The 144,179-nt window shown below is 35.3% G+C and overlaps 1 protein-coding gene and 1 long non-coding RNA gene across 9 annotated transcripts; one reads left to right on the top strand and one right to left on the bottom strand.

Moving 5' to 3' along the window:
* Positions 1-13,640: 13,640 nt before the first annotated feature.
* On the bottom strand, positions 13,641-85,544 carry TMEM161B (transmembrane protein 161B). 6 transcript variants are annotated; one of them, XM_042989613.1, is made up of 13 exons: positions 85,374-85,541; positions 63,127-63,230; positions 51,599-51,682; positions 49,417-49,514; positions 45,336-45,492; positions 26,262-26,413; positions 25,685-25,745; positions 25,057-25,197; positions 22,231-22,344; positions 20,004-20,178; positions 18,832-18,928; positions 17,524-17,636; positions 13,641-13,889 (listed from the first exon to the last, which is right to left on the bottom strand). In XM_042989613.1, exons 1-13 carry the CDS (start codon positions 85,374-85,376, stop codon positions 13,782-13,784), a joined length of 1,407 nt encoding a protein of 468 aa, XP_042845547.1. In that variant the 5' UTR covers positions 85,377-85,541; the 3' UTR covers positions 13,641-13,781. The 6 variants fall into 6 exon arrangements, with proteins under 6 accessions (XP_042845547.1, XP_015392002.1, XP_042845542.1 ...); XM_015536516.2 differs by lacking the exon at positions 13,641-13,889 and having other exon boundaries at positions 16,547-17,636; positions 20,004-20,097; positions 85,374-85,544; XM_042989608.1 differs by lacking the exon at positions 13,641-13,889 and having other exon boundaries at positions 16,547-17,636; positions 85,319-85,541.
* Positions 85,545-85,592: 48 nt separating this feature from the next.
* Positions 85,593-119,536, top strand: LOC102965287. Of its 3 annotated transcripts, XR_006218832.1 has the most exons (5): positions 85,593-85,683; positions 85,921-87,157; positions 100,101-100,212; positions 118,317-118,494; positions 119,366-119,536. It is a non-coding gene; the product is annotated as an uncharacterized LOC102965287 (long non-coding RNA). The 3 variants fall into 3 exon arrangements; XR_444718.3 differs by lacking the exons at positions 118,317-118,494; positions 119,366-119,536 and adding an exon at positions 101,214-101,391; XR_006218831.1 differs by lacking the exons at positions 118,317-118,494; positions 119,366-119,536 and adding an exon at positions 101,214-101,391 and having other exon boundaries at positions 100,104-100,212.
* The last annotated feature ends 24,643 nt before the right edge of the window (positions 119,537-144,179 follow it).

The following is a 144,179-nucleotide window of genomic DNA, read 5'->3' on the forward strand; positions in this document are numbered from 1 at the left end:
TTAGCGTGAACCTAAGAATGTACCAGAAAACAACTATTAAACAAACTGCTAAGAGCTCCAGGGGTTCTCAACTAGGGGAAGGTGGCCTTCCTACAAGGCAGCTGGAAATGTGTAAAAGTGCTTTGTTTTTGCTTTTTAGTTATCCCATTTTTAAGTGGGGGGCCTCAGGTGGCAATAGTGAATGTAGAGTGAGGGATACAAAATACCTTGGTGTATGTGACAATCCTAAAATAAAGCATTTCTTTCCTGCCAAAAAGACCAAGTGAGAAATACTGAGCTAAACAAATACAAAAAACTTACGATAAAGGTAAAAAAGCATTGACTCTTTATATTCCTCTTCCAATGAAGCAGAGCCCTCCCTATCATATACCCAGAGAAATGCAGATTAGCCTTGGAAAGGAGATAAAACACATCAAGAGGCTGGATGAACTTGAAACACAGGTGAGTAACATGTCAAGTGCGTTTTTATTCAGACATTTAAAAGGTACTCTTTGATCCCCTCCCCTTCCTGAACAATGCTGAACTTAAAGGCTTTAGGTGGCCATCCATGGTGGGGAAGGTGGCACTGCTATGGTTATCAACGAACGTAGATGGAATGTGAAAATAAACATCACTGTCAATGAGTGTCTGCATGTTCACACAAGTGTGTGTGCATGTGTATGTGCACTTACACTCCTCTATCCCATGGCTCTGTCCTCTGAGAAAGTCTGGGAACAAGGACGATCCAACAGCCATATACACCTGAATGCTAAATTCATGGTTTCTAAATACCATTCTTCACTACAAGAAACTCAAGTTTCTTAGAGAAATAATTGATTCCAGAAGAGGGAAAGTGCAAGATAAGTCTGGAATGCCTGGCTGTGCCAGAAAGTAAGGAAGATCTCAGAGAACAATGGAGACATGTCCAAAGGTCATAAAAGCAAGCTTGAAGGAACTTGCACTGGCAGTGGGACAATGTGAGCATCAAAATAAATGATGATAGTAACAGGGGCACCTGGGTGGCTCAGTCAGTTGAGTGTCAGACTCTTGACTTTGGCTCAGGTCATGATCTCACAGTTTGGTTGGTGGGTTCGAGCCCCACATCGGGCTTTGCACTGACAGTACAGAACCTGCTTGAGATTCTCTCTCTCTGCCCGTCCCCAACGCGTGCACACACGCTCTCTCTCTCTCAAAATAAACTTTAAAAAATGATAGTAACAGATAATGACTCATTAATAAACAGTAGTCCATATGATTTAAATGAATTCTAAGTTTGGTGAGGACCAAGATACATTTTTTTCAAAGTACCTCTCCACAGAATACTTATTACAAAGGGATAAGAAGACATCTTTATAGTGGCAGACACCCCCTTCACCAAAGGGCTAAAGTGAACATCATCAACTGTGTGCCAGCCAATAGGCTACAATGAGAAAAGCAAGACATCACTTCTGTGATAATTCTAAAGTTGAATAACCTGAATTTACTCATAAAGGAACATCAGAGAAATCCAAACTAAGGGTCATCCTATAAAATAACTGGCCTAAAATCTTCAAAATGGTTAAGGCCATGAAAACCAAGATAAGATTGAAAAGCTACTTCAGACTGAAGGGCCTAACAACTAAATTCAGGGAGTCAAATTCTAGATTACATAAAGGATATTATTGAGAAAATTGGCCAAACCTGACTATGGTTTAAAATTTAGATGGAAGTCGTATCAATATCAAATTTCTGGTTTTGCTGGTTGTACTGTGATTATACAGAAGAATGTCTTTGGCAAGAAAACACTATAGGATTAGGGATAGAAAAGGCATTTTGTGAGCAACTTACTATCAAATAGTTGAGCAAATTTAAAAAGTCCTCTGTATTGTCCTTGAAACTTTGGTGTAAATTTAAGACAGTTTCAAAATAACTAAAGTAATAATAATCATCTTTTTTAAGGGCTTGTTATAAATCAGGCTGTTTGCTAAGTCCTAGAGACAAAGTAGTAGGAAAAACTCAACTCCTGCCACCTGGTGCTTATAGTCTGGCAGAGAAAACAGAGTTGAACAAGTTAAGTATTAAGGGCAAGAGAGGAAGCTGTTCAACTGCAGAAACTGAAGAAAGCCCCCGCCCTCCAGCCCTGCCAAAGTGATCTTTACGCTAAGTATATAATGATGCATACAGTTGTGTTGGGTGATGGGTGAATGAGGGTGTGTGAGTCTGTGTGCTGTGGGACACAGCGATTTTGGACTTTGGCAATAGGATATCACTGGTATGATTTAGCTGTGTAAAAACTACACATGCAAAGGAACTGATTATTTATGATATCCACTATCAATATGATAGGACTGTAAAGTGCAGATACCAAGTTAAAGCTCCTCGACAAATGATTACAATGAATTGGGATGTCATTATTGCTAAAATTTGTAAAGAGATTGCATTTTGAAAGAAAAATATGTTATAACATCTTGATTTTAAGTAGCTCGTTCCTCAAAAAAAAGTTAACATATTTTCATTTATTAGTCAATTTTTGAGACATAGTGTCAAAAAGAAATGGTTTCCCACTACTACTTTACACTTGGGGAAACTGAGGCAAATGACTTGCACAAAAATTGCATAATTTTTCAGGTGGTAGGGCCAGGACTACATTATTAATTTTGAAACTCTCACTCCAATGCTTTTGAAAATTACTGCATTGAAAATATATCAACCATGTTCTCATGGCAGGAAAAAAAGGAAAATGTTTTACATTCTTTTCATTATAGAAACAGAAATATACTTACAAAGACTAGTACTGAGTACAAATATAGAATTACTTTATCTAATCAGTGTCAACTTGATCATTTTCCTCACTATAACCTATTTCTCTTCTGTCCCAGCTGTTTTACTTTTTGGTGACTATTCTACTTCGGGAGAATTTCAAACCTTTTTCTTTGCAATTCATTCTCAAACATAAATGAGATCCTACTTCAATGACACTTAATCTTTTTAGTCACAAATCTCTTTGAGAATTTGATGAAAGTTATGAACCACTTTCTCCTCAAAGTGTTCACACAGAGAACACTTTTGAGTTTGAATGAAATTTTGAGTTTGTGGAGCTGAAATTTTAAGATTTACTTTCCTTTTTCAAAGCCATTTGTGTACCCCAGATTATGAACCCCTGACCTATGTGTCAGTTACTGATTTATTTTTATTTTTATGACAACCCTGAATACCCTGGAGGGTTGCTGTTATCTTCAAAATACAGCAGAAGGAACTAGGCCATATCAAGTAGTATAAAGTAGGATTTGAATCCAGGTCTTTCCCTACATCTTCCACTTACATATTCTTACCTACAAAATAGTGCTTAAAACTCACCCAACTAAATCTAGAGTCCTACATTCAGCCTTTATCTGCCCAATCAGCTTCCTCCACATGCCAAATCTTTTGACCATTTTCCCACTCACCTGAGAAAAATCAAGTCTACCAAAGCTGCCAAACCTCTCAGGAGGTTTAAAGAATTATTATTTTAATAGTTATCATCTTGCTAAGTGGTCTCTGGAGGCAGCTTCCTAAAAACAGTCCAGCTTTTAGGGTCACTGGAAACTTTTTAAAAGTTCCCCAGTGAGGAATGGGTCCTTTGTCCAAAGCTTCTGTTTGTAACTCTACCAGGATAAATAGGGATGTGGCTGGTCTTGGCTTTCTAAATTCTCAGCCTCCTTCCTCTGGCCTGTTTACCTCTTTGTTGATAATGTATCCTCATCTCTAGAATCAATCGTGTGCCTTCATTTTCTCGCAGTTAAAAGAAGTAGGAACTATATGGGAGTCAGAGTTTTGGACTAACTGATTACACATAACCAAAACTCAACCAGGTGAAATACTACCTCAAATAGGCACGTCCTTTTTAAAGATTTGTATATCTAAATGGGAAATAAAAATTTACCTTCTCGTACTTACATGCATCAGCAGGCAGATGGACAAATTATTGTTGTCACTTGTTTGTTTGATTGATTGGTTATTGGAGCAGAAGGGAGAATGAGCTGAAGTCCCATTAGATGAGTTAAACATGGGCAGATTCAGGTTTTATGGGTTTTGAAGCATAAACAATTTGGGGAACTCTCTTGAAGAAAAATATATAATTATGTATATAGAATTAGGTTAAAAAGTGAATAGCTACTTACAATGAAAAAAAATCACATCACAATTATTCTAACATTGAAAATAACAACTATATCACAAAATACAGTGAAACAACGTATTCGTTCAGTTTTTTTTTTTTTTTTTTTTTTTTAAGTTTATTTATTTTGAGAGAGAAAGACAGAATCCTGTTCAGGTTCCGTGCTGTCAGCATAGAGCCCGCCATGAGGCTCGAACTCACAAACCATGAGATCATGACCCAAGACAAAACCAAGAGTCAGATGCTTAACCAAGTAAGCCATGCAGGCACCCCCAATATATTTTTATTAAATGACATACTTCTGGCCTGGCATCTCATGACAGGATGCTGGATGAGTCAGTTAGCACAGTGGAAATTAGAACTATTCTAGAAGTCAGTCTTTTACTTGGATAGCCAACAATAACCACACATGGAAATGACAGAAAACCACATAAATATACCCCACTAAATTTGAATAACATATATCGTCAATTCAACTTCCCCTTAGCTCGATGTACTTTACACTTCAACACCATCCAACATCAGGAGCAGCACAACCAGGGATTCGTGTGAATTTGAGTCAGTCACCTTCAACTGTAAATTTTGCAGAGAAGGTCAAAATTGAAGAGATCCAGGAAAACAGCTGATAGAACTTTCTTCATTTTGCCTAGTAGCATATAATGATCTTCATTTGAGATGATAACACGGTCTTTGCCTTGGCACTGAATGTGGAAGGATTCCACATTCCAGCCATTAGACCACCTCTCCCCTCTCTGCAGTACAAAACTCATTCCTTCCTCCACTGTCCCTAATCTTTTTAAATTTTTTTTTTTTTTTTTAATTTTAGAGAAAGAGAGAGACACTGCACTCAAGGAGAGAGGGGCAGGGGGAGAGTGAGGGAATCTCAAGCAGGCTCCACACTGTGTGGAGCCCAATGCAGGGCTCGATCCCAAGACCCCAGAATCGACCTGGGCTGAAATCAAGGGTCAGACACTGAACTGAGCTACCCAGGTGTCCCATCACTGTCTCTAATCTAAATTCCACCTCTCTTTGTCTCAGTCTCTGGACAAATGTCTGCTTTATACATTTAGTGTTTTCTACTTTGTGTCCCATTAGTAACTACAAGGAGTTGTAGACTCTGACACAGACCATCTCTTTTTTTCCTTGACAGACTATCTTTTTTCTTCATCTTACAAATACGGAATCCTACTAAGAGCAAGTTTATAATTCAATTCCCAGACTTCTTAAACAGTGGTTTAAATAAGGTTTCAGACAGCTGCCACCATATCAGTGATTGGTGAATATATCTTTTATTTCAATATTATTCCAACTATTAAGTTTGAAATTTCTGCCTTGATTACTCTTAACATTAAGAGTATTGATAACTCTTAACATCTTGATTTTCTTAACATTCAGCCAATTCAACTACATAAACTCCAACTTTCAATGCAGCTTTTGTCCTTCATAAAGTTTCCCCTAAAAATCAAATTTACACTAATCTTTAACAAAGTACTTACCATACTGTATGGCAATCATGTCTCTCAACTAGATTAGGAGCCACTTCAAGGCAAAGACTGTCTTGTTCACATTTATATGCATAGCACACATTATAGTGGCTGAGAGGAACCATTAAACGTTTGCTGGGCAAACTAACACACATTTGAATGGAGGATATACTCACTACAGCATACACTTAGGGTACAGAGGTATGGCTATCAATGAGAACACCTGAAATTTCACTGTGCTTTTTAACTGCAAATGTCTACCCAGGGGCACCTAGGTTGCTCAGTGGGTTCAGCGGTCCAACTTCAGCTCAAGTCATAATCTCACGTCATGGTTTGAGAGTTCGAGCCCCACATTGGGCTTTGGGCTCTCTGCTGTCAGTGCAGTCTGCACAGGATCCTCGGTCTCCCTTTCGCTCTACCACTCCCCCATTTGCACTCTCTCCCTCTCAAAAACAAACTTTAAAATACATAGATGTATTTAAGTTAAAAAGGGGGGGCACCTGGGTGGGTTGGTTGGTTAAGCATCCAACTCTTGATTTCAGCTCAGGTTGTGATCTCATGGTTCGTGAGATGGAGCCCCACATCAGGTTCTGTGCTGACAGTGCGTAACCTGCTTAGGATTCTCTCTCTCTCCCTCTCTCTCTGTTCCTTCCCCAACCCCCAACCCTGCCTTGTGCTCTCTCAAAATTAATGCAAATAAAAATCAAGGAAATAAAATAAAATAAAAAATAAATGCATTACCATACAAGGTAATAGCAGTTGTAGAAGGTGAAGGTTTAAATTATTTTCAAGTAGCTTCAAAAAATCAGTGGAGCTTACAAATCTTGTAACCTAGGAAGAAAAAAAACTTACCTCACTCCACCCTAAAACACAAAACCCATGATTAACCTTTTTGGGTTCCATTATAGGCAGATTTCTACCACTTTCTGAATCCATTGACCTGGGCTGCCCTATTTTCCAGGGCCTTCATTTTCTACCTAATGAGTTGATAATCTGACTTTGGAAGATCCTGGCATTTCCTTTCTCCACTGCATGGATGTGAGATGAGATTGTGGGAACTCTTTCATTGGTTCTTCTGCTTTTATTTCCTCTGCTCAAGGGTGCCAGAAAGTATCAGATATGTATCTAGACTCTTCAAATATGTAAAGGTAGATGTAAGAGAAATACTATAAAGCAACAGTATTTGGCTCTACACAGCAGGGAGAGAAATTTTCTGAAAGATTTCAGGAAATGAACTGAAAAGGGCGGTGGCTCAGATTTTTTTAATTTCAGGGTCTAATAATGAACTCTTACTGAGATTGTATAGGAGTAGACCAAATTTGCTATTAGCATCAATTCAAAGCAAAAGATACTGTAACATCACAAACTCTAGAAACAAACTTAGGATAAAGAACAAATCTTTAAATTATATCAACTTAGCTTCATGAAGAATATATTATATTGTCCTATTCTCCTTATCTTGCTGCACTAAGAATAAGCACTCCATTGCATTTAGAAACCTATGACCTCTATTCTTCCTCAGTATTCCTGGAGTCTAATATTTATGTAACTTTAATGAAACTGTAGATAAACTTCACATATATTTTAAAATAAACTTTTATTGTAGAACAACTTCGGATTTACAGAAAAACTGCAAAGGCAGTACAGAGAGCTCTATACACTTCATACCTGGTTGCTCCTATTATTAACATCTTAATATTATTATGGTACATTTATCACAACTAATGAACCAATATCAATATACTGTTATTATCTAAAGTCCATACTTGGCTCAGATTTCCTTAGTTTTTGCCTAATGCCCTTTTTCTCTTTCAGGATCCTATCTAGGATACATTATATTTAGTCATTATGTCTCCTTAATCTCCCCTCTTGGCTCTAAGAGTTTCTCAGAATTTCCTTCTTTTTGACATTCTTGAAAAGTTCTGAGAAGTACTGGTCAGGTATTTTATAATATGTCCTTCAATTGGGACCTCTTTCTGGTGCTTTTCTCATGATTATACTGGTGTTATGGGTTTGGGGGAGGGAAACCATAGCAGTAAATCATCATTCTCATTATATCACATTATTAAGGGTACATACTACTAACATAATTTACTGATGTTAACAACTTGATCACTTTGTTAAGGTGAGGTTTATTAAGTTTCTCCACTGTAAAATTAGCTTCCCCCCCGCCCCTTTCCATACCGTACCCTTTGTAAGGAAGTCACTAGGCAGGTATTAGTATGCACTACTATGCTGAGTATTCCACTGAACACATGTACCGATAGATTTGTTTATTCTACTATTGATGAACATGTTATCTGTTTCAGTCTGGGGCTCTTATGAATAAAGTTGCTATGCATATATCTTTTTGTGGATTTATTTTTACTTATCTTAGGTAAACATTTAAGGGTAGAATTGTGGGGTTGTTGGACAGCTGTATTCTTAGTTTTATTAAAAGAAAAAAAAAAAAAAAACTACCAGAAACACACCTGGCTGGCTCAGTTGGTAGAGCATGTGACTCTTGATCGTGATGTGGTGAGTTCAAACCCCATGTTGGGCAAAGAGCCTAACTAAAAACAAAAATACTAGAGCTTTTAATAAAGTGATTGTATCATTTCCAATGTAGTTATAGCACAGAGTATGAGAGTTCCAGTTGCTTCATATCCTTGTCATCATTTAGCAGTGTCAGTTTTTAAATTTTAGCCATTCTAGCGAGTATATATCACTATCTCATTGTGATTTAAATATGTATTTCTCTGATGACAAACAATGTTAAGTGACAAATCTTTGAAAATATACATGAATGGAAGGCTGTCTCTGAACAGACTCTTCATGGAGAATAAAAAATCTCCAGTAAAAAATTAAAACTCGGAAGCTGGGCCTTCTACTTCTGGCCATGGTGAAGTTAATAGGGATCAGATGTACTCTTTCATCTTAGAGAACTAAAAAACGGAACAAAATACATGAAACAACAGTTTTTCAGATATTGAAAGGGCAGCAGAGGACCGTGATCCCTGAAAAAAGAAAATTAGGAGGTGAACTCTGCTCTAGCTTACTGACTAAAGCATTGAAGCCACAGCACAGGGAAGAAGAACTTAACCTGAGCCCAGTGGTCTCCCAGAGATGACAGTTTTGTGAGGAAAAGGCAACTAAAAATCAGGGAAGAGGAGCGCCTGGGTGGCTCAGTTGGTTAAGCGTCCAACTTCGTTCAGGTCATGATCTTGAGGCCCATGAGTTCGAACCCCGGTTGGGCTCTGTGTTGATGACAGCCCAGAACCTGAAGCCTGTTTTGGATTCTGTGTCTCCCTCTCTCTGTCCCCTCCCCTGCTCACGTTCTCTCTCTCTCAGAAACAAATAAACATTAAAAAAAAAAAAAAATCAGGGAAGAGTATCAGAAATGAGAGCTGCAGAGGGAAAGCTCTGAGATTGGAAAAGTCCCTTCATGTCTTCAGCTGAGTGTTGATCAGTGGATTCATCTAAGGAAATCACCCAATGCTAAGGAAAGAACCCCCAGAAAGGAACAGGCAGAACAATCCTTGGGACTCAAATGGGCTGGGATAGTTCCTGCTCCCACAAGGCAAAGTGGGCACTGGTGGAGTACTCACAAGGGTATTTCCTCACTAGTGGGTAAAAATTAGCACCAACTTAAAGATTACCCTTGTCTTAACGACAGGCCTCGAAAGAATGAAAATTGTCTCCTAGTAATGTAGCTGCATTCCAGAACAAGGCTCAGAAAAATTTAAAGAAATACAAAAATATCCAGTACCTAACAAGGCAAAATTCAGTGTTTGCCATCCAGAGATTTCCAGGCAGGCAAACAAATGAAAAAATATTGACTCACAAAGAGAAGAAAAATCAATCAACAGACACAAGTTCCAAAGTGACACAATTGATAAAATTACTAGACCAAGACATTGAATCAACTATTATAAACTTATATATAAACTTATATATACCCTGTATGTTCAAGAAAGTGAAGTATAAACGTGTTAAGGAGAGACATGTATGAAATATAAAAGACCCAAATTTAACTTCTAGAGATTAAAAAAAGGTCTGAGACGAAAAACACACTGGATGAGTTAAACATCAGACTAGACACTGCCAAAAAAAAAAAAAAAAAAAAAAATTAGTGAACTTCAACATATAGCCATAAAAACTATCCAAAATAAACAGAGAGGAAAAATCATCTAAAGAAAACAGTGTCAATGAGTTGTGGAACAAATTTACTTTTTAAAAAGTAACAGACAAAAAGGTTTGTTTTTTTTTTAATTGCTTTACAACCAGCAACAAATATAGCTTAATAATTACAAACATGGTACTTCTAAGAGGTACTCAAATGAAGTGACAAGACCAGAAAGTGCTCGCTCACTTAAAATGTGAAATTAAAATCCACTCCTTCTGCCAAGAACTTTTAATACCCTCAAGCAGAATCAGAACTTAAAGAGGCAAAGAAAACTATTATCAAATTTATTGCTTATGTCTTATCATGTAATTGAAAAACCTTTTATGCTTGATAGTGCTAGTACTTAACATTTTATGTAACCATCCTAACTTTTAAGAATCAAACACTCTTTTCTTTCAACACATTTGTCTGCAAGAGACAACTTGCAGTCAAAAAAACTGTAAAATGCAACAATGCATTGCAATTGTATTTGAACTTATTTCCTTAATATGGAAAAAATGTTCAGTCTTTTAACTTGACCTGAGATAAAAACCTGGTGATCTAAGAACCTCAACAAATTCAGTAAAAGAAATATAACAAAATTATAATAAGGATCATCATATTAAAACTGCTAGCGTTTGGGGCACCTGGGTGACTCAGCCAGTTAAGTATCCAACTCTTGATTTAGGCTCAGGTCATGATCTCAGTTTGAGACTGAGCTGAGCCCCATGTCAATCCCTATGCTGACAGCACAAAGCTTGCTTGGGATTCTCTCTTTCTCTCAAAATAAATAAACTTAAAAAACAACAACAACAACTCCTAGAGGCTGAGTACTTTTTCATGTGTTTTTTGGTCAACTGTGAAGGGTCTACTTAAATTTCTGGCCCACTCCTTCATCTTTTTTTTTTTTTTTCTTTGTTGGTAGTTGTTTATATGTCTTGAACATCAGTACTTTGCCTCATGTTTGCAAATATTTTACCTCATGTTGTGACATGTCTATTTTCTTAACAAGTTTTTTGATGAGAAGTTTTAAATCTTTATGAAATTTCTTTTATCATAAACAAATTTCGGGCAACTGGGTGGCTCAGTCAGTTAAGCATCCAACTTTGGCTCAGGTCACAATCTCATGGTTCATGAGCTCAAGCCCAGTGTTAGGCTCTGTATCTCCCTCTCTCTGCCCCTCCCTGGCTGGAGCACTGTCTCTCTTTCTCTCCTTCTATCAGAAATAAACATTAAAAAATTTTTTAAACAAATTTTGATTATTGCTTGCATACTAACAAACCTTTGTCCACCCTTAAAATTACCAAGCTATTCTGACTTCCTCTAAAAACTTCATGGTTTAATTTTTCTTTTTAATTTTTTTAAAGTTTACTTATTTATTTTGAGAGAAACAGAGACAGTGTGAGTGGGGAAGAGGTAGAGAGAGGGGGAGACAGAGAATCCCAAGCAGGCTCCGGACTGTGAATGTGGAGCCTGACATGGGGCTTGAACCTAGGAAACTGGGAGATCACGACCCAAGCCGAAACCAATAGTCGAACACTTAACAGACGCTTAACCGACTGAGCCACCCAGGCACCCTGTATGGTGTTAGTTTTTACAATGAGGTATATGGTCCCTCTTGAATTAAATTTTGTGTGTAGTGTGAAGTACTACATACTACAAATGAAGGATTGAGGTTCATTTTCTGAACCGTGACTATTTTAGTGACAACAGTTGAAATGACTCCGCTTTCTCGATTGTTGCAATGCTACTCCTTTAAAAAAAAAAATTTTATGTTTTTATTTTATTTTTGAGAGAGAGAGAGAGAGTGCGAGTAGGGGAGGGGCAGAGAGAGAGGGAGACAGAATCTGAAGCAGGCTCCAGGCTCTGAGCTTTTAGCACAGAGCCCAACGTGGGGCTCGAACTCACGAACTACGAGATCATGACCTGAGTGGAAGTCAGATGCTTAACCGACTGAGCCACCCAGGTGCCCACGATTTTTTTTTTAATGTTTATTCATTTTTGAGACAGAGAGACAGAGCAGAGTCTGACGCAGGGCTCAACCCCACAAACCATGAGATCATGACCTGAGCCGAAGTCGGATGCTTAACCGACTGAGCCACCCAGGCCCCAGCAATGCTACTCCTTTAAAATGTCACTACTTACATAACAAAAACTTTTTAAGGTTAAAATCTGTTAAATAAAATTTGTTTATTCCTATAGTTCTGTTTTTTTCTCTGATGCTGATATTCAGTTTCAACAGACTATTCAGTTGACAGAATCTCAACTTTAGACATCAGGCACTTATCCAAAACTGGTACATGGACTATCTACTATAATGATAGAGATTTAAATACATGGAAAAAGTTGCATTTCATGCTCTAAGGAAATGATGGAAATAGAACAAGTATATACACACATAAACACAATCACAGTAATTCCTACAAGTTAACCACTGCTACTTATTTAAAGTAATTCTACTAACATAGTTTCATTTGTTTAGTCTTCTGGAATTTTCTATTCATAAATATAAATTGTTTTCAAGAATTACAGAAAGAAAAATGCATTCCAAATAAACAAAACAGATGTTAAAGCTAACTTCTATAGAGCACGATTTTAAAAAATACATCTCCTTCATCTTTAGTACTTTAGCAGTAGGTACACTTGATTTACTCAAATTGTGTTATCTATTTAAAATTTTGATAAGATGTTATTAATTCAAATTTTTCCTCAGTCACGTTACCCGTTGTGTAAATTACCTTTGTGTAACAGATTATCTGACAGATTAAAGAACTGGTGGGTAAAATCTATTGCCAAATGGACACATCATATTGCTCTAGGGTCCTGCAACTCATTTGAAATCCTTTAAGTCTTTAAAAGTTCTACTGAAATAAAATGTAAACATGTTTGAATTAAGTTAAAAAGCACCTGACAGAAAAACTATAACAAGTGGACTCAGGAGATTACATTTGTTACATGCTTTACTGTTCATTAGCAAACAAGCAGCATTTAAATTCCATGCCTATAATCCTTCCTGTACAATATACCAACCTGAAAAGGGGACTACACAACATTGTCCATCTCTTCTAAAATTTCATTAGGGAGCTCACAAATAGCAAAGTCTGAGCAATCAGGGTGTTTTGTCAACCAATGAACTACAGGAATAATAAGAAAAAAACACTATGGTGGTTCTTATCTCCTGCAGGTCATTACTCAGAAATTACCTTTTCAGTGAGGGTTTCTTTCAATCCCTACCCTCCAACCTCATATTCTCCCTTCCCGGATTCCTTCCCACTCATTAGAACATATCACTATCTAAGGGAGTCTGGGTGGTTCATTTGGTTAAGTGTCCCACTTTTGTTTATGGCTCATGTCATGATCTCACAGTCATGAGTTTGAGCCCCACACCAGGCTCTGGGCTGACAGCGTGGAGACTGCTTGGAATTCTCTCTCTCTCTCTCTCTCTCTCTCTCTCTCTCTCTCTCTCTCTGCCCCTCCCCAGCTCACAAGCATGTGCATTCTCTCTCTCTCAAAATAAACATCACACACACACACAAAAGAACTTATCACTATCTAATATGTCCTACATTTGACTCATATTCATTTTGCTATATTCCTACATCAAACTCTATGTTCCTTGGGGGGGAGGGATTTTGATGTTTTGTTCACTGCTGTATGTAGAGCAGTTTAGGGAATATAAAATGTACTCAATAAATATTTTCTGAATGAATAATTAAATGAGCACAAAGCAAAATGTTCCTGGAGAAAACACTCTCCGTGAAGTAGTTTTTAACAAACAGTAAGTCAAAGTCCTCTAACACGATCTGTAACCATTCCTAAAGCCAAAAATTGCTCTTTATCTTTCTCACGCTAACACGAAGAGAAACTGCTATCAGATTTAGAAAAACACAGCCATACATTTAATGTAAATTCTTTATTTTATGGTAAAATTGAGGTCAACAGTGACGATAATTCAATTCTATTTAATTAGTATAGGCTGAATGCGTAAGAAGTGCAAAAAATAGCTAATTGAAGGCAGAAACAGGATGTTTCCTGGTGGTTAAATTAATATTCTTTTCACAAAATTATGCTGCTTCTCCTTATTTAAGACAATGAACAGTCTTTGGCCAAGTGGGAGAAAGGAGAGGAGTAACCACATAAAGGGATTCTGAGGGGGAAAAAAAGGAAAGAACAATGAAATAGAAAAAGACACGCCGTCTGAATCATTAAAGATAGGCCCATCCAACATTAACAGTTCGTAGCTAAAAAGAAAGAAGTTCAACTGTAACAAAGACAAGCATAAGGACAGGCTCAATCTGGTTTTTCTTTTTCGTAGGAAGAAATAAAATAAGTAAAATGTTTACCACTTTAAAGAAGTGAGAGGTTGACATTAGCTTTGTGATCATCCTTAGTGTCCAGGTCAGAGTTTTCATGGCATATAACCAGCTGAGTTAGAAACCCAGAGTACAGACATAATGAGAGGAGTAGGAGTTAAAAGATGATACTGTAGAAATATCTGAGATACTGGGTTCATGGTCTAGGATCATAAATGTGTTTAAATCTGATTCTTTAAGTCACCTAAAGCTCTGTGAAGATGCAGGATGATCCACATTCAAAAATTACTTAGTTTTATTTTGCTGAATAGAGCCATATACCATGATAGACCATTTTCAATTATGAGATGGCTCAGAAAGTGTGTTTGAATTCAGAGAATGTTGAGACCCTATGCTTTTCAGTACTGAGAATTTAATCTTTCATTTGAAAGAATAAAATCTATCCAGTGAAGTTCCAATTATAGATTTCATAATGAATTCTACTTATTGCTTCCTGGACCTATCAATTCCATTAATGGATGAATATCTCTTCTGAATCATAACTCAAGAAGAAATGTCACTATTTTACCAATGATATTTATATCAGAAACAATAAGACAATGAGCCCATTCTGCTTGGATGCGTTGGTCATTTATGCATAGCAATTGGAATTCTGGGGAAAATGCCAAAGATAATCAAACTGCATACGGATATTAAGATAAAATTATATGCTTTTCATTTCAGACATTTCAATGGGGGTAGGAGAGAGAATAGAGCTCTGATTTTTATAGTGCAATGGGCAGGGAATAGGGGAGCAGGAGTCAACAAATTATCAAATACAATTCCACAAATTATATGAAGCAAGATTATAAGGATTCCTAGTTACTTTAACAGAAATGTAAAGTAACTGACCTATGAAGCACTTATATTGACCAGAGTCCAACATAAAAAATAAAAGAATTCTACTGGCCTAATTAACAATATTAAAATATTATTTGGAATCATACATATATATAAATAATTATGTTGTACACCTAAAACAAATAAAATGCTATATGTCAATTATATCTCAATTAAAAATATTGCTTGTTTTACATAAAATACAAACCCTTTACACTTAGGAACAGAATTTGTGTACAAAGACAAGATGCTTAAATAAACCAGTTAGTAGTTGTAACAATCATTGTCTTTAAATTTGTTTGGAAAGAATTAAAAAAAAAAAAAAACCCATTACTTAAATTAATGTGCAGTTTGCACACATTCACAGTATACTCAGGGAGAATTCAAGTTTAAAAAGAGTGAATCAATAGTATTTCAGAAATGCATGTTATTTCATCCAATAATAAATTCTATGCCTTTTCCCCTCCATATTACTCTACCACAGTACAATCTTTGAAACTCAAAACAGTAACTTTAATTCTAATTTTTAAAACGTAGCTCTTTAATAAAAACGGTTATAAATATCAGGTGAGGTTCTTTTCAAGTCCAACATATCAGAACTTTCACATACAAAATAAATGTCATAATCTTGTCATAAATGCTGTCACCCTGTTAGAAGATCCTTATTTTCATGGATTCTGTTACCTTAAGATGTATTTGGAATGTTTCTTTTGGAAATACGCATGAACTATCATTAGGCTATATTAACAATTCATTTCAACCAAAGAATCTTATCCAATTTAAGCACTTATTACTCAGTCATATTTAAAGTATCAGCTAATTACAAAATATTTAGTCTGTAACAAAAGATAGGAATTTGCTGTATTGCCATTATTTGAATGAATGTGAACCACAAGCCTTGGAAGGAATTCCAAAAGAGCTTCAAAAGTGCTTTCAACAGTGATAATAGCACTGAAACAATAACACTAATATGTAATCTCAAGACCTTAACATGGAAGAACATTTACCTATAAATTCTGTTAAAAAACAAAACAAAACAAAAACAACACACACACAAACCTTATTTATCTCTTACATTCATTCCCTTTATAACTGAAACCCTTAATTTTAGGTTTTACATGTAAAAAGCATCAAAAAAAATTTATTTTCTTTTCATTTCATATGAATTTATCATTCAAATTACCTGAATTTCATCGTATCAAATAAAATATTAACATTTCTAATTCTAAACACTATGAACTTAAAACAAATCCTACTTAACAATGTTTAAATGATTCCTGTAGATTTGGTTAGTGGGAAAGGTTCTGAGTTTTGAAAATGATAAAAAAAAGATTTTTATTTGGGAGAAATCACCTAAGTACTTATATAATTTTAAGCAGTCTCACACATAGGCAACACAAATAAATTGCTTAATCTGATGAACTTTCAAAATGTATTTTAATCTCATTCCAAAAAGAAAGAAAATTTCTAGATACAAAGACATCTCATTCAGTCACATTTAATATACATTCAGCAACTTAAAATATTTAAGGATTCAATATTTTCATCTTTTATAATTTCAATATATTATATATTTAATATATAATATATATATACAATACATACAGGTAGTCAGCAGGATTAAAGTAATTTTTTAAAAGTCAGATCAATATTGATAAATATTTTTAGACTATTAAAAGGACTATATTTAGGATCAAAAAATAAAATAAAATATGGGAGTTCCAAGCCTAACAGCAAATGTTCATATAGCCAATCATTTTAAAAGATCCCTCAAGTTGGATAAAATACATTTTAAAACAATACTCTTGCTACTCTCAAGCAGCAATACTTGTAGATATTAACCATGTACATCTCCATTAAATTTAAAATTACTATGCAGCTTTCTTTACTGTAATATACAGTAGCTATTTCTTCCTTTCTGTTGGATTTTGCCATTGTTGTTATTTGAAGAGTGACTAATATATTACCAACAGAGGTGACTTTAGCTCCTTTCCCTACTCCAAAGCATGGCTCAGTTTGAAGATTGTTCTATAGGCAGCCACTATGAATATTAACAGTACCGTTATACCATTAAGAGCAATCGATCTAGAACTAGAGTCATATGAGAAGTTTCAAAGACTGCTGGAGGTTTCTGTAAACCAAGGTAATCATAAGTATTACCTCTGTAGATAGCCCTCTCACCATCAGTTAATACAAGGAGTTAAAATTCCAATGCCACAGTATAGTAGTTAATAATCTACTCTGTAATTTTAAATATTATACCATTGATTCACCCTGAGAATACAGAGGAAGCATTTAAAACAAGATATGCTGATATGTCTTTTTCCTTTGTATTTGCTTTCTTCTAGTTTCCGATAGCCCTTCAAGGGCACAGATATTTCAATTCAAAGTGTGGCTTGGATATCCTTTTCTGTTAACGGAGATTCATGCCACAGTCAGATACTGGTGATAGAAAAGCCCAAAAAGGCTTGTAGAAAAGAGACAAGCAGCAATCCACCAGGTCAGAAAAGACAGAAGTCCCCGAAAAAGCAGAGGAGTGAAAATGTTTTTTAAGCTGCTCAGTGCCACTGTTATTTGTGTAACAGTTACCTTCATCTTCCCATCAGTAGATGGCAATTCAGAGTAAACAGAATTGGAGGGTAGACTATTATCCACTGGCAAGGTAGAGATAGATTCTGGATAAATCCCCCAGGAATGATTACCTAGAAAATTCAAGACACAAGTAAAACTTGGACAATGACTAATTTCAAAGCTTCTAATTAAAAAAATAAAATAATTTTTTCAACTTATACTTGAAATTGAGAACAAGTTTAGTGGTACAACAAATTATTTCACGTTGAAAATAAAGTAAAATAACCTTTCTACATACCTGGTAAAAATTCATTTAACTTGACTAGGCTACAGTCTGGCCTTATCAGTAAAAGTACACATAAAAAGTCTAATTTACTTTTAATTAACTGCAGTAAAATCTGGTAAAATAATAAAAACATTTTTTTCCTTGTATAATACATTAATCAACTACCTCTACTGCAGTGACAGGGACAGACTCAGTAACTTCTTAGAAATCTTTTCTACCTCTACAATATCAGAATAAATTTCTTTCTCAGAAACTATCTATGATTTCAATGTGAGACACTATTAATAGCTAGCTTCCAGAAACTTTTTCATCATATATTTTACTATGTTGGATAGGATATGAGTCACATAATTTATAATTGAGCTACTTCTTTAGGTTCCATAGATTCCTAAAGGCCATTTACATCTGTCATCAGCTCTACAGTATCTACTAAGCACACCCAACTAATACTGCTAGTTCCTTTGGGCTTCTTAAACCCCCACACTGGCTGATTGCCTGATCTAAGCAAAGGGAAATGGTCAATACAATAATGGATAGCTCTCAAATAACACCACACAGGAACTTGATAGTTTAGTGAACAGACTTATGCGAGAACTTTGTTCTTCCACTGAGAAATCTTTATCCTGTCAATATCTACAGTAGACCTCACTACAGGATCTTGCAATTCATATAAATATACAAGGACCTTACAATAATTTAAACGTTAGGCACTAACAAAAATCTTATATCATCCTCTTACAACACAAAATAACTAAGACCAAGAGTGCTCATTCGAGTTTCTCAGTAAATTTTGGAATTAACCTTCAGCAAACAATTCTTACAAACAAATAGAGCATAATATTATAAAACTATATGGACTTCAGTTTTAAAATCCAAGATGATCAATCAACTTCTACAGCTCAAAGTTTTCCATGTTTCTTCTTAAAGCTTTTACAGAAAACAATTTTAAGAGGCCTATTTCTTTGTAGGTAACAAGAAGCATTATTAATTATAGGCAGAAAGGAAACCGACACCCTTTCTCGTCACCAGGGCATGCCTACCTAGTGTTTTCAAAAGCAGAGTCGTGTGAAGCAGCATTACCAGAGGGGCCACGTACTGCAGTGCAATGACACAAAGGTAATAGAAGACTCGAGCCACCTGCAAACAACAACATCCTTAAGTGTCTAATACGGTGAATGTGTTATGGGTGAATTTAACTTTCATGTAATTATCAAAATGAATTGCTTAAGAGATAAGTAATTCCATCTTGGGAAGGAAGCTAAATGCTAATAAGTCTACACTTCATTATAAATGCCCCCAAATGGACTTCAGAAAGGCTTAGTTTGAAAATGAGTTTTTTAAAATGTGAAAATATTAAAATAAATTCCTTAAAAATAGCTCTTCTTAAGCGATTAATATAAATTGGAGAAAATAATCACTTAAATTCAAATGGCATATTCAGTTACATTTCAAATATAAAATAAGATGCGAAAATCTCTAGACAGACACCAAAAACATCAAATAAAAATAACATGCCGAGTCATTAACCCCTCATAAATAAAAACATTAAATCCCCATTCTATATGAACATATTCAACTAAAATTTGAGGTAAAACTATAAAGAGTGTGAAAATTTGTACAGTAAAACAAAAGAAAAGTGTTTGAATCTTGATAAATGTCCCTGACTATGAAAGAAGAGTGAAAAATAGGGGACCCAACATCAAAATTCTAAAAAAGACAAGATCAGGTTATATAGATCCAGTTAACTATAATGGTGCATGGATTCCTAGCACTTTCCTTCTCTGGAATTCACATTAAGTTAAATGTTTACATTTCATGTTCAAATACTTGGAAGAATGTTAAATGGAATTAATTTAGTCACTAAAACTAGTGTTTCCTACCTCGTAAGTCTTAAAGGCTAGACATAATATATTGTAGTATTTTCCAAATCAATTGGGGGTCCCATTTAGCAATAGTAGACATACTATAGCTTTGCAACCCAAACTATATGATACTTAAAGTACTAAGGCAGGGAGAGGACTTGAGATTCTTTCTTCACTTCGCCCCACAATCAGATTGAGGTCTCTTAATATGTATCAACTTATGATTATACCATTTATTTTCGTTAAGAGTATGATGGGATGAAATTACTATTAAAGGAAATCAAAGGCTTTGTTTTCTTACAGTATACAGTGTTTGTTATTTTTCATTGTGACTAGAGTATGAAACTTACCATTTTCTGTAGCTCGACTGTACTTATTCGCCCTGCTTCTTTCTTCATCTGATCCACACATTTCTGGGCTAAGTTTAAGTAAGCTTGCAGGTGACTGCGCATCATGGCCAACCGCAAAGCACACAGCAGGATTATTAGCCAGAGTCGCAAAGTATCAAATGTAGCTTCTGTCATTCTACAGGTCAAAAAGTTGATATGGTGCTCTCAAAAACCAAAATATGTTAGCATCTAGTTAAATATGTCAATTTTCACCATATAAAACACAGGATATCTATACGTAGCTACAGTTGGAGATATAAAACAAAAGTATCCCACTATACTACAGCCTTACTATAGAATACTTTGACTTGCACAATAGAACTAGACAGATAAATGGATCATGAAAGTAAAGTAGTAACATATATCTACAAGAAAAAAGCAGAAAGTACATGGGATCCTCTTCTCTATCTACCCTTGTCTGTGAAAAAAAAAAATGGTTGTGAAATGAAGAGAAGTGGAGTGCTCTTAAACTGGAGAGTTTAAGAAAAAAAGGAAACTATAGGGGACTGCATGTGGAACTACCAAGTCAACAACCCATACCTAGAGTTTTGTCTGATTATACAGATATTTCAATATGACCTCTCTGCTGAGCTCCTGACTGGGATCATTGGAAAACCAGTAATTCTGATACATTATGAAGAAATCAGATGGCTCAGAATCCTATCAAGTCATTTAACCTATGTGCTCAAGCTGGCTCAGCTGTGAGCAATTCCTCAAGACTAAGATGAGGGTTCCAGGTGAGAAGATGTACCCTTATGATGCTTTATCAGAGAATTTTAGAAAGAAGAGGTAACTTCTGATGTCCTTTTGTGGTTTAATGTTTTTAAAAGACCATGGTTTCTGCTTTGATAAAAGGTAACACTGTGAGTAATTGGAAAGTAACACCTAGACCATGCTCAGCATCTCTTTTAATCTCTAGCACATATCAGGTGCTTAATATAGGACAGTGCACTATGTGAAATTACTTTTTAAAAACTTTGTGAATCTTTCAAGTTAAAACTGCCATTAAGACTTACTTGTATGGGGGAAAAACATTACAACTTCAAAAGATACTTCCCTAGTTCATTAAGATTAACTCTTAAAAAAAAAAAAAAACCATCATGGTCATCACTGATTGAGTACTCCAAGACAAATATGTACCAGGATCTAAAAGAAATACATTAATATAAAATGTATACTGTGTAGTCAATGACTAGTCAAGGTTTTCCACTTTAATTCTGGTGAGGCAGAGCAGTAAAGGAAACATTTATTAAGCACTTACTTCCAGCTGGTTGCATTACATGTATTCTTTCATTTAATTCCAATGACAACTTTGTGAGGTAGATACTATTATCTTCATTTTCCAGATGGGGAAACAGAGGCTCAGTGAAGTTAAATAATCTCCCTCAAGTGACAGTTTCAGTGAAGATCACAACTGGGGTTTGAACCAGCTTTGTCTGATTCTTTCTATTACTCTAACATGGTTCCACAAGGCTAATGAGTTAATATATCAAGTGCAGTTATTAGCACCTTTTAATAAATTGTTTCTATGTTTCCTTACTGTCTAGTTCTGTTAAAAGGGGAAATATAACCTAATATTAGTTAATAATGTTAAGGCATTATTTTAAAAATTTGATAGGTATAATGATAATATTATGTTGGAAAATGCCCTTATTTCTTAGAGGTGCATACTAAAGCTCTTAGGGATAAAAATATTAGACTTCTAATTCACTTGAAAAACTACTACATCAAAAAACAAACCAAAAAAAGGGGAAGGAAATATGGAAAATATCAACAACTCTTATAATGGCTGAACATGAGTTTCCATTTGTACTACTCATTATTTCCTCTATAATTTTCACAATTAAGGGGGGAAAAAAAAAGAACTGCAGAAAGTATCTTAAAAACAGGCCCCAAACCAGAAAAATGTCAGGTAACAACTAGACATGATGTGAGGAAGCAGAAAAACTTACAAGTGTGCAAGACAATATTGGTGTGGATTAATAATTGTTCACATTCATAAAAAGGTTAAATGATGATTTGCCAGTAGCTTCAGTTTTAGAACACATCTTTTAGCATTTCTATTTATGTTTTAAAAGTACAGTGTCTTAATATTATCATTAAAAAATTTAAATACAGGAAATACCATTTTGAAAAAGTTACGATTCAATAAGGAAACAAAAAATAGCCACCAGATACCCATACTTACAAAGGGACACTTTCTTTACCCAGTGGTGGGTTCATAATGTAGTCTTTGGTGATTGGTTTAACCCAGAGCAGAACCATAAATAAAGGAGCCAAGAAGTTGATATGAAGTAATGTTCTGAAAGTATGTAAGAAAAAAACATAAAAATCCAGGAATAAAATACACTAATAAACTACAGGAACTTGGAACTTAAAAAATGAGGTAGAAACTTATTTTCAGTATTCTGTAATAAGGTATTACTGACATCATTATTTTTTTTTATCCTTATCACAGGACACTGATCTGAGCCCCTGCAAAACTACCTCATTATCTGAATTTTTCAGATGAGAACATTTAGATTCAGGAAAGCTAAGTGACTTGCTCATGGGAGTATCACAGGTTAAAGGCAGACCTAGCACTAAAATCAAAATCTGTTCAGTTCTGTTCTAGTGTTCTTTAACAATCTCCCACGATATCCCTGCTTTAATACACAGGTACTTAAATGATTCCCTAACTTTCCACAGTCAACGAATCCAATGGATTTTCAGTATACAGGCATCATCTTTTGATACTTTTTCAGTGCAGCTAAAACAAAGTGCCTCCTTACTATGTATAAGAAAGAAACAGTGTTAGCAAGGTCCAAATACTAGCAGGCATAGGGCACATGGAACCTACTGCAACAACTTACACATAAGCAAACTTTCAAAATGCAATGATCATGCATAATGTTTGAATAAGACTATTAAAATCATGATTCAAATATTTTTATTTCCTCATATTATGAACATGCCTGAAATTAATTTCCCTATCCTGTATGTACCAAGGAAATTTACATTACTCCAGAAAACCAAAATACCTGATACACTAAAAGGTTTTAGGTCTGAATTATAATTCATTGTTAATTAATGTTCTAAGTCTGTATCCCACAAAGGCAGATGACTACTAAACACAGTTCTTATTTTAGAAAAAGACCAATTCTTCTGTTTTATTACCATACATTGCTTCATGATTAACCACAGTGAAGGGCTTAACTGGACAGTTTTAAATACATACATGCAACATTTTAAAATCATCACTACAATGCAAATGACAGTGACCTGTGTGAGGAAACAGGCCTGGGTCAGAAACCCATGAAAACCTGACCGAAAGAGGTGGAACTCTGGTTCTAAGCTCTGGCATTAAAACACATACTAGTGCCTGGTGGTGGGGGTGAGGAGAATGCCGCGCTTTGTGCCAGTCCTGCTATTCTCACAACAGAACAAGCTTGCCCACACTCCTGTATCATGGCAGAGTGCTAAAACACAATCGGGGGCTGCAATGAACTGAAAATAAAGCTCCCAACCCCAAAGGGAAAATTTTTTTAAAAAGAAGCTACATTTTACTGAAAAGGAAAAGAAGATAGGCTCCCTCCCAACCCTAAACTACCACCAAATGCTTTAAATGTTTTTATAAAGTGATTCTTTCATCCCCCAGCCTGGGTAAACCACCGGGTGCGGGGGAAGAAAGCAGCAGTATTAGGTATGCAGTGTTGCTAGGGAACACTCTAGTATCAAGGAGCAGCCCACAGCGGTTTCAGTAGCTGGTGAAGGGCTCCCCTCCACCCACCCTTTCAGCTTATTTAAATCCTAACACTGGGGTTAGTGGACTGAAGTGTGTGTGTAGAGAGGAGGGGGAGAACCAGGTTTTGTTTTAAAAGAAGCCATTAGAGAGATGGATGGATGTTGGGAGAAAAGCAGGATGTAGCCAAGAGCATGCTGAGTAAAAAGGAAGGGAAAAAAGAGGGAGGAAGAAGTGGTTACTGGGAAGTGAGAATAAGTAAACACACACATAGAGCATATGCCGAAAAATAGAGGTAAGGAGAAAACCAAAAGGACTGCAAAATTAAAGTAAAGGAAAATGACATAGGTAAGAGAGATAATGTGAAAAGACTAGAGAAACAATTTCATTAAATACAGGGTTTTAAAGAACAGAAATGTTGGGAAAAATGATCACTCAGAGAAACTCAAAGATTATATACACAAATATCAAAATGGAATATTCTCAACTTGGGCTTCTACTGCAAAACATGAAGACAAGACGGAAATTTGGTCTGGATATGAATTCAGAGAGATATAAACCTGTCGTTCTGCCAAGGTGTCTAACAGTCAACAAAAAACATCTGTAACAACCACAAAGAATATGGTAAATGGGTTTTGAACTATATGTGGAGATTCAAATATTATTTCTCCATCCTAAATTTCATCCAGGATTTCTCTAATCCTAAAATAGGATTTGGCAGTTAAAAGCAATCTATGATATTTAACACTGTACAGTATCAGCAATCTTCAAATAAAATAATGTATTATTTTAACAAGGGTCTCATAAACAGATCAATAATTTAAAAAGAAAAAACAAAACTTATTTCTTATGTACAAAGTTTTAACTTTCAAAACAATAAAAACATTTTAAGTAAAAAATTATTTGCATAAAATTATTTACATAAAATTTAAATAAAATATTTTAATTAAAATGTTCTGATTAAAGAAAATTTCCACAGATCCTTAGTTCAATTATAGGGAGTATTTCATAAACACTGACTTCTGACTTAAAAAGAACTAACAGAAGTACTGACATTTCCATTTTAACAAGTGAAAAGGAAACTGAATAAATGATACATGTTTTTAAACATAGGACTTAAAATTTAGAAGTGAATAAAAGAAACCTGCTTCTAGAAGAGGAAGTAGTATGACATCAAACGGTTATTTATTAATTTTTAATACAATAATTTATTATTTCATTACAATAATATACCTTCATTAAGATGGAAAACATATATTTATCTGCATGTGCTTATGTACATTTTCCGCTTACTGTGTAATTTTTTCTGTTGCCAAATTCAGGGCATCCAGATGCATTTGAGCCAGTCGTAATCCAGGAAATGTCAAAAAAGCCCCAATGAGTGAACAGAAAATAGCCAGGAAAAATTTGAAGGTAAGTTTTGAAACAGGACCCCTATAAATAAAAAAATAAAAATAAAAAAAGTAAGAAGTTCTCTAAGTTAACTTTCTAGGAATTGCCTTTCTTCTAATCCATTACTTTACAAACCACAATAATAACTAATAAAAACTAAGTAAACTTTTACAAAAAGAGTTCTCTTACTCAATTATAATGAGCCATATTTGGGTGAACTATAAACTAAATCAGGCCTCTCTAGCCACATTGGTAACAACCCAACCTATAAATTCAACATAGAATTTGATATACAACTCAGTATAAAGTTATTTAAGGAACTAAACCAAATAAGAATACAAATAAGAATTCTATGAAACATACTAACTTTATACACATGTAAAAATTACGAGCAAGGATATTTCTAAAAGGGACAATCTACTTAAAAAGAAATCCTCACAGATTAAAAACAAAAAGCCACAAAATGCTGTTGTACAAAAAAGTGGAAAAATTAAAATTTAAGTGATACTTAGTATTTATAAAAACTTACTGAGATTCTAAACCTTGCTTTTCAAGAAACTGCATCGCACTATCTGAAAAATTTGTAAACCCTGCAGGGAGAGAAAAAAAAAATTCTTAATACAGAATCTTTCTTTGGAAATAAAATGTTAGAAAACAGAACATCTTAAATGTTGAAGTGACTAGCTTAGCTCTTTCATGTGCTAATTAGTATGCCATAATGCAATAAAATTTGGTTATTAGCAGGAACAGTCTTTGAAAACATCCCTTTGATATTTGTACATTCCATAAGTGTGCATAAAATTTGCATTAAAATTTGCATCTTTATCTATGTGAGTAAACTTTAGCACTGTAGAAACTTAACTGTAAGGAAAAAATGGGGAAGGGGCGCATTTTTGAAAAAAGGTAACAAAAAATTCAGCTAAAACAACTACAAAAAAGGAAGATCTTATTTAAGAATAATAAAAGTTAATATTTAGGACATTACAGAATAAACACCTCAACCCTAATTTTAAAAATGTATCAGATATAAAAATTAAATAATGAAGTAAAAAATATTAACATTTGATAAAGCAAAATTGATTTTTAAAGTAATTTGAAATGATTACCTGTTTCGAGTCCAAATTCCAGATAGTTTTCTGTTACAATCAAGACTGCCATTGCTTTCACAAAGAAAAAAAATCCAAAAGTAACACAGACTGATCTTTCACCACCATCTTCGACTTTAAAATAGTGTGTAGTTAATGAAAATAGAACTTTGCTGCAGAAGGAAAAGTTCAGGAAAAACCACAAGTAACTTTGTGGGGAGTTAAATACAACCATCTTTACAGGATTTGAACTCCAGTAAAATCTGACTACAACATTTATTTTAATTCTGCAACATCATTATCTACAAGGTACCCTTTGGAAGGAAGTGACAAAGTAATGAAAATCTGATTAGTCTTCCAGGAAATAGGACATAAAAACAAGCAAATTTTAGCAAAGCTTATAACATTTTTAAATTAATGAAAAGTGCATACACACATTAAACTGTGTAACTAGGGAAAAAATCTATTTCTATTTTATCTGACTCAAATTTTACTGGGACAGTATTACAACAGTTTTATGAAATAGGTTCCCAGTGACATGAAACACCAAGGTAGAGGTTATTTTAGGGAGCTATCTTTTATTGGGCATGTTTTTCAAGTAATTTAGAATTAAACACACAAACACACATCACAGAAATCTGCAAACCATCCAATAATTCAAAATTTGAGAATTACTAATAGCCACTGGTAAACTGTGTTATCTGGGATCATCATTTCACAGTACCATTAAACAAAAACTCCAGAGAAATTAAGTTCTAGTTGAGCATTCAAAAACAGCCAAAGGTTCAACATGCTCACCTATCAAAACAAAATTAAAATGGTTTAATCTTATACAAAAATATTAAAGAGATTATTTTATCTGAGCCCTTCCCACAACTGACCAAACCAGTGGATGATCCAAAGCTAGAACCCAGGTTTCCATTATATCAAATTGTTCTCCTTGAAAGCATAAACCTGCCAAACAAAATAATAAAGTGCTTGGCAAAAAAAAAAAAAAAAAAAAAAAAAAATCTAGAAAAGCAACTTTTACATCAACTATGTGTCAAGCATGACAAATAGTAACAGCTGTAACCTAGTATTTATAAGTGCTAGGCCTTACCAATTAACTCATTTCACTCTCACCTTAACCAACTATTACCATTACTTTATATATTTAAAATTTTACTGGCACAAAAGGGTTAAGTAACTTGCCCAAGATCACACAGCTAAATTAGAGGAAGCAGGGATTTAAATCTAGATGATCTGAATCCAGGGAGTATTCACTTATTATACTCCCTCTTCTAAACTGTAAACAGCACCTAAGTTATATGGTAGTTGAGTAGTACCACTTGAAACCTTCTAAAAATAGAGGTGCCATGATAGATGTGAATAGTTCAAAACATTCTCATAATCAGAAGAATCCTTCTTCATGAAAAGTTAAGAAAGGGTAAGAATTCTCTTCCATGTTTCTTAAAAAAGTATTCCTTTCTGCCCTATTTAAAAATGGTTAATATACTTATTACTCATTCTCTATTTCTTTTGGATATTCCCTAGGATACTGGGTATAAATGGAGCATCACAGCTACACTAGTTAAGGTCACTTATCATAAAGTAAGACAATTTAAAGTAATAAAGATAGATGACTCTTTGGCATTTTTCAAAAGGAACTTGAAATAAACCTCCACTAGAATGCAAAGTTAATTATATCAAAGATTCTTATCCCTTGTTCATTTCTGTAGTTAGAATGCCAAGAAAAATGTCTGGCATATAGTAGGTACTCAAACAATTAGTGAATGAATTTTGCCATAGAAATAATGTTTTTACAAGGTAGTTTAGGTAAGCTGAAATAGTAATGAGTCTATGTTTTCAGGGTAAAATAGATTTTTTGAAGAATGATATCAAAAACAACACTGTTTCCCCGGAATAATATACTCAAAGTAGAAAACAACGCAGAAAAAGTTTTAGTCTGGGGCACTTGGGTGACTCAGTCAGTTCAGCATCTGACTTCAACTCAGGTCAAGATCTTGCAGTTCATGAATTCGAGCCCCATGTTGGGTTCTGTGCTGATAGCTCATAGCCTGGAGCCTGCTTCTCCCTCTGCCCCTCCCCCGCTCTCTCTTCCTCTCTCTAAAATAAACATTAAACAATTAAAAAGAAGTTTTAATCTAACGATCTGTTTTTTTCATTGGTAATAACAACAATATAAATTACTTACCACCCATGGTTACGAATTTAACGGATTGCCTGGGTTTTATAAAGGCTATGACTTTGTTTTCCTAAGGCTTATTTAGCTTATAGTTCCCCCTTTAAAATGTCAAAAAAAAAAAAAAAAAAAAAAAGTACAGGGCTCAGCCAGTCCCCCAGAACAGTGTGTGGGTATTTTGTTAACACCCTCTACTAAGCTCATTTTTTCAGTATCATCCCCTTCCTGCCTTTCACTGCTCTCATCTTGGTTATTTGCACCATAGCTCATCTCTCTTTCACACAAACCTGTCTTTTTCTTAAATGCCATGATGCCAGATAAATACTTCCTGTGATCTATTTTCCTAATTACGTATTAGTATTAGTGTTATTTTCTTTGAAAAAAATATAGTTTTGTATGCTACTTTATAGATCAAATGAATGTTCATGGGCTAATATTACAGGTGGAGATGCCACTTATAGCATTATTTCTCTAGAAAAATATTTTATTTCTAAACATTTTTTTAATAAATTTTTAAAAATGCTTATTTTGAAAGAGAGAGAGAGGGAGGGGGTGGGGAGGACAGAGAATTCAAAGTGGGCTCTGCACTGACAGCAGAGAGCCAGATGCAGGGCTCAAACCCAAGAACCGTGAGATCATGATCTCAGCTGAAGTCAGATGCTCAATAGACTGAGCCACCCAGGCGCCTAAACATTTAAGAATACAATCTACATGTTAAGTTGGGTACTGACTACCTACAAAGTGCTGTACTAGAAATTAATTTCAACTTTTTAACTATTTCTTCATAGACTATATTATTTACAATGCTACATTCTATAAATAAAGCACCTGATTTGCTTCTAAAGACCAGACAAAACCAGGTAATGGAAAGCTCGATGATAATCTCTAAACTTTTTTATTAAAAACACCTCTGCATGTTTTCATGTTTGCTATAATGAATACCTGCTTTAGGATACATATAACCAGAATACAATTATAGAACTTTAGCATACACCTTCTGAAGACATTTATCAGGCATTCTAAATGTCTTCTGATATCCACTGTAACTCAGGTTAAACATATACTTGGTTAGGTATTTGAACAAATTACTTCTTTAGTGTAAAAAAATAAGACTAATAAACAAGCAAACGCCATTAGTTTATAATTATTACCCACAGCAAATATTCAGCACCCTAACAGAAAATTATCTTGCTCAATTTAAGTTTGTAGTACTCTGGTTATAGAAATATAGAGAAATCTGAAACTCTACTGAAGAAAAAAGCTAACCCATGCAAGAATAGGTATCAGTTTTCTATGATATTGAGCATAAGGGAGAAAGGGGAAGCTAAATTATTTTTATAAACCTTCAAGTCTTATAAATCGGCAAAACCAATAATCTCTGCAAATTAGAGTAAGAATTTCAAGAGTGATATTTACTTTGCACTTGTTATTCTGCAATGCAGTATTTTCTGATATTCTATGTGCTATTCCTTCATAATTCTTTCTAAAATCAGCTAACATTACTGTACAAATTTTCCCTAAACATATTTGTCAATCCTCTTTCTATATTGGCTACTAAAAGCTACTAAATCATTTATAAACAATAAGAGTATACTGCATCCTTGCAGAAGTTGGCACGACTTTGTAATAATAGTCAGCTTAAGTAGGACTGTCAAATTGATAGGATGTCAATTTCAATTAAAATGACTAACGAGGGTTTAACAAAGCACATTTAGGTTCCACATCATTTTAAGATGTAATGTGAATTATTTTTAACTTTTCTACAACTTAATCACTACATATATCTTACCACTATTTTTTTCTCCATTTCTATAATGCTCTCACATCAAAGACAAACACTGGTAGTCCATAGTTGCTTAAAATAAAAGTCTTTCCAAGGGGAAAAAAAATAGTAAGATTATATACCCAAGACAGGACCCTGACAGTAATCAAGAGTCTCCAGTGAGCAGAAATAAAGGCAAGGTCTGCAACGCCATCAGTGCAAACTTCTTCCATTAACCTGGTGAAAACACATTGTTTGCAATGAAAGATGCTTCTGAGAGGAGCCAGCTGTGTGTGCATGCAGAAAAAAAGTTACAAAGCATTAATTTAAACTACCTTGTGGGATAGTTTTCTAATTAACCAAAGTAAACACACTGTAATTTAAATTTACATTATGATTTATTTTTTAGTGGTTCAATTACTAAAAAATACAAAGTTAAGACTTCTCTGCTTAAAACTCCCTAACTTCTCAGAGAAGAAAACAAAGTATTATACATGTAACATTCTATTATACCATTATTTTTTTAAATTATGCAATTTTAAGGGCATAACCTCATTATATCTATGATTAAGTGATATTCATCACTTCAGTAAGAGCTGAAGCCAGGTTAACTGTGAAATTTACGAAAGCAAATAACAACAACAACAAAAATCTGATTTTTCAAATAAATAGGACTACTGAAGCTTTTCGCCATGTAAATGGTAGTGTGTCTTATAATGAAGTAGAGAATCTATCTCTGAGCACCAAGAAAGCAAGTTAGGAACAACTTTACAAGTCTTTTAAACTTCCCCTTAACTTTCAGCTTTTAAGGAGTGAAACACAAAACACTGCTTAAGAGTGATGGTGAAATTCTAGAACACAGATGCTCAAATTTTTCCCTCTAGGATATTCTGAATCTGTGTTCCTTACTCATTTAACTCTTCTCCATTACTTAAAAATAAAACAAACAAAGCTGGTGGTTCATTTTACTAGTATCAAACACTACAGGTCTATCTCTTCCTTGGCATAATAATAAGAGCTTACACGTTGGGGGAGAAAAAGGAAAGAGGAGTAAGATTAAAAAAGAAAATACACCCCCACCCCCTGCAATCACAACTGAACTGCTTTTGAGAACTAGCTATGATCTCTCCCATTGCCTGAGGGACCTAAGCCCAGGCTGGAAAAACACTGCTTCATTTTTACTGAAAATGGATACAAGAATCTGGAGATAATTTCCAACTCCTTTTACAATGAAGAAGAAAACAACATTTTAGCCAATTGGTATCAAATGACCAAAATGAAATTTCTCATAGATTTACACCCACCGCAAAACTCTGTTACCAAAGAATAATTAAATTACAAAATATGTCAACACTAAAGGAAAGAAAAAAAAAATCAGAGGCAATCTAATCCAGGCATGAGGCATAATCTTTTTTATATCACTACTACTTTAATCCATTTAACCACAAGCACCTAAAATGTTATAATTTCTGCATCCTCAATTCAAATTGAATACTAGGATGAATCTTAAAACCATGTATCCATTGAGTCCCAGATTAGAAATGTTCCCATAACCCAGTGTAAAATATCCAGAGTATTCTGAAATGTATTATGATCTGGCTATACCCGTATGTTCAAGCTTCCACTTAAATCAGAATGCTGTATTTACCATCTCCTAAATTTCACAGCTATATTGTCGTAAATCATAACCCACTACCTGAACTACCTTATTCCCCTCCCTCTACCTAGTCAAAGACTCAACTCAAGCTCCATATGCTTTATGAAGCTTACCATTAATTCTCCAGCCGAGACCATTCTCATCATTTTCTGAACTCAAAGCGCTCACTACTGTAATTCATTTGCTATGTATATCATGTGCTATCTTGAACTACAGTGTAACACAAATGGAAAGAAAGCATTCTCTAGATCTAGACTGCCTGAATGAATCTTGGTTCTACTGCTATTATGTGATCATCCATGTATAATTTCTCTGTGCCTCCAATGTCTCTTCACTTGTAAAACGCAACTAATACCTTTACCACCTCAGAGGGCTATTTTGAATATTACAGATTTATTTGTAGTTCTTGGCAATAACTTGTTTTCTATATAATGAAATAAAATACTAAACTTCCAATACCAAAAAAGTAGTATGGGAATGTATACTAGGACAAATAGATTATATAATAATAAAAAATTAAGTTATTTTTACTTCAGATACAATTCCAATTACGTTTAAATCTTTTAAGCTTTTCCATGAAAAGCTAATCTAGAAGGTACAATTCTCTATAAAACACAACAGTGTTGTGTCAGGCTGAAAACATAGGTATGAGTTGACCTCTGTATAAGTAGAAAATGGATGCCCAACTCTCCACCCCTTGTGCAGCCAAGTAACAAACTTCACTCTGATTCCAGCAGAAAATGAAGATTTAGCCTCTGAAGAAAGTGAATCTGAAGTACAAAATTTATGGGCACCTGGGTGGTTTAGTCAGTTAAGTGTCCGACTCTTGATTTTGGCTCTCAGGTCATGATCCCAGGGTTCCCGGGATTGAGTCCCACTCTGGGCTCTGTACTATCAGAGATTCTCTCTGGTAGGTATTCGGATTCTCTCTCTCCCACTCTCTCTGCCCCTCTCCTGGTCACACTGGTGTTCTCTCCCACTCTCTCAAAATACATTAAAAAATTAAATTAAGTTAAAAAATTAAAATTGAAGTACAGAATTTAGATTAAGGCAACTGTATTGAAATTAGAATAAATGAAAACCTACTCAAAGGTTTTCTCACCTTCAAAAAATGTGCAACAGGCTCATATACTCAGGCAAGGAGATCAGACTCTCCTAGAGAAATCAAAAGGTCCAAAAGACCAATAGAAAATGACCTTATGATCTACCTGTAACAAAACTAGCTTCAGAATTACCAAGCTATAATCTCCAGTGAAGCTAATCAAGCCCTACTTACATATAGTTTCCAATTTGCTTAAAGTGCCTGACTCTCGAAAATAAAAGGAAAGCCAGGAATCTCCAGACATTAGAGCAGGGATCAGAAAACTTTTTCTGTTAAGGAACAGACAGTAAATATTTTAGGCTTTGTGGGCCATCAACAGTCTCTGTACCATATTCCTCTGTATGCTTAATTTTTTTTTAAACAACCTTTAAAAATGTTGAAACCCACACTCAAGAGCTATACAAAAACCGGACGCAAGTCAGTTTATCAATCCTTGCATTAGAGCGTAGCATCTTACATAAAAGAGAAAAAATGAGCAAAGGGGAAAATAACTTGTTGGAGAAAAGAAAGATGATACCACCTGAATAAAAAAAAAATTATATATATACAAATAGATACACACGTTTTTATACAAAGATATCTATACATGAGATATACCTGTATTTCATAAGGCTAAACAAAGATCAATACATCTTGGGAACAAGAGCAGGATGCTATGAAGGCATGGTTAGGTATCAAAAATAAGCTCAGAAAAAATTCAAATAGGACAGGCAAAATCCATTTTAAAAAATAGGTTTAAAAGATAAAGTTGAAGAAAAGTTCCGTCAAGCAGTAAAGGGTAACAAAATAAGAGAATCAATCTAGGGGGTACAATATCTGACTAACAAAAGAGACAGAAAGAGAACAGGGGGTGGGGGGATTACAAAAGGGAAGAAGTTATCAAAGGCATCATAAAATAAATTTCCAAACTCGAAGCTTCCAAATTAAAATAGCCCACCAAAAGCCCAGCACAAAGAATGAAATAAAGATTTCCAACATGGTACTACAAGATCACAAATCTTCAAAAACAAGACAAATGAAAACTGTAAAACTTCCTGAAAAGAAAAATAAAGAAAAACAAATCATATGAAAAAGATTACACATCATGACACTGTACTCCTTAACAGCAAAGTCCGACATTGGGTGTGATGTCTTCGGAATTATGAAGGAAAATACTGATGACCTGGAATTCTATATCCAGGTTAATGAGAGTACAGATAAGACAGCAGTCTAAAACTAGTTACTCTGCATGCACACTTTGGCAGAAAGCTCCAGCAAAATATATGAACAAACCAAAAAAGAGAAAAATGGTGAATTCTGGAAATGGGAAATGAAACTTGGGAAAAAGGCAAAGAGAATTCCTAGATAACAACAAAAGGATGATTATCTAGCAGGCCTGAAGGGCAACCCTTCCAGATAAAAGCTAGAGAATGGAGGGTCTCCAGGAAGAGCATCTCCACAGGGACCAGTGGGGAAGGGGAGTGAGGGGGACATGGGGACAGGACACAACTAAAGAAGTTATAAGCAACCTTGAGGAAAGGTAATGGAATTAATAATAAATACAAGGAAAAAATAAATAAATATTTAAAAATGAAAAAATTATAGAAGCTATAGTACCTTATAATGCTCACATATGAATAATATTTATATAGGTTTAATTATCACTGAATATTGACAATTTTCAGTAAAATTATAAAATAATTAAACTAAGAACATAAAAGAGAGGAAGAAGCACAGAGGATGGCATAATTTAAGAAAAAAAATCCTCACCTATCAGAACTGAATTAATAGTGTAAGCATTATATTTAGAAATACAAAGATTTTTAAAAACCAAAATAATCAGCTAAAAACATGAGAAGTGGCAAGGAGGGTCAAGAAGGGGATTCTTGGTTTTTAACGCATTAAGAACTTTTGTCTACATAACCTATGTGTACATATTATTTGATAAAAGTTAACATTTTAAAAAATTCAATCTAGATTTTAATAAAGTCTACAACATACCCCTCAACTCCAGAAAACAGTACATTGTGTCCTGGAGTTTAACAGAACCAAAACTACTTATGAATTCACAGTGTAAAGCACATGTATATGTTTTACTACCTTTTAAATCACGTGCACTGAAATTTTTTCCACATCCTATTAAAATATACCGAAATGTTAATGGTAATTAATACTAACCAACTGTTAGAAATGTTTCAATGCTGTGGAACAGTATCATCATAAATCCTTATGATTTCAAAACAATCTAATCATCCATCCACTGACAAAGACCTGATGTATAAACAACCCAGAACAGAACAAATATTTAACCTGTTTTATAAAGAACTAAACAGGCATTTTTCCAAGAGCTCTATTCTTTCTCCAAAATAAAAAAATCTGTGTATTTTCCAGCAATAACCCCAGTGCCTAACGGTTTATTCCTGGCCAGTTTATTGCTGAACCAACTGACATCTACCCTGGGATTATATTTTGTAGAATCTTCACCATGTTTCAACTCAAAACTCAACTGCTTGTTTTACCAAATTTTTAGAGCAATGTGTATTTTATTCAGTTAATATATAATAAGACCGAAGAGTAGTATATGATAATAGACTAAAAAACTTCCTGAGAAGGAGAGAGACTTTTGTTAGCATTTGATGGAAGAGAATATAAATCTGGCTTTTTTTTTTTTTTTTAAACAGAAATAATTACACCATGGTACCCCATTTAGATTTCCTCACTGACAACTTTGGTAACTTTGAGATCACTTACAGAAACGTTCTGTACTAGCTGAGATAGTAACAAAGTTTCTTATTGAGCTACTTATCAAATTTCTCTAATACCTATGTAACAAATTATTTTGAAATATGGAAAAATCCTTTTATGCTCCAATCTCATGAATATGCTTATTAAACATAAATTACTCATATAAAAAAACAAATAATAAACCACACCTGAAATACTTTCAAGTATCTGAATGACTTTCAAAATAAAATTTCTTATATGTAAAATAACTTAAATTTAAATAATTTAAAAATGAAATTTCTCTAAAACAGACTTTAAGTCTGTTCTTTCTTCCACAATTTCCAAATAAGTAAGATATACTTACTTTTGTCCTTTCATAAATAAATACAACCTGATAATGTAAATAACATTAGACCAAAAAAATTAAGCTTCTGTATTTATAGACATGCATAACAAAAAACACTATGTAAAAGACAAGACAGTTCCTGATTTACGATTTAATGAAAATAATGGTCAAATGCTTTCTCTATAAGTTCTTCCTGCTACCTTTATTATTTTCATAGATAACTGTTAATTAGACTTTCATAGTGAATATTATATTAGTAAATATTCAAAATTGTATATGCAAAACTACTGATGCAAATGGTCATTTTCAAAATTTTTCTTTTAATAATTTTTTTTCTTTTCCCTTTTAACCTTCAGTTCTTAGCTGAATGGATCACATACTTTAAGGGCTAATTTATTTTAGATCATAAAATTTCAACCTTTGAGCTAAAGAAAAACAGTAGGGGTGGGATAAATTTTTTTCTGCCACATGGCTGACATTTTTAAAGTTCTAATTCAATATCAACATTTTTTGCAACCGGAATTAGGCCATTATAGATGCAAATATAAAAGTTACAACAGGAAAGAAAAATCAAGGACAAGTGGAAAGATTCAATCAGTAGGAAACATTTTAAATATATTTATCTTTGAGCCAGAGAAAAGAGCTTTTAAATAATGAGAAAGCTTAATTTTTAGATCTAAGATGGCAAATTTCTCTCAGATCTCGGATAACAACTTAAAGAACATATACTTATGGAGACACTGTTTCAGTTTAGTTTGTACTTACATTGTTTTAAAGACCCAATTCTCCTATTAAGAAAATGTCTTCTACATCCTAACATCTTGAAATTATTCAAAGATATTTATCAATGTTTTTTTTTGAGAAGGAAATAGAAAGAGATCATATTCTGAGAGTATTTTGTTGCCAATAAACAAATATAATGGATACTATCCTAATAACAGAGGATTCTCAAAAAATTTTTCCCAAAATTTATGGTTATCTTTTTAAAATCATGTTTCCACTCAAGTAAGTCATTTTCATCTAAAGTGAAAGCTCTGTACTCTGTGAAAGATATGGTCTTGTTTTGGTGACCACTAACAATAAAGTTTTTTTCTATTCAAAGGGCTAAACCTCTTAACACCTATTTTTATATAAAAAGCAACCAAAATACTCAAAACACATTATATTTTGCATTCTCACTGCAAAGAAACCTAAAAACTATACCAAGATTCTGCTACAGTGTGTACAATGAAAACTAACAAGTACATTAATCCTTAATGACCTATCCAGTAAAATCCTTTTAAAAAGAATTGATTCTGTCTTCCAACTTAAAAAACAAAACAACCAACTTGGATAATTTAAAGAAGTTTTTCCTATTTTCTAGGAGAAGAAGTTTCAATTACTTTATTTTAAAGAGAAAAGAAACAGAACCTAAATTTCTCTCAGATTTAAGCAAAAACTTTTGCATGTTTAAAATCTGTCCCACAAAAGCTTACAGACACAGCCTCAACCTAGCCAAATTGTGGAAGGAAATAATGGTCATGGATTTCTGAAAGCATAAAACACAGGTTTTATTTCAAAACAAAAGCAAGCAAAAAAATATAGCAGAACAATGAAGACTATCCTTAAATTTTTAGGTGTAGGAGAAAAATTCTCACTTCCTAGCTAAAAGGGGAAAAAAAAACTCAATTATAAATTAATAAATCAGAAATACTGATTTTATCTCTCAAAGTAAGTTCTCTATGTAGCTCTAGGTTTCCAACCTGAAAGGCAAAAAATTTGGCAACATTGGTATCACAGAAGACCTTTAAGAGTTTATAAAACCATCTTTGACACACCATGCTATGTACAAATTTTCAAACAAGTACTTTGGCTTAGATTCAAAAGCTTTTACTCTGTCCCTTTCTCACTAGGAGACGTGATAGCTTATGCAGTTCACTTTAGGGTTTAGTGCTTCATTTCTCTTGTTACTATAAAACAGAACATTTTGTAAAGTAAGAATACAGCAATTTAGAATCCTTAAGGAATTTAGAAAAGGTGACAAGTTGTGATAATTTGCTATAGCTGTCTATTTCCTATAGCAAACAAGTGCAGCATTCAATTTACAAACATTTAATTTACAAATCTACACAAAAAAAACTGAAATATTTAACACAGAAAACCTTAGAATTTATTTCAATTTAAACCATCCCCAACTTTTGTCGTTGTGTAAAATTTGCATGGCTGGCAACCAAGGCAAATTAAAAATTTAAAACACAGCCTTAAAAACATACATAATAGGGTTTTGTACCTTAAACCATCCACATTGTAAAATACAAGCAGTGTGGAAATGTGACTAATGATCCAGTCCTTTAACCAAATATAATAGGACTACTGAGAAGCTTTATCATTCTTTGTAGAATAGCTTTCTTCTCACTCAAATTCACGTAATTGACTCAATATTACTCCGTGATACAGCTTATTCATAAGGAAAGATTCTTTGAAAAAAAAAAATCCATAGATAGTAGAGTTTTAATTTTTAAAAGTTTTACTTCCACCCAAGGACTATTGGATTTTTTGAAAGCATCATTTTTACCTTTCTGTCTTCCTTTACTCATAAATAAAAATGATATACTTCATATTATAAAATCAGTAGACATTTCTCCAGTGACTCTAAGCCTTCATGGACCATCATGCAGGAAAGACAATTAACACAACTGTTCCATCCTCACTGTAAGGCTTTCTTTACCTTTTACCTTCCCCACACCATGTAACTCAGCATAAATGGAACTGGAACACACACACTTGACCAAATAAGGTGGTTACAATGACAAATGGGCAAGGGAGAAAAGCTGAGAGTTAGTTTGGGTTTAGGAGTGAGACTGGAAGGTGTGACAGCTGAGATGCATGTACAACTCTGCTGAAACATAGCAAGTAGAGCTGATGATAAAAGACAGCCTAGTTTTAGGTAGCAGTTCAAGATTTTAGTGTCACAAGTTTAAAAAACTCATTCCTATGCTTTCAGAACTTCCAAGATTCTGAAGAAGTTCTAATTGTTGCCCTACAAGTATGTAAAGCAAAACTCATGGGGAGACAAAAACAAAATGACCGCAGAAATAAAACAGTTTTCTTCCTTGCTTTTAAATGAACCAATTATTTAAGTTATTATACGTGTCTAAATTTGGGACCACTTTAACAAAGGACATTTTATCAGTAACAACTGCAGAGAATTTCTGAATTAACTGATGTGTGTATGACTCTGGAATTAAGTGGAGCTATTGTCCTATGTAATCAATGGAGACATGTGTTTGACTAATAAGTAGGCACATACAATAAGAAAATAAAGAGAAGCCAAACAGAGGTCACAGCAGTTATACTCTGTGCATACGATGTGAAAGGCATACCAGATATGTTATAACTAAGATAAAAGATAGGCTATAAACAGACTCCTCCCTAGTGCTAATCTGGATATGACATTCAAATTCTGGTTTCCTGCATACTACTGAAGGCAGTTGATCATTTTCTCACACGATGCAAGTTTGAAGGAAAATCACATACCTCAACATATACACAATTCTACTTTCCTTCTTCCCTGTCCCTTTTGTGAAGGGTCAAAGTTGGCAGAAAATAGCTTGGATTCTAAAGCCCTTCAGCACTTCCTGTCTTCTCTAGGATGGTGGAGACAGCCAGCTACTAGATTCCCGCAGAGATGCTATTGTTTGGTGCATTTCACGAGTGCACTACTCAAAACTAAGCAGAGCCAGTTCAGTGCTGAAGACTGTGTGGGACCTTTGCTCTCACATTATTAGGCATTACTGAGTGAAATGAAAGATGAAATTTATTCACATAAACAATAGTCTGAGTAGCTCTTAAGAGGTACATTTTTCTAATTTCTCTGGTAAATAGGTACTAAGGGTTGTATCACATTAAATCAAACTGGTTATCAATGCACTATTTATGCATTTCAACATAAATATCACAAACGTTATCTGACATCATGCTATCAACCATGAAGAAAATGAAGACGAGCATACTCCAAAAGAAGCGATATTTCAGAGAACATGAGAACTCAAGTATGAAAAAAGTAACATGGGAGCTAGTGCTAATTTCCAAGTTAAGATATTTTTGGTGTTTATATAACCTGATGTCTAGAGATGGGTCTTTATTCTGACTGCATAGTACTTTCACATATTTAATACTATAGAATTAAATAGTAATATTCTAAATGCTTCAACTTAATCTCCTGTTGAAATGAGTATAGCACTAGACATCTGGGGATGTTTCTCAACTGACACACATGATCAGTATTTCTATCCAACAGAATATATACCTGGTAAAGATGTCAACTCTTAAGATTTTGTTCTGGCTCTTCTGGTCTACGTTATACCTAACTCAATCCAGAAGAGTCAACAAAGAACATACTGGTGTTGAATGCCAAGTCATATCATATATTTAAAATAGTATCCACTTATAGTATTAAAAGATAGTTCAGCAGTCTCTAGCTGAATATAGAAGATGTAGAACATGCACTTATTCTTACTTCCAAAATTTGACTAAATAAACCATATAGGAAAGAAACTAAAAGCCATAAGAAACAAAAAATAGGAAGAGATGACAGTTTCTAGAAAAGAATTATCAACAAAAGTTGGAAGACCATCTAAGTAGATGGGACAAGCAAAAACCGATTTAGGTTTCAGCTTTCTCTGTTACACTGGGTCTACAGAGGGAAAAAAATCCAGCGAAAAGAAAGCCAGCTCATTCATAAAAAGCTTCTGGAAAAGTCAGGAATTAGAGGTAAGTGGGCACCTTTGAAGGCAGGGTTACAGAATTAATGCAAACAGGATAGGCTGTATGTCTGTGTTAGCAATAATTAGACTTCTTACAACTTCTCTTGCCTAAGCATACAGATTAGGTGATGGTCGTCCCTTAACTCTGGCAGAACCTTAGAAGAAATACTATGAGAAAATGTTAAAACCAGAAAAGACTGGGCTTGGGAATATTTATGCAAAACTTAGGGTGGCAATGAAGACCTGAAAACAAGGGGCACAAGGCAGACACAGACATGCATTTAAATTAATGCCTATACACTGAATGCTGAGTCTCTGAGTTTTCTTCCCCAATCGGTATCTGTAACACTGGCTGTTACACTTATACCCCAAAGATGAGAAAATGGACAACTCCTGTTGGAGAAAATGACAGACCCAAACAATCTGCAGACAATAATATTAAGAGGTCTCCCCCAGGATAATATAAAGTCCCCACTTAATCATGCACAAAAAAGGCCACCAATCAACAAGTTGCAACCACTTGCACAAAACTTCTAATTTTTAAATTCTTCCTTATTAAATATAAACAGAAAATCAAAGGACATGAAACATTTAAGAACAATCTCGAACATGACAATGATTAAAGCAAAAGGGGAGGGATACTCAGAAAATAAACAATACAAGGTGCAAATTAAAAATTAAAAGATAGTAATATCCTTAGAAATATAAAGATATTATGTATCCATGACACAAGAATGCTATGAGAACATTCCAAGTTTTTAAAATTAAAAAACAACAACAACAACAACAACAAGGGAGTGCCCAGGTGGCTCAGTCAGTTAAGCGGCTGACTCTTGGTTTCAGCTCAGGTCATCATCTCAGGGTTCATGGGATGGAGCCGTGAGTTGGGCTACGCACTGACAGCATGGAGCCTGCTTGGGATTCTTGTCTCCCTCTCTCCCCATCTCTCCCAAAAATAGATAAATGTTTTTAAAAAGTTGATATAAAAAATTCAACAAAAGGGTTAAAAGAGAAAATTAAGAGAAAAATTAAGAAAATAGTATAGAATAAGTGGAAAAAGGGAGATATATTAAAGAACCATTCAAAGGAAGAATATGCCATTACCAAGAGTCCCTGAAAAAGAAGACAAAAAACAGAATCTTATTAAACAGTCAATATAAAACTTGTGGATAAAAATAACAGATTGAGCATTTCCACTGACTTTTGGTCTCTCCCTAACCTCCACCAAAATGACAGTATAAAGGAAACTTGTTTTGGGGTACATAAATACAATGAATGAGAAGAATAAAAGCAGTAAAACTCCAGAAGCCAGAAAGCAGGCAGGTAAATGGTAACTGACTAAACAGCATGAGGAAACTCAAATGGAAAGCTAAGATAAAACCTGATGTTACTGCAGAGCTCCCAGGTAGGATAAGAAGTGGTCAGATGCCATGTAATTCTCTACAATGGGCTAAAGTGCAAATGTGCTTATTAGGGGTGGCAGGAGATATTAAAAAGAAGGACTAGTAAAAAGAAGCACTACTAAAAAGCAGCACTTTAAAACTGCCCCCACCTCAAAGAGGTCTGGAGATTTATGCTTTGGAGAGGGTAAAAAAGATGATCCCTGGCCCATCTAGATGTTTCAACAACTTGCCTCACCATCTGCTTAAAACTTTCACTCAGCTTTTTAGTGGCTTAGACTTCACACAGGCAAAAACAATCACCAGAGCTAAGAAAAGCCCTTAACATAAAAGACTACAACCAAACCAAGCAAACAAAAGCAACCTACAACAAAAATCATACTTGGCAGAGAGACAACTCTGAACAAAATCAACATCTCAAATAGACACAAGAAGATAACCTAATCTAAAGCAAGCAGATTTCCTTAAGGTGGGACGGGAAAACAAAAGAAGAAGAGCTCTTGAAAGTAATTAAAAATTACAGCAGTGGGGCGCCTGGGTGGCTCAGTCAGTTAAGCAGCCAACTTTGGCCCAGGTCATGATCTCACGGTTTTTGAGTTCGAGCCCTGCATCAGGCTCTGTGCTGACAGCTTGGAGCCTGGAGCCTGCTTCAGATTCTGTGTCTGCCCCTCCCATGCTCATGCTGTGTCTCTCTTTCAAAAATGAATAAACATTAAAAAAAAATTTAAAAATTGCAGCAGAAATTAGAAACAGAGACTCAAAGGGTTGGGAATATTGAGAAAAACCTCCCACAAAATTAAAAACTATCAAAATATGAACACATATGAGAGAAAGAAGAGAATCTTAGCCAGTCTAAGAGATCCAGTATCTGAACAATAAACATTCCAGAAACAATGAAAATGGAGAAAAGAAAATCACAAATAAAATAATTCAAAAAAATATTCTAGAAGTTAAGAACATGCATTTCCAGAGAGTAAAGTCTCAGCAAAATGGATGAAAACAGATTCACAAAAGGGTACATCACCATAAAATTTCAACACCTTACGTAGCCAAAGAAAAGATGGTAAAAATTCCAGAGAAAAAAAGAGAATATACAAAAAATCAGAAACTGGAATGGCAACTAGAATTCATTAAAAGAATGAAAAGGAAGACAATAAAACAATGCCTTCAAAATTACCAAAAGAATAACTTTAAACCCGGAATTCTGTTCTCAATCAACAGATCAAGTAATTTTCAGCCAGAATAAAAATATTTTCAGGAATGCAAGATCACAAAAAATGCACTTCTCATGCAACCTTTCTTAATACTAGAGCATATGCTCCACCCAAATGAGAAAGTAAACCAAGGAAGAGACATGGAATATAGGAAAAAGAGCTCCAAGTCAAGAGAAATAAAGACAATCCCTAAGATAGTGAAAACTGGTGATCCCAATAGGATAGCTGTGCATCAAGTGGAAAGATTAACCAATTGAAACTGGGTCCAAGGACTCCACAAGAACCTTCTCAAAGATGAAACTAACATACTACCTGATATATCTGATATATTGAGAGATTTATACAACCAGAAGAGTTTTAGGTTGAATTAAGATCATGTATTAAAAAAAAAAAAAAAAAAAAAAACAATGCAAATGAAAAATTAAGGCAAATATTTATCTGTGAATAGTATTTATATAATTACAACATAAACATTAAATATTCCTCTAAAAAATGACATTACTATCTCTAGAAGATGAGGTGAATGGGAAATTTCAGTAATAGATGACAAATGTGCCAAGTCCTCATTTCCAGAATGAAATGGTAATAGTAACAGTTATAGCCTAAAACTAAAAACAAGCAGTAGCTTTGTATGCACATGGAAATATGGTAGGAAACCTCAAACAGAAAGGAGCTGGAAGAAATTATCTCTGGAGAGGTAGAAATGGAGGAGAAAATATTTAATTTTAATAAAAGGGGAAAAAATTGCCCAATAATAAAGGATGACTTCCCAGATATAAAAGCTAAACCAAGAACTTAACCCAATCAGCGATGAAAACTTCATAATACCAAAAGAGAAAAAGCATCTGGAGGGTGTATGCAATGGGAAAGGGAGGCATATTCCAAGAGCAAGAAGACATCCAGTTTCTCAACAATTAGAATTTGTACAGAGTCAAACCATCAACTAAGTATGAGGAAAAAATAATTTCAGGCATGCAAGATTATACCAATAAAAAAATATAGCACCCCTTTCAAGGACATTATAGGAGGCAAAAGGACATTATAATCAAGGACATTATACTGGCAAAACAGTAAGCCAAGGAAGGGCAGATGATGTGATCCAAAAACAGGCACAGGGAATTCTTAGAAAGTCAATGAAGAAAATCCCAGGTTAACAGCTATGCAGTCAGTTTACAGAACTGAGAGCTCCAGAAAGATACTTACATGGGAAAACAAAATAGAAATGACTTATTTGAACTACCAAATTTTAGAATTTTGTAAAAAAAACTTAGCTTCTATGTAATGAGAATAAAAAAATTGTTCAAGGAAGGTAATAAGACACTATAACGCTTTGCTGTAATAGTATTAAAAAAAAAAACTTATTTGTTTTTGAAAGAGAGAGAACACATGCATGTGAGGGCAGAGAGACAAAGGGAGACAAAGAATCCCAAGTAGGCTCTATGCCATCAGCGCGGGGCCCGATGTGGGGCTCAAACCCATAAACTAACTGTGAGATCATGACCTGAGCTGAAATTAAGAGAGGTTTAACCAACTGAGCCACCCAGGCGCCCCTATAAATAATATTTTCAGGGGCATCACTAAAACTGACTACTGATTTGATAGAACAGTTATTTCCTTACTGTTTTGGGAGAAGGAAGGGGGAGAATGATACAATAATCTAAAATTAGAAAAACACCATTATCCCATAATATTTAAACATATGGAAGAAAATATCAGAATATCTAAAACAGGGTAAAGTGGCTCCTCTGTGCCCTAAGATTCACATGAGAAAGCAAAGGAAAGGTACTGGCATCTTTTCTTATATTTCACTTTTTAAACTACCTCTACTTTGGAAAATTTTTTCTATTAAATATAGAGGATTTCAACAAAGAAAAATTCTCTAATAATCTAAAAGTTTTTTCAAATTAGAGATGAGGTCTAATTGTGTTAGCTGCACAAGACGAACAAATATATAAGTTAATATTAGTGATGTTTTGAAGGATACATTGCAAAAGATAAAACAAGCAGGCACCAGACTAAGCTGATATTCATTTCCTGTGTGGGCTTCATAAAGTTGTAGTAGACTTCAGTTACTAGATACACAAGTGTAGCAGCTACTGTGAAGTCCACCAGCCACTGGTATTCTGGAAAGTAATGCAATGCTGAAAAATAAAAGTTAAAAAAAAAGTTTACTTAAACTTTCGTAAGTAGCTCAGGAGGATTTATCTATAATAACTTTAATCATGCTAAACTTTACTCAATCTGTTGATATGCAATGTTAAGGTTTGCAAATAGGAGAATCTAAAAATGCAGAAAACAGATCAAGAATGCTGACATCCAAAATTATATTTTAATACCTCATAAATTAAATAATTTTTAAAACCTAAAATGATTATCAAAAATGATTTAAACTGTTAAAAACATGATTGCAAAATGAGCTGGTATTTTCTTAGCGGAGTAGCTGTTTTTTACAGAAATTAAAAAGCTTTTTTTTTTTTAAAGAATCTCAAGGATGATACTTTAACTTCAGGATTTAACTTGGTATACAGTCCTACAGACTTACATACATTTTTCATTTCTATGAAGGAAGAGGTAAACTTTGTTACAGTTATTAACTGTACTAAAGGCGGATTAATAATTTTGTGAGTTACTACAGATTGAAATAACAAATATACTTTTTATTCCCTCCTGTGCTCCTGCAAGAAAAGCTGATGAAATGCCTGTCAATTTTCCATAACACCATACCCCTTCAACAAAGGGTTTACATTAAAATTAGCATTCTCTGATAATAAATGATTTTATCTTTTTCATCTCAGATATTCTTGTTTACTTCTGCCAGAGTAGAGTCCAAAATATCAACATCATTTTGTAGAAGACCTCCTGAAAATGTGCAAATAAATCATATACATAAACATCAATTCCTACGTTCCCACTGGCACATAATAAAATGATCTACGCTGCTTTAGAAAAATTTTAGTTATAAACTGTAGTATCTGAGGATATTTTAAAATCACGCACTCACAGAAAAAGTATTTTGAAAATAAAATACCAGACTCAAAGTAAGACTTACTTACAATATCAAAACAAACCAACCAGACTTACATCTCTGTGAGATAGCAAAAATTCCAAATCCTTCTACGACTGGGTCAATTTTTATTTGCTTCAAGTTATTATGGGTGTGTTAGCTTTTTTGTGTGTGAAAGATGTAATAGCCTAGGAACAACAGTCTGATTTACCCTCAAGCAGTTGAGGGATTCTTACCCTCTAGCCACCTCTCTTCCCCACTACAATCATCCTTTTGAATAACCTTCCAGAAGGAGGACAGGGAAATGGGTAGAACAGATAGACAAATATCCATTTATTTAAAGGCTTTCAATTTTTATTAATAACAGGTGAAGTAAGTGTTCCACATCTTCGCCCGCTCACATTCACAGAAGCTTCCTCCAGAGAACTCTCACAGCAAACAGCCAAGTGACTTTTCAAATACTCTTATACGCTTTAAGAGGTTCTTGTAATAGAGGTAATACAAATTGAGACAGACATTCAGGATACTTATTGGGATACCAATAATATATACATTCAAAAAAAAAGTACAAATTATACACATGCGTGGCTACATATTTAACCCAAGTATTATATTTGTTTTGTATTCAATAATATATATATGTGTCTTTTAATAGGCTATTAGAATCAAAAGAAAATTTATAGTTCATCAAGCCTAGTGGTTTGTGTTAAGCTTGTGACTATACCTTAAATACAGGCAGAAAATTCTCTTTTACCTAAACACACATACACAGCATGCATTCACAAATGATTACGTAAATATAAACATAAGTAAAATCTCTCTCCATTATTTTGCTCTTGAAATTATGTGACCACTTGTTAAAACTAATATCATTCGCAGTTAGTTTCAAAACTGTACAAATGAAACAAAATATTGAATAAGCTATGTTCTAAAGACATAATTTAAATCTTTGTAAGTTCGTTAAAATAGCCTAGTTCTCATTGACTGTCTCTACCACATTTGGTGTGTAACCCTGGCCAAATTATTTAATTGAGTTCGAGTCCTTGCCCCTCCCTCCAAAAAAAGGTCGATAATCGTTACATACCCTATAGAATTACAAGAATGTTAATACAAGGAAAGCACTTACAACAATGCCTGACAAGTACTCAGTTGAAGCTATTATTAAAGTTAGTAAGTTGATAATTACTCATTTAATATTAGTTATTAGTAAAAATTACAAAAATATGTACTAGAAATCAGGGAGAATGTATAAATAAATATATATATATATATTCTTGTATTTACACATCTGTGAACATTTTATACAAGCACACATATAAAATTAGTAAAAGAAATGTGACAACCAATCAAAAAGTCAAAGTGCTTTTAAATGTTTTAAATTTTGCATGAAAAATAATTAAAAAGAAAAAAAGTGGATGACATAACCAGTCGAAAACCAGTATGACAACTGATTTATACCGTTCCTCACGGACATTTTTTGGGTTCTAGGACACTCTTCCCAGGTGTGTGTGTGTATATATATATATATATATATATATATATATATATATATATGTATGTGTATATATATATATATATATGTATATGTAGGTAAAATATCTGTAAATATAGAATCAACTTTCAAATATCTTGAAGTCATTCTGTATCAATAAATAATTCTATATGAGATGCTACATGAATCTCTTAAGGCTTTTCTGGGGTGGTTATGATTTATACATTACCAAAATTATTCCTTTTAATATGTTATTTTTATCCCTCACTTATCATGTAAACCATTAGTTCTCAAAACTGGTCAAAAATAAGAGTCACTAAGAGCATTTTAACAAATACAAATTCAATTCCCAGAACTCACTCTAGATTTACTGGATCTCCGGAGGTAGATATGAAGAATCTTTATTTTATTTTTTTTTTAATTTATTTTTTTAATGTTTATTTATTTTTGAGACTGAGAGAGACAGAGCACGAACGGGGGAGGGTCAGAGAGAGAGGGAGACACAGAGTCTGAAGCAGGCTCCAGGCTCTGAGCTGTCAACACAGAGCCCGATGCGGGGCTCAAACCCACAGACCGTGAGATCATGACCTGAGCCGAAGTCGGAAGCTCAACCGACTGAGCCACCCAGGCGCCCCAAGAATCTTTATTTTTAAGAGCTGTTCAAATGATTCTGATGTACAGCCCCATTTGAAAATCAGTGTTTAATACAGTTTCACCTTAGATATCATTCTCTTATACGATTCAAATAATTTCACATAAATTTCACTTTAAATTTAAAATCATCATAGTTATTATGCAATTATAAACACTGATATACAGGAAAAAAAAAACCAAATGACTTATTAGAGATACACAGTGGGTAAAAGCAAATATTGAATTCAAGTTTTTTGATTCCTAATCCAATGTTTTAACATTACTTATTTTTGAGAAACAGCACAAGCAGGGGAGGGGCACAGAGAGAAAGGGAGGCACAGAATCTGAAGCAGGTTCCAAGCTCTGAGCTGTCAGCACAGAGCCTGACGCAGGGCTCAAATCCACAACCGATGAGATCATTCATGACCTAAGCCAAAGTCAGATGCTTAACCAACTGAGCCACCCAGGTGCTCTCCACTTTGTTATTCTAAAACCACTTTCCTTTCTACCAAACATGAGCATAAAGCTGAATCATTCTACTACAGGTAATTAAATACAAACACACAAATGCATTTCTGTAAGCCACATCATAAAAGGAGCAGAATGGCACATATGGTAAGAAGTCTAGAATTCAAAATAACGAAAACTGACTGTGATCTCGACATAAAACAGAAACTGCATAACAAACATGTAAGTCAGCCTCTTCTGAAAAATGGGAAAAATAATTCTTAGTACAAGTTAGGTGAATAGACAAAGGAATTTAAATGAAGTCATTTTGAGCTTCTAAGTTCTGAAAAAGATTTCGTATTCTGTAAAATGGACTTAATGATTAAAAACTAACCAAAAAAATCTAGCCACAATAGATAAAATGGAAGCACTTTCACTAGCATAGTATAAAATGAGATTTACAAAACACTTTACCAAGATTCCCCTTACCTAAAGTATCCACTTCTGTAACTGACTTTGTTTCTAGATGGAGGTCAATATCCTTTGGAATGGTTAATGGCTTACTTTCAATGTGACCATTATATTTCCTATAAAAATCAGACAAGTGACACAAAAAACAAGTTACCTACACTGTTATCCAAGTGCTTGTATCAACTAATCACAAAAGAGGTTTTAAATTTCACAGTATAAAAAAAAGCAGAATTTCTAATATTTCATCAAAAAAGGAGGTAGAATACCCAAAAGTAGTTTTTAAAGGGGTGGGGGACTACGAAACGTAGATGTAAATTATTATGTGAATCATACAGATTACCGGGGTAAGAGGTACTAAATTAGTGACAAAATCTTGATTGCTAGCTTAGCATTTCACTCTATTTCTCTTATTCTCTCTTCTATACATTTAAAGACAATATAACATCTCTTTCTTTAGGTATAAGAGTAAAAGCAATTCTAAAATTAAAGAAATACCATTATCACATAATATTTAAACAAATGGAAGAAAATCTCAGAAAACCTAAAATAAGGTTAAGTGGCTCTTTTTCTTCTTCTGTTTTAAACATTTGTTATTTATTTTCGAGAGAGAGACAGAGCACAAGCAGGAGAGAGGCAGAGAGAGAGGGAGACACAGAATCTGAAGCAGGCTCCAGGTTCTGAGCTGTCAGCACAGAGCCCAATGCGGGGTTTGAACTCATGAACCAGGAGATCTTGACCTCAGCTGAAGTCGGAAGCTTAACTGACTGAGCCACCCAGGTGCCCCAAAAGTAGCTCTACTATGACATGACACATAAAAACTGGAATCTTTTCTTGTATTTCACTTTGAAACTATTCAACTATTTCTTTAGGTAGAAGAGTAAAAACAAATGAAGACAATACACATTTCTCTTTGAAATTATACATGTCTACACATAAAGAAACCTGTAGCTATAAACAAGTCAGAGTTGAAGAAATATACTAAGATTTATGTGCATGAGAAATTCAATAATGTGAACACCTAATCTGGAGTTGCTCTGAGAATCACAAATGGGAGAAATAAAAGAATTCTTCAGGTACACATGTGATCATTCCTAAATTTAATTTTTAAAGACAATCACATGTATATAGAAAATAATAAATTTTCAATAGCATTAATTACAATACCAAGACACATTTTTCAATTATTGTGGGAAAACCTCAGTAAAAATATTAATTATGTCAATAAATCAAGCCTTTTCAGAATAATAATAAAGAGAAGGAGGGCTTACACTTAAATATTCAATGATCTTCAAGATGTATTTGTAATAAGCACAAAAGAGAATGGCAGTAAGATCAGAAAAAAAGGTCCTTTTTAAAATTTTCAATTTCATGCCAAATAATCATTAATGCTTTAAAAAACTCTAGCACCTACAAATGCATTAGCCCAGGTTAATATAATTTTTATGATACACATGAGAAATTTGGTGACAAGTTGTTGTCAATGACATTCTGTAATATATTAGAATCATAGTTTCAGGTCCTAAAATCCTCCTCAGTTGAGGACACTAAGGTCCATATAGACAGGGTAATTATCATGTACTTTTCTTGAGAATTCAATTTAAATAGAGATATAAAATTTTAAAGCTGGAGAGATCCTAGAAAATTACTAAGTTTGGTCCTTCCATTTCACAGTAAGTTTGGTCGTCCATTCAGTGAGGTTTATTAGCAGGCAGTTTTCTTCATAAACTTTAAATGTCAATATAATATGCAGCAACTGAATGGGACCTAAGAAGTTGTACTGTCTACCCCTTTTATTTAAAAACTAATACTGAATAAAAGCAAAACCTGGGGAAAAAAACAAACCAACAGGTATCTGTAAATGAGTTATAGGGTAAAGACACAGGCTATGGTTTTCTCCCCAGTCAACCCCCACCAAGTTTTAATATGATGGCTGTACTGTTTTCATAATTTAAACACAAAGAAGAATAAAGTTAACCATTCTTGAGTAAAATATTCGCTTCTGTGCTTATATATTAAATTACTACATATTGGGTTTTTTTAAAGGGTAATTTAAAATTATGTTAGATCATGGATTTTGATCTCAAATGTATTAACTGCACATGGCATAAGCAGTAAATGTTCATTTAACCAAAGTAAAAAAATATATTTATATCAAATGTGTCAAATATTAACACTTTACAAACTCAACAATGTAACTTACCTATCTTTTCTGCTTTTCCCTTTTTGCTGCTTCCCTGCAAGAATTCTTAATTCTTCTTCTGTAGGATGTTGATACCATCTCAAACTAAGAAAAAAAGAATCCTTTTAAATAAAGAAATTAAAATCACCAGAATTATTCATTTATGGTACAAATATTTATTGAGTTTCCTACGTGTGAAGACACTGAAGGGAATTATCAGGTGAAAAACTCTCATCTGAATTAAATACTACTGCTTAAGCCTTAAAAGGGTTTTGATTCAAACCCAGCACTTACCAAGCACTTACTAGATGCCAGACCCTGCAATGCTGTTTGTAGATATATTTCTTAAAACTGACATTGTATTAATATATATTAAGGCTATACAGGCTTACTATTAAAAGTAAACGGAGTGAACTTTGCAGGTAAGAGCACATTAGAATTTCCACCCACCCCTCATTTACATAGAAGTAATTGACAGTTGTCTTAAAAAGAATCCTTTGTCCTCAAAACTACAAGTAGTCTTTACTTTCCTATCCTCCCCTCCTTTACCTGGAGAATTCTGAAACTTTATGTGTTGAAGAATTAGAGTAAAAAGTTGTACTTACAAAACCCTTTAAGTTAGGGTTTAACTAACCAACAACAGGGTGTATTCACCTCCACCATGTAGTCTATAGAACACCCAAACAAATCACTTACTCCCTCCCAAGCACCCACCTGTTCATTCTCAATTTCCTATCTCACCTGAATTTCCTACCCACTACTTAAATTTGATATTCTAGTTTCATCTTCAATGTGCCCTCACCACATATTATCATTAATTCTGTTCTTTAACTCTTAAAATTTTAACTTCTCTGCTCCCTGTAAGAACTTTAAGTTCAGCACATGTCCCTCTCTAGCTCTATTGGCAACACTCTCTAACTGGTCTCTTTGTCTTGCCAGGACACTCTCCTCAGTGCATTTTGATCCCAACTTTAGTTATCTTTCCATAATGCAAATCTTATTAAGGTAAATGACTGTTTAAATCCTTTATAAGAGTCTTCTCAAGGTAAAACAGTTAAGTGGCAGCTAGGCAAAGACTTTGATCAAGGCCCTGTTTTTATAAAGGAGAAACATACACCTAGTATTGCTAAACCTTCCAATTTTTCACTTACAAAAAAATCTACATTTTTAAAGTAAAATGTCACAATTTAAAAAGTTAGCAAGTGATTTGCTGTTTTTAAAAACACTGCAAAACTGGCAATTTGAATAATGACTGGATAGTTGATGACATTAAGAAATTACTGTTAAATTTTTTTTAGCTGTAAAGATAGGATTATAGTTATTTTAAAAGCTTATATACTTTAAAGATATACACAGAAATATCTATGAATGAAATAATATTTGCTACAAAGTAATATGTTAGGGGGAGGAGAGATGAAGGGGAAAACAGATGAAACATGTTAACCACCAGCTGTTAATTGTGATATGTACATAGGAGATCATAAAAATCATTACATATTCACTGTATTAGTCTGTCTACTCTTTGTATATGTTTGAAATTTTCCATTAAAGTTAGAATACACACTGTAAGGCTCATATGCGCATAGGATTTGTGACCTCCTATTTCCACAGACTTTGATGATCTGACTACTATCTACTTTACCAGACTCACCTTCAACAACTCCCCCTTGGAACATGACATTCTAGCTAGACTAAGTGACATTTTATTCTACAAATTCTTTCATCCCTTGATGTTTCTGCATATATTCTTGTATCTGCTTATAAATATCAATGCCCCTATCTGGCAAACTTCTAGTTTACCTTTTACTATTTATAAGGCAAGTTGCCCTATGGTGTAAAAAAAGAACGTATCTGGTCATTGCCCCCCATTCTTGGCAAAGAGCTTCAAAAGTCTTTGGAACTTCCTTAGTGATAGGGAGTATCTTTGGTATGTTAATTAGAGGACTCCAGGTGGACCTCCAGATAGCCTCAGGATGGTGACTGGTCACCAGAAATACCAACTATATGATTAAAGTGGGGATCCTCAGCCATCTGATCTACAAGAAGGGGAAGTGGGCTAGAGATTAAGTTCAAGCCTGTGGCCAATTATTTAAAGTCATACCTATGTAAAATGGAATTCCAAAACACCTCTGGACACTGGAGGTGAGAGGAGCATCCTGGTTGGTCAACACAATGATGTGCTTGGAGGGTGACATGCCCTGACTCCACAGGGAGGGAATGCAAACTGCACTTCTTCCGAAATCTCCTCCTATACCATCTCTATAATAAAACTGTAATCATAAGTATAGCACTTTCCTGAGTTCTAACTGTTCCAGCAAATTAATGAACCTGAGAGGGGTCATAAAAATGCCCCAATCTGTAGCCAGTAGCCAGTATACAGAAATACGGGTGGCCTGAGGATTCCAAGAACGTGCAGCTGGCATCTGGAAACCTAGGCATTCTTACAGAGAAATTGGTCTTTAACCCATGGAGTCTGTATTAACTCCAGGTAGTGTCAAAATTAAACTGCAGTTGGTAACAGACCAGTTGGATTAAAATGAAATACTCCCCTAACTGAAAGATCCTTAGAGTAAAGATTTTAAGACTTACTTGTTATTGTATACTTCAAAACTAGTACAGTTACTGGCATATAGTAAGTGCTCAAAAAGGATCACTGAACCAAAATTAATTCAGTTCTCCCCTTAAAGGTTTTAAAATAAAATATATCCCAACCAAAAAGTCACTAAACTCTAATTAACATGGGTGAGGAGGCACTTCCTGAAATTTCGATTTAAGTCCAGAATTTTAACTTACAGTCGATTCTCGTTATTCGCGGTAGTTATGTTCTATAAAGTCGCCGCGAACACTGAACATTGCTCCTAGGGGAAATACAGGGTTAGGTTCCTGCGAGCCTCTGGTCACAACATTTTCATCAACCAATAAATACAAAACCTTGTTTTATGTGTGTTTAAGTTTAAAGACACCTTATTTAATATATACTGTTGATTCATTAACATTAAATTCACAGCCAATAGCACTGTAATTCACACCTGAACAAAGCTTATTTAATAACTATAATCATAAGTATAGTATTTTCCTGAGTTCTGTGAATATTTCTAATGCATTTTCTCCATAAGGCCCATCATAGCCCTCTTATGCCTCGAAACACTAGACAACCCCTCAACACCATGTTTGGAGGCCATTTTAAATAGTGAAATCAACAAAAAGCTAAAGCTAAAATGTGAACAACATGGTACTAAACAGACCACAAAAAGCACACTTGTTTATAATATGAAAAGTGAAACAAGGCCTCAGCTGGGAACGTGGGCATTGGGCCACTCAAATATTTTGCCAATCTGGATATGTCTATGAATGATCTTGAAAGCACCACCAGTATGAATTTGGGGGGTTACAAATGAACTTCAGCAAGTAAGCAAATAACAAATACACAATCCATGAATGATAAAGATTGAGTGCATAACATTGAGAAGATCACTTATGCAATAACTCATTTATAAAGACTGAAATTAGTTGTTTGGCACTGAGGAATAATTGCTAATTATTACTAATCTGTAAAAGAACTCTTAGTATAGGAAAACTTAAATTACTTTTAGAATGCTATAATAATGAAATATTTTAAGATCCTTAACATTTTCTAGGACTCATTTTCTTTTTAAATATACTCGAGCTTGTTTAATCTCATTTTGTGAACCCATTTTTCTAGAATAGATTGCATTTATTATACTTCTTACTGGACAAATGGGTCATCTTCATCAGTAAAAATTATTGTTCAAAGCTGGAACCTTAGGCTGCTGGGTGCTCTTAGGGCCACTTCTAGTCTGTTACTCATGTATGTATCCATCCATCCATCCATCCATCCATTCATCAGACAGTTATGGAGTCCCCTATGGTCAAGTACTCCGCTGAGCAATGGAGATGTAATCACATACAATAAAGTCCCTGCTTTCTTGGTGCTTGTATTCCAGTTGGGGCAGAATTTAACCAAGTAAAAAATGGCCAAAAAAAAAAACCCGCCACAAGTCGGATACTATATAAAAGAACCTAACAAATGGTGAGAATGAGAGAGAAAAGCCTTAGGTTGTAGGTTACAAAGATCTCTCTGAGATGACATTTACCCAGCAACCTAAAGGATGAGAAGAATGGAGGAGAACGGCATTGAGGAAGAGAAGAGCATGTCCAAAAGCACAAAGGCATGAAAGAACACAGAAGGCTGCAGTAACCAAAAGGCCAAAGAGACGGCTGCACCATATGCAAGGAGAAACATATGAGGGAGGCAGAAGAGATAAAAAGGGATCAGATCATGCACATCCTCCTGGGCCACAGTATGGAGTTTAGATTTTATGCTAAAATAATAGTCTCAAAACAGGATAGAGAAATAACTTCATTTACATTTTAAGATCTTTTTTGCTGCTCTGTGAATTATATGGAGGCAAGGAGAGAAGGAAATATATTTTGGACACTGAATCAACAGTGATAGACTAAAAGTAGGAAGTGGAAAAAAAACAATGAAGGATATCTACCTTTCTGATTTAAGGAAGATGGTGGTACATTTTCTCAGATGGAGTAGAACAGGAAGAATTATGAATCTGAACATGCTTGAGTTTTTAAGTACCTATGAAATATCAAGTGAAAACATCAAGAGGAAAACTGTATTTTCGAATCTAGAGCTCAGAGATAACCTGGGGTCATTACACAATTGTGGTATTTATGGAATCAATAATATCACCTAAGGGGAAGATAACACATGGCAGAAAACTAAACAGTTATTAAGGAAGTGAGAAGTAGAGTTCATGAAGACAATGCATGTAACAAATTTGGCTATAACAGAAAACAGGGAAATAGGCCAAAACTAAGAAATGGACACGGGAGAGGCTTTGTTTTTTAAGACAGAAGAGGGAGGCAGGGCTGTAACTCTTCTTTATTTGTAGTTGCTGTTACTTTGAATAAGAGATCTTTAAAAAAAAAAAAAGAAAAAGAAAAGAAGCATGTGTATGGGTGTGTGTGCTAACAGGAATAATTCCCAATGGAAGTGAAGCAATTTATGACAGGGAAGAAAGGAAATGGCCAAAGGAGCAGTCTAGGTAAAAGAGGGAAAGGGGTACAGAGCACAAATGTAGGAATTGGGACCTGACAGACAGGACACCTCTTCCATGGGCCAAAATTAAAATATACAAACATTCTTTACAAATATAGAGGGGCTGCACAGGTAACTAGGGTTGTGGGTTTGGTGGTGAGAAAATGAGTGCAGAGCTCTGGCTTCAAGAGCTGAGGCTGAGGCAGGCATGCATACTATTTGAGGAGTAAGGGTTTGGGTTGAAAAGCTGTCAGAGAAGTGGAGCATACAAAGACAGCCAGGCAGCATGGAGTAGCCACCTAAGATCTGAAAATTCCAAGTAAAATCTAGAAGTACAGCTGCACAGTTTTCCTCAACAGTCAGTGCTTCGTACACAGTTGGATTCCATACCATATGGTTCCCTTGTACTATACTTTAGCACTGGTCTCAGTTTTTAGTCTTGTCTTTTGCTATTAGTTGGTATGTCTATCTCAGCAAAATGACTCGCAATCTGCTTGTAACTGCTGCACCATGCCTTTCTAATATGGGCTTGGAAGACAGATATAAAAGCTAATTAGCTTTAGATTCTATGTAGCAAATTAATAAGAATGGTTACAAAAATACAATTAGAGAAAAATGCTTTGCGTTAATGTTCTAAAATTGCACATACAATATAATCACAACCATGAGAGGAAAATATGAATAGAAAAGATTAGAAGGAAATACAACAAAATGTACACAGTGATTGTCTTTAGCTGATGAGAATACAGTCCATTACCTCTTATTTTCCCTTTTTATCAATTTATTACCTTTTTCTATATCACACGCATTACTGTGTTTGAAAGACGGGGAAAAACTTTAAAAAATAAAAGGTATTAAGAGGATCTCACTAAAAACTGAACTTCTTGCATTTAAGTTAAATGTATTAATCTCACTGTATTTTATGACATTTACCTTGGCTACTGAGTGGCTTTTTTTTCCACTTACGTTCACTTCACAAATTTGCGTGTCATTCAAATTCTCAGTAGTGTCTCAGAAATTAAAGCCAACCTAGGGTTACACTCCACTCAATCACTGAAATATTTTTTTAATAATTTTCTTGTAAATCTCTTACATAACATACTAATAGGCCATTATCTTTCTTACTGAAGTTCAACAGCACTGAAAAAATATGTATCAGAAAATGTATGCATACATACATTTATATATGTATAAAATATATTGATGTAGATTCCTTAAAAATTTTAAACAGCAATGTAATTTAAAGCAAACCACTTCAAAATTTTTTAGAAGTAAAAATTTCAGAAATTTGAAATGAAAATCTAAACAAGAATACAGAAAAACTTAGTACTGAGAGCAAGCTAAAAAAGTTTTAATACATAATCAATACAAAACTCTATTTCAAAACACAGGTCATATAGACACTTTCAGTCTTCATTCTAAATCCCAATAATTTCGACAAGTGAGAAAAAACAAACTTAAGAGAAAACAAATACCGCTTAAAACCCAGAAGACCTTTCAGCACAAGTAGCTAAAATATCGTTTGTCATATATATATATATATATATATATATATATATATATACACACACACACACACACACACACACACACATACACACACACACACACACACATTATCTTGTTATTTACTGGAAATTTTAATAGGACAGCATGGCATTCTGGAACTGGAAGTTAAGATGACTAAGGCAAGGAGAGAGCAAGGGCTCAGGCATTCCACAGGGGTAGTAGCTGACTGTTTACACCTTTCCCTTAGGTCATAGGTCCCACCTACTGTGCATTTGAATAGTAGGTTTCTCTCACCAAAGGGAACTTGCAGATTCTTGGATCAGGTAACATGCAAAAGAGAACAGGCAAAAAGAATTAGAGCAACTGAATATGAAGGTGTTGGTACACTGTGCTCTTTACCCAATACAGGATCAGACAAAATCAGAGTAAATCCAACTATAATGTATTTTCAATGAGGGACACATGACAGGAAGTAGCAAACCAAAGTGAGAGCCTCCGGAGATAAAGGGGTAGAAGAATGCATAAGGTTTGAGCTAAACAATCAGGGAAATGGAAAGCACCTCCAGCAAGGAAGCTATTGCAGGAAAAAAAAAAAAAAGCAAAATCCTACTTCCTCATGCAAAACCCACTATTCAAATGTACAAAGAATGTAACCTATCACTTACCTCTCCAAGAAAAGAGGGACCAAGCAAACTTCAAAACAGAAAGGAACTTTAATTACAATAGAAAGTAGAGAATACTATGGCTACAATACAGTGGTATGCTGGACACGATAAAGAACATCTTCAGATGATCTGAATGATGGTTCAAAGTGTTCCTTATGTTAGGGAAAAGCAGCTCAGACAAACCAACTTCCGATGATTTTTCCTCCCTTTGTGAAGAGAGGGGGTAATAGAGCAGTCTGAGAGCACTAGACTCTTCACCGTCGGGTTTTCAAAGTTAATAATACATGCTCACAGGTTACAGGCAGAAGAGATTTTATTACTTAAGTTCTTGTTAAAGCAGAATCCCTTCAACAAAATCTGATAGTCATATAAAAAGGCATGTAAAAAAAAGGAGAAAAACATTTCTCAGAAGAAAAATATTTTTTCTATTAAAAAACCCTGGAAGAATGGAATACAAAATATTTATAATTTAGTAATGTGGGACAAATTTAATTTCAAATAATGAGGTGAGAAGTATAATTTGAACAGATGATATTTCTTAAACTCTACTTTGTACTTAGCATGTCTGTGGTAATCAAAATCAATGTTGAGATACCTTTTAATTTAGAATAAAAGGTGGCTATGCAGTCACAGAAAAGCCAGAAGAATACAGTAAGTGAAGAGAAACCATACACTAACTATATATAACCTGTAGGATTAGCTTATAAAAGGCTAAGTATCACTAGGAACAAAAGGTAGAAAAAAAATCTTAAAAAATTACTCTGTAAACTGCCAAAAGAAGTCACAATAATTGTAGAAAAGTTCACCTCCACCAAATTCCAAACTCTGTTCAAGTATGTCAGTTCCAGGACAAGGTCTGGAGTTGATGAGCTCCATAAATCAAATAAAGACTATACTGTGAACTGAACTTCAGGATAAGAAGCTTAGATCTGTTTCATTTTTCAGTATGTGACTGTGAGTAGTTAAATGAGTTTTCTCATTCGTAAACACATTATCACCTACTGCAGAGAAGGACTAGACCCTCACCAATCTTGCTTTTACTTCCTAGGTACAATGAAAACTACATTCCCAGACACACTTGCCCTTTGGCCTTAATTAGTCACAGGGCCCCAGCCTATGGAATGTGGACAGAAATGATATATCAACTTCGAAGTGTGACCCCTTGCATCTCCTGAAAGATCCATAGCCTATTCCCTTTATTTGCCAACAGATACAACATCTAACAGAAGATTCCAAGGTATCAGGAGGAATACAAGAGCCACAAGACAGAAGAAGCCTAGAGTCCCTAAGTCACCACTGGAAAGACAGCTGAATCTTTAAAATACCATTTTGTCAAGAATCTACCTTAAGAGCTGCCCAACAAACCCTTTCTAACTCTCCCATCAGACCCTGATTCCTGCCTGAGGAAACAGAATCAGAAACTTTCATTAGGTTCAGACATTGAGATTCTGAGGTCATAACATACCCCAGTGCATCTCCTCTCCTAATTCACAGTGTACAGATCCAAACAGCATAAGAGAAATAAAACTTTTGATCAGTATTAAGTTTTATAACATTGTAAAGGTAATTTAATGGCATTAAACAAGGCTAAAGACTATGCAGTTATTTTTTTAAAAACTAGAGATCTACAATACTAACAGCAATATACATTATTTAACAAGAGCTAGAAAATTAGTGTTTTTCTAATATTAAAAATCAACAAGCCAGTAATTTATAAAGTAAAAATTGTTTATTGCTTCAAGGTATTGACTTCTTTAAGTAAGTGGTAGGCTTACTCTTTAAATCAACATAATAAAATCCAATGGCACTTTAAACCCTCCATTCCAAAAAGACACAGATTGATGAGAGATGGACATAAATTAAGTTATATGATACAAAAAGACAGGCCATAACTTTTAAGGCAAATATGAATATTTATTTACAATATGAAGATACAATACTAGTGGGACAAATATTAGAACGATATATACAGAACCTAAAAACTCTCTTCTGTCAAACTCACGATTAACCTTTCATGGTATCTACACAGCTATACATTTGAATAGTTCTATTCAGTTGTTCCATTCAGTACAGTCACTCCCAAGCCTTCCTACACTATTCATAATTTTAAGTCTTCATGAGCCTTTCCCCTCAAATTCTTTTAAGCATGTTACAGATGATAAAGAATGCCCTCAGATCTTTCTCTTTAACTCAACAGCATCATATGGTTTAAAATGCAAACTGTCATTTCTGATCAATATTTCTACATAAGCAATTCACAAGGGATTTTACATTTTATCAATATTAAAACAGCATAATTTCATATCATTAAAGGTTGGTGAAACACTAATTATCCCAAAAGGATAAAATCAATGATCTTATTGAACACAGTTAGGCAACATTAAGCGATTTAACTTCATGACCTAAAAATTCCAGGATTAACATTAAAAAAAGATAAATCTTAAACACACACACATTAAAATAAAAAAAAATAAAAACAACGGAGGAAATGAAACAAGGAGTAAGTAACTATTTCTAGAAAATTCTGATTGCTATAGTTGGAACCTGATTTAGAATTAGAGACAATGTTAACACTACAGTTAATCGGTTTACAAAAGCAAATCAAGATTACAAAAAATTATCAACTTCATATTTATTTTTAAATGCTGAACTCTCCCTCAAATCTGTAGTATGTGTATTTACAAAACATCTAGTATGTATATTTACATCCATGCTAATATTTGTCAAAAAAAAACCCCCATTTTAATTATAATACATAATTCCAATATTAAGAGAAAAGAATTTGGTTTTCAATCTCTGAAGTTTTAGTTTTTACTAGTATATGTAAGTTTCACAAAAACAAATGGAAAGCAGATTATGTAAGAACAGGAAATTGCCTATACTCTAAAATGAGACAAGACTGCCAAGATCTTTGGAGCCAAAGAGATCTGGAGTCTCACTGGAGATTCATCATAAACAGAATCTATAAATATGAATTCTCAGTAGAAACAAGCTACCTTAACATACTTTTATCTAGTTCATTAAATCAGATTCCATTTATTTAGAATGAATGGTAATTTGCCCAGTTGATGTTTATCCTTTCATGATCTATGGAAAAGGGTTTTGATAAGCAAAAAAGTAAACAAGACTACACATTTAAAAACTAGCTACAGATGACTGACTTTTCTCTTATAAATAACCCTGACAGAGGTTTTAAAGTTTACTAAAACTTTATTATTTACTTTGCTAATAAAACATATGTTTTTAAATAGCTGTCCTCTCACACATTCTGTGTGGGTGTGCACACATGCATGCGCCAGCGGTCAAAAAAAATTTTAAGCGGTCTGAATAATATTTTTCTGTATTTAAATGATATGAAAAGAAGCATAGAAAATAAATTCAATAAAGGAGATTTAAGCTTTGTGGATAGAATGACCTTGATCTAATCATAAAGCTTATTATTTGTCTTGCAGTGTATGAAATCATTAGGAGAATAGGATCTATCCATTGTTTTCTAATTCCAAAAGGTCTAAACAAAAGAAACTAGACCTACAAATTAAGAGAATGCAGTTATTTACTGGAGATGAACAGTTAGAATAAAACTATAGTTGTGGTACCATATCTATAACTTACCTTTCATAATTACACAGGATTTTGGCATGTATTTCTATAGGGCATTTTCCTGCAATTGTCTCATATCCCCTATATTCAACTTCCTTACTTGTGACATTATTTTATTGTACACGTATCAGCAAGGCAACTGAGCTCTTTTGTGGAAGGATTGGGAATAGTAGTAAGCTTACAGCACAGTAGACAAAATTAAAACCAGCAAAATAACTTTGCCCTCTCCTTGTTAAGTTAAAGTTTAAAATTCTTTGCAGTAAAACAAAGAATCCCTAATTCTCATAATAAACTCTCAAATGAGTCATCAATAATCAAATATATGCTCTCAGTCATTTTCCCAACAATGGTAAAAACATTTAATCACTTCAATTTATAGTCGCCTCCCTGTGTTGACCAACTGTTTAAGGAGGTAACTATGGGAAAAGTGATGTGCTATTTTCAATGGCAATGGACAAAAGGGGACATGAAAGGGGGAGGACTGAATTCTTCACCATGATCCCATTACCTTTGTACTAAAAAAAATAAACTACTAATATCTAAAGTAAGAAAAATAAGGAAGCTAGATTTTTCTCATAACTTCCCTTTGTCATGTTTTTAGAAAACAGGAATTCACGCTTAACTTCTGGTAAGTCCATCAGTCTGAGACTTGAACTAAAGAGAGATTTCAAAGTACCAGACACAGCCTAACCTTGCCTTACCTGCCATTACAGAGTAGCCATCGAGCAAGAGAATAGTGAGGTATAATCTTCTGCATGACACTGGCCATCACCATGGTAACGACCAGCTGTATACCTATCACACCCTGTATAAAAAAACAAACAAACAAACAAACAAGTTTAACAATGAATAAATTTAGATTTGAGGACACTGGTGGAAAACTTTGTATACATTCCAAAAATTAGACTTTAAAAAAGATGAGTTTACAATTAAAATACATTATTATTCTGACATTTAAGCATTCAAGACCACATGTTTAAGCTTAAAACACTTAATCTCATCTCATAATCCTCTACAAAATTCCCCAAGGGTAACATCCATGTTAATAAAAGTTAAATGGGTTAGCATGCACATTTAAAATCAATTCCCAAGAAACGTTCTCCATTATTTAAGGGTATCCAAATGAAGTAAAAAGTAGTTGTTTTTTCCATCTTTCTCCAAACTTACTCTATTCAACACACTTAAAACACGAGCTTGGCAAGCTTTAAAAGGAGTATGCCTACCTTTTACTTCTAAGGTGGTAGTGAACAATTAAATGATTAAGTGAATGATTAAAGAGCATTAACCATATTAAGTGTGATGACAGAACTGGCCTAAAAGTCACTACTAGAAAAAAAATTAACTCGTGCTGTCATCACCAACTTCCAGTGGGTGGGCCTTCAATAATGTCCAAAAGCCTCCTTAGTTTACTCTCATCAGTCCCTCCCTATTCTCTACTATAACGAATTCAAAACCTTCCCCATCTCCACACTTCCAACCTCCCTCATCTTGTACTCACAAAGAAAATAAACACCATTAAATGAAAACCCTCCCTTTTCACCAAGAAGCTCATAATCATTTGTATCTGCACCCATCTTTTCCTCTACCCTCTGGAAATAATGAGCATCTTCTACACAAATCCCTGCAAATGTGCTTAAGAGCCCATCCTCCTTTTGATTTTCAGGAACGTCAACCTCTGAATAGTTTACTTACTATATCTTCTAAAATCTCTTCTGTATCTGAATCCTTCCTACCCGCATTGTAACGTCTGTAAGTCTCTTTCATCTTTCTGAAACATAACAATGATTTTCCCTCATTACACAGCCCTCCTCCCTAATATTCATAGCTACTTGACAAAAGACTTATTTCCAGTTGCTTCTATGTTCTTACATCCCCACACAGTTCCCATTTGACGTTCTGCTTCAGCCCATTCCATTGAAAGATCTACCATCAATATCACCTCATCTTAACAAATTATCTTTCCTTATTTTAAATCTCAGCAGTATCCCACAAGGCCTACCACATGCCTTCCTTTACTCACACCATGACAATCAATTCTTCATACTCCTCTTTGCTAGCTCCTCCCTCTATCCAAGCAGTCCAAAAATAAGGCTGAATTCCTACCTCAAACATAATACACCAAATAAGTACATAAAAATATAAAAATGTTTAAAAGAAGCAGTATAGGGTACAGGTTTAAGAGCATGGATTCTAGACCCAACCTGCCTGGGATAAAATCAGCCAACTAACTACTAGTTGCATGACTTTGCAAAGGTCATTTAAACATTATGTACCTTTATTATCTCTCCTATAAAATAAAGCTATTCACTTAACCTACCTAATCAAGCTGTGGTTATAAATTATGCCTGATACAGAGAAAGTTCCATATGTATGAATACTATTTGTTGTTATTGTCATTGTTATTACCTCTATTATAACTCTTTTGAAGTTTTTATTTTAATTCTGTAAGAAAACTTTTTAAATTTCAAGAAGAGAGAAGGCTTTCAAGAAATGACAAGTCTCGGGACCCCTGGGTGGCTCAGTGGGTTAAGCCTCTGACTTTGGCTCAGGTCATGATCTTGCACTCCATGAGTTTGAGCCCCACGTCAGGCTCTGTACTGACAGCTCAGAGCCTGGGGCCTGCTTCAAATTCTGTGTCTCCTTCTCTCTCTGCCCCTCTGCCTCTTATGATCTCTGTCTCTCTCAAAAATAAATAAACATTAAAAAAAAATTTTTTTTAACTGACAAGTCTCCTGATTGAAAAAAAAAAACTAAAAACTAAGTTGAAAAAAATCAAATTTCATTTATTATAACAAACTGTGCCACCAACAGTTCATCACTGTAAGAAATGTAGTACTGTGGGGTGGAACGGTGATAGAGGGGGAGGGTGAACATGTGCAAGCAAAGGGTACACAGGAACTCTATACATTTCAATTAATTTTGCTGTGAACCTAAAACTACTCTAAAAAGTAAACTTTATGAATTAAGAAAAATCAAATTTCTGCAATAGAGAATGATATAAACAATGTCAAATGACCGGGAAAAGACATCTGTAATTCACATGACAGAGGGATCATTTCCTTATTAGATATTATAAACGGAGTTCTTACAAATCAACTACAGTAGTCCCCCCACCAAATCAGTGGGAGGTATGTTCCAAGACCCCCCTGTAAATGCCCAAAACCTTGGATAGTATCGAATCCTATATCCACAATGTTTTTTCTGTACGTACATACCTACAATAAAGTTTAATTTATAAATTAGGCACAGTAAGAGATTAACAATAGTTAATAACAAAACAGAACAATTACAACAATATACTGTAATAAAAGGTACCTGAATGTGGTCTCTCTCTCTCAAAATATCTTACTGTACTACAGTCACCCTCCTTCCTGTAATGATGTGAAATGATAAAATGCCTACGTGATTAGATGAAGTGAGGCGAATGTCGCAGGCACTGTGACATAGCATTTGGTTCCTACTGACCTGACCGTATCTCAGAAGGAGGATCATCTGCTTCCCGACCATAATTGACCTTGGGTAACTGAAATCATGGGAAGTGAAACAGTGGATGGTGGGGATGAGGAGGAATAACTACTGTACTAACAGACCAAATGCCTAATTAAAAAAAAAAAAAAGAGGAAAAATATGTACAGACAGTTCTCTAAAAAAAGGAAGTAAAAGTGGTTCTTAAACAGGACGGCTTTTAAAATGCTTTTGAAACCTGCCTCAACTCTCGTTTTACTGTGGATATTTTACTGCCTTAAATTTTACCAACTGGGTTAAGGTTCAGACCACTTTTATATTCACCTAACATCAAAGGTTACATTTTTACCTTTCTACTTTCACATTTCCTATCACTTGAATTTACTACCCTATTTTCTGTGTAGTTTGTGATAGAAGTTCTGCAATCTCCATACAATGAATGCCATTACAAAGAACTCTTTCAGGCAGAACAAGGCCAAGAAATATATTAGCAAGTATGTCAGAAGGTTGGTCTATTTGAGATTATAGACTTAAAAGCAGAAGATAAGTTTTTAGTCAGGAAAAGTTTTGTGGACCAAGCGAACCTCAATCTAGTCTTTAAAGAAATAAGTGATAGTATCACAGAATCTTCAAGGTCATCTAGTACAATCTCTCACAAATATACATATACCAATTTATTAGAGTGTAAACTCCTTAATAGCAGAAATCATATTTTAGTCATATCTAGTAAGTGTTACAGGTATTAAATGGCATTTCAGGAAGACTGATATGGAAATATATATGATGGAATGTGATGAACAGTGAAAGAGAGGTATTTTGCTCAACTCTCTCCTTTTGCTTCAAATCACTAAGCATGATATTGCTGATAGATGCAGAAGTGAAGATGTAAACCATGCAAAGGCAAAAACAAGTATCAGCAAACCAGATTGAGGATAATTAGAAATATGAACTGGGTTTCTACAATGGCCCAGACCAGAAATAATGAAGCTTTAAATTACAGTGGTATCTCTGGTACTGAGAAGAGAAATGCATTCTGATATCTTTGTGCAGAATTCAAAAGTTTATCAAATATAGAGGCAAAGGAAGAATTAAAGAGAACACCAAGAAGGGCAAACACCGTTCTCAATGTAGTAGCTAATGTTTGACTAAAAAATGTTCAAGGCAAAAATGTAACCTGAACACTATTCATTATACCACGTCCACTTTTTCTTTCAAATAGATTTCTTTTTTAAATTTACTTATTTATTTTGGGACAGAGAGGGTGCACACGTGGAATAGGGGCAGAGAGAGAGAGAACCTCAAGCAGGCTCCCCACGGTCAAGTGCAGAGCCCAATGTGGGGTTCAATCTCATGAACCGTGAGTTCATGACCTGAGCTGAAATCAAGAGTCGGGACACTTAACAGTGTCCAGTGGCTCAGGGAGCCACCAAAGCACCCTGCCACTTCTACCTTTTTAAACAAAGCTAGAAATATTTTCCCCAAAGCTCATCTATATACTGTCCTAAATGTATTATTATATAAGTCAGTCTTCTTCTGACTTTCTAATAGAAGTCAATGAATCTTTCCTGGAATGTTATCTAATTTTTAGAGAGGTAAGATTATGTGGAAATTATTTCACCAAAATTATTATATTGTATGTTACCAGTTATATATTATCAATTTAATAGATTAATACTAAACTTAAATAAACTTTTGAGACATTACTATGAAATTAGCAATTATAGTGTACATTCTAGGGATTAATGTGTTAAAGTATAAAAATATTCAACTCATTAACTAAGGGACACAACAATTTGAAATTTAGAAACAAACCATTCTAAAAATAAATAAATAAAAATCATTCCAATAACCTGCCTTCACTGCCCAACTTAGTATCTATGTATGCTTAAGTTTTTTCTTTTAATGTTTGTTTATTTTTGAAAGAGAGCCAGACAGAGCACAAGCGGGGAAGGGGCAAAGAGAGAGAAAGAGAGAGAGAGAGAGAGAGAGAGACAGAGAGAGAGAGAGAAAGAGGGAGACAGAATCCAAAGTAGGCTCCAGGCTCCAATTCATGAACCATGAGACCCTGACCTGAGCCAAAGTTGGACGCTCAACCGACTAAGCCACTCAGGTGTGCCTATGTATGCCTAAGTTTATACAAAAGCAGGATTACTGAACTGTTTAACTTAAAAAATAAAATGCCCTGAATATTTCTCATTTTTAATTAAAGACAATGATTAAATACATTTAGCCATAAACAATCAAATATTTCACAAGAGAAAACTGTTAAACTGGGGAGAGATATAGTGAGGCTACAAAGTCCATCATGGCTCAAGTCTCAAACACAACCACATGGATCAATGACTCAAGTAGCCCTAATGCTTTTATTAATGCATCAAAATTTAACCAAAGTAATGGTTTCTGTCTAGATTCATTGCCAGTAGGCCCTGATTCTCTTGATAACTAAAAGTGGGAAAAAATGTTCGTGAAATAGCTCATATGACCCAAGATGGGTGAAATACTACGGCAACTTAGGTTTCAACTTAAGATAACTTTCTATTATCTATTAACCTGAAGCCATGAAGAGCAAGACAAAGTTATTTGCCTTTAGTCTCTAGAAGAATAATCATTTCAAGTTTTGTCAGTAATCATTTCTGGGTAGGTTTAAAAAGTTCTTACCAAGGAAAATTAAACAACTCTCCAAGAAATAAAATATATCAAACATCAACATTTTATCTTGCTTGTCAATACGGAAAATAAAACTCAGAATACTGTGTCAGACTTAGTAGAGTTGACATTTTGTTTTGTTTCATTAAACTAGCTCTCCTGCTAACCAACTGAAACAAAGCACATGCTGTTTAACATTAGAAGGCATATTTGCATATACACTTGGGACTCAGACACCCCCAAACGATTTCAAGTATAATCTCCCTGAATAAATTAGAAGGGAGAAAAAGGAAAGAGGATATTACCTATAGAGGCTGTTTTTAGGCAATAGGCTTGAGCAAAGCTAACCTGAGTAAAGCAAAAGGGCCCATAGCAACGACAGACCACCCAGCTGATTGCAAACAAGCTCATTAAGCAACCCACCTCAAAATAAGTATAGGCCCTAACTGACCAATTACAACCAGGCACAATTCCTAAGATTACCAAAAAAGGGGAAATTCCAAAGTCCCCACATTCCCTCACTCCACCCTATAATGTGGCCCCTCACCAATGCCTGTGGCAGCCTCTGCTCTATTGTCCTGCCAGCCACTCCCTTGAGTGTATTCAGTAAACTTCTATCTCCTTATGCCTTGAATGAATTCTTCACTGCCTTGCCACCGGTCCCTATCCAATTGGGACACCCCACATTTGGTGGCCCCTCATCTGATCAGAGCACCCAACGTTACCCAATAACCTTCCTAATTTTTGTCTCTTGACTGTTTATATCTTTTACTGATAGCTAGACATGTTGAGATAGACTTAAGAGATGCTCAAATAATTTAAAGGTATACATTTTGTTATTTCAACCTAGATTTACATAAAACTTCGAATTCACACTTTGAGCACTTAAACTATCTCTGAGCAATTTATAAATGAGGAAATCAGGGTTCAAACAACAAAGATCAAAGTTAGACTTATCCAAAACCCAGACCCTTAATTTCCAACCTAAAGCTTTTTCCACTAAATCAATTCAGCCCATTCGATGAACATTTAATGAGCAACAAAGTACATGTGCTGAGCATTAGATCACTCAAATGCAATAGGGAGAAATAGCAGAGTCCCAGTCACCAATGAGCAGCCAGGGAACTAGGAGAGTAAAGGGACCATTACGATACAAAGTGATGAGAGGATAGGCAGAAGATTCTGAGAACACAGTAAAATGAGAGAGAGAAAGAAATTATTAAGGGTAAAAACCTATGAAAGGGCATTTTGGATGTTAAAGCCTGAGTCAAAATCCAATGAGCTCAGCTTGAGTGAATGAGCCATCAGTGGTATCTGCTTCAAAACTAAAGGGTTTAGAATGTAACCTAAAGGCAACAGGAAACCCATGAGAAGTAGTAGGATCAGATCAGTATTCAACAAAAATTGCTAACCCCGCAGCACTAAGATAGCTAAGCTCAGGTATGACAGGAAGAACTGTGCTAAAGTCAGTAGCAGTACTGCAGGTATAATCTCTCTTACTTTGGTGATAAGAACTGTATATCACCATATATTATGTGACGAATTAGTTAGGGTCTCGGTCAAACAATGTGAAAAATGATACAAATCCAAATTATATCACTGTAGAAATTATTTATATCTATAAATAGGAAAAGCAAATAAAAATTTAATTTACAAGTACAGGCTATCTGCCTAACATATATCCAATATCTTGCTGGCTGTTATCAAGAAGTTGGCAAAGGAACTTTGTGTTTCAGAGACTTAAATCCCAAATACTTAGCACAATGACATTTAGAATAGTTCAAGGCATACAATAGGGCATTTGATATTTGTTGAACAACTAAATGAATGGCAACACTGCAAAAGAATATGTCTTAACAGAACTTAAAATCCAAGATTATCATACTAGGTACCAACAAATTAAGACAGTATTGCAGGACAAAATTGGACAGTACTATGAACAAAAGCTAGAGAAACTGAACAAACTGCATATGAAAGTTTCATAGATGGGGTACCTGGGTGGCTCAGTCGGTTAAGCCCCCGACTTCAGCTCAGGTCATGATCTCATGGTTTGTGGATTCGAGCCCCACAATGAACTCTGTGCTGAGAGCTCAGGGCCTGGAGCCTGCTTCAGATTCTGCGTCTCCCTCTCTCTCTCTGGCCCTCCCCCCACTCACACTCTGTCTCTCTCAAAAATAATAAAACAGCAACAACAACAAAAAAAAAATGAAGAAGAAGAAAGAAAAGTTTCATAGAGTGAAACCTAACATGGAAACTAATATCACAGAGATAAAGAGTAAGAGGGAATTCGAGGCTAAACGAAAATGTGAACAGAGAGTAACCATGCAACAGTGAAAATCTTAGCTCAACCAAAGCAGGCTTTTTGTATTATAGGGCAAAGAATTGGAGGAAATAAAATGAAGACAGAATCTAACATTGTTGAGTCTTCAAAACCAAGAGGACATATAAGATCACCTTGGAAGACTTTTAAGCAAACAGGATAGGAAGATGAAATAATGCCAGTAACATATAAGAAAAATGAGACATAGAAATATATTAATTAAAAAGAAAACCTAAGACTAACGTAGAAGCAGTTCAAACTAAGAAAAAAAAAAGATAAAGTATGTCAGAAGAAAACCAATCAAACTTTGTGAATGAACATGAAGGAAAACAACTGTAGAATAAAAATGAAGACAATCTCAAAGATATTTTCAGGATATTTTGGTTTGGGTGATTGTAGAATCCTAGAGACAATGTGCATGAAAACTGCAGGAACATCAAGCCTCAGGCAGGCCTCCCAAGGACAGCAACTTAGCTACATTCTCAGCTTTTCAGAACACACACAAAAAACGCTTCACTGGTACAACCAATCTACATGAAACAGACTGGCAATAATCAGGTTGTAAGAATTTTATCAACTAATTTACAGTGAAACATAAACTATCAAGTAGATCAGATGTTAAAGTACACTAAGTGTTCCATTCAATCACTGTCTTAATGATCCTATGGAGGTCAAATAATAAGTAGGCTGCTTGGTGAGTAGTGATTGAGACCAAAAGGCAGCACTGAGGGATAGCTCATTCATTCAGTGCTGAAGTTTGAATATACAGAATAGCTAGGGGGTAAAATACTCTCGACCCTAAATAGATATGGATAAATATGTTTAAATCTGGCTAAACTTCTAGACTTTCAACTGATAAAACTGCATTCCAATTGATATACTCTTTCCAAAGACAAAAACCTAGATAAAAACTATTCTATCTTTCAATATGTAAATACCACTGCTTTGGCTACAATCTAGTCTATCTTAGGTCTTGGAACCAATCCATATCTAAGTTCAAGGTTAGAGAATAACTCATATCTTGCATCAGGTGTTTGTATCAAACTCTTACAGTGTTAACCACTCCTGACTGCCACCTACAAATAATATGTGATAAGTGGTATGGTAGAGGTCAGTGCCAGTGTTATGGGAGCACCCCAAGAAAGGCAGTGATTAAATCCAAGTGGGAGAGCTGGGAAAGACTGGTTCACAGAGGTGACATGTGAATTAGTGTTAAAAGGTTAAAGAAGTATCCCACTCTCACACAGAAAAAGAAAAAAGTTTAGACAGATACACCAACCTGTACAGAGAGTAAATGGCAAGATCCAAAACAATGAGCAATTCCACATGCTTTAGACTTTGATAGGGGTTGCACATAATGGACTTTTCTTCAGGTACTCGGATATAAGTTCAGGATCTTAAGACTGGAATGAACCAAATCCATTATATATATTTTGGAAAGATATATATATTTTGGAAAGATAACTATGCCACCAAGTAGAAAATTAAAGTGAAAAGTAATTGGAAGCAAAGAGGTAAATTAGAAGCCCTCTGAAATAATCCAATGAACACCAAAAAGCCTGAACTAAGACAGCTTCAAAAACAAAAGCAAAACCAGGAGCACCTGGCTGGCTCAGTCAGTGGAGTGTACAACTCCAGATCTCAGAGTTGTGAGTTCAGTCCCCCACTGGGCACAGAGCTTACAAGAAAGATAAACAGACATAAAGAAAGAAAGAAAGAAAGAAAGAAAGAAAGAAAGAAAGAAAGAAAGAAAGAAAGAAAGAAAGAAAGAAAAAAGGAAGAGAAAAACCAAAAAATTAAAATTTTTAGAGAAAAAAGGGAATTAGGCATAAAATTATTAATTATCCCTGTAAGGGAAGTATCAGCAGATAAGAATAAAACTTAAGCAATTATGTAAAGATTAGATGGAAATAATGGAAAAAATTATTCTTTGAAGAAACTGAGCAATAACAGGAAAATCTGATGGATACTAGAATGGTTGACAAAGAAAATACATTTAAAATATACCCTCATAAGGAGGAAAATAAACATGCTTAAGGCAAAAGGGAAGGAACCAATGTTGGATGGGTGCTGAATGTTCTAGAGACGGGTTTGTGGGAATTTAATCACTTAAGATTCAGAAATAGATGAGACCAAAGGTGCAAGCTGAAAAAAACTTTATGAGACGTGTCCTACTGAAGAGAAGTACAAGTAGTGTAGAGATGTATTAAATTTAAAACCTGAATGGACAAAGTTTGAGAGACTTTGAAGAATAAACAAACCAAGCTCAGGATCTTGGCAATGTGACTGAGAAGAGGTCTAGAAACTCAGGAAGAAAGGTGTGATATACATGTGGATGACTGACAGACTCAAGCTGGTTAAAAAAATAATAATAATAAAGATTACTTCTAATAGGTTTAAGGGCTGTGTAGATTTAATCAAGATGAGAAACTCTTCCATATAATGCCAAAGCAGGTAAAAGCAGCCTTAAACAATCATTAACAAGCAAGGAGAATTCTTGCCAATAGACTATTTCTAGAATCTTAGGGTTCATTATGTGAGTACCCTGGTCCTTACTTAGCCCCAGCCCTTACAGACAGTTAAACAGGTCTGAAAATAAGAAAAGGAAAACTTTGCTGAATAAACAAAATGAAAATAATCAAAGGGTTTGATAGAAAACCAGCGAAAGAATAAGGTCACCTACTGATTTAATATAGATTTGTTAAACGAATCTAATGAAATCACAGATACTTAACTGTTCTGACCTACCAAACAGCAACTTCATACACCTCAAAATAATACTACCAATAGAATTATATAAATAAGAAGGTAAAATCAGAGAAAGAAAACTGTAAAACATAATTACCAACTGCTCTGATTTGAATTTAAATGGGTTTTCGAATTTAATTGCTTACAGAATTTGTTTGATTTGCCAGCATCGTGCTTCACAGCACAAAATGTGCTTTTAATTCTTTAAAGTAAAAAGTATGAGCAGAAATGTTTGCTATTTTCCAACTGAGAGTAAGAAATTTAACGTACTTTAAGGCCAAAAATCAAAAATTCTCAATAAAATACCTTAGTACATCCTTAATATCTTAATAACACATACAACATAGGAGCATGCATGAATTTGATATAACTATATTCAAAAACAACTCCAGACTTCTTGCTTGAGATGACGATATAAAACCATTCCTTGGAATTTCATTAAATTTATAAATAAACTTGAGAAGACATGTTTCTTGACATAAATTGGTAAGGCAAAGTGGAAGACCAACCAACATAGGGCAAAAATAGACATTTTCAAAAGAACAGAGGGCATTCTAATTAAATACAATTCATTAACTATCTCAACATTAGTGTTGAAATTAACAGCTGTTTATTTTAAAAGATAGTTTTCCAGTTACTTTGAATGAATTATGCAAGATCTTATATAAAGCAATAACTGTTTAGTCATTAAAAAGTTGATGAAGAGGGGTCCCTGGGTGGCTCAGTTGGTTGAGGTTGAGTGTCCAACTCTTGATTTCAGCTCAGGTCATGATCCAAGGGTCGTGGGATTGAGCCTGGTGTTGGGCTCCACACTGAGCATGGAGCCTGATTAAGATTCTCTCTCTCCCTCAGCCCCTCTCCCCAACTTGTGTGCACTCTCTCTCTCTCTCAATAAATAAATAAAAATAAAATAAATAAAAGTAAATAAATAAAAGATAAGTAAATAAAAATAAAAAATTCTCTTTAGGGATGCCTGGGTGACTCAGTGTCTGACTTTTGCTCAGGTCATCCATCATCTCATGGTTCGTGAGTTCCAACCCCACATGGGGCTCGCTACTATCAGTGCAGAGCCAGCCTTGGATCGTCTGGCCCCCTCTCTCTCTGCCCCTACCTCTCTCATGCTCATGCTCTCTCAAAAATGAATAAACATTTATTTAATTTTCTAAAGTATAATTTATTGTCAAATTGGCTAACATACAGTGTGGAATAAACACTTATTTTTAAAAAATCTTTAAAAAAATGCTGGTGAAGAATGCAATATTTTTAAAGATGGTAACAAGCCACTTCACCTTTTTCTAAGACATTCATAAATGTTCCATTATAGTACTAATAAGTAACAAATAAAAGGTTCAATGGAAGACGGCATTCTTAAATGTAGTACTCTTCCTTAACTGTATTTTCTGACATTACAGAAAATACCCCTATAGATCTATATCCAAAGAAGCTATTAATTACAACTAATAAATTTGTATTTAGCATTTATGGATCATCAACTTCAAACCAATTCCTACCCATCCCTCAATATTCACTTCCCTTATAAAACCTTCCTTGTTAAAAAAAAAAAAAAAAAAGCATATACATCACTCCAAAACAGACTTTATCACGCTCAACTGTGACCAACAATTTACGGATCTCTCCTCCAATGAAACTACTCATCTCATTTCTTGAGCCCTAACCCAACTCCCCGGAAAGTGCCTAACACGGCAGGTTTTCAATATATATTGAATACTACCTTTTAGATGAAATAAAAGGATAAAGCATAAATTTGCCTACTGTCCTTCACTACATTCAATTCCTATGTGCCAAGCACTAAACTTTAGCATAAAAAAGAAAATTATTCACTTTAAGATCAAAAGACAATACACTGTATCTCAGAGAAAGTAGTCTGTTTCTATAAGACAATACTCTCAATTTAATGCAATTTAAGTCTGTGTTACAAATACTTTCTTTTAAACAAACTAAGAACGACAACTTTGGTAAGTACACTAATAAAACGTCATCAAAACAAATTTAAAATAAAAATTTTAGCTTAACTCTAAATTTTAAGCCACACACAAAAGCCAAGAAAATTTAAGGTGCACTCCTAATGGTAACTGTTGGAAAGATGCACTTACTGTAAATATTTTAATGTACTGAATAATTAACCATACTAGAATCAAAGAACTTCGCTGTCACTAATAACAGATAGACGAGCTAGCTCTCTCTGGGACTCACTCTTATCTACAAAAGATATGAGTTGGCAAATGATCTCCAAGTTCTTAAAAGATCTTATTGTTGATGATTGCAGTTATTTTAATTAAAAACACAATGGATTACTGGCATTCACACACCTACCATTTCTAAAGCATCATCAAAGCCTGTGAAGTGTAGTTACTGCTGATAGGAACAATTATCCCTTCTTCATAAGGATTAAATGAGCTAACATTTATAGGAGACCTGAAAGTAAATCAGAGCTCCAAGCTCTGATGTAAAGGAGTATACCTAGCCCACTGCCCAGCATTCTTCCCTCAGTTAGTGGTTTGCAGGAATTTCTCTCAGGAAACTTGTGAATACCAAGAGTTTTACAATATTATTTTGTTTTGTTTTTTAAGTTTATCTCAGATACTTGGCCAATTCTACCTACTAAAGGATTCCTTTTCTTGATGATCTGAAATGTTCTTCTTCAGTGACTATCAAGAGAAAGAACTATGATGACCTTCAATACTTCTAATATGATTGAGAAGCTCTCTATCAAAATCAAAAGTACTCAATGAATAACAGAATCAAGTTAGAAAACAGTTGTTTAAAGTTTATTTATTTACTTAATTTATTTACAGAGAGAGAGAGAGAGAGAGACCGACCAGGGGAGGGGGGGGGGGGGTGGAGAGAGAGAGAATCCCAAGCAGGCTCCATGCTGCCAGTTCAGAGCCCAATGAAGGACTCGATCTCACAAGCCATTAGATCACGACCTGAGCTGAAATCAAGAGTCAGATACTTAACCAACTGAGACACTGAGGTGCCCCAAAAATAGTGTTAGTCTTAACCAACTAATGTTTCAGTTAGTTATGATTTAACATTACAATGAATGTTACCAAAGCTTTCTTATCTGTCCCTCCTGATTAGAAAACAGACTTAGTTTACAATTAATTCTAATTCTAGTTAGCATCTGACCCACCCAACCAACAAAGCTGTCTGGTAATAAATGATAAAGTGAAGCTTCACTGTCCTAATATTAATTAACCTAATACAGGGAAGGGAAAAGACAATAAGCAAGAATTTAAAGTTAAGAAAATTCTACTAATGAATGTAACTATTAATAATGTAAAACTTTTCAGGAAAAAAAGTCATGGCTTCTCTTTTGAGCAAGACTATATTCAGAAACAAAAGACATAAACATTCATATTTGAATACATATGCCCATAAATCACAAAGAATTGGAAACATTTTTAATCAATCATTTATACTGATCATAAAAATGACTAAAATCTTCTGAAATGATAAAAATACTTAACAAACATAATGAACTTAATGAAGTCATGATGGAGCAGAATCCTCCAATATGACTTTTTCTTTTAGGAAAAAAAAAAGCAGGAAAGTGTGGCATTGCTTTGCTAGGTAAATCATTGTATTTGGGCAAACAGTGGCAATCAAATGGTGAAAGATAACAAAAATCAGCTAAGCACTGTGTAAAGGGCAGACACAGATAACTACATAAAAAAAATAAGCAATCAGATTAGTATTTCAAAAGGCGTCTACTACTTATCAAAAAAAGTATCATGTTTATTTAAAAAAAAAAAAAGCCATAGCCTACCATAGCCTTATAGTGCCTTATCTGTGACATCATATGATGGCAATCTATACTCATATATTTATAATACAGAGAAGAACAGCTTGTTTAAGTTCTTTCTTCATAATTAACTTCTGGAGGAGAAAGGTCTCCCTTTCTCTCTCTAGTGTCCCTTATTATTTTCCATCTCATCTCTTCTTCACAATCCAAACCTCTCTACTTCCAAGAATGTATTGCAAAGACTCATCAATATCATCCAGAGCTTCAACTTTTTTCCCTAAAAGACCTTTATGATAAGTAAACAGTTATGGTCAGCTGGAAGTAAGTAACATGGCAAGGTGACTTTTAAAAAAATTTACTGGTAGTAATAACCTTTATCATGTGCGTTGACCATATGGTAGGGAATGCAAGGTACCCTATGATACTATGTTATTTGCAACTCAGGGAGAAAACTAAGTTCTAGCTATAAGCAACAGGTAGTCCAAGTGAAAGAATATGAGCAAGCCAATCCTTAGAAGCCCTCAGGAAAAGAAATGGGCTGAGACAGGCTTTTAGCACACTGGATACTTAACAATGACAAGAAATTCCAATTCATCTCCAGTTCTCTAATTGCTCCTCACCTCATCAATGTTACTACAAGTCTATACTAGAGGCGCAATGGAAATTAACACTGTACAGAAGGAGTGCCTTAACTGGATGCAATTAAGGTGAAGAGAATATGAAGGACTGAATTCTTATTTTGAGTGAATGCAGCAATGTCAGACCTGTTTGGCACTTGAATTAGGCTAATCATTAGTGCTATGAATGACAGTAATGATTGATTTCTTTAATAGTATATGAGATGTAATAGAAGTTATTAACTAGATTGGGAAAGACTTTCTAGAAATATAACACCCTAATGTTGTTTCTATAGGAAAATGTTCTGGAAATGACTCCTCTCATAAGTTGAAACCTATCAAATGTAAACAATAAGACTGGCACAACAATACAATGGCCAAACTGCCTGCGTTCAAGTCAAATTCCACCACCAATAACTGTTTCATTTTGGAAGAGTTACTCTAATCTTGCTGTGTCTCCATTTTTACATCTGTGGAATAGAGGTAAAAAAAAAAAAAAAAAGCAGGTAAAAAAGTGGAGGTGGAAAAAAAAAAATCCAAGATTAAATACTTCATGAAGATTTAAATGAGTTAATGTAAGTAGGGTACATAAATACTTTTACTTAAATAAAATGAGGAAAAGTAAAATTCAATTTCTTACCCACCTAACATACTTCTACTTACCCTTAAAAGACCTAGTCCAATCAATCCTCTGTGAAACTCTTCTTGAAAGACAAATTGAATATTCCCTCCACTGTCACTTCAATATACATTCAACTAAATGTGCATCAGTGAATATCAGTGATATTCAGTTTCACAAATTCAGAATCACAAAAACTTGAGTCAAACCCCAGAGGTCATCTAGTTCTAGTTCAAGCATACTTTCCATGCCATATATTTATTGTACTTTCCCCAAAATCATCCTTATGAGCATGTATGAGCAGATTGGCTTTTCATACTACCTAAAGATTTTTTTAAAATAAATACAACCTTATAATCAGATATTAAGACCCTGAGTCTCAACATCAAAGAATCAAAAGCTGAAATGATACCAGGTTTTTCTAAATCTTTTGATTATGGGCAAATCACAAAGATATTTTAGTCTACTTTAACAATGGAATAACTAAGTCTGTTTTATGTAACTGAAAGATATGAATGTAAAATCAGTATATTGTGAGTTAATGAGTTATATTCTCTCAAAAAATATACTAAAAGACTAAAAATATGTGGCACAAACCAATCTATTAAATAAAACATCACTTACTATTATAGAGGTTTCTTTAAGGAAAAAAACACAAAATATACTTAAGGGGCGCCTGGGTGGTTCCGTAGTTTGGATGTCTGAACCTTGGTTTTGGCTCTGGTCATGATCTCCTGGTTTGTGAGTTCACGCCCCACGTTGGGCTCCATGCTGCTGGTGTGGAGCCCTGCTTAGGAATTTCTCTCCCTCTTTCTCCCTCTCTCTCTGCCCCTTCCCTCATTCTCTTTCTCTTTCAAAATAAATAAAGAAACTTGAAAAAAATAAAAAACTAAAAAAAAAAAAAATACTTAAATTATTTACCTGTTCACTGTTTGGAAAAATGATAATGTTTAACTTTATTGAAAGAATTATATAGCTACAGACAATATGAGCTTTGTGCATGACATTATAGTAATTGTTTAGGGTATAGCTCCCAAATATGTACTCACAGATAACAGGCATGTATGTTGAAGATATATACATATGTATATTAAATCATACTTGTTCCACTGTCACTTCATTTAGGTTTTCTCTGAATAACTTAACTAATAAAACAACCACCCTAATCATTTTCTATCCTTCACCCTGCTTTTATCTTTCTTAGTTGCATTTATCACAACCAACACATATTATGTCTCATTTCATTATCATCAGAATCTCCCAGTAAAACATAAGCTCCACAAAGGCAGTATTATCCCTGTTTAATAAAGTTATATCCCTATGGCCAAGAATACAGATATACCTGACATACAGATGGTGCTTAATAAATAGTGAATAATCGATTAAACAGTACTTGTGAGAAGAGACCATGATTTTTAAATGTTTGGGGAAGGAAAAGGTATAATCATTTCAATCAAAACCAAGCGAATGTTCTACCAGACCTTCAAAGATTTTTTTTTGTAGGTGGTAGATAAAGAGTAAAGAGACACTTTATAGACAAGTTTCTTCAAAGTTTCTTTGGGGCAAGTTGTGTTCGCTCAACTTAGTAACATGGGCAAAACCACAGTACAACATTAAGAAAATAAGTTCTCTCTTAGAAACGAACACTTTCAATTATCTTCTGATTTTCTAAAATCAACCAAATTTGCTTTACGCTTTTACTCCAGAGCAAACAAAAGAACTAAATTTAAAAAGTGGACCAAAACCAGAGTATAAGCTAGTCTTAAGAATCAATCTTAAATAAACCAAATGCTACCCACGAGAACAGTCTCTACTATTATTTGAACTAAGCCTCTTTAGGAAAGTAGTGAAGGAGAGAAGTCACAGGAAAAATCAGAGATGTGGGAAGAAACCCAAATCTCTGCCACTATATGGCTAACTGATAAAACCTGAGAATTCATCCGTGAAGCTACACATGTCCATTCACCAAGAAAGACCACATTCTGGGTCATAAAACACACCTTAAACTTAAAAAAAACAGAAATCATACAATGTCTGCCCTCAGACTGCAATGGAATTAAACTAGAAATCAGTAAACAGAAAGAAAAGTGGAAAATCCCAGAATATGTCAAGACTAAACAATACATTTTTAAATAACACATGGGTCAAAAAGGAAAAACCAAGACAAACTCAAGATATTTTTAATTAAATTAAAACATAACTTATCAAAATTTATGGTATATAGCAAAAGCAGTGCTTAAACAGAAATCTATAGCATTGAATGTAAATACTAGAAAAGATCTAAAATCAAACACCTAAAATTCCACCTTAGGAAACTAAAAAAAGAGCAGATTAAATCCAAACTAAGCAGAAGGAAAATATATAATAATAATTAGAGCAGAAATCAGTAAAACTGGAAAGAAGAAATCAATAGAGAAAAATCAATGAAACCAAAAACTGGTTCTCTGAAAAGATCAATAAAATCAATAAGCCTAGTCAGGCTAAGAAAAAGGAGGACACAAATTACTAATACCAGAAACAAAACAGGTGACATCACTACAGACTCCACGGACATTAAAATAATAAAGAAGCACTACGAACAACTCCATGCCCGCAGATTTTATAACCTAGATGAAATGGACTGATTCCTTGAAAGATACAATTTGCCAAAACCGACATAAGAAATGGACAATCTGAACAGGCCTGTATCTATTAAAGAAACTGAATCAACAATTAATAACCTTCCTTAACAGAAAGCACTCAGCCCAGAAAACTACAGATCATCTTTATCTCTTATAAATATAAATGCAAAAATCCTAAACTTTTGGCAAATCAAACCCAGCAACATATGAAAAGAATTATATATCCCAGCCAAACGGAATTTATTCCAGGGATGCAAGGCTAGTGCAATATTCAAAAATCAATTAAAAGAATCCACCATATCAATAAACTGCAGATGTTTGATCATCATCCAGCACAAATCTCTCCAATACCTCCACTAAAGTCTGCATTAGAGTTCTCTCAAAGTATGGTTTAAGGACTGCCAATTTCAGATTTAACTGTAAAACTCTTAATTAAAAGTAAGATTCTGAAACTCTACCTCCCATTAATGGGGCCCAGATAAGCATTTTTATCAAACATCACAGGTGAATTCTACACAAACTCAAATTTAAGAACTAGTGTCCTCAGTTAAGTCACCTACTACATGACACCTACTGTTAGAATTTCTTTCTTCTATTCTTTGAGCACGTTATACATACCTCTTATAACATTTACCATTCTCTTCTCAATACCCCTTTCGGCCCCCTAATCTTTCTCATTAACTCTAAATGAGTAAGGCAGAAGTTGACAGCCCTTTTTTTGCCAACAGACAACATAGCTCAATCCCAGCAATAAAAATTACCACAGAATGCTACATAAATAAAACAAGCCATGAGATACCTCCAATTCCAGGAACTAGCTCTATTCTACATACTTTGTCCTGCAAATAAGCTTAAATGGTAAAAAGATCTATTTGATTACAGCTGATTTGTAATTTTCAAAAAGAAAAGTATAAGAAAAGAAATAGTTTCATCATTCCTTTAGTAAATTGTCTATAGACTAACAATTTTTACAACATGGAAGAAAAACTTAAGAGTGAATACTAAGTATTTTTAGTCTGGACCATAATCCTACTCTCATCTGCTCACAATAGAAGAACCTTATTACATGCACAGGCATTTACTGAGTTTGGGTCTACTTAATGTACCAGGGAATAAAAGAACAGAGTGAATTTTTATCAATTAAAACAAGTAAAATCAAGGTGTCCCAACGCTTTGCTTTCCATTCTGTAATAGTATTTAGGACAATAGTGAAATACCTGGCCAAACATATGTACAAAGATTCCAAGTATTACCTACATGATGTATAAAAAAAACACAAGGAGAATGAAAAAAAACAAAAAATCAAACTTGAAAAATCAAAAGGGTAAGGAAAAAAGTGGGTAAGGAAAAAAGTGGAAGTCAGACTAAATTTTTTTTTTTTTTTGCATTTATTTATTTTTGAGAGACAGAGACAGCATGAGCAGGGGAGGGGATGAGAGAGAAGGAGACACAGAATCTGAAGCAGGCTCCAGGCTCCGAGCTGTCAGCACAGAGCCCGACGTGAGGCTCGAACCCACTCGAACTCACGAACCATGAGATCATGATCTGAGCTGAAGTGGGACGCTCAACCGACCGAGCCACTCAGGAGCCCCAAGACTAAAATTTTTTGAATGAGAAACATGTACCTCTTCTGAAAAAAGTCCTGAAAGTTAAAGAATCAGAAATGTGAGAATTAGAAAGTATTTTAATCTTGGGGTGCCTGGGTGGCTCAGTCAGTTAAGAACTCTTGGTTTAGGCTGAGGTCAAGATATCACAGTTCGTGAGTTTGAGCCACACATCAGGCTCTGCAACGGTGCAGATTCTTGGGATTCTCTCTCTCTCCACCCCTCCTTAGCTTGCTCGTTCTCTCTCTCTCTCTCTCTCAAAATAAGTAAACTTAAAAAAAAAAAAGATGTTTTAATCTCCATCAAGCCCCACTTCTCTTATCTAGGAGGAAACTGGAACCCTTACCTAACTTGACTCCTTTTTCCAAATTCATGGAACTAATAATGGGCAGAATCTGGGTCTTCTGAGTTCAAGTACAGCCTGTTTTGCATAGCATTAGGCCCAAGCTGTGAAAAAGTTCTCAATTTAACCAAGCTGTATTCAAAATAAATTCAACCCCTCACTTCATTTAATGTCTAAACCTTTTCTTTTGAAGGATTCCATATATTGCCTAAACTTGCATATACAGACGTTATCAACTTCATGACTGGGAACACTTAAGTGGAGTTAAGTAAGTTAACACAAAAATATAAGCAATACCAGAATGGAGAGTCAATTAGTTGGCCCCTGGTGACCTTCTCCAGGTGACATTCTCTTACGTGACATTTTGAGAAACAGCATGAGTTTACCTCAACCTAAAATAAAACTATATTTTTTGAGATAGCAGGAGGAGTTCTCCTTCTAGTATTACAGAATACTGGGCGTAAGTTCACACTCAGCTTCTTTGTGACTATTGTAAATTTAAGGATTTTTATTGTATTTTCACCCTCTGCTTTTCAGACCAATAAGCAAAAACTGAGCTTAAATTTAGAAGTGGAGATTTTTTACTGAGTTTTTAAGTCAGTAGTAGTCTGACTATGCCAAACTAGTGTTATCTTAGGGAAACCAGTGCTTATTTCCAGACCTCAGACTCTTCCTTATGTCAAATTAGGGAGAGAGTGGAGTGGAGGTGGTTAGGCTAACTATTGTCTTTGGCTCCTTCTCATTCTACTATACCCTATCTTTGTCTTAATTTCACTGATATAAAAGAGAAGAAAAGAAAAAAAACTCTTAATGAACAAAAACTGTATTATTCACTGAAGTTAAAAACACACAGAGTACCAAAAAGAATCATATGTTACATTAGCTGGTAGAGTACACCAGAAACCACATTACTTTCAAGTTCTTTTCTTTCACATTCACTGAAGTTTCTAAGTCATTTGAAAGTCCAACATCGTACACAACAGCTGAACAAGGTCGACATTTGGTCCTGGATAAACACGGTACACTGAAACTAAATGCCAAGACACACTCCCTTCCAGATGAGAATTTGAAATCTTTTATATAGGCAAATAATTGACAATGCTGAACTTTACCAGATCCCTGTGATCTTGGAAAAGAGCAAAGGTTCAGAAATACCCCCTACACCCTTTTGTGTTTTGTAAAGGGCTTACTGCAATGAACCACTGGTACCCACATGACTTAGGTAAGGCTCACAGATGCCCCACGTGTTTACCTATGACAAGCTCAGAGACAGAGCCCACAAATTCCCATTCTTTGTTTCACAAGTGATTGGCTGAACTGCATGTGCCCACACATCAACTGAAACAAAACATTTGTTACTGAAATTCTGGTTAAGATCCTCTTTCCCCCGGTTCAGTCTGAAGCAGCATACAACTCCTTTTTAACAGCTCTTCCTCAGAACAGACTGGCCTGAGAGTAAAACATTCTGATTAACTGTTCAATGTACTATGCTTTCATCTCACCTCCCCACATATGGTTCTTCCTACCATTATTTTACTCCTCCCTATAAAAGAAAAACCTTTTTGCTTAACCTTTGAGACTCTTGCCAATCTTATGGTTAGAACATTCTCCCTATGCAATAGTCCCATTCCCCAGACCTTTGCAATATTCCTTTCGAATAAAATCCCTCCTTACCGAGTCTGAATTTTTTATGACACCCTTCCCAATTTCAAATAGGCTGAGTCTGAAAGATAAGCTGAATTTGCCCTTTATCTTAGGTGACAAGTGTTGATCCTCTACAAGAAAGGGTTCCTTTGTGTCAACTTGGAAAAGCTAAAGGAATTTCTAAGATCTTAAGTTCTTGGCCACTGCCAAGCAGCAGAGGAGGAGGGAGGGGCGGAAAAGATCAACCCGGCAAGGTCAGCTCTAGGGACCACCTGGCGCCACACGCCATACAAAGTGAATGGACCACGAACATTCTGGCTACCTACTAGGTACTCTTGGACAAACCTCGCCTTTGGGCAGGGCGGATGCTCCTCCTCAGGGGCCCAGGAGCTTCAGCACTCCGGGACAGGTGCGGGGTCCTGCCCCCACGAATCATCCCACTACTCTCGCCTGCTCCATCCTCAGCCGGGAACCCGACTGGCTACCTTCACAGGACTGACCTCATGGCCCCTTCCTTCCCACTGTTGTTACTCCAGTCTTCAAACCAGGACTCACCATGGCGCCAAGGACAGGTCGTAGACCGGACGCCCTGGAATCCCCGGGACCGTCCTGGACCTTCCCTCCCCACCCTGCAGACGGGAGCCTCTTAAACAACGCGAGGGAGAGAGTTTTCCGGCTCTGGCGGAAGTTCTGCCCGCGCGGGACAGGAAGTCCCTCCCTTCCTTGAACGCCTGCGACCCCACGCCACGCAGAGGTGAGCATACGCAGGACGTCCTCTAATGCCACTTCCGTGGGTGCTAGGTTAGAGGCTGGGGGCGGTGCTGACCTTGAGAGTGCGCGGGGGGGAGGCGCAGGCGCAGCACAGGTAGGTGGGCGGGCGGGGGGTGTTGCTGCGATCGTGAGCTTCGGAGGTACGTTGGGTGGTTTGGGCCGGAGCGCATCCTCGCCCGGGGAGGCGATGGAGGCGCAGGTTGATGAACGGGGTGGGGACTGACCCCAGAGGATTTAGTGAGGGAGAAAAATCACAGGCCGTGGTCGTGCTGAGACAACAGTAATTGCCTGAACTCAGCCACGCGCTTTCTTTTACCTTCTCCTTTTCCAGGCTGCCCCTTCCTGGAGACTTTCCGGATCTCCACAGACCTGTTTGTCCCTCCGTCATCTCTTCTACCTGCTTTAGTGCGTCCAGCAGCGCTCCTCTTCCTCGGGGCAGTGGAATTTGATCCTCAGATGTTTCTTCACTATTCATATATACCAGTTGAAGCCAGAGGAACATCTACAAGAGCAGAGAAACCAGGAGGAGAATTCTGCCTATTTAATACATTCCAATGTGGACGGTCTCCTTTTATTTTAAAAAATATATATCATCAGCTGGGGAAAAAGTGAAACTCCCGTGTACCTCTTAATTTGTGTTTTTTTCCAAAATCTGCACCCAGCAACTCTGTGCCTTTTTTATTTGGCTGTAAGCCACGGTACTGGAGGCAGGCTTGAGGTGGATATACAGAGCACCTTTAAGCCAGAAATTAATCTCACAACTTGGGATCCTTGTTTAAGACGTGACTGTATCTACAATTTCACTTACAGGATCTCTTTTTGCCAGTATCTAGTTTTGTTGTAAAGCTGGTCTTGGGAGGTAAACTAGGAAGCGTAACAAGAAATTTAAGAAGGTTGGGCAGGCAGGAGTGGCTATACATGTACCTGGAGAGCATGATACCCAAGCTATAAATGGTCGAAAGACCATGGGAACCACTTCTGAGCCACCCAAAAGAAGCCTGCTTTATATGAAAAAGGGGCCTAGAGACAGAGTGTATGAGTTGTTTTTACTTTAAATTTTCTTTTTTTGGTGGGGGGGGAAGGGGGATGAATAATGTGATAAAGATACGGGAATTTTAAGTACCAACATTGGAAGTAGCTGGAGGTGGGGTGGGGCTGAGAAATAGTTTGTGAAACAGACCGGCTGCTAACGGATCCAGAACTTCCCTGAGGGTTCCACCTCTGCTCTATAGGGACAAGGTTGTAAATAGACAAGCCCCAGGGCATCTGCAGATGATAAGTGTGGTAGAGAAGGATTGGAGTCGTTCTGCTTGTGTATCTGTGGGAAGCAGCTGCTATCCTTGAGGAAGAAAAGGTGGAGAAGGAAACTGGCTATCAGTCTGTCAGTAACAACACATCCTGTGAAGTCTTACTCTTTCATTTCTGACACTTTGGTTCTTACATCCGTCCTAAACCTGGCAGCCTCATTGAGGTTCACAGAGCATCTCCTCCTATGTGACAGTAAGACTGGAATTATTATCAGGATGGAATCTATTCCTGCCAGAGTAAAACCACGAGAGGAAATCACAGTCAGTATTCGTTATCTGCTTATCATTTTTAATAGATCATGGAGTTCTATGTTCCTTATTTGGTATTTGACAATTTGATAAATAACCCTTGATTAATATCCTTTAATATTCTAATTTCTTTTACAGTGTGAAAAATCTGTTATACGTAATGTTTTCTAAAGATTAAAATGCATACCATATATGTTTAAAGGCAGCATCTCCCTGTCTTTTTTATCCCACAAATAATTACAGTGTTTTGTATTGGTTACATGTGTTGAAGTAGAGGGATTTACCTATTTCCATTCTTTAAAATAGATGAGAGTCTTTGACAGATAAAAAGAAAGGGGAAAATTTTGAAAGGAAATAAAAGACGTGGATAAGGGAGATTAGGAAGAAATTCAGTACTCTTGGCAAGGGAATTAGTCTAATCTTTGATCCAAGTCTTGGTTGCTTATTGTTAAGGCTTATTTGTTTGTTTGTTTTATTAAAAGTTGCAATGTCCTGAGTGAGAACTGTTCTCAAATAACTTAAGAACAGCAGAAAAGTTACTTCCTCCTTCAACACCCACAATGACCTGGAACATTTTCAACCATTAAGACCTATCACTGTTTCAAAGACCAGCTCCATATTGTTCACAGAATGTTTTCCTGATTAGCTCCTCTTCTGAGAAATTAAAATTGCTTTTTCTTTGCTTTAATAAATAGGATTATTATGTTCTTTCTTACAAGGTGCCTTTGTAATTTCCCCCCAAATTACTATAGTATATTGTTTTCCTAATTAGACATAAATACCTAGAAAGCTGAGACCTTTTTGTGTTGATCACCTCCTTCCCCTTAAAAAATACCATTTAAATGAATGTTGTGGACAAAAATCACTTTAGTTACATTACTCTTAAAATGCTTTATGAACAAAAGTATTCGTGGTAGCAATACTTATAATGGTAAAAAATTAGAAACAGTAGTTAGCAATTAGAGATGAGTCAAATGCTATCATGTATACTTAGTGAAATATAGCTATTTTTTAAAAGTAGATTAGTCTTTCTAATGTTTATTTAATCTTTTTTTTTTTTTTTTTTTTTTTTTTTTTTTAGAGAAAGAGAGCAAGTGTGAGCGGGGGAGGGGCAGAGCCAGACACAGAATCTGAAGCAGGCGCCAGGCACTGAGCTGTCAGCATAGAGCCCAACGCAGGGCTCTACCTCACAAACTGGGAGATCATGATGTGAGCCAAAGTCGGAGGCTTAACCAACTGAGCCACCCAGGGTCCCCTAGACTAGTCTTTCTAATGGGAAGTGTTTCTTTCCCAAGTTAAAAGCAGGCTGCAAAATTATGACCAGTAAGATTCTTTGATGTGAAAAAGAAAATCCTAAACATAGAACAAAGAGTAAAAAAGTAACCAAACTATATCAATCACCATTCCTGGAATTGCCCTTAAAACCTTTCTGTAAGGGGGTAATTTTTAAAATTTTACTTTCTTTTATTTAAGAATGGATGAAAGGGGCTTATTTCTTTCTCAAAAGTATGCTTTGTAACCTCCATGTAATTCTCATCTTCCTCATTTGGGAAAAACAAAACAACATGCTCTTCCGAAGTATACTGCAGGGTACCTGGGTGGCTCAGTCAGTTAAGCATCTGACTTCGGCTTAGGTCATGATCTCATGATTCATGAGTTCGAGCCCCGAGTTGGGCTGTGTGCTGACAGTTCAGAGCCTGGAGTCTGCTTCAGATTTTGTGTCTCCCTCTCTCTGCCCTTGCCCCACTCACACTCTCTTTCTCTCATAGTCCCTACTATGAAATAATTTACATTTTAGTGATAATTGACCATAAGTAAGAATATAAGGTAGTTAACAGTGGTAGTCAGGAAATTAAAATAGATGACTATTTTAGATCACGTGAGGAAGGAAGGAAAGCTTCTAAGAAAATGCCACTTAAGCTCCTATTTGACGGGAAAATCCAGTTTTGCAAAAATTGAGGAAACCATGCTTGCAGCTAGGGCAATAACGCTAAACCTTAAGGCAGGAACTAATTTGGAATGTTTCAGGAATCAAAGAAGTCTACCTTTTTGGAGTATAGACTAAGAAAAGAATAAGTTTGGGGGGTATAAAAGGGTTAAATTGTATTAGCATTGAAAGCCAGGAAAGGGTTTGGATTTTATTCTGAGTATGATGGGAAAGGCATTTTACTCTGAGGAGTGGTATGAAAGAATAGATTTTTTAAATCTATTTTGATAATATTTTGTTAATTGAAGTGTTTAATCCATTTATGTGTAACATAGTTACAAATATGCTTGATTTGAATCTATTATGATATTATTCTTTATTTGTCCTATCCTATGTTGGTTTTGCCTTTTTTTGCATTCTTTCTGATTATTTTTTAATTATTCTGTTTCTCCTGCCCCATGAACTTGAGAGTTATATATTCTTTTATTAGGTTGTATTATACCTCTTCCTGGATGATACAAGGACCTGAGAACACATCAGCTTTACTTACCACCCCACTTCATGTTATATACATTGTGTATACTTAATGTCCTAAATTCCTCAAGACAACATTTTTATACAGTTACTGTGCATTTATATTTACTCAAACATTTACTTTGTCTATGTGCTTTATGACTCCTTGAATTTCTGAGCTTCTGTCTGGGATCATATTTCTTCTTCCTGAAGAACATGCTTTAGTATTTCCTTTTGTAAATGTCTGCTGGTGATAAATTCAATTTTTGTATCCTTAAACCATTTATTTCACCTTCATTTTCAAAGAATATTTTCACTGAATTAACAGCTATTTTATCATTTTGAAGATATATTCCATTGCTTATGGCTCCCATAATTTTTTTTGAGAAATAATGTCAGTTTTATTTTTGTCACTTTAAAAGTAATCTTTTTTCTCTGGCTGCTTTTAAGATGTTTGTCTTAAATTTGAAGCAGTTTGATTACGATGTAACTAAATGTTTTGGGTTTTGTTGGTTTTCTTTTTGAAGTTTGTAATGCTTCTTGAATCTGGGATATGATGTTCTTATTCTCTCTCGGAAAATTCTCAGCTTTTATCAGATACTGCTTCTCCCCCATCCTGTCCCCCTTCTCTCCTTCTGGCACTCAAATGTATAATAGATCATTTTATATTATCCTTTATGTATCCATTCATTTGTCTCTGATGGTTCATTCTAGATAATTCTTACCTTTCTTTGAGTTCATGGTTTTCTTTTGAAGTCTCTAATCTCCTGTCAAACATACCTGTTGAAGCATTTATTTCAGTTGTTACTTTTTTGGTTGTCATTTTGGTCATTTCTGTTTCTTTCTGTTTTATGGTTTCTAGTTATATGTCTAGTTATCTACCTCAATCGGATCTTTTATTTTCTCAAACACATTAAGCATAAATCATTTTAAAACCTGTGTCTAGTAATTTTGGGGTCTGCTATTATCTGAAGCTCCTTTGTTTTTTCTTGTGGTTGTTTACCAAATTATCTTATTTACCTATAGGTCTCTTACATTTTTTTTTTTAAGTTTAACGATTTATTTACTTAAGTAACCTGTACACCTAACCTGGGGCTTGAACTCAAAACTCAAGAACAAGAGTCTCATGCTCTTCCAATTGAGCCAGCCAGGCGCCCATCTCTTACATTTTTTTATTTTATATTACTTATGCTATTTTTTTATTTGTGTTTATTTTTATTTATAATATTTTGTTAAGTTATGTTGTTATTTTTGGATTGAATTCCAGAATTACTGTGTGAAGAAATTATACTTTTAGCCCTGAAATGATATTTTTTGCAGAAAGGATTTATGTCTCCTGGCAGGGGTTTTGAGCACTAGTAAGCTAAAATCACTTGAGTCAGTGATTGAGATGATTGGACTCTGAGCATATCTCCTTCTAGTTCATACTTTTCCCCAGGGTATAGACCTTTGATGTCTCAACTTGAAGCCTGTAGAGTTTACCAGAGCAGGCCATGAACTCCAATTTTTGTCTTTTTAACTCCATAATTTAGTCAGAAGTTCTGTTTGAGCTTCTTAGCCATCTTCTCTGGGATCAGCAGATATCCCAGGGGAAAAGCTGTCATTAATGCTTGATTCAACAACTCTTTTTTCTTCTGAATTTTCCACTGGATTTTTCCATTACTTCTCTAATGACTTCAGGTGTTTGTTTTCTATTTTGTCCAGCTTTTCTAGTTATTTTCACAAGAAGGGCTATTCTAAATTACCAAGTCCATCATTGCAGAAAAATAGAAATAAAAAATACTTTAAGTACACATGAACAATTTACAAAATGTAATCATAAAAAGTCTTTTAAATTTTCAAAGAATTGGTATTATTAGATAACAGTTTCTAATCACAGTATAATTAGTTTTATAGAAATTAATAGAAATTTAGGAAACATATTTGGAAAATAAATTCATTTCCATGTAAGATGAATCATTTAAATAAAGAACAAACAATAGAAAATGAAATGTAAAATAGAAAATACATATTCAGAACTGAACAATGACAGGAATACTGCATATCAACACTTACAGAATGCAGCTAAAACAGTACTTACAAGGAAATTGGTAATTTTAAATATTAAAGTAAAACTGAAAATTAGAGATCTAATAATCTGTCCTAAACCTGAGAGATTAGGGAAAGAATAATGGAAATAAAACTAACGAATTAAAAAGCAAATACTCAATATAGAGAGGCAACAAAGTCAGAAGTTTCACCTTTTAATAATAATATTGACAAATCTTTGACAAGATTACCTAAGAAAGAAAGCAGACACAAAGAATATTAGAAACAAAAATGAGGACATTATGCTATAGAGATTGAGGAGATATCATGAACAATTTATTATAACAAGTGGGAAGATATAAGTGAAGTAGATATTTTCTAGAAAAATTAACTTCTCAAAAGTTATTCAAGAAGAAATAGAAAATATGAATGCTCTGATTACTATGTAAGAGATTGAATCAGTAGAAATTTTTCAAAAAAGAAAACATGTTGCCCAGAAAAAGCCTTTGAAAAAATTAACACAGACATGGATAAAACCTTTTGCCAAATTGGAGTTTTGCAGAATTTTTTAATTTTTTAGAATCCAAAGAAGACTTCAGGCTCCAAGCTGTCAGCACAGAGCCTAGAGCCCAACGTGGGGCTCGAATTCATGAGCCATGAGATCATGACCTGAGATGAAGTCAGACACTTAACCAACTGAGCCACTCAGGCACCCCAGAACTTCCTTAAGTCAATAAAACCTACAACATATATATTTAACAATGAAAATTTTTAAACAGTCCCTTAGAGTCAGGAATAAGTACCATATTAGAGATCCCAGCTAGCATTGTATGACAGTTAAAACAAATAAAAAATAAAAGATTGAAGAAACAATTTACAGATTAAGAGTTTTACAATGATTCTGTATATAATATTAATATACAAAAGTGAACTGCATTTCTATCTAGCAGACATAAACTGTTAGAAATTATTATTTTTTTTTTTTTTAATTTTTTTTTCAACGTTTTTTATTTATTTTTGGGACAGAGAGAGACAGAGCATGAACGGGGGAGGGGCAGAGAGAGAGGGAGACACAGAATCGGAAACAGGCTCCAGGCTCCGAGCCATCAGCCCAGAGCCTGACGCGGGGCTCGAACTCACGGACCGCGAGATCGTGACCTGGCTGAAGTCGGACGCTTAACCGACTGCGCCACCCAGGTGCCCCTAGAAATTATTTTTAAAAATACCATTTACCATATCATTTTGAAAATACAAGTTATATAGGAGTAAATTAAAATTATTTTTCCTTTAAGAGAAAAAAAATCACAAAAGATTACTGAAAGACATTAAAGAGTGTCTGATAAGAAAAAAATTACATGTTCAAGTATTTAGAGCCTAGAGTTAAGATGGCAAATCTCCCCTGCAAAGAAAGCAATTGCAATAAAAATCCCAGCTTAGTTTTTCCAGAAACTTGACAAGCTAATTCTGAAGTTTCTGTGAAAGAGCAAGGGATCATGAATTTCAAGATACTCCAGGAGCAAAAGATTTAAGATGGAGAGAGTTAACTTGTCGGACAGAATTGTAAGATTATACCAGTTAGGTGTTCATAAAAGCCAAAAGGTAGAAACAACACAAATGTCTATCAGCTGACCAAAGGATAAACAAAATGTGGTATATCCATACAGCGTAATATTATTTGGCTATAAAAAAGAAATGAAGTAGTGATACCTGCTATAACAAGGATGAACATTGCAAATATGTTAAGTGAAAGAAGCCAGTCGCAAGAGACCACATTATATGATTCTATTCATATTACATTCTGCAATAGGAAATCTATACAGACAGTAGATTAGTAGTTGCTTAGGCATGGTGAGGTTTAGGGAGATGGGAGCACAAGGTAGTAAGAGCTAAAGGAAATGGGGTTTCTTTTTGAGGTAATGAAAATGTTCTAAAATTGACTATGGTGATAGTTGCACACATCTGTGAATATCCTAAAAAGCATCCCATCTTCTACTTTAAATGGGTGAATTGTATGGTATGTGAATTATATCTCAATAAATCTGTTAAAGTTATAGTAATTAGGACAGTGTGATACTTCCTTAGGGATGGAAATAATGATTTATATTGGAACACAAGTCTAGAAATACATGCACTCTTATAAGGAATCTGGATTTAAGACAGATGGCATTGTGGGCCAGCAGGAAAAGCAAGATCAATTCAGTGAATGGTGCTGGATATCTATATGGAGGAAAATGAAATCGGAACTCCTTATTTAACACCAAACAGAAAAATCAGTTCAAGGTGAATTAAAATTTAAATGTGAAAGGAAAACCATTAAGCCTTCAGAAGATAAGATAGCAAGATTATCTTTATGATCTTATGGTAGGGAAATGCAGACTCAATAAAGAAAAAAGTTATATTCAAATGCATTAAAAAAAAAAAACACCTCTGTTTAAAAGACACTATAAGCTCTTGGAGTAGCAGGTGATTTTAGTTAGGCACAGGAAATGTAGAAGATGAGCCTGGAATATTTTGTTTTGCAAGATAGCAAGTAAGCTCTCCTAGAATCATGTCAAATGGATTCAAGAGATAACTAAAAAGCATCCCACTGGCCAAAGATGGACAATTTGACTGTCAATAAGGACACATAGGATTACAGAAATTCTGAAATGCCCCTGAGCACAGGTTGGAACATATCAAATGCAATCGACTGGAACAGCAAATTATCAAACGTCTTTAAATTCACAAGTTCATGATGATAGCTAAACTAACAAAAAAACATCCACTTCGTCAACATTGGAGGATGCTCTCAAATCAATTCATCGTTCTGAAAACCAGTTAAAAAAAAAAAAAAAAAAGCGTGTGTATAAAATTAATCAAGGATCTGTCCTGCCTTTTCTATGTGGATTGTACCACAGGTAACCAAATAGTAAGTGAGGTGAAGTTTCTCTATATACATATATTAATGAATGAAGAATGATAGAATTAGAAAATTGCCATTTTGAGGTTCCTTTTATTTAAAGTTTTTATTTATTCATTGTGTAAGAGAGAGAGAGGGAGAGAGAGCACAAGAAGGGGAGGGGCAGAGAGAGAGGGAGAGACCGAGAATCCCAAACAGGCTCCAAACTGTCAGTGTGGAGCTCATTGTGGGACTTGCATGACCTGAGCCGAAGTTGGATGGTTAACTGACTGAGCCCCCCAGACACCCATGAACTGTCGTCTTCTGAAGCCTTGACTGGTGATAGAAGACCCACTTCCAAGATGGCTCACTCACAGGGCTGCCTGAGTGTCCTCACAACATGGCACCTGGCTTTTCCCAGAGCATGTGATCCAAATCCAAATGATATATCATTATTTCTCCTATATTCTATAGGTGATGATCCCTGATGCAGTGTTGGAGGGAACTAACATAATTTGGGCTCCGAAGATTCATTCTTCCAATATTCAAAATACACTCATCCTCTCCCAAAACTCCTGAAAACTTTCATCCTTTTACAGCATTCGCTCAAATCTTAGAAAAATAAATCAAGTTCAGGTGTGGATGAGGCTTTTCAGGTATACTTCCTCAAGCACAACTCCTTAAATGGAGTTCCTCTTGATCTGAGGACCTGTAAACTTGAGACACATACAGTGTCTGCCTCCACAACCTAATGTAAAATAGATAGGATAACCATTATAGATGTGTGTATTTAAAAGGGGGGAAATGAGCATACAGGTTGACAGAAATCCTAAAATCCACCTGGGAACAGGTCGGCAGTTTCTTGATTAAGATTCACAGCCTGAGAGTAATTTTTCTGTGGATCTTCACTCTGCCTTCTGATCTCTTGGATCCACTTGCTAAGTTATCCTTCCTTTCCCATGTTTCTAGCTCTATAGTAGTTGTCTGCTTGCTTTCTGCCTGTAAAAAGTTGGATGTCCAAAAACCTCTTTTCATTTAGTATTCTCCTTTCAGTCCAGGCTGGCAAATAGCCTGGTAATATAATTCCCCCTGAAAAGTCTCTTGTAGGGATGCCTGGGGGGCTCAGTTGGTTAAGCCTCTGACTCTTGATTTAGGCTCAGGTCATGATCTTTCAGCTTATGAGTTCAAGCCCTGCATTCAGGTCCCTGGCTGACAGCATGGAGCCTGCTTGGGACTCTCTCTCTCTGTCTCTGTCTCTGTCTCTCTCTCTCTCTCTGCCCCTCCCCCCTCAAAATAAATGGATATTTTTTTAAGTCTCTTTATAAAAGTATATTTTGCTAATAATTCTCCTATAAACTCTGTGGGCATCCTGTGAATTTTAGTTGAGTTCATGCCATTAGACAAAGTGACACCCATAACTCTATATAAACCCTTCTCTACCTTGGGTTTTTGATATACCACACCCTTAAACTTAGAAGCCCTGTAATTTGATTGAGAAGTTCTGTGAGGCACATCCTTTGGGTCTGTATGAAATTACTCTGAGGTACCACATTAATATCTTTCTGACTTTCTGGCTTTACCCTCTACACCCTCAACTTCATATTTTCCTGTTAGTCCCTGGAATTGTTCTTTGTTCACAGCCATTTTCTACTTTTAACATCACTCATCACCTGGAGAGGCTGAGAATCCTCAAATCTGCAAGTTCTGTCCTTCCTCTCACTTACCTCCCCCGTCTCTCATTTTACAGTAAACAAAAGGAAACCAGGTGACATCTTTAACATTCTGGCTGGAAATCTCCAGTTCATTAGGCATATTTTTTACTTTGCATATAACTGTAGCCGGCAAACTTGCTAAACTTTCTGCCACTTTACTCCAATTTTAATAAGACTTTTCTAATCTGTTAAGACCTCATCTGCCACCTCCTCAAAGTTACCAAGCATCTATAAATAAATTTCTTCGAGACTTTTCAAACTTTCACTAACACTCTCCTCCAAGTTCTTCCACGTCCTGCCCACCACCGCTTCCAACGTCACTCTTCTGTTTTAGGTATTTGTTATGTCAGTACCTCATTTCCAGGTACAAAAATCTTTATTAATTTTCATTGCTTCATAAAAAAAAACTACCTCAAAACATAATAATTAAAGCAACAAATATTTCTTATCTCATGTAGCATCTGAGGGTCAGAAATCCAGAAGCAACTTAGCAGAATGGTTCTAGCTCAGGGTGTCTTGTGAAGCAGCAATCAAGCTGTCAGCAGGGGCTACAATCATCTGATGGTTTACCTGGTGCTAGAGAATTCACTTCCAAGATGGCTTACTCTTGTGGCTTTTGACAAATTGCCTCAGTTCTTTTGCTTATTATTGCTTGTGCCTCACCACATCAAAGAGCTGTCTGGTTTCCCCTAAGGCAAGTAATTCAAGACAGAGAGGCAGAGACTACCATGGCTTTAATGTCTCTTTTGAGCTAGCCTCAAAAGTGACATACCATCATACAGATATGTGACCAACAGGTTGTTCCCACATAAAACCAAGATACAGTGTGAGAGGGAATTATGCAAGGGTGTGCACACCAGGGAATGGGAGTCATTGCATGTTATTTTGGAGTCTACCTACCACAGAACTTTGCCTGGATCATGATTCAAACAAACTTAAAAAAATTTTTGTGGTAATTAGAAATTGGAATGCTTACTGAATATTTTATGATATTATGGAATTAAAAAGAATTTGGTATGTTCTAGTAGTATTTTTAAAGACATTTTATCTTTTAGAGATACATATTTAGAGATATAATATTTAGAGATATAATGATATAATGTGTGGGATATGCTTCAAAATAACGAGAAATGGGGAAAGTGGACAGTGGTATGAATGAAGCAAGATTTGTTATGAGTTGATAATAGTTGAAGCTGGATAATAGGTAAATGGAAGCTTATTATTCTATTCTGCATACTCCTATATGTTTTAACATTTTCTATAATAAGCCAAAAAACAAAAAACCAGACATCAGAAGGAGAGCAGAAGACAAGCCATAAACTGGGAGAAAATCTGTACAACCCATATTACTAACAAAAGGATTACTATTCAGATTGTATGAAGAACCAACACAACTTAGTTAAAAAATAATACTGTACACCACACCCCACCGCCCCAAATAGGCAATTCATGGAAAAGGAAACCTGAAGAGATGCTCAGACACAAGGAAATACAATTTCACACCTGCCACATAAGCAAAAATTTTAAAGTCTGACAATATCCCAGAACACTTATACATTGCTGGCTGGAGTATAAGTTGATATAATCAATTTGGAAAACAATTGGGCATTAACTAGTAAACTTGAAGATGTGTATCTTTTGTGGTCCAGGAGAGGTGTTCTAGGATATATGAGCAAGAAAATTCTTAACTGTATTATTTATAAAGTAAAAACTGGAAACAGTCCACCTGTCCATCAACAATAGAATGGTTAAATACATTGTGTAGATTCATTCAGTAGAATATAACAGTGGGAAAAAAATGCATTACAAATCCATAGACATGGAAGAATCTCTAACAATGTTGAGCAAAAAAGCAATTCACAAAACAATATTAAAGTAGGATTCCATTTCTATAAATTAAAGAACCAATAAAAGTAAATAATATATTGTTTAAGAGTACAAACACATGACATAAATCTATAAATAAAGTGAATGATAACCACAAAACAAAATAGTGATTTTTTTTCTAGCTGCAGAAGGAGGGATTGGGATAAGGAAGGGGCATACAAGAATAGTTTGATTTTACATTTTGGTTTAGCCAGAACAGACCTGGTTTACCTATTTTCTTGGTGTTATAATTAATAGCACTCTTACTCTCAAATGTGTTCTGGTTTAGATCATAAATTATATATTCATCCTTTCTAAAGCAACTTTTTCCCCTTTAATCTGGATGGAGGGCATATGGATCCTCATTATATCCTTCTTCCTAATGTCATACATGTATTTTATAAATATTCATTTGAAACTTGTCAATATTTAATAATATAATTTTAAATTTTAGCCAGTGACAACACAGTAAAAAAAAAAAACAACAATACCTGTATACAGGATAAATATAAATAGGATTTGAATGAAACCTTATTATCTGGATGGATATGGAGATAAAGAACATACTGTGTGCCTGGCATCATGTTAAGGGCTTTGTAGATATTACTTCATTTTCATAACAAGACTTTTAGGTAAGTATTACCTCTATCTTACACATGAAGAGTCTGAGGCAAAAAAAAAAAAAGTATATCTAACTTAGCCAAATTTATACTGTAAGTCACAGCAAAATTTGAACCCAAGCAATTTGATACCAAACTACACGCTCTTAACCACAATGCCAGAGTCCATAACAGATATTCTTAACCTTTTTTGTGCCATGGATCCCTTTGGCAGTCTGGTGAAGCCTATAAAGCCCTTTTTAGAATCATGTTTTTAAACATATCATATATGGGGTGCCTGGGTAGCTCGGTCGGTTAAGCGTCTGACTTCGGCTCAGGTCATGATCTCACGGTCTGTGAGTTCGAGCCCCATGTCAGGCTCTGTGCTGACAGCTCGGAGCCTGGATCCTGTTTCAGATTCTGTGTCTCCCTCTCTCTCTGCCCCTCCCCTGTTCATGCTCTGTCTCTGTCTCAAAAATAAATAAATGTTAAAAAAAATTTTTTTAAAACATAATATATGCATACAATCATTAATGAAATAAATTATACAAAAATACACTAATCAAGATATTCAACAAAAGTGTACTGTACATGTACTTCTTTATTAATGCACCTAAGAACAAATCCTAGCAGAGGGTCTAATAATGTCTGTAATTTAAAAGAAGTAAACACCGAAAAAAAAATAATAATAATAGTAATAATAAAAATAGGAAACACCAATAGTATCTTGAGATTTCTACTACAGTATGCAACTATAACTATCCTATCTGACTATAGTAACATGATAGGAAAATATCTGTGATTTTATTGGTGAAAAAGCCACCATTGCTTCTAATAACACTATGGTTTATTGCCTATGTTACAATTGGAAGAAATTCTAAATTTCACTTAAAGGTTAGCAAAACTTAAGGTATACTATTTTTTCATTGAAATCACAGCACTCTGTGTTATGACTTTAGTTCATAGACTTCCTGACATATATTTTACTGCAGAAAGTTCATATTCTTCACCCCACCTCCCACTTTCTGGTTTGGGATTACATGAAAAATAAGATACACAAAGCATTAGTTTATTAGAAATAAAAATATATATGTATACATTTCTCCATGTGGTGAACTTGAGCGGGGGATTAGAAACAGGAATGTGTTAGAATAATCAGGTGTATATGGGGAGCTTGGAACTGCTTTAGAATGTTTTATTTCAGAGGTTTAAAACTGGTTCCAAATATGTACTGCCACATGTAATTATTTATAAAAGAATTCATTATTGATACCTCAGTGCCCTACAGTATACTATTTGTCAATACCTGTAGCAGTGCACCAATCAAAAAAGAAAGTTTAAATAACTGGATACCTTTTAAAAGTTTCATTGAGCTAAAAGCAAAACATCTGACAAGTTTTTGATTTGCCTTTCTCATGATTTGATGTCCCAGCAGAGCAACTGGGGAACCTAATTCTGACCAACAAGGAGGAATTGCCTGGCTAATTGGAAGTGACAGAAACCTTGGGAGAAAGCAACCACATACCAAGGATAATTATAAGAAGGTAACATGGGCCCAAAAGAATAGTGTCAAGGAAACTGAAGCCCCCAAATGAGGTGAGACTTGCAAAAAAATGCTAAGAAAGGACAAAGAATGGGCTTTTTAAAATTCTGTTCAGAGCCAAAAGATGATCAAGGAAGGGAAAAGCCCACTTGCAGCTTCTGGTGTAAGGTTACAGCTGACAGAAAGCAGAACTCCCTAATAATATTTTGTTTCATTCTTTACAAAGGAAACATGAGAAGTAGGTGGACATAGTAGAAAGAATTATGTGTGTTTGTGGGGTCAGACAAATCTGAGTTTAATTCTCTGTTTCAACACTTTGTAGTTATGTGACCCTGGGTCTCCTTTTCCCCCTTTTCCCCTCCATTTTCTGTAAAATGGAGACAACCATATCTTTTTCATAGCATTATTCTGAATAATGGAAGTAACACATTCAAAACACAACTAAGCTAGGCTTAGAGCAGTGACAATAAATAGCAACTTATTAATATTATTCACCTATTTGAAACATGGACAAATATCTGCCTTCAGGGTAAGAAGTAGAAGTCTAAAACCTCGAATGATTTGCTTTTTGACTTGGTGATACTCCCTCCCATTAGTGCCCAGGGAAGGGGGAATCCCAAAAGAAAGCAACTGAAACAAAGGAATAGATTGAATTTTCCAAAGAAGTGCTTAAAGTGAAGACATAAGTCTTAAAAGCTAAGGTGATAAAAAAAAATAAATAAAAAAAAACCAGGCCTCTTGAATTTCTTCAAAGCTTCAAGAGGTACAGCTTGAAAGACAAAGGGGAAAAAAATGTATCCTTAAGCAAGATATAGTAGGTTGAATGGTGGCACCCAAAAAGATGTCCACGTCGTACATCTGTGGAAGCTGTGAATGTTACCTTCTTTGGGAAAAGGGACTTTTGCAGACATAACTAAGTTAAAGATCTTGAGATGAGGAGGTAAATCACCCTGGATTATCTGCCCGGCCATAAGTTCAATGACAAGTATCCTTATGTGACAGACAGAGGAGAAGACACAGAGAAGAGGTGGCCATGTGACCACGGAGGCTAAGGTTGGAGTAATGTGGCCACAAGTGAAGGAATGGTGACAGCCAGCAGAAGCTAGAAGAAGCAAAAACCAGGTTTTATCCTAGATCCTTCAGTAGAAGTACAGCCCTGCTAACATCTTGACTTCAGACTTCTGGCCTCGAAACTATAAAATAATAAATTTCGGTTGTTTTAAGTCACCAGTCTGTGGCAGTTTGTTATGGCAGCCCTACAAAGCTACTGCACAGAGTTTAAAGAGAATCTAGTAATGTCCCTAGTAGATTAGGTTTTGCTGGGGTGGAAGGAATGGGTGGGGCTAGGGAGGTGGTTGTGAAATGGATAGTGGAGGGTGGAGAAAGTCTGAGGGACTCAGTGGAGGTAATATGTGAACCACACTGGAGTTAGCAAAATACTGACCATACAGTCTCTGCTTGGACAGAGATTGTCAGAAATTCAGAGACCTGACAGGGTTACCCCATGCATTGCCAGAACCAGGAAGCCAAGCCAATATTCAGCGTTTCCCCAAAGAGTATTTCATGTCATCTGAGAGAGCTTCTGTTTGATTGACAAATGTTTTTTTTACTACCCCACCTCTTGCAGTAGTAATCGCTGTAGTAATAGCTGTCCTTATGCCAATATTTTACTCAATCCTGTCTAAACTTCCCTAGGAAAAAGTATTTTTTAGATATTACCTGGAAGTCACAAACTTTCATAAATAGAAAGGATTATGGACAAGTAAATAGTTTCCAGTGATAAATAATGGAGATCCAATCACTTGGAAACATTTCCTTCAATCTTGTCTTGACCCGGACTTTATTCATTCAACTTAGAGTCCCTCACATCTCTAATTATCTGCCAGGACCACACTGACCTAGGGAAGAATCTAAAAGGTTTTGCTACAAAAATGCTCTGTAAATATCTATAAAAGAAAGCAGTAATCAACCAAATATAGTGTGGGTTTACAAATCAGAATTCATTTGTCTAATTGTATTTTTTTCCGAGGGTTACTAGACTAGTACACCAATAAAATATACAGTAGACAATATTTATCTGTGCCCAACAGGCATTACTGACATTTTTTGTCTATACTTATGAGTAACTGGGGCCAGGGGTAGGGGGGTGGGAGGAGCTACATGATAGTACCTTCAGGGAATGACTTAACACCCGAAGGGTACTGAATTCTAGATGGCAGTCAGCATCTCCAGAGGTTTTTTAGTATAGAATCGCAAACCCTATCTGGGTCAACACTGCATTTCATTGACTTGAGAGAGGATACAGAACACATATTTATCAAGTTTTCACCCAGTTTAAAGTTGGAAAGGGTAGAATATTTTGCAAGCCTTTGAACAGCTTAATGTTGACTCTGGGCTAAATTCTAGATAGTCATGATTAGAATTTATAAAATTTGGGAAGTCTGTAACCATGCATGCAGAATCTAACAAACTAGTAGGGATTTTTAAGTTTATTCCCTCATTTAGATGTCACAAATTTACGGAACATTTACTTTGTATAAAACTCTATATTAGGCTTTCGAAAGATGATTAAAGTATTGCCCTTGGATTGCAGCAGTTTAAAATCTGTTGACTGAAACAGACTTATAAAGAGATAAACTGTATTATAACATAAGTGTTCATTGTAAAGCCTTATATTTGGTAAAAATTCTTTAAAAATTAACTACATATAGTAGCGGGATGGACAGACCCTAATGTGTGTGTAAAACACCTTTAGGAGTTTAATAAAGTGGAAAGAAAATAGTTTTCAAGAATATGATCATGGGCTGATATTCTTATTCTAGCTCACACAAATTGATTTTCTAAAACTTAACAAGGTGTTAAACACTCTAAGGGGGGAATACAAATCGCCAATAAAGATATAAAAACATATTTTAAAAATGCATTCATTCTCAATTACAAGCCAATCAAGACAACAAATTTAAAGAAAATCAATAAATAATAGTATTCCATGTATGCAGAGATGTGGTGAAATGGAATACCATTGGAATAAACATGAAATGGTAATTTTTTTGAAAGTTATTTTTTTAATTAATTTTTTTTTTTACATTTATTTATTTTTGAGAGACAGAGAAAGACAGAGCACAAGTGGGGGAGGGGCAGAGAGAGAATGAGACACAGAATCCGAAGCAGGCTCCAGGCTGTGAGCTGTCAGCACAGAACCCGATACAGGGCTCCAACCTATGAACTGTGAGTTCATGACCTGAGCTGAAGTTGGATGCCCAACCGACTGAGCCACCCAGGTACCCCTGGAAAGTCATTATATATAAGTCACACTATACTATGTAGCTATTTTTTTTCTAGGAAACTGCTTTAAGAAATAATCTAAAATATATCCATAAAGTACACATAAGGAAGTCCATAACAGATTATTTATATCAGCAAAAAATTTAAGATTAAATGATTTAAAAGATATGTATAGCCTATATGATGGGATGTCATAATCATAATCAATATTATGTGTCTTAAAAATAGGATGTGTGCAATATATTTATTATATTATATTATATATATTATATTATATTATATTATATTATATTATATTATATTAGAAGGCTAATATAACTAGAAGGCTAACGATCATGACTTCTCACTGTAAACCATCTTGGATGTTTTGAATTTGTGCCATGTGCATATAAAACATCCCCCAAAAATGCAATTTTAAAAATAAAGTATTCAGCTTAAATTTTTAAAATAGTCACACTATGTGAAAGGCAAGGAAATTTCATTATCTCCTACAGTGAATATGTATAATTGGAAAATGTATACACTCTGGCTGTGTTACTAGAAATATTTTGTACAGTATTTTGCCCTGTAAGAAATCTAGAACCCGTTTTAATACAAGCAAGAAGAATGATAAAGGAGCTCATCTAAGACATGGTTAGAGGAAAATGTAAATGTTTAGCCTAGAGAGCATGATGGCTGTCTTCAAATATGTGAAGTACTGTCATGTGGAAAGGGACCACATTTCTTCAGGAAAATCTCAGAGGATGAAACCAGATCCATTGGCAGGAGCTGTAGTAAGCCATTTTAGCTCAATGTCAAAACACTTACAGACTTGTTCACTTGTTTATAGGCCATTTCAGCCCAATGTCAAGAAACACTTCGTAACAGAACTGGGTAAAAAAAAAAAAAAGAGTGAATTCCCAGTCACTTGAAGGATTCAAGCATAAATTGTCACCTACTTGACTGGACATTATAGAAGAGATTCGAGCAACAGAAGTGTGGTTTTTGTATGATTCCTGCTGTGTGAGAAATCATTTAACCTCTCTGAGACTCTATTCTCTGTAAAATGGAGAAGTTTGACTAAATTACCTCCAGTTCCTTTTGAGTTTTAAATTGTTTTGATTCTGCATTGGTGTAATTACATTTGTCTGTCTTTTCCAGATTTACATAATATCAGCCTTTTATCACTTGAAATACATAGCTATACTTGTGAGAATTAATTGAATATTTGTAAAATTGCAAAACACTATGTAAGTGTAAAGCATTACAGTCCAACATCATTGGCCGTTAGGAAAATGCAAATTAACCCCACAATGACATACCACCACACACTTGTTAGAATGGCTAACTAACATTAAAAATATTTATGATACCAAGTACTGCCAAGATATGGAGCAACTGTATCTCTCGTTCTTTGTTGGTGGGAATGTTAAATGATATAGCTACTCTAGAAAACAGTTTGGCAGTTTCTTCTGAAGTTAAACATAAACTTACCATAATACCCAGCAATCCAACTACTGGATATTTACTCTAGAGAAATGAACATTTAAATTTGTACAAAAATCTGTGTCCAGATTTTTTTACAGTTTATTTATTTTGAGAGAGAGGAAGAGAATGCAAGCTGGAGAGGGGCAGAGAGAGAGGGAGAGAATCCTAAGCAGGCCCCATGCTGTTAGCATAGAGCCCCACCTGGGGCTCGATATCATGAACTGTGAGACCATGACCTGAGCTGAGATCAAGAGTCGGAGGTCTGAATGAGCCACCTAGGTGCCACTGTGTATAGATTTTCATTAAATCTTTATGACAGCCAACTGGAGACCACCCAATGGGTGAATGAGTAAACTGTGGTACATTCATATCATGGAATACTACTCAGCAATAAAAAAGGAACAAACTATTAACATGCACACAAAAACTTATATGGGTCTCAAGGCCATTATACTGACTGAAAAAAAGCCAGTATCAAAAGGTTACATATGATACAATTCCATTTCTATAACAGCCTCAAAATAGCAAAATTATAGTGATGGAGAACACATCAGTTGGGCCAGTGGTTAGAGTTAGAGGGAAGGTGTGACTATAAAGGGGTAGCAGGAGGGAGTTACTTTGGAGTAATGGAATAGTTTTATATCCTAATTGTAATGAACACTACATTAATCTCTGATATGTGGTAAATTTTATAGAACTAAACAAACACACAGAAATTTATGTTTTTCTTCGAGTTTCTGGAAAGCAAGGAAATATGTATCTATATTCAATTTTTGTTTTCATTGACTTTTTTTACGTTTAGCTCTGAACTGTCTTGTAATCAATAATGTGAAATGTTTCTCATATGAAACATTTTTTCTTGTTGAAGAATGGTATAGAAAGAAGGGTGTGAGGTATACTTACTTGATGGTAATTTTACTCCTTTTCTTTAGAGGTGTAAATGGTCAAATGTGAAATAAATTCAGGCACATCGCATTTTTATTTATATTTTGTTCTTGTTTTTAAATTTTACATCACATTTTCAAGGAAGCCTCTGGAAGAGATTTTTACATAAATTTTCACAGCTCACTCAATTGTGATCTGTTTTTTACTATTTATCTTATGACTGAAGAGACTACCCATGTCTTGTCAGGTTCTACTTTAGCTGTTGATTGTCTTTGTTTATAGTTAACTAAACTTACTATTGTTCAAATTTCATGATAAACACAAGAGCTTAAAATTAATTCCAGTGCTAGCATAAGATCTATACAGAGAGTTTGTTTCAAGAGTGAAATGTCTTATAAGATGACCCTTATGGATACTAAAATATTAGCCTCTCTTAGTGTCTAAGACTGTCCTTGTGACTGACATTACCAACGTTTACCAATATTTTCAATTCTCTTCCTTTTCCTGGATATGTAAATGGTTATATGCATTTCTTAGTTCTACAAATTAGATGGGGTCCTGTTACTAGGTCTAAAGATAGACAATGGCCAGAGGCATTGTGTCACTTCCAGTGCACTACTCACCATGCTGTCCTTCCTGGAACAAAGAATCCTGAAGCAGCACGATGAAATGGAGATACCAAAAAAAAACAAAGTGGGTCTTGAGTGTTGAGACACCACATGAAGGGCTGCCCTGGAGAAGTTCCTGGACTTTTAGTAGATTTTCCTGAATAAGAACTTTTATGTGTAAGACTCTAAGATTTTGTTACAGCTTATTACTGCAGCATCACCTAACCTGTCATGACAAATAGAATCTGTATACTAACTTTGCCTGTGTTCAAGGTTTTCAAAAAACAGGGGCGCCTGGCTGGCTCAGTTGGTTAAGCACAGTTGGTGGGATGGAGTTCCGCACCAGGCTCTGTGCTGACAGCTCAGAGCTGCTTGGGATTCTCTCTCTCCCTCTCTCTGCCCCTCCGGTGCACGCTCTCTCTCTCTCAAAATACATATAGAAACTTTTTAAAAAGTATTGAAAAAAAATTTTTAAATAAAAGTTTTCAAAAAGCAAAACAAAAACTTTACATGTCCTTTCATGCTTTCTATTCACCAGATAAATAGCTGAATATGTTGCCAGCTTTTCCAATAAGAATATATTTAGGCAGCACCTGGTTATAACAGCATCCAACTTTTGGTTTCAGTTCAGGTCATGATCTCAGGGTTGGTGGGATCGAGCACCTCTTCCCCACCAACTTGGGATTCTCTCTCTCCCTCTTTCTCTGCCTCTCCCCCAATCATGCTCTCTCATGCTCTCTCTCTCAAAATAAACTTAAAAATAGATATATTTAATACGATAAACATTTCATTTAAAAATTTATTCTGTTAGTCTCTGCCACCAACTTAAGATCTCAAATGTCTAATCTTTTAATTATATCTATATCTATATCTATATATAGATATAGATATAGATATATATCAAAGTTGAACCTTGTGTTAATAATTACCAGTGAATAAAAAAGGATACATTTGTTAATGGAGTCTTTTAATCCACTAAGTAACAATTGATGTTTCTAGTTATATGCCCTGGAAAGCAGAACCTGAGACAGAGATTTGCATTTCAGGAAAACTTATTAGGGATTTTTAATGCAGGTAAAATGCCGGATTGGGTACAGAGAGAATTTGGGCTGTGATAGAGTTATAACAAAGCCTAAGCCAACCTTCTGGATGGCTCTGAAGCCAGGTGGCCCTTCAGAGGTATTCCAAGTTGAGGTAGGGAGCCGGGCGTATTTATACTCATCAATAACCAGTCATTAGATAAAGACTGCCCCCAGCGAGTGCATGTGACCTTGGACAGGCAGTTCCTGCATAAAGCTCACACCTTGAGAGCTGTGAGCCAACAGCATTCCCAGCAGTTGGAGAAACAAGATCTTTAGCTCTGAAGAGGAATCTGGTATCAGTGGAATCTGCCTCAGTGTCCAGGACATGATAATCATAGAAGAATGAATCTATCTGAAATTTTTAGATGATGATGATATTCATCATCATCATCATCATCACCATGACATTTACTGACAGCTTTACCATGTGCCAGGCACTTGTCCTAAGTGTTTGAAATTATTAACTCACATAATTCTCAAAATGACTCTATAATACAGATTTAAATGATTAATCTTTGAAAATAAAAATCAACATAAGTGCTTTTTATTATATACCCCACTGCAGAAATGCTTTGCTAATGAGCATTTAGTAATTCCCACCATAAGTTAGTGTATCCCATATGAGGAGCCCCATTAGTGACTGCTTCGGATTCTGTGTCTCCCTCTCTCTCTGCCCTCCGCTGCTTACACTCTGTCTCTCTCTCTCTCTCTCTCAAAAATAAATACATGTTAAATTAAAAAAAAAAAAAAAGAATGAAAGTGACACCAAGACAAAATAGGACGGTCATTCCCCTGTCATGCCAAGACTATGAGAGCAACTTCACTTCCATAATATCTTGGTCATTTTTTTCTGACCATAATCATGTTAAATTTATAACTTCCTTATAGAGTGATTAGTACATACAAAGCCCCTGAAGGGTAATACAAAACGTTAAGTTTTCTGTCTTTAAGGAGCTATCCAAATGATGTCTCTGCTAGTAACATCAATGCAAAACCATTTACCTGTTAAGCTGAATATGATAGATTGAGAATCCCTTCATTAATAAGTGAGGAAACACAGGCCCCTTTGATTTATAATAAGGAACTAAGGAGCATACAGAAAGTAAAGGCAGGACGAATAAATAAGAAAGGAGGGAATACAGATTTATACACTTAACTATTATTATGTGCTCGATATTGGTGGTTTACTACAAAGGAAAAGTTATCACCTTATGATGAGTAAAGGGATTTTGTGGCATGATAAGAACTTGCTAGTGAGAGTAGGGGAAATAGAAATGATAGGAGCAGAGGAGTCAGATGGATTTACACCTTACCAGCAATGTACAAGAGTTGTGGTATCTGATTTTTGAAATCTGATTTTGAAAGCTTTCATATATACTGGTAACTGATTATGGTTTTAATTTGTATTTCCCTCATAAAGAATGATATTGAATCCTTCTTCATCTGCTTGTTGACCATTTAGGTATCTACATTTTTGAAGTGGCTATTCAAGTCTTACCCATTTTTTAAAACATTGAGTTGTCTTTTTTTTAAATTTATAATAGTGATTTATACATTTTGGATGTAAGTCCTTTGTCAATAGTTGTTTTAGGTTTTTCTTCCACTCAGTGGATTGTTTTCTGATGCTATTAAAGGTGTCTTTTGATAAACAAAAGATCTTAATTTTTTCCCTTCTTTTATTGAAGTTCCTATTTTCAATCACAGAATAATAAAGAAAAGTGAGGACCCACATGCCATTGTCTATATTGGACAAATTTCACATTTTGCCATGCTTGCTTTATCTTATATTTACTGAAACATTTTAAAATTAATTAGATATAGTTCACTCCTTAAAACTTCAGCATGTATCTCTAAAACTAAGTACATTCTTTAATAGTTCATCTATACTCAAACACCCATAATTGTCCCAATTGTCTTTTAAAGAGATTTTTTCCCCAAAGCCACGTCCTTTCCAAAAGGACCACAAATTACACTTAGTAGTTCTTATAGGTAGGGCCTCTGCAAATGCCAGAACTACGGACCTTCCAGGGCAGCAATCTCCCTACCCTTTTATTAAGATAGGTTTATTTACCAAAAGATCTTAATTTTAATGAAGTCTATTTTATTAGTCTCTTCCTCCATAGTTAGTGCTTTTTGCGTTTAAGAAAACATTGGCTACCTTAAAGGTATGAAGCTATTCTCTTACGTTTTCTTTTAGAAGTTTCTTTGTTTTACTCTTCACATTAGATCTTTATCCATTTTAAGTTAATTTTATATATAGTGTGAGGAAGGGGTCAGGGTTCTTTTTTTCATATAGAACTCCTTTTGATCCAGAATCATTTAATTAAAAAATCACCCTCTCCTCCCCTGACTTGAACCTTTGTCATAAATCACATAATTGCATATGGGTGATGACCTCTCCCAAATATTCTATTTAACCTATTAATTATTTGAGTAAGCATTACAATTATTCAATTGGTAAGCAATTTTTCAACTGGTAAAAAAAAAAACAAATTAAAAAAAAGATGAGACTAAGTTCAAAAGGGCCCCAAAAAGCATATGGTGAAGAGTGGAAGTAAATGGACCTTCTACCCTGTTCATCAGTACCCCATTTCGTTCTCCAGAAGCAGTCATAGTGTCAGTGCCAGATATACCAAACATATCTACTTAATTTCTACAGTCCTGAAAAAGGAAATCCTTTTATCCCAAAGTCTACCCCCTGATTCTAATGTAATGACTTTCCTATGTGATTCTAGAATTAAGTTCCTAGGTGATTCTGATAGAAGTGTATTCCAATATAATTCAAAGCCCATTTTCCTTACTCTTTTCAAAAGTATATAGCTAGATTTTTGAAAGCCCAAGAGACGTGGGTTTTATTTAATAAGGAGGATTTAACTTACTTATATTTATTGTGATTATATTTCTTCCTGCCATTTTATTTTATATTATTTACTTTTTTTTTCTTTCTTACCTTCTGTGGAATTAGTCAAGCTTGCATTCTTGTTTTAGTGGCTTAGAAATTATGTATCTTACTGTATTCTGCTTTTAGACATTTAAATTTTAACTTCCATTATAAATATGTATGTATATGTATGTGTGTGTGTATATATATATATATATATATATATATATTTCTTCTTTTTCACTTAAAGTATAGAATTAAGGGGCATCTGTATCCTGCCCTTGATCAATTTCACGTCTTTCTTCCCTAGTTTCTCCTACAACTTAAACAGGGAAGATCTAATTTTTGTACAGTCTGAAGCTTATACAACTTTGGGGTTTCTCTTTAAAACAATTTGAAATTCAAAAATTAAAAGTTGGATAAAAAGTGAATATTTAGAATGAGAAAAAGAAATCAGAACAAATTGTAAAATTTTACAAATTTATACATCTTTAAACTTTTTTTTTTAACTCCTTAAAAAAAAAAACTTAAAAAAAACTTTTTAACTCCTAAAAAAAAAAAACTCTCTGTACTCAATGTGGGGCTCAAACTCACAACCCTGAGATCAAAAGTCACCTGCTCTACAGACTTAGACAGCCAGGCACCCCACAAGTTTATAAATCTTAAATAAAGATAGGTTTACAAATGTAAAATAATTCAGAAAAAATAATATATTATTTTTATTAATTGTTTGGAATTTCTCCTTTTTTGAATGTTTATTTATTTACTTTTGAGACAGAGAGAGAAAGAGAGAGCATGCACAAGTGGAGGAGGGGCAGAGAGAGAGGGAGGCACAGAAGCCAAAGCAGGCTCCAGGCTCTGAGCTGGCAGCACAGAGCCTGACACCGAGTCAGGCTGAACCCATGAACCCTGAGATCATGACGTGAGTGGAAGCTGGATGCTTAACCAAGTGAACCACCCAGGTGCCCCATTTGCCTGGAATTTCTATAGTACTTTTTACTCTTCATTTACTTTCTTTAAAATTTTGCATTTCTTTTTTTATTATTATTATTTTGATTTTGAGCGAGAGATAGAGAGCAAGCGGGGGAAGGGCCGAGAGGGAGACAGAATCCCAAACAGGCTTCAAACTGTAAGTGCAGAGCCGGATGCAAAGCTCTATCTAACCCATGAACCTTGAGACCATGACCTGAGCCAAAATCAAGAGTCGGATGCTTAATCGACCGAGCCACCCAAGCATCCCTATAATTTTCAATTTCTGATTATTGGAAGACTAATCTACAAACTGTCTTCTAGCTGTGTATATATCAACCTTATTCATCTTCCACCACCTCATGCTATCTATATAACCTCTAGCGCTAGGTAGATGAGACACTCACATCACAACTCCAGGCTCCACAGTTTTCCTGGATGAGTCAGCACAGTGAGAAGGAGAATTCCTAAGGCTTTTCCTACATGAGGGAGTGTTGGTAAGAAAAGTTAACTTCACAAATTGACTATGAACCACCCAAATATATTCCCCTAAATACAAATTAAATGATTTCCTCAATTCAATTGCCCCCTCACCAGTTCCCAAAAGTACCCATGACTATCCAATTCCCCCTGTCTTGAGAAGTATAACAGAGAATACAGAGAGAAAATAAAGTGGTCAAATGATTACTTAAATAATTTTAAAATGTTCCACTATTTTATATTTTTTTATTTAATTTTTTTAATGTTTATTTATTTTTGAGACAGAGAGAGATAGAGCATGAACGGGGAAAGGTCAGAGAGAGAGGGAGACACAGAATCTGAAATAGGCTCCAGGTTCTGAGCTGTCAGCACAGCACCTGTCGCGGGGCTCAAACCCACGAACTGCGAGATTGTGACCTGAGCTGAAGTCGGACGCTTAGCCGACTGAGCCATCCAGGCACCCCTCCACTATTTTATATTTTAAGGAAGTCTCTTAAAAATTATATATATATATATATATATATATATATATATATATATATATATATTAATACATACATATATACTTATGCATGCAGAGGATATCAACATAAAAACTAAAAAGAAATTAAAAGACTGGTTGCTTCTGGGGAAAGGAAATGGAGACTAGAGGATGGCAAGTGAAGGAGATTTTCCCTTTCATTGTCTACATTCTTGTAACTGTTAAAGCTTGTATTATTATTTTGTTTGTTTTCTTTACTCTGTATATTTATAACTTATTCAACTTATGAGCAAAGAAACAATAATAAAGCTACCTTTTAAAATACAAAAGGAAAATGTAAACTATTAAACCATGTAGAGAACCCTTCGTATCCCTTTTGCTGTTGTTTATATACTAGAAACGATAGTGCTATGATCCGAATTTTTTGTTTCTTCTCCAAATTCATACGTTCAAACCCTAACCTCCAAAGATAATGGCATTAGGAGATGGGGTTTTGGGGAGGTGCTTAGGTCACATGGAGTCCTTATGAATGAAATTAGTGTTCTTATAAAAAATCCCACAGCAATCCCTTGCCCCTTCTACCTTGTGAGGGCACAGGAAGAAGGCACGGGCTCTGAATCAGGAAGGTACCTTCATCAGAATGCAACCATCCTGGTGCCTTGATCTTGGACTCCCCAAGCCCCTAGAACTGTAAGGAATTTCTGTTTATGTTACTCATTCTGTGGTACTTTGTTATAGCAGCCCGAATGAACTAAGAAAGTTAACTTTCTTACTTTGTTAAAGGCTCAAATGTCTAATGTTTTCTCTGTTAAAATTATATTGCACTGCTTTTAAAATAGCTACATTTTACTTATTTGAGAAGTGCTCCCTCCTGCTACCTTTCCTAAAAGAGTTTATATATGGCAGGTGTTATTTCTTCTTTAAATGTTTAATAGGATTCACCAATGAAATTATCTAAGCCTAGAGCTTTCTTTATGGGAAGGTTTTTCACAAAAAAAATCAGTTTCTTCAGTTGAAGGGCTATTCAGATTTTCTTTTTCATTTTTTTGTCTTTAGAGTAAGTTATATTTTATTATTAAAAAAATTTTAATGTTTATTTTTGAGAGAGAGAAAGAGCAAGCAGGGGAAGGGCAGAGAGAGATGCAGACACAGAATCCAAAGCAGGCTCCAGGCTCTTGAGCTGTGAGCACAGAACCCAACATGGGGCTCAAACCCATGAACCTTGAGATCATGACCTGAGCCAAAGTAGGATGCTTAGCTGACTGAGCCACCCAGGCATCCCTTTAAAGAAAGTAATATTTAAAAAAATTTGTCTCTGTCATTTAAATTGTTATGTTTATTGGCATAAAGATATTTACATATTTCTTTAGTATCCATTTACTGTCTTTAAAATCTGTAGTGATACACCCTTTATTCTTGACACTGAAAACTTGTGTTTTCTCTTTATTTTCTCTTGATCATTCAGCTAGCTGTTTATCACTTTTGTTAATCCTTTCAAAGAGTTTTTTTTGGTTTTTTGTTTGCTGCTTTTTAGCTGGACCAATTTATACTTAATATAACTATTATCTGGTGGTATTTAATTTTATGACTTTATTACTTGTTTTCTATTTGTTTTTTTTTTCCATCAGTTTTTTTTTTTTGTTCCTCTGTGTCTACTTACTCAAAATTTTTAGCCTAATTGAATATTAGTTATTTAAGGCAGTAAGACAGCAGGTTTCTATCTAGTTTTTAGTTACCAAGTATGACACCAGCTGGCCAAAAATACCACAAAAATAGGAAGCTTACTTAGTGTCATTAACTCTATCAATTAATTTTTTCCTGTCCCTTCCAGTTTTTATTGCTTTTGGTCATATTCCCATGTCTTCAGATAATTGTTTTTCATATTTTCTCCATATGTATTTTTGTTATCTGTGGAACAGTTGGGATAAATAGGAGCTCTTCTCCCTTTGCCAAGGATGGAAACTAATTTTTAAAAATAATTTACTTATTTTTTAATTTGCATCCAAATTAGTTAGCATGTAGTGCAACAATGATTTCAGGAGTAGATGCCTTATGTCCCTTACCCATTTAGCCCATCCACCATCCCACAACCCCTCCAGTAACCCTCTGTTTGTTCTCCATATTTCAGAGTCTCTTATGTTTTGTCCTTGTCCCTGTTTTTATATTATTTTTGCTTCCCTTCCCTTATGTTCATCTCTTCTGTGTCTTAAAGTCCTCATATGAGTGAAGTCATGGGATATTTGTCTTTCTCTGACTGACTAATTTTGCTTAGCATAATACCCTCTAGTTCCATCCACATGGTTGCAAATGACAAGATTTCATTCTTTTTGATTGCTGAGTAATACTCCATTGTGTGTGTGTGTGTGTGTGTGTGTGTGTGTGTATACACAACATCTTCTTTATCCATTCATCCGTCAGTGGACATTTGGGCTCTTTCCATACTTTGGCTATTGTTGATAGTGCTACTACGAATATGGGGGTGCATGTGCCTCTTCGAAACAGCATACCTGTATCCCTTGGAAAAATATGTAGTAGTACAATTGCTGGGTCATGGGGTAGTTCTATTTTTAATTTTTTGAGGAACCTCCACACTGTTTTCCAGAGTGGCTGCACAAGCCTGCATTCCCACCAGCAGTGCCAAAGAGATCCTGTTTCTCCACATCCTTGCCACCATCTGTTGTTGCCTGAGTTGTTAATGTTAGCTACTCTGACCAGTGTGAGGTGATATCTTGTTGTGGTTTTGATTTGTATTTCCCGGATGATGAGTGATAGTGAGCATTTTTTCATGTGTCGGTTGGCCATCTGGATGTCTTCTTTGGAATGGAAGTGTCGATTCATGTCTTTTGCCCGTTTCTTCACTAGATGATTTGTTTTTTGGGTGTTGAGTTTGGCAAGTTCTTTATAGATTTTGGATACTAACCCTTTATCTGATATGTCGTTTACAAATATCTTCTCCCATTCCATGGGTTGCCTTTTAGTTTTGCTGATTGTTTCCTTCACCGTGCAGAAGTTTTTACTTTGATGAGGTCCCAATAGTTCATTTTTGCTTTTGTTTCCCTTGCCTCCAGAGACGTGTTGAGTAAGAAGTTGCTATGGCCAAGGTCAAAGAGGGTTTGCCTGCTTTCTCCTTGAGGATTTGGATGGCTTCCTGTCTTACGTTTAAGTCTTTCATCCATTTTGAGTTTATTTTTGTGTATGGTCTAAGGAAGTGATCCACGTTCATTCTTCTGCATGTCACCATCCAGTTTTCCCAGCACCACTTGCTGACGAGACTGTCCATTGGATAGTCTTTGGATATCCCATTGGATATTCTTTCCTGCTTTGTCAAAAATTCGTGGGCCATACATTTGTGGGTCCATTTCTGTGTTCTCTATTCTGTTCCATTGATGTGAGTGTCTGTTTTGGTGCCAGTACCATGCTGTCTTGATGATTACAGTTCTGTAATACCGCTTGAAGTCCAGGATTGTGATGCTTCCTGCTTTGGTTTTCTTTTTCAAGGTTGCTTTTGCTATTCGGGGTCTTTTCTGGTTCCATACAAATTTTAGGATTGTTTGTTCTAACTCTGTGAAGAATGCTGGTATTATTTTGATAGGTATTGCATTCAATATGTAGATTGCTTTGGGTAGTATTGACATGTTAACAATATTTGTTCTTCCTATCCAGGAGCATGGAATATTTTTCCATTTTTTTGTGTCTTCTTCAATTTCTTTCCTAAGCTTTCTACAGTTTTCAGTGTATAAGTTTTTCACCTCTTTGGTTAGATTTATTCCTAAGTATGTTATGGTTTTGGTGCAGTTGTAAATGGGATAGATTCCTTGATTTCCCTTTCTGTTGCTTCATTATTGGTGTATAGGAATGCAACCGATTTCTGTGCATTGATTTATATCCTGTGACTTTGCTGACTTCGGGGATCAGTTCTAGCCATTTTTTGGTGGAATCTTTTGGGTTTTCCATATCGAGTATCATGTCATCTGCAAAGAGTGAAAGTGTGATCTTCTCCTGGCTGATTTGGATGCCTTTTATTTCTTTGTGTTGTATGATTGCTGAGGCTAAGACTTCCAATACTATGTTGAATAACAGTGGCGAGAGTGGACATCCCTGTCTTGTGGAACCTAATTTTTAAAGCTCTTATCACCTCTGTTACAATCCCCTTCACTTACACAGTGTGATGAATCTCACTATGTTTCTTTAAAGGATCACTGTTAGCCCTGAAATCTAACTATTGGAGGAATCACAAAAAGAAGTTTGCTCAATGATTTTTGTGTGTGTGTGAAGTATTTAGAATGTTGGTAAGAAAATGAATAAGCACTATCTCAAGTGTTTACCTTTGAATAGTGGAATTATAAGGTGATTTTTTTCTCTTTCATGCTTTTTAGAACTTTCCAAATTTCTATAATTGACCTACTTTATAATTGGGATGAAGGTTATTAATTCTTTTTGATTAAGGGAGTAAGATGACACTAACATCTGCTGATCACCTACCATGAGTTGTGTAGTGAACTAGGCACTGTTCCGTCTTAAACTTTTATCATTTTTTTAAAACCATAAGAAAATATCTTTTAAATTAACTGTTAAGGTGCAGTTTAGAGGAATATTTATTTTCCATGCTAATGATGTGCTTTGGTGGTTTTCTCATTAGGAGTCTTTCTGTGTCCTCCTCATGTTAAGATTAGTAGATGAATTCTAGAAACACATCAATATCTGGGATGTAGTAAGAATTGAGAAATACCAATGTTCCTTCATTATACCCACGCATTAAATTTGACCTCTGGCACTCTTAGAAAGAGACAATTTCCCTCATTGTTTTCCTGATATTCTTGAGGTACCTAAACTGTGTAGGGTCTTATCCTTTCTTCTAAGGAGCAATGCCATCTTTTATCTAGCCCCGCTTAATTCACCAGTTTTAATTTTCAATTTTCACTTTTTCAGAATGCTTACGAAGAGTATATTCTATAGTAGAGAAAGGCTGAGCAAAGTATAATCTACTACATGCACAGAATTGGAGGCCATGCAAACTCTTCAGCCCTCAGTTCCTAAGGACCATAAGCAGCTTTTGTGTTCTCACCCTAGGGCTTACCCTCAGTGCTTTCTAGATAAAACTGCCTTGGCTTCCCTCTCCTAATCAGGGATGAGGTGATTGGATTGAGTCATGTTTCATGTGAAGTATTTGGGCCCCTTATCTGAACCAGTCATTACCTCTTGAGGCAGATGTAACTGGGACTGCTGTAATGATCTGACAAAAGACCTATTCCTTCAACATTACCAGTCATTAACTCTCCAAGACAAGATGTGACATGCCACAGCCCTCAGACAGTTCATCCAGTAGGAGTTCCTTCTTGACAAATATAATCCCTTTTCACCTTTGTTCATGACAATTTTATTTCTTTCACAGTGTCAAACTACCAATTTTTCCAAGTCAGCACTCCCTACTTGGACTAGGGACTTTTTTTTCACTTAAAAGGGAGGTCCTACTATCTTTTCACTTTTGATTGTATCTTACTTTAATTGGTCTTTCTTAGAATAGCAATTTTGAGCATATCTATATCTATATGTATATATATATGTATATATATATATGTATATATATATATATATATATATATAGAGAGAGAGAGAGAGAGAGAGAGCAGCACAGCTGGACTCTAATACCTATAAATGTTTTCTTTCCCATTACTTTTGCTGCAAACTGTACAGTTTGAGGTAAAAAAAAAAAAGCCTGTTTTAATCATAGACACTACTTCGTGTTCAGTATGTACAATAAATATTTATTCCACAGATGTGATATCACAATGAATCCGGGGTTAGGGGTATTTTCCTGAAAGCAAAAGAAAAGCAGAATACTTGGTATCTAGTCTTCAATTCTTAACTTTACTTAAGTAACTTTGCCCACGCAGGAAATTCTAAAATAAATTGTCTTGTAAAAAATGGGATCACTGGTTCAAAATACCTCTATCCTTTTCTCTTCAGTGGTTAAACCTACACAAAACTATGAAACTGATGCCACAATTGAGAAGAATTTCTGTTGGGAGACTGTAATTTCCCAGGGAGAGTCTCATTAGCTAGAAGTCGATACAACTATCTGCAACATAGCGCAAAGTTCTGAACATAAGTGAAATGGGACATGGCTCTTTATTTGACTTAAAAGGTAACTAGGCAAATAATACAGATGTACACAGGAAGACTAGACTGATAAACTGAAGAAAGATAGATGGCACAGAACTTAATGGCCTCCTAGCAGCAGTCTGGTGTGATAATCTGGAGAATGGTCAAGGAACAGCATTCCAAGTCAAGTTCAGGAACTGGCTGAATGGAATCAGGGAAAGTGGACTATGTCAGATCTAAAAGTGTAGGTTATGGAGTCTTGCACTGGGCTCAGATTCTCTCCAGATAAGCCTTCTCTAAGGTATAGAATATCAAAGTTCAGTGAGACAGTATTTAGCAAGGGTTAGTTTAAGATGAAACAGAAAGAGAAGAAAAACTCTGAAATACAGGAAAGAGTAATAATTTCAATATCTGATTTAAGAAAGAACTCTTGTTCCCTCTTGAAGACAGACAGTCACACTGAGTCTAACAGTAAGATCATCTGCACAGTAGGAGTGCTGAATGGATAAGCTACCTGCAGAACTGAAAGATACCAGGTGCTGAGGTGTGAGGGGTGGGGATGAGGGTCCTCAGAGTGTTGAGGCTAGGAGGAGAAAGACAATCTCCTGCAGGACAGAGAGAATAAGAAACAATGGACAAAGGGGAGTAAACTCATCAATAACGTTTAAAAATGATCTTTAGGTAAGCCTTTCAGTTATAGAGCACACCCACATTTTGAGGCTGCAATTACTTTTCTTCTCTTAGAAGTGTAGTTAGATGGGCTCTACTTCTCTGATATATATAATTTTAAAAAATAATAGTCTGGATTATAAACTAGAAAGCTAGTTATTACCATGCAACAGTTTTATGCAATGGGGTATAATTGCTCACTAATTGTTCTATGTTCTCTCATTTTTTGTTTATCTCTTAATTAGATTTTCAGTAACTCAAGGGCTGGATAAATATCACTCACTGCTTAAAAGCTTAAACTCTGGAGGTTGATAGAGCTGGTGAGATTCCTATTCTTTCTTATCTGTGTGTCCTTGAGCAAATTATTAACCTCCCTAAGCTTCAGTTTATTCGCATGTAAAATGGGAATAATAAGAAACCTGCCTCATGGAGTTGTATTAAGGAATAAAGTAAATGAAATAACATAAATAAAATATTTCCATTTTGTGACAAATAACACAGCAGTTAAGTGTGCTAATGTTGAAATAAAACATGTCTACTGTCTTTTCTTCTATCATATACCTTTAGGACTGTTGTGGAAGACATGCTGTTAGAATGTATTCTATTTGTCTGTTATCACATTATGTGAAAAGTTCAGGACTGATATTCACTAAATTTGAGGTTATGTTTGGGATACTATGACAGAAACTAAAGATTTGAAAACTCAATAATCCCCCAGGGCAGCTGAAACTAAGGCACAATAAGGAGCCCATGTGACTACTCATCTGGGAGAGGCATGCCACAGGCAACAAGATGCAATAGAGGCAGTAAATAGACAATGGATTCTAAGGGGCAGAGACTCCAAGTGGCAGCTGATTTACAATCACATAGGCAACTCTAGGTATATACCCCAGGGAAAGCAGCAACAGCAAATTTTAGCTGTATGTATATGTATGTATCTATATCCATCAATTCTATACATACACACACACACACACACACACACGTATGTATGTGTGTGTGTGTACATATATATATATATATATATATATATAATCTCAACATCTTCACATAAAAATGTGAGCATGGGAAAGGCAAGTTACTATGTTAAACAAATGAAAATATTTTCATAACCTGAAATTAATCGCAAATACAAAGCTAACAACTGCATTGGATTGCAATTTGTAAAGAAACTACTGGACCCAGCCACTGAACTTCCTCACCATCCTCAATGCTTCCCAAACCTCTGCACCTTCCTCCCTTCTGCCACTTCCTCCAATCCAATCTTAATAAGCAATGTAAAAGCGATGGCAGTTTTTAACTGTGATTAGTATAGCTAATTCATAGAATGAACTGAAAAGAGCCATTTAAGAAAAAAGAAAAGCATATACTACATCTGAAGACATGTAACACTCTATCTATAATGTAGTTTCTAATGTCTGTATATGTATTTATATACAACATATACAAATATAGATGTAATATACATAAATATAGTTACTAGGCAATCACACAAAGTATTTAAGGTAAGTTATATGCATTATTCAAATCTGTCATATATCATATTTCTATTTAATGCATCCAAATGCCCTAATGATTAATGAATGGAAGCAAACTGACAAGCTGCAAACAATGTGTAGAAAATTGGTCACTAAGACTATATTAGGAATCTTCCAGGAATAGAAGTAAACAGAAAACAATTAAGTCTAATTGTTTCTCCATAGTTGTACTCCATGTTAAATTAAAATGTACCACGTAGTTTTTAAACTATTGATTTCAAATTTCTTGGTTTTAAATATGAAGAATTCCTCCTCTAAAGTATTCCTAAAATAAAACAGGATACTTAATAAATAACCATGATAGAGCTTTGTGTTTTATTACTTTATTTGTGCCATAAATGAAGGATTTCAATCTTTCATTTGGCATCTTTCAGAAGTACTGAATTTACACACACACAAAAAGTTATCATATTTTTCTTTTCTTATGTCATTTCAGAAAGTAAGCAAACTGGTGGTTTTATTAAGCATTTATTAACCTTATAACCATGACTCAGACTATTAAATATATTGCTTGTGTGTACTAAAAACTATTTTTCGAAACGAGGAGGAAATAGGCTCTTGAAAGACAGAGGAAACACAGAATTAAGGAAAATGCATGTTCACTTGCCATAAAGTTTAAGCAGCAGTCTCCATAGAGAGAGAAGAAAAATAAAATATTTTTCTTCCTTAGAGTTTTTAAAAAATTAGTTACTTTGGGCTAACAATGAGAAGCAGAACAGAAAATAGCAGAAATTTGGTTGCTTGATATTGTTGCTATGAGACTGAATTCAACCCAGCATGTGTGGGACCTCACTCTGGCCCCTCAGCTCTACTGTATTTCAAGGCACATGGAGGTGTGCAGTGGGAGAGAGTTCCGATGCCATGTGATTGAGGACTACAAATGCCAGCATACTGAGATTGCCCATAATTTGGTAAGCAGTAAAGAACAGCTGGAGATTAAGAGGTAAGGGGGAGAGGAAGGTTAGATTTAAAAACATAAATACTTCGGGCGCCTGGGTAGCTCAGTCAGTTAAGCATCTGAGTTCGGCTTAGGTCATGATCTCACCATTTGTGGGTTCAAGCCCCGTGTTGGGCTCAGCACTGGCAGTGTGGAGCCTGCTTAGGATTTTCACTCTCTTCTTTCTCTCTGCACCTCCCCCACTCATGCTTTCTCTCTCTCAAAATAAATAAATAAACTTAAAAAAAAGGAACATAAATTCTTAAGGAAAGAACTCAATAATTTACCTAATGTAGAGATCTGATAACTAAAATAATTGAAATGAAGATTTCAAAAGATAGTGTCTAACTCAGGCAAAGACTGTTAATCATATAATGTTTAAGTGGACTTCAAAAATGGGATCTTAACAGATATGTCAGATCCTCTAAGTGCAAGTAAAATCTTATGTAGAGGTGAGTGGGGATGGTGGTAAATCTGATGAGTGGTTTTCAAACATTTTTAATAGTGAGCACTTAAATTTGAAAATAAAAATGAAGCAACAATACACAACACTTCATTAAGACCAATGAAAACAAAGCTGGTTGACGTGGGGACGGGCATGGAGATAATGACACTCAGTACATCTCAGCATGGTCCGGACACTTCTCTGCACAACTTTAAGGCACTACCCAATAAGTAAAGAGGACCTGATTACTTCCCCAGGTCCTCTACATTCGTTTATCAATGATACAACAGCCTGGCCTGTATAATAAGATGCATCCTTAGATTTTTGCCAATCTCCAAATTAATACCACTAAAGTATATAATTATCCCCTCCTTCCCCAATAGGGCATAATTTTATCAGAGTAACCACACATACAATACATAGGAAACTACAGAAAGTCCTAAAATGATAGGCTGGGTAATTCTCAGGCTCACTTGTTACCTACATGACTTGTTTCTGTATACCAACCTTGCATAATGATGTAACTTCATGTAGAACCTTTTACATAGCCTTTTATATAATCCCATTTTTTTGGTTTACTGTTGAATTTAGTATTTCACTCCAAGTGTGCATAAGCATAACAGAAACTAAATACAACCCACAATCTCATTCTCAACATTAGAAATTACTATAGAAACATAGCGAATTATTTTGTGTGGTTTCTGTTTCAATTCTATTATATACTCTTAAGTCATGATGACATTCTTGAATTGATGAAGTATCAGAATTGAAGAAATTAAGGCTGTCCATGATAAAAACACACACAATCAGATAAACAAACATAAAGACTTTCTCTAAGGAATTCAAAATGCTTCACAAATGATTCTTTATCATTCATGTTAATGAAAGGCAGATGATCTTCATTTTAGTTAATGGCTTTAATTTTCCACCCTGCCAAATTTTTTACTGACCCCACTGCTAAATAATTTAAGCCTAAAATCCTTTCTCCCTCTGCATCATCCTTTAAGGGAGAGCTAATGAATAATAAAAACACAAAATTGGACAACAGATCTAGAAAGCACAAAAAAAGAAATTCTGAATGGTTCATAACTTGTATAATAAATAGGTGGCTACCCTATTTAATCTTGTAATTCTCTTGTGAGCTAGAATGGGAAGATGCAATTTGCTAATAAGGAAACAGGCAAAGAGAATATATTCACTATGCTAATTCCAAATGATTTATCCAATGTCACCCTGAGCTAAGGTTCAGCATAGAAGTGAGTGATTATTAAGACAATCTAAACAGAACATTGGATTACTAAAGAAGCACATGGATCTCCTTCTCAGAAAATATAAAAATAGGATTGGTACTCATGTTGGCTTTGTACAGAAATAATTTTGTCAAGAGATACAATTATTTTTTTAAAAGGAACAATTATTAACTCTGGAGAAGATAACTTCTTTTCAAATAACATTAGGTATTTCAATTCAAATTAAAAATTTTTATTGTTTTTCCAATTAGATTTAGGGCACTGGGTTGTGCTGGATAGGTGTTGAAGGGCAGCAACACACACATTTTACCTTCAAGGGACTTTAAATCTAGGAAAGAGTATAAAATGTGTCACAAAAGTTATAAAATGCTCACAGCACTGTTAGTGCTATAAGACAGGTGCAAAAAGGAGGAAGTGATTACATGTAGCTTGAAACTTGATAAAAGGGAGGGTAGTACATTGGGGTACAGATAAAACTAGCCTGGGCATAAATTGGTAACTATTGAAGCTTCATCATGGATACATGAAGGTTCATTACATTATTTTGTCCTTTTTTTTTGTCCATTTAATTTTTTCATAATAAAAAGTGCTTCTTAAAAAGGGCTTCATGAATAAAGTGGCATTTAAGACAGACCTTGACCAAAGAGCACTATTTTGACAAACCAAGAATTGACGGTAGAAACAGCAAGATCCAGACATATAGTTGGAAAGCCTGGGACTATTTAGATTCACAACTATACTACTTAGTTAGAACATAAAGTAGGGAAATGTGATAAAACTAAAAACTTTTTATTATTTTTTATTTTTTATTATTATTGTGTTAATGACTATGAATATTAAATTGTGACAATTAAAATTATTACAGCTGTTAATAGCCATTGGTGACTTTAGCATGATTTTTTTTTTTTGAGAGGGAGGTGTGCAAGTGTGAGGGGCAGAGAGAGAGAAGAGAGAGAGGATCCCAAGAGGGGCAGAGAAAGGAAGAGAGGGAGATTGAGAAGCATGGCTCACCTGAAGTGAGGCTCAAGTTCGCCTGATGCAGGATTCGAACTAGTAAACTGTAAGATCATGACCTGATCTGAAACTAGATGCTTAATGACCAGGAGCCCAACTTTAGCATGATCTTATTAAATCTTTGATTATGAGAGAAAGAGAAAGACTGGAATGAAGCAGATCTGAGTCCAAATTCCAGTTAGAAAGACATTACAAAGTTCAAAAGAGGCAATCCAGAAAAGAGCAGCAATAGTAGATATGGAATAGAAAGACCAGGGAACAGGGAGAATACTAGGACAACTGCTTGAACTATGAAGAGAAAGAGAGAGGATAGAGAAGGTCAAAGATTTTGTTTCCAGCTTGGGTGCACAGAAGCAGGGGTGGCAAGGGAGGAGCCAAGATGGCAGAACAGCATGGAAGTATTTTTTTGTGACTTGCATCCATGATATACAGCCACATTAACACTAAACCGTCCTGCACATCTAGAAAACGGATTTGAGGATTAACACAACAATCTGCACGATCTGAACCACAGAACTCAGCAGGTACGTGGCATAGAGGGGTGAACCAGGGGAGAGAGAAACTGCGGAGAGCAGAGAACTGTTTTTGCTTGTGGAGAGAGGATGGAGACTGGGGGAGAGTACAGGAAAAGCACCCCCCGGAAAAGCAGCTGGAGAGAAAGTGGAAAAGTGGAAAGAGTTGCAGGGACTGAACTAAAAAGGGAGAAAGGAGAAAGGAGAAGGTTTAAATTACATTAAGACTCTATAAACAGGGGGAGTGTGGAGTCTGAAACTCCACAGCTCAATACCTGGTGGTGCTCTGGTGGGAAGGACGAATCCCCAGGAGCAGAGTGAGGTGCGGGCATCCTCAGGCCACCTGCGGAGAGGCGGTTCCCCGGCTGGAAGGACATTTGGTAGAGGCTGTGTGGCAACCTGGTCCCAGAAGACCCCAGAGAACAACCATATTCACTGGTGCTAGAACAAGGTCATTAAGGGTGATGCCTGGTGCCAGATGTGTGTTGTGATTTTCCATAATCCCTGAAACACTACTGCTATACGATCGTGTGAACTTTTTCTAGGGCAGGCTGGCACCCAGCCAGTCTCCACGCATCGGCAGCAGCATGGTCCCATGAACATTCCTAGATGCAGCTGGCACCTGGCCATTGCTCAGTGAGACCCTCCCCAGAGGGTCTAAGCAGGCCAAAGCCATAGTCCCTCAGAAGTGAGGGGTTGGGAAAGACAGATTTACCTGAGATAAAACTCAGGAGGGAGGTGCTGCCTGGCAACCTGACGGCTTGGTCACAGACAGTATAAAAGCCGGGAGTGGACAGAAGCTGGAGACAAAGTACAGGTGTGTGACTGCTGACTGAGGAGAACAGAGTTCCAATACTAGAGATTGGGTAGCTGGGTGATGCCATTTTAACTCCTGCCATTATTGTGCATACACACCTACAAGTGCCACAACAATCCACCCCAGTAAGCTAAGCAGTGCCATCTAGGGGAGAATGGAGCCATTACACTAAGCCCTTCCCCAATGGGCCAATCTCACTCTTCAGGAACACCACAAATCTCTCTGCCTGCTTAATTTGTGGACTATAAAGTGCTTCAGAGTTTGACTTCTGGGGGAAGATGATGTAATTTCAATCATTTCAATCATTTCAATCGTTTTGCTGGTCTGTCTATTCAATTTTCTTTTCTTTTTTCTTTTTTGTTTCTTTTCTTTTTCTTGAATCCAAAAGAGAAAATATTTATTTTTATTTTCAATTTTTATTAAAAATATTTTTCTTTAATATTTTTGTACTATGTTCTTTACTTTTGTGTAAATTTTCCAAATTCTATTTTACTTCCATCATTTCATTTTATTCTATTTCATTGCATTCATTTTTTCAAATTTTTAAATGTTTTCCTTTTTTTCCCTAATCTATTAAGCTCCTTTCAACAACCAGACCAAAATACACCTAGGATCTAGCATCATTTATTTGATTTGTGTGTGTATGTGTGTGTTATTTCTAATATTTTAATTTTAATATTTTTAACCTTACTAATTCCTTTTCTTCCTTCAAAATGATGAAATGAAGGCATTCACCCCAAAAGAAAGAGCAGGAAGAAACAGCCAGGGACTTAGTCAACACAGATACAAGCAAGATGTGTGAACCAGAATTTAGAATCACAATAATAAGAATACTAGCTGGGGTCTAAAATATATTAGAATCCTTTTCTGCAGAGATAAAAGAAGTAAAAGCTAGTCAGGATGAAATGAAAAATGCTATAACTGAGCTGCAATCTTGAGTGGATGCCATGGTGGCAAGAATGAATGAGGCAGGGCAGCGAATCAGCAACATAGAGAACAAACTTATGGAGAATAATGAAGCAGAAAGAAAGAGGGAGACTAAGGCAAAAGAGCACGATTTAATAATTAGAGAAATCAGTGACTCAATAAAAAGGAACATCAGAATCACAGGGGGACCCAGAAGATGAAGAGAGAGAAAAAGGAGTAGAAGGGTTATGTGAGCAAATCATGGCGGAAAACTTTCCTAACCTGGGAAAGACACAGACAGCAAAATCCAAGAAGCACAGAGAACTCCCCTAAGATTCAACAAAAACCAACCATCAACAAGGCATATCATAGTCAAATTCACAAAATACTCAGGCAAAGAGAGAATCACGAAAAGCAACAAGGGTAAAAAAGTTCTTAACCTAGAAGACAAGACAGATGAGGTTTGCAGCAGACCTATCCACAAAAACTTGGCAGGCCAGAAAGGAGTGGCAAGATATATTCAATGTGCTGAATCAGAAAAATATGCAGCCAAGAATTCTTTGTCCAAGAAGGCTGTCATTCAAAACAGAAGGAGAGTTTAAAAGTTTCCCTGACAGGGGTACCTGGGTAGCTCAGTCAGTTGGACGTCTGACTTCAGCTCAGGTCATGATCACATAGTCTGTGAGTTCGAGCCCCACGTCGGGCTCTGTGGTGACAGCTCAGAGCCTGGAGCCTGCTTCAGATTCTGTGTCTCCCTCTCTCTCTGCCCCTCCCCTGCTCATGCTCTGTCTCTCTCTGTCTCAAAAATAAATAAAAACATTAAAAAAAATTTTTTTAAATGTTTCCCAGGCAAACAAAAATTAAAGGAGTTCATGACCACTAAACCAGCTGTGCAAGAAATATTAAGGGGGAATCTCTGAGGGGGAGAAAAGACAAATGAAAGAAAGAAAGAAAGAAGAAAGAAAGAAGAAAGAATAAATAAATAAATAAATAAATACAAAAGTAACAAAGACTAGAAAGGACCAGAGAATACCACCAGACATTCCAACTCTGCAAGAAACATAATGGCAATAAATTCATACCTTTTATTTTATTTTATTTATTTTATTTTTTTAATGTTTATTTATTTTTGAGACAGAGAGAGACAGAGAATGAACAGTGGAGGGTCAGAGAGAGAGGGAGACACAGAATCTGAAGCAGGCTCCAGGCTCTGAGCTGTTAGCACAGAGCCCGATGCAGGGCTCGAACTCATGGACCGTGAGATCATGACCTGAGCCGAAGTCAGGCACTTAACCAACTGAGCCACCCAGGCGCCCTTAAATTCATACCTTTTAGTTCTCACTCAAACATCAATGGACTGAATGCTCCAATCAAAAGACACAGAATAACAGAATGGATAAGAAAACAAAATCCATCTATGTGCTGTTTACAAGAGACTCACTTTAGACCTAAAGACACCATCAGTTTGAAAGTAGGGACAGAGAACCATCTATCATGCTAATGGTCACCAAAAGAAAGCTGGAGTAGCCATACTTATATCAGACAATCTAGACTTCAAAATAACGACCATATCAAGAAATGAAGAAGGGCATTATATCATAATTAAGGGCTCTATCCATGAAGAAGACCTAACAATCGTAAACATTTATGCTTCAAATATGGGTAAACCCAAATATATAAATCAATTAATCACAAACAAAAAGAAACTCAGTGATAATAATACCATAATAGTAGGGGACTTCAACACCCCACTTACAACAATGGACAGATCATCTAATCAGAAAATCAACAAGGAAACAATGGTTTTGAATGACACACTGGACCGGATGGACTTAACAGATATATTCAGAACATTTCATCCTAACACAGCAGAATATATATTCTTTTCTAGTGCACATGGAACATTCTCCAGAATAGATCACATACTAGGACACAAATCAGCTCTCAACAAGTACAAAAAGATCGAGACCATACTGTGCATGTTTTCAGACCACAACGCTATGAAACTTGAAATCAACCACAAGAAAAAATGTGGAAAGATAAAAAATACTTTGAGACTAAAGATTCATCCTATTAAAGAATGAATGGGCTAACCAAGAAGTTAAAGAGGAAATTAAAAAGTACACGGAAGCCAATGAAAATGATAACAAAACAGCTCAAAACCTCTGGGACACAGCAAAGGTGGTCATAAGAGGGAAGTATATAGCAATTCAGGCCTTCCTAAAGAAGGAAGAAGGGTCTCAGATACACAACTGAACCTTACACCTTAAAGAGCTGGAAAAACAATCGCAAGTGAAATCCCAAACCATCAGAAGATAGGAAATAATAAACATAAGAGCAGAAATCAATGCTATCGAAACCAAAAAAACAGTAGAACAGATCAATGAAATCAGAAGCTGGTTCTTTGAAAGAATTAACAAAATTGATGAAGCACTAGCCAGTTTGATCAAAAAGAAAAAAGGAAAGGACCCAAATAAATGAAATCAAGAATGAAAGAGGAGAGATCACAACCAACAAAGCAGAAATAAAGCCAATAACAAGAGAATATTATGAGCAATTATATGCCAGTAAAATGGGCAATCTGGAAGAAACAGACAAATTCCTAGACACATATAAACTACCATAACTGAAACAGGAAGAAACAGAAGATTTGAACAGACCCATAAGCAGTAAAGAAATCTAATTAGTAATCAAAAACCTTCCAAAAAATAAGAGTCCAGGGCCAGATGGCTTTCAGGGGAATTCTACCAAACATTTAAGGAAGAGTTAACACCTATTTCTAACACCTATTTCTTGATACTCTTCCAAAAAATAGAAATGGAAGGAAAACTTCCAAACTCTTTCTATGAAGCCAGCATTACCTTCATTCCAAAACCAGAAAAAGACCCCGCTAAAAAGGAGAACTATAGACCAATTTCCCTGATGAACATGGATACAAAAATCCTCAACAAGATATCAGCCAACCGGATCCAACAATAGATTAAAAATATCATTCACTACAACCAAGTGGATTTTATACCTGGGATGCAGGGTGGTTCAAAATCTGCAAAACAATCAATGTGATTCATCACATCAATAAAAGAAAGGACAAGAACCACATGATCCTCTCAATAGATGCAGAAAAAGCATTTGATACAATGGAGCATTTTTTCTTGATAAAAACCCTCAAGAAAGTAGGGATAGAAGGATCATACCTCGAGATCATAAAAGCCATATATGAAAGACCCAACGTTAACAACATTTTCAATGGGGAAAAGTGAGCGCTTTTCCCCTAAGGTCAGGAACAAGGCAGGGATGTTCACACTCGCCACTGTTATTCAACATAGTATTGGAAGTCTTAGCCTCAGCAATCATACAACACAAAGAAATAAAAGGCATCCAAATCAGCCAGGAGAAGATCACACTTTCACTCTTTGCAGATGACATGATACTCGATATGGAAAACCCAAAAGATTCCACCAAAAAATGGCTAGAACTGATCCCCGAAGTCAGCAAAGTCACAGGATATAAATCAATGCACAGAAATCGGTTGCATTCCTATACACCAATAATGAAGCAACAGAAAGGGAAATCAAGGAATCTATCCCATTTACAACTGCACCAAAACCATAACATACTTAGGAATAAATCTAACCAAAGAGGTGAAAAACTTATACACTGAAAACTGTAGAAAGCTTAGGAAAGAAATTGAAGAAGACACAAAAAAATGGAAAAATATTCCATGCTCCTGGATAGGAAGAACAAATATTGTTAACATGTCAATACTACCCAAAGCAATCTACATATTGAATGCAATACCTATCAAAATAATACCAGCATTCTTCACAGAGTTAGAACAAACAATCCTAAAATTTGTATGGAACCAGAAAAGACCCCGAATAGCAAAAGCAACCTTGAAAAAGAAAACCAAAGCAGGAAGCATCACAATCCTGGACTTCAAGCGGTATTACAGAACTGTAATCATCAAGACAGCATGGTACTGGCACCAAAACAGACACTCACATCAATGGAACAGAATAGAGAACACAGAAATGGACCCACAAATGTATGGCCCACGAATTTTTGACAAAGCAGGAAAGAATATCCAATGGGATATCCAAAGACTATCCAATGGACAGTCTCGTCAGCAAGTGGTGCTGGGAAAACTGGATGGTGACATGCAGAAGAATGAACGTGGATCACTTCCTTAGACCATACACAAAAATAAACTCAAAATGGATGAAAGACTTAAACGTAAGACAGGAAGCCATCCAAATCCTCAAGGAGAAAGCAGGCAAACCCTCTTTGACCTTGGCCATAGCAACTTCTTACTCAACACGTCTCTGGAGGCAAGGGAAACAAAAGCAAAAATGAACTATTGGGACCTCATCAAAGTAAAAACTTCTGCACGGTGAAGGAAACAATCAGCAAAACTAAAAGGCAACCCATGGAATGGGAGAAGATATTTGTAAACGACATATCAGATAAAGGGTTAGTATCCAAAATCTATAAAGAACTTGCCAAACTCAACACCCAAAAAACAAATCATCTAGTGAAGAAACGGGCAAAAGACATGAATCGACACTTCCATTCCAAAGAAGACATCCAGATGGCCAACCGACACATGAAAAAATGCTCACTATCACTCATCATCCGGGAAATACAAATCAAAACCACAACAAGATATCACCTCACACTGGTCAGAGTAGCTAACATTAACAACTCAGGCAACAACAGATGGTGGCAAGGATGTGGAGAAACAGGATCTCTTTGGCACTGCTGGTGGGAATGCAGGCTTGTGCAGCCACTCTGGAAAACAGTGTGGAGGTTCCTCAAAAAATTAAAAATAGAACTACCCCATGACCCAGCAATTGTACTACTACATATTTTTCCAAGGGATACAGGTATGCTGTTTCGAAGAGGCACATGCACCCCCATATTCGTAGTAGCACTATCAACAATAGCCAAAGTATGGAAAGAGCCCAAATGTCCACTGACGGATGAATGGATAAAGAAGATGTTGTGTATACACACACACACACACACACACACACACACACACACAATGGAGTATTACTCAGCAATCAAAAAGAATGAAATCTTGTCATTTGCAACCATGTGGATGGAACTAGAGGGTATTATGCTAAGCAAAATTAGTCAGTCAGAGAAAGACAAATATCCCATGACTTCACTCATATGAGGACTTTAAGACACAGAAGAGATGAACATAAGGGAAGGGAAGCAAAAATAATATAAAAACAGGGACAGGGACAAAACATAAGAGACTCTGAAATATGGAGAACAAACAGAGGGTTACTGGAGGGGTTGTGGGATGGTGGATGGGCTAAATGGGTAAGGGCCATTAAAGGATCTACTCCTGAAATCATTGTTGCACTACATACTAACTAATTTGGATGTAAATTAAAAAAATAAAATTAAAAAAAAAGAAAAGAAAAACAGTGAAAGAAGAGAACGTGCATAGCAATACTATTGATAACATCTTGTATTCACCCAAGATTGGCTAACAATAACCAACACCAAATTTAAGTTGTTTAAAACAATAAAAGTTTATTTCTTACTCCTGCAAAGGCACAACATGGATTCCTATTAGCCTGCTCTTCTATCAGCAGCAGTGCAGGAATTCAGATTCCTCCAATTTCTTAAATTCTATCCTGTTCAATGAAAGGATGGAGAAAGCAGATGGAAAATCATGGCAAGGAGGTTTTAGGGGTCAGTCCCAGAAGTGATGTGTGACTACTGCCCGCATATCAGTAGCCAAAATTCAGTCATCAAGCTGCATCAAAATGTAAAGTCCAACTAGTCAGAATCTGTCATTCCTTATGTTTGTATCACACAGTTTTAGAGGGCTTTCTTGTACTTCACTATATAGTGCAGTCTCATGCAAGACAATAAAGTACAGTGGTTAAAAGTACGAGCTCTAGAGTTAATATCACTTGATTTGTTTCTTGGCTTCACTATTTGAAGTACAGGCTGAATTAATTCAACTCTCTGTACCTCTGCTATAAAATGGTGATAATAACAAAAGCCAACCCATAGGATTGTTACTTAGATTAAATGAGTTTAAATGTAAACTGTTTAAATAGTGCCTGGCATGTGCCTGGCATGTAGTAAGTACTCAGTGAGGATTATCCATTATTATCATATTAGAACAATCATATTAGGACTGTAGCAATTTAGTGACAGTGTGGGCATTAAATAACGTGAAATATAGACAGGCAGCAGCAGAGGCCAGAGGGGAAAACGCCATCGATTTGTCCATTAAGCTATACGAATAATTGCAGAAAATTCCGCTTTGTTACAGTTATTTAGCACCAACCAAATAAGAGGTGAAAAGGGCAGGATTCCCAAATCACAGCAATTTTCAGCTTAGATGTTTAGAACTACAAAATAAATGACCTCTGTGCAAATCAGATGGCATTATAGTCAAGTAAAATCCTAGAAGATTCACATGGGGTCTTATTCCAAAGGTCTCATATTGAGAAAGAATACTTATCAATTTGAGATTCACTTTCCATCCTTCCTTCTCTCTGGACAAAATCTTTTAGTAGGTTATAGTAGAGGACCTGAGTGAGTTTATTTCACCTCAGCAACTGTACTTTATTTATGTACAGTGTAAGCATGAAGATTGCCCAAGGGTATTTACTTTGGAAGGTTCACTTCTCCATCTTTTGCTCTATCCCCACTCCAGTCAAATCATCTTTCCATTTTATCACTTTTGTGGTTTCTTAGTAAATGCCCAAATATCCTTTTAATAAAAAATCCTTTTAAAATTAAACTTTTTGCTTTGACATAATTGTAGATTGGCATGTAGTTATAAGTAATAGCATAGAGCACACTTTACCCAGGATATCCCCCAATAGTAACATGGTACTGTTAAAATTTAGTATGATATTGGGGTGCCTGGGTGGCTCAGTCGGTTAAACGTCCAACTTCGGCTCAGGTCACGATCTCACGGTTCGTGGGTTCAAGCCCCGTGCTGGGCTCTGTGCTGACAGCTTGGAGTCTGGAGCCTGCCTCTGATTCTGTGTCTCCCTCTTCTCTGCTCCTCCCTTGCTCACACTCTGTCCCTCTCTGTCTCTCAAAAATAAATAAATGTAAAAAAAAATTTTTAATATATAGTACAGTATATTACAGCATCACCACCAGAATTTTGACATTGATACAGTCAAGATACAGAACATTTCCATCACCACAAAGATCCCTCTTTTTCCCTTTTACAAGTGCCTTTATCCACACTCATTCCCCTGCTCCTAGAGTCCTAGTAATGACTAATCTGTTTTCTATTTTTAGAATTTTTTCATTTCAAGAATGTTATGTAAATAAGATCATATAATATGTAAGCTTTTGTCATTGGCCTTTTCTCACTCAGCATAATTCTCTGGTGATATCTCCCCAGGATATTGTGTCTATCAATAGTTTGTTCCTTTAAAAAAATTTTCTTTAATGTTTATTTATTTTTGAGAGAGAGAGAGAAAGACAGAGCATGAGTGGGAGGGAGACACAGAATCCAAAGCAGGGTCCAGGCTCTGAGCTGTCAGCACAGAGCCTGATACGGGGTTTGAACTCATGAACTGTGAGACCATGACCCAAGCTGAAGTCAGACGCTCAACCAACTGAGCCACCCAGGTGCCCCTAGTTTGTTCCTTTTTATTGCTGAGTAGTAGTCCATGATATGGGTATCCAGTTTGTTTTATCATAAACCTGCTGAAGGACACCTGGGTTGCTTCCAGTTTTAAAAAATCAAGAAAATTGGATACAAACAATACATCTCAACCAGCCCTCCAACCTAATATCTAAGACAATGGATCCAACAACAACCAAATAGGCAATGCAGGGAAGACTGAACTAGACAGATTTTTCTTAAAGCCTAACTGTATAGAAAAAAAACACAAATATGAAACCTGTGAAAATATTCTTCAGTGTCAAATTGAACTATTTATTTTTTATGAGAATGAATACCACAGTTTCAAAGAACATTTACCATAAGAAACTTCAGAAAGTTTTTCTGTATATTCCCCCAAATCCAGGAAAATTTAGATTCTATGAATCAGGAAGTAAAAGATGAGGTAAAAGACTTGGATAAAAGAGGGTTGGCTAAAAACCAGATACACTCAATTTACAAAGAAAGATCAGAAAGAAAAAGAACAAAAAAAAAATGCATCTGCAGAACTGAAAACACTACCATATGTAATAAATTGAAGATACAGAAAAATATTTTGGCAATGAGGATACTACATTTAGGTAACTCTATTATAATCTAAAAAAGGAACAAAAGGAAATTTTGAAAAAGAAGATCATAGAAATAGAATGCAGAGAACAGAGAGCCCACAAATAAAAGTTAAGTGATACTTTAGACTGAACAGAACAAAGTTTCTGGTCTGAAGAAAGATGGGTCTATAGTGATGGAAGAGGCTCATCTTGTAGGTGGCAAATTAATGAAAAGACATCACTATGAAGAGAGTCTCCTATTTAAATACACCCCCATGACTTTAGGGAATTACAAGTGAAAGAAAAGATCCTCAAAGCATTAGAAAAAAAAAACAAAACAGAGTTTCTATCTTAGAATAAGAATTGAGCTTGTCTTAGACAACTTATAACAAACAAAAGTATCTCATAATAAACAGAAGAAAATAGAGCAACATCTACAGTTTTGAGGGGAAAAAAGATTGAGACTCAAGAATTTCAACCAAAAACAAATGTGTCATTTATGTGTAAAGGCAGCAGAAATAAGTCTCAGGTATAGAAGGTTTTAGAACACATACCACTTATGTATTCTTAAATACACTGTAAACACCTATTTTATGTAAATGAGAAACAAAGCAAATAGAAAACTCATTAATGGATTAGTTGTAAACATTGGAGACAATGAAATGTATAATTAAATTAAGAAAAATATTTTTTGAATGATTTCAAAATGAGGCAAAGATCACTTTAAAAAGACCATAGAAAAACATTTAACATTTAATAATAATCTGGATGTTGGGTGCAGAGGGTGCTAATTTCTTTGTATTACATATTTTGTTTTATTTTATTTGATACATTAATCATTAAAGAAACATGGATTTATTTATGTAATATGATGGTAATCTTTAATAGAATGATAAAAACAGGTATTACCACATCACTAGAATAAGTAGTTAAATTTCAGTTTTCTTACAACAAAACTAGAAATCTATAGAATTATCCAGGAAGCATAAAAATAAAAATGACAGGGGCGCCTGGGTGGTTCAGTCGGTTAAGTGTCCGACTTCAGCTCAGGTCATGATCTCACGGTTCATGAGTTCGAGCCCCGCGTCGGGCTCTGGGCTGACAGCTCAGAGCCTGGAGCCTGCTTCACATTCTGTGTCTCCCTCTCTCTCTCTGCACCTTCCCTGCTCATGCTGTGTCTCTCTCTGTCTCAAAAGTAAGTAAACATTAAAAATAAATAAATAAATAAATAAATAAATAAAAAATAAAAAATAAAAAAATAAAAATGACACATGTTAATATGTGCTAAGTTGTCAGCTACGACAATAACTATCAACAGGTTAAAATTTTCAATTAAAATACATAAATATTCTCAGACTAAGTCAAAATACGAAGTCAATTATGTGTTCTTTACAAAGAGACACACTGCCAAACAAAGAATATTTTAAATTAAAATAAACTATTTCAAGCAAAGTAAAAATAAAAGAGGACAAAAGGGAAAAAGCACATATTATATTGTTAATGCTAATGCTGGTCAGAGTAGAACCCAAGGCAAGGAAAGAGCACTAAGCAGGACAAAGATGATGATTTTTTTTTTAATTTTGTAAAGGTAATTTTATAACATAAATGATTACGTATATAATGTCTCACCAAAAATGTACAGAACAAAAGTATAAAAGTAACAGTAACAATTATACTAGTATTTGAAATATTAAGTTGGCAAAACATCAAAAAGTTTACATGGTATCTGAACAGCATAATTTTTAAGGCCTAATTGTTAGATAAACCAACCTTGGATTGCGAGTAATTTATTCTGCGAGTGTTCTGCAAGACAAGCAAACATTTCTAATTTTAGCTTCATAAATGAGTAATGTCTTGCAATACAAATAGTACATGACGCCAAATGTCACATGCTCACAACTAAGCCAAATGTTTCTTGAAATTTGTTTTTATATAGAAATGCTTTGGATTACAAGCATGTTTCTGCAAGCTCGCAAACCAAGGTTTTACTATATATCTCTTTAACTTAGTACCCCATGAATAGAAGCTAAATCCCAGAACTTTGTAAAAAATGATCATATATTAGACCACAGAGAAAACACTGATAATTTTTTAAAAAGTGAAAATTAAATAGACCTTATTCTTTTATTATAAAGCAATAAAGTGTAAAATTAATAACAAGTTTAAACAAATACTCAAATACTTGAATATATAAAATGCTATGATTACTGGATTAAAAGAATATAAAAATATAATTATGAAACACTTAAAAATACATATATGTATATTATATATTTTATATATATAACTATATATAATATAAACATACATATAAATATGCTGTTCTTTAAGTTTTTCTATGGCTTGAAGATTTTCATAATAAAGTTTAGAAAACTACTTACATTGAGAGAATGACCTAAGTTTGAGTACTCTCTCATTCTGCTCTCTTTGCTTAGAATATGTAAACTTTGGCATTTGTTATGATGAGAACTACTTTCATGGTGGATAGTACCTGGAGAAATTGTGTGTTTTGAGATCGTTTGGAAGATCTTTCCTGTTAGAACCTTGGAGATTTATTTTTAACTAATTTATGCTCACAAGGTATACAAACCTCGAGAGCATGTGGCCATTCGAACCACTTATATACTTTGATACAGTGAGTTATTCATGTGGTTATTTGAAGTCTGGTGGTATAATCCTCTTGTATGAGAGTGTGAGTTAAAAGTCAACATTAAAAAGGCTCATGCAGTTAATTAAGGTTGTATATGATTTGTCACTCAGCACATCATTGCAGACTACCCTGTCATGGAGGAGAGGGATTAAGCAGGAAGAAAAATGCCAGAGCTCTTTTAGATAGAAATTAAATTGTAAACCTTTAGGACTATCCTACTTGGAAGAACATATATCCTTTGGTGGGAATTCAGGATTTAAATGTTATATTCAAAAGATCAGAACAACTTGACTTTTTTATTTTTAGATGTGAGAATAAATGATAAAACTACAGCAGAATTTTAAGAGCGCTCTCTCAATTCAAAATGGCACATTGTTACCACTAGTGATTTAGGTAAATAAATATTTTTCAGGAGGACTTCCAGTCTCATATCTGTTCCTTGAGTTGGTCAGTGTTAAAATCCAGCTCCCAAATATTTTATAACTTTTGCCTTCTTCTCAAATTTATTTTTTAAGTTTATTTATTTATTTTGAGACACAGAGACAGAGACAGACAGAGAGCACAAGCAGGGGAGGAGCAGAGAGAAGGAGAGACAGAAGGCCAAGCAGTCTCCATGCTATCGGTGCAGAAGCCTGATGTGGGGCTCGAACTCATGAACCATGAGACCATGACCTGAGCCGAGATCAAGAGTGAGACACTTAACTGACTGTGCCACCCAGGCACCCCCTTTTATTCAAATTTCTTTAGCAGTTACCACTTCATTTCCTTTTTTCACCTTGCTTTTCTTTTCCTTCTTATGTCAACCAAACAACTTCATTATATAATTAACATTTTTAAGTGGTAGTAAGAGAGTTCAAGAATATCTTTTGAGAATTGAGAAATATGGCCATCTTAAATCTTGTAAACAAAAATCAGTTTTCAAAGACTATATGATTTTAAAAATTTAGTTTACAAGGCTCATTCAGGATTTATTAGGCTTTTACTAATAACACCAAGAAAATGAAAATTAATCATGGACATGTTAAATTTCCCACTTTAAAGTTTTTTTGCTCTGTGCCATTTATCTAATTTCTAAATAAATGTCTAAATTCAATGGTTGAGAACACAGACCCAATGAACCATATCCTTAGAAGTGTTTTCCCTCTAGTTAAGTTCAATAAGCTGTTAAAGTACTACTGCTTCTAGGAATTAACATTTTTTATCCTAACAATTAAAGTAACTTGAGAATAGGATGGTTAACTATATGTGTGTCTACCAAGTTCCTCTCCCAAAATAGAAAAGAAAGAAACTTGTTTGTTAATTCTATCTCAATAATAATTTTTTGAAAATTAAAAAAAAAAACCTTTATTAAATGCCTTTTATCAATCTTCACAGATTGGAAAAAGAGAAAAGTGTACTTAGGAAAAGCTGACATTTTTTCCACTATTTGTTTTATGTTTATTAATTTTAATTTTATTATTTTTTAAAATATAATTTATTGTCAAGTTGGCTAGCATACAGTCTATACACTGTGCTCTTGGCTTTGGGGGTAGACTCCTGTGATTCATCGCTTCCATACAACACCCAGTGTTCATCCCAACAAGTGCCCTCCTCAATGCCCATCACCCATTTTCCCCTGCCCTCCCCCCTGCCAACAACCCTCAGTTTGTTCTCAGTTTTTAAGACACTCTTAAAGTCTGCCTCCCTCCCTCTCTGTTTGTAACTATTTTTTCCCCTTCTCTTCCCCTATGGACTTCTGTTAAGTTTCTCAAGTTCCACATATGAGTGAAAACATATGATATCACTTATGATATGTTTCACTTATGACTTATTTCACTTAGCCTAATACCCTCCAATTCCATCCATGTTGCTGCAAATGGCAGGATTTCATTCTTTCTCATTGCAAAGTAGTATTCCATTGTATATATAAACCATATCTTCTTTATCCATTCATCAGTTGATAGACATTCAGGCTTTTTCCATAATTTGGCTATTGTTGAAAGTGCTGCTATAAACATTGGGGTACAAGTGTCCCTATGAATCAACACTCCTGTATCTTCTGGATAAATTCCTAGTAGTGCTATTGTTGGGTCGTAGGGTAGTTCTATTTTTCATTTTTTGAGGAATCTCCATACTGTTTTCCAGAGCAGCTGCACCAGTTTGCATTCTCACCAACAGTGCAAGAGTTTTCCTGTTTCTCCACATCCTCGCCAGCATCTGTTGTTGCCTGAGTTGTTAATGTTAGCCACTCTGACCAGTGTGAGGTGGTATCTCATGGTGGTTTTGATTTGTATTTCCTGATGATGAGTGATGTTGAGCATCTTTTCATGTGTCTGTTGGCCATCTGGATGTCTTTGGAAAAGTGTCTATTCATGTCTTCTGCTCATTTCTTCACTGGATTATTTGGTTTTGGGTGTTGAGTTTGGTAAGTTCTTTATAGATTTTGGATACTAACCCTTTATCTGATTTGCCATTTGCAAATATCTTTTCCCATTCCATTGATTGCCTTTTAGTTTTGCTGATTGTTTCCTTTACAGTGCAGAACTTTTTGTCCTGGTGAGGTCCCAATAGTTCATTTTTGCTTTTAATTCCCTTGCCTTTGGAAACATGTTGAAGGAGAACTTGCTGTGGCTGAAGTCAAAGAGGTTGTTGCCTGTTTTCTCCTCTAGGGTTTTGATGGTTTTTTGTCACACATTTAGGTCTTTCATCCATTTTGAGTTTATTTTTGTATATGGTGTAAGAAAGTGGTCCAGTTTCATTCTTCTGCATGTTGCTGTCCAGTTCTCCCAGCACCATTTGCTAAAGAGACTGTCTTTTTCCCATTGGATAATATTTCTTGCTTTGACAAAGATTAACTGGCTATACATCTGTGGGTCCAACTCTATGTTCTCTATTCTATTCCATTGGTCTATGTGTCTGTTTTTGTGCCAGTGCCATACTGTGTTGATGATTACAGCTTTGTAGTAGAGGCTAAAGTCTGGGATTGTGATGTCTCCTGCTTTGGTTTTCTTTTTCAACATTATTTTGGCTATTTGGGGTCTTTTGTGGTTCTATACAAATTTAAGGATTGTTTGTTCTAGCTTCGAGAAGAATGTCAGTGCAATTTTAATTGGCTTTGCATTGAATGTGTAGATTGCTTTTGGTAGTATTGACATTTTAACAATATTTATTCTTCCAATCCATGAGCATGGAATGGTTTTCCATTTCTTTTTGTCTTCTTCAATTTCTTTCATAAGTTTTCTGTAGTTTTCAGCAAACAGATCTTTTACATCTTTGGTTAGGTTTGTTCCTAGCTATTTTATGTTCTTGGTGCAATTGCAATGGGATCAATTTCTTTATTTCTCTTTCTGTTGCTTCATTATTGGTGTATAGACATTCAACCAATTTCTGTACATTGATTTTGTATCCTGCGACTTTGCTGAATTCATGTATCAGTTATAACAGCTTTTTAGTGGAGTCTTTCGGGTTTTCCATGTGGAGTACCATGTAATCTGCAAAAAGGGGAAGTTTGACTTCTTCTTTGCCAATTTGGATGCTTTTATTTCCTTTTGTTGTCTGATTGCTGAGACTACGACTTCCAACAAAATGTTAAACAATAGTGGTGAGACCATGTTCCTGATATCAGGGGGAAGGCTCTCAGTTTTTCCCCAATGAGGATGATATTAGCTACAGGCTTTTAATATAAGGCTTTTATGATGTTAAAGTATGTTCCTTCTATCCCGACTTCCTTGAGGGCTTTTATTAAGAAAGGATGCTGTATTTTGTCAAATGTTTTTTCTGCATCTATTGACAGGATCATATGGTTCTTAACCTTTCTTTTATTAATGTGATGTATCACATTGATTGATTTGCGAATACTGAACCAGCCCTGCAGCCCAGGAATGAATCCCACTTGATCATGGTGAATAATTCTTTTTATATGCTGTTGAATTCAATTTGTTAGTATCTTGTTGAGAATTTTTGCATCCATGTTCATCAGGGATATTGGCCTGTAATTCTCCTTCTTTGTGGGGTCTCTTTCTGGTTTGGGAATTAAGGTAATGCCAGAAATAAACAATATAGAATCCAAAAAAAAAAAACCAGTAGAACAGATCAATGAAACTAACAGGTGGTTTTTTGAAAAAAAAAATCAACAAAATTGATAAACCCTTAGCCAGACTTCCAAGAAAGAAAAGAGAGAGGACCCAAATAGATAAAATCACAAATAAAATTGGACATATCACAACCAACCCCTGAGAAATACAAACAATTATCAGAGAATACTATAAAAAATTATATGCCAACAAACTGGACAACCTGGAAGAAATGGACAAATTCTTAGACACCCACACACTACCAACTCAAATGGGAAGGAATAGAAAATTTGAACCGACCCATAACTAGCGAAGAAATTGAATCAGTTATCAAAAATCTCCCAACAAATAAGAGTCCTGGGCCAGATGGCTTCCCAGGGGAATTCTAGAGACATTTAAAGCAGAGTTAATACCTATCCTTCTCAAGCTGTTCCAAAAAATAGAAATGGAAGGAAAGCTTCTGGATTCATTGTATATCTATTTATTTTTATTTTATTTTATTTTAAGTGTTTTTTTTTAAGTTTATTCATTTTTCAGAGAAAGAGAGAGACAGAGCATGAGCATGAGAGGGGAAGAGAGAGAGGGAGACACAGAATCCGAAGCAGGCTCCAGGCTCTGAGCTGTCAGCACAGAGCCTGAAGCGGGGTTCAAACTCACAGACCATGAGATCATGTCCTGAGCTCAAGTGGGATGCTCACCCGACTGAGCCACCCAGGCACCCCTATATCTATTTACTTTTAAATGTTTATTTATTTTTGAGAGAGAGAGAAAGAGCATAAGCAGGGGAGGGGCAAAGAGAAAGGTGGACAGAAGATCTGAAGCAGAATCTGAACTGATAGGCTGACAGCAGCAAGCTTGATGGAAAGCCTGAACTCACACACCATGAGATCATAACCTGAGCCAAAGTCAGACACTCAACCAAATGAGCCACTCAGGTGACCCTGGAAAAGCTGATATTACTTTACTGCTCAAATAATTTATTTATCTTTGTATTGTAGGATTTAAAAAGATAAAATACTGCAAAAAATCAAATCAAATCAAAATATTTGCTACAACCTCATAACAGTTAAACACATCCTCTTCCCCTCCTCCATCATCTCCCTTTTACTTTTACAGTGTATCCTCTAAAAAGCCACTATGGTTTTTTTTTTTTAAGTTTAATTATTTGAGAGAGAGACAGAATAAGCACACACACACACACACACACACACACAAGCAATAGGGGGAGGGGCAGAAGGAGGGAGGGAAAGAGAGAATCCCAAGCAGGCTCCACACTGCCAGCACAAAGCCTTATGTGAGCCTCCAACTCACAATCCATGAGATCATGACTTGAGCTAAAATCAAGAGTCAGACGCTTAACCGACTGAGCCACCCAGGTGCCCCTAAAAAGTCATTATGTTTTATGTATTGATAGTAGAATACCTTAGGATGAATGTTTTGATTTCAGCATCAGGAAAAAAAGAAAGAGGTAAAAATTGAAGAAAGAATTTTGTTAATAAAACACATTCCCTAAAATTTTATTCCAATCTTAATTAGATTTAACACAATTTTACAAAGGATTCATACCTCACAAAAATATGTTTATATATGTTTGAGGTGAAAGTGGTAAAGTTGTAAACATAAGAACAATAGAGGGCATTCTGTCTGAAAGACTATCTCACATTAGCACATTTGATTAAGGCTAAAATGTCTGTTATATTTTGATCAGAGGAAACCTTTCCTTACAATTACCGAGAACTACGACCATTATACATAAAAACTTTGTTATACCAGTCTCTCTATTTCATTGCCTTAGTCACTAAATTAAGGTTGTTAAAAAAAAAAAAAACTCCATTCATTTCCTTCAAACACCTCTTTCTTAAGTTAACCAAGAATTATCTATGCTATGCTGTCTCTAACTCAGGGATTAAGAGCTACTTAGCTTTTGCTAACTGTATTTTATTCCTGTGTACTTTTCACTGATTACTAAATTTTATATGTAATCCAAATCTTTACCTTATATCCTTAGGAAAGTGAGTAAAAAAGAGTCCAGGGAGTGCTTCATAAAATAGATGAAATAGACTCATACCAAGACATATCACTGTAAAATTTTAGTACCCTGGAAATGGTGTTCTATACAGAAAAAATTAGGCCACATAACAGGAATCAAAAATCAAAACAGTTGCACACTTCTCACAGAAGAGAGGAAATTCAAGGCCAATTGGGGTTCACCTTCAAAATTGTGAAGAAAAATTACTTCCAAGCTAAAATTCTAAACCAAGAAAATTTTCATCAAGATTTGGGGTAGGATAAATAAATTTCAGCCAGGCACATTCTAAGAAATGTATTTTCCATGTTCCCTTTGCTCAGGAAGCTATTGAAGTTTGAGTTCTACCAAAATGAGGGAGTAAACCAAGAAAGAACTGCCAAACCGAAACAGTATTTCCAGCCCAACAGAGCGATGAAGTTAATAACCATGATGTTCAGAAAGGGAGATCTCAGGATGAAAAATACAGGTAGGGAGGATAACCCAACCATACTGGAATATGGCAGAGGCTTTGTAAGAAACTCCATTGGGAAGATGAAAGTGATGGAATATCTGATAGATTTGAGCATTTTGAGAGATTTAGATAACTTGTGAAAAGTTTGCATGGAATCATTGATAAATAAATGGAAAATTAAGCAAATAAGAAAAGGCAATTATTAGTTCTAACTAACAAACAGAGTTAAGCAGTAAAGGAAGAGTAATCA

Source organism: Panthera tigris, chromosome A1, assembly GCF_018350195.1.
Source record: "Panthera tigris isolate Pti1 chromosome A1, P.tigris_Pti1_mat1.1, whole genome shotgun sequence".
Classification (NCBI taxonomy): Eukaryota; Metazoa; Chordata; class Mammalia; order Carnivora; family Felidae; genus Panthera; species Panthera tigris.

Excerpts from the sequence above, each read along its gene's own strand:
- TMEM161B (XM_007079771.3), bottom strand. Across the intron at positions 45,493-49,416 it reads TACAGAAGTGGATACTTTAG|CATTGCATTACTTTCCAGAA; the intron begins GTAAGGGGAATC and ends TTTATTTTTCAG. Across the intron at positions 26,414-45,335 it reads CTTGTTTTATCTTTTGCAAT|CAAAGTTCTATTTTCATTAA; the intron begins GTATCCTTCAAA and ends TTCCTTCTGCAG.